Genomic DNA, 144,179 nt, shown 5'->3' on the forward strand with positions numbered 1-144,179 from the left:
GGTCCAGGGCAATTTCCAAGCCCCCAGGAAGACGTCCCGGGGCAGGCAGAGCTGACTTCAGGCAATGAGTGTGGCAGGACGGGCTCCAGCCCACGATGGCACCAGTAGCCCAGTAAATGGAGGGATTGTGTCGCTGGAGCAAAGAGAATCCCAATACCATGGGAACCTGCGGAGACTCAACCAGCAGGAATTGGATTGTCTTGCTGTGGTTCCCCGACACTCGTATGTTGACGGGGTGGACTGGTGGGTGACCCGGCCTATATAGCGTCCGTCCAGCGGTCTAACACCCATGGGAATGGAGAGGGGTTGAGTGGGGATGCCCAGTTTGGACGCCAGGGTAACGTCTATGAGACTCATATCGGCCCCCGAGTTGATGAGTACCTGGAGAGATTTGGACTGGTCTCCCCACAGCAGGGTGGCATGGAGAGGGGGGCAGTAAGGGGAGAATAAAACTTATTTTAAAGACCCACCAGTGTACTCACTCCAACGAATGAGCTAGGTCTCTTGAAGGGACAGGTAGACAAAATGACCGGCATTACCCGGATCCTCTCGGGGATGTAGACGCCGGGGACTTCTGGAGTTCATCAGCTGCAAGGTAGGATTCTTGAGTAAGCGATTGGGACCGCAATCAAACCTCTTCTCCCTCCTATGTTCCTGCTGCCGACCATCGATCCGGATGGTTAAAGTGATGAGTGAGTTGAGATCCGTTGGTAGTTCTTGGGCTGCCAGTTCATCCTTTACCTCCTCTGATAATCCGTGCAGGAATGTGTCGAAAAAAGCTTCCGGGTTCCAGATGCCCTTCGCTGCTAGCGTGCAGAACTCCACCGCATAGTCTGCCACACTGAGGTTGTCCTGCTGAAGTTGGATTAACTTCTGGGCAGCCTCTCTCCCGGACATCGGAGCCTTGAAAACTTCTCACCTCCACTACAAATACCTCCAGACTGAGGCAGATGGTGGATTTTTGCTCCCACAACGCCTTGACCCAGGCAAGTGCCCACCTGGACATCAGCGTAATAATGTATGCTATCTTGAAGTGGTCTGGGGGGAATAAAGCTGCAGTGGGAGAGGAAGGCCCGACAGGTTCTGGAATCGCCATCGTAGCACTTCCCAGGGTTCCCGGGAAACCTATGTGACGTTGCTGCTACCAGCTGGGTTACAGAGAGGCTGGGAGGTAACCATCGTGGTAGGGTGCCAAGTAGGCAAACCACAGAATTGCTCCCGCAATGCATCCAAGGCTAGGATGTGATGGTCGGCCACGGCCTGAAAACCTTCCATCAGGCCGCGAAGAAACTCTTTGTGCCGACCAATGGTGGCTCCTTGGGAGGAGATGGCATTGCAGAGCTGGTCCAAGTCTGCTGGGTCAGTCATGGCCAGTTCATACTATCATGGATCAAGGTAAGACCCAAGTGCAGACTGTGTGAAGTAACAATGTTTAGAAGGATGGCCAGGTCTTGGTAGATTTGCAGTGGTCTGATACTCCTTCCATTTCAATATTATCGCTTGCACAGTGTTCCTTGGGATGTTTAAAGCTTGGGAAATCTTTTTGTATCCAAATCCGTCTTTAAACTTCTTCACAACAGTATCTCGGACCTGCCTGGTGTCTTTAAGAAATGGCGTTCTTCTTGCCACTCTTCCATAAAGGCCAGATTTGTGCAATATACGACTGATTGTTGTCCTATGGACAGAGTCTCCCACCTCAGCTGTAGATCTCTGCAGTTCATCCAGAGTGATCATGGGCCTCTTGGCTGCATCTCTGATCAGTCTTCTCCTTGTATGAGCTGAAAGTTTAGAGGGACGGCCAGGTCTTGGTAGATTTGCAGTGGTCTGATACTCCTTCCATTTCAATATTATCGCTTGCACAGTGCTCCTTGGGGTGTTTAAAGCTTGGGAAATCTTTTTGTATCCAAATCCGGCTTTAAACTTCTTCACAACAGTATCTCGGACCTGCCTGGTGTGTTCCTTGTTCTTCATGATGCTCTCTGCGCTTTTAACGGACCTCTGAGACTATCACAGTGCAGGTGCATTTATACAGAGACTTGATTACACACAGGTGGATTGTATTTATCATCATTAGTCATTTAGGTCAACATTGGATCATTCAGAGATCCTCACTGAACTTCTGGAGAGAGTTTGCTGCACTGAAAGTAAAGGGGCTGAATCATTTTGCACGCCCAATTTTTCTGCTTTTGATTTGTTAAAAAAGTATAAAAAAAAAATATATATCAAATAAATGTCGTTCCACTTCATGATTGTGTCCCACTTGTTGTTGATTCTTCACAAAAAAATACAGTTTTATATCTTTCTGTTTGAAGCCTGAAATGTGGCAAAAGGTCGCAAAGTTCAAGGGGGCCGAATACTTTCGCAAGGCACTGTATGTGTCTTTTCAGATTCCACATTGATTATTTAGTTGTGGACACTACATCACCACACTCCCTCTCTTGCTCTTGGTCCTCATCTTTGTAAGTCACCTTGATTTAGCACCTGTGTGTTTTTTCAGTTCCTTATTGAACATATTTAGTGAACTCCATGACAGTAGCTAAAGCAAGGGGCAATAGCAGCACACAAGTAGACTATACATGCATGCTGGGCCGGGCATGCCCTAAGCTCCTGAAGTGAGCGCTACTGGAGCCCTACTGGAGTGAAATTGGAGCGGGCAAGAAGGCCGAGCTCCAGCCTTTGGGAGTCTTGCTCTGTGCTTCAGTCACATGCTCACATGCTCAGTCACATAGTTATTATGATTTAGTAGAACAACATACATGCAGTGATTGTCAGCAGCAGCAGAAAGAGAGCTCCGCTACCTGGGTTACTGTCAGAATGTAAGGTAGACAATTATTGTCATGAATCTTGCCCCGGAAGCAGAAAATTGGCCAACCGCAAAAATTGAATAGATCATAAACATTCATGAAACTAAGCTTTTTGGTCTTCATTTAAGGTTAGGCAGTAGTGCTAGCAGTGTGGTTAGGATTAAGATTTTGAACATCGAACATTAATAGCCAGATCATAGAGTAGAAGCAGGTGAGCTGGTTCTACTATTTTTGGCCATTTTCTGGTGTTTTGAGGTGGAAGACGGAGCGGGTCGAGCATAACATCTTAACCCTGTTACCCATATACACTGAGTGTACAAAACACTTTCTTTCCATGACATAAACTGATCAGGTGAATCTAGGTGAAAGCTATGATCCCTTATTGATGTCACTTATTAAATCCACTTCAATCCGTGTAGATGAAGGGGAGGAGACAAGATAAAGAAGGATTTTTGAGCCTTGAGACAATTGAGACATGGATTGTGCATGTGTGCCATTCAGAGGGTGAGTGGGCAAGACACAATATTTAAATGTATTTGAACGGGATTTGGTATTAGGTGCCATGCACACTGGTTTGAGTGTGTAAAGAACTGCAACGCTGTTGGGTTTTCACGCTCAACAGTTACCCATGAATCAAGAATTGTCCACCACCCAAAGGACATCGCCTTGACGCAACTGTCGGAAGCATTGGAGTCCCTGTGGAATGCTTTTCGCCACCTTTTTAGAGTCCATACCCCAACGAATTGAGGCTGTTCTGAGGGCAAAAGGGGGTGCAACTCAATATTAGAAAGGTGTTCCTTCAACAATTCTTAAATCATGGTTAAATGACACAAAACTAGTGGCGTGCAGTCATGCCAAGGGAAGCCCGGCTTCCCAAAAAAACGCACCAAGAAAAGAGAAAAACACACACAAAATGATGTATCTTTCGTCTCTCCCTGTGTTTCATAAATGTCCTTCAATTCGCAAGAGGCTGAATGCGTCTCACCGGAGAAAGCATCCTAGCGAACGAAACAGCGCCCCGCTCAGAATGTGTAGCCCACCTATCTGATGCTATCTGGTTAAAAGGTGTATGACATTATTGGCGCCCGTATCATTGAATGCAAGGGAAGCCAGCGATTATTTGGCCTCCCTTGATAATACATTTTTTTAAATAATAGCCCATTTGCATTGAGCTAAACTGAGTGAGCTCAGCTGTGAATGGTCTTGGCACACCAAAAAACAAGTGTCAATGGAAGCCAGTTTGGATTTGGTTTCACACCAATCACATCACATCAGAAGCCAAATGTCATTGAATTGTTGCATCTCGTTGTGTTGTTGTCCTCCAGTGGCTAGCTAGCTAGCTACAATCGTCCCTTTCCTAAATTAGCCATGGATGGAGATAGGGATTTGGACTTGTGATTTTACTAAGGTCTCCGTACTGGCCGGCGATTCTGATCCAACCATAAATTCATACATTCTGAAAGGATGGAGCTAGATGTAGTAGGCTAATGTTAACAAGCTGGCTTGGCGCATCGTTGCCCATGAAGGAAGTTAGGCTATCGAGCAAGCGAGGTAGCCTATGACAACAAAAACATAAAGCGTGACCGAGTCATAGACCATTTAGGCAAAGTTAAAGAGGAGGATGGGATTGGCGTTTCTCTACAAATAGGGTGAGTCAACATGTTTTATCTACCCATAAACCAGGTCAGTACTGGCATGGACAACCACAAGATGTTTAGCTTATGTTTATTGACAACTCCATTGTGTCCTCCTCCCAGAGCTAAATAGTTTTTGGTATCTTTTAGTTGTCACTCCGCATAGGTGATTAGACTGGATGTTGAAATGTTGAAGATGAAATGGTGACTGGTGCTTGCCTAGTAGTGTACCTCCAGGCTCTGAGGCCCTAGGGCACTCCATCCACCTCTGTTTTACCACTTTGTGACTTGTGGGCTAACAAACTATCCACCACCTTGGTTCTTTAGATGCACTATTGTAAAGTGGCTGTTCCAAATCAATTGTTAAATGTAAATGTAAATGTAACCACAACATGTTTAGCTTATGTTTATTGGACTAAATAGTTTTTGGTATCTTTTAGTTGTCACTGCATAGGTGATTAGAGGATGTTGAAATGTTGAAGATGAAATGGTGCTGGAGTAGTGGAGGCAGCTCCTGTTTTCTTTGTGACTTGTGGTAACTATCCTTGGTTCTAAATCAATTGTTGTCTAGTATTCCGAAAATGTCGGAAACATTAACTTGCTTGACCACGCTGTAGGTCATGTAACTGTTTGTTACACGCAATGTGTTTTGTGGACAACCAGCTGTTGCTCTCCGGTTTTGTGATGAAACAAAGGTGTGGTTACATTTATTCTGTCACTGTCTCTTCTTATTGTCTCGGCCTTAGGCCTACATATCACGGTGTCAAGGCATAGAATTGAACTAATAGGTTATAGAGCAAACAACGCAATTATCACAACACATTGGCTGTAATATACTACACATAGGTGTAGAATGATGGTGCCGATGGAGATGGCAGCATCGTGACTAGCTCTTAGAAAACTTGCAGTAGTTTGTTTTATCATGTACTATTTTTTTTACATTATTAGCTCAGGAAATGTTTTGTGTCATTACATACAGCCAGGTTGAACTATTGGATATTAGAGCGGCGGTAACTCACCAGAACTACCAGCACTACCAGAACTACCAGGAATGCTACTTCCCTGGAGCAGATCCCAGACTTTCCCCACAGCAATTTAACTTATTCCAGAGGCCGACCCAAGACTTCACCGGCGGAGGAGAGGCACTCCTCCGTATGCATGCTGACCATATTATCTCCCAAGAGAATTCTCCTCCGTCATTGCCATGGCCGTTTACATTCCGCCTCAAGCCGATGCCACAACGGCCCTCAAAGAACTTCACTGGACCTTATGCAAACTGTAAACCACATATCCTGAGGATGCATTTATTGCAGCTGGGGATTTTAACAAAGAACATTTGAGGACTAGGCTGCCGAAGTTCTATCAACATATAGTTAGTACTACTCGCGCTGCTAAGACTCTTGATCACTGCTATTCATACTTCCGGGAATGCTTACAAGGCCCTCCCCTGCCCTCCCTTCGGCAAATCTGACCACGACTCCATCTTGCTTCTCCTTTCCTATAGGCAGAAACTCAAACAGGAAGTACCCGAAGTAATATTTAATGCTGGTCTGACCAATCGGAATCCACGCTTCAGGACTGTTTTGATCACGTGGACTGGGGTATGTTCCGGGTAGCTTGCAAAAATAATCTAGACGCATACACGGATACAGTGACGGAGTTTATAAGAAAGTGTATATGAGATGTAGTACCCACTGTGACTATTAAAACCTACCCTAACCAGAAACCGTGGATAGATGTTAGCATTCCTGCGAAATTGAAAGCGCGAACCACCGCATTTAACCATGGCAAGGTGACTGGGAATGTGGCAGAATATAAACAATGTAGTTATTCACTCCGCAAGGTAATCAAATAAGCTAAACGTCTGTATAGAGATAAAATGGAGTCGCAATTCAACGGCTCAGACATGAGACAGGGTCTACAGACAATCACGGACTACAAAAGGAAAACCAGCCACGTCGCCGAGACCGATGTCTTGCTTCTGGACAGGCTAAACACATTCTTTGCACGCTTTGTGGATAACACAGTGCCACTGACGCAGCCCGCTACCAAGGACTGTGGGCTCTCTTTCTCCGTGTCTGCTGTCCCCACATGCTTCAAGATGTCCACCATTGTTCCTGTACCCAAGAAAGCAAAGATAACTGAACTTAATGACTATTGCCCAGTAGCGCTCACCTCTGTCATCATGAAGTGCTTTGAGAGAAGAGTCAAGGATCATATCACCTCTACCTTACCTGCCACCCTAGACCAACTTCAATTTGCTTACCGCCCCAATAGATCCACAGACGATGCAATTTCCATCACTCTGCACACTGCCCTATCCCATTTGGACAAGAGGAATACCTATGTAAGAATCCTGTTTATTGACTATAGCTCAACATTCAACAACATAGTACCCTCCAAGCTCATCATTAAGCTTGAGGCCTTGGATCTGAACCCCGCCTGTGCAACTGGGTCCTGGACTTCCTGAAGGGCCGCCCCCAGGTGGTGAAGGTAGGAAACATCACCTCCACTCAGCTGATCCTCAACACTGGGGACCTACATGGGTGTGTGCTCAGCCCCATAATGTACTCCCTGTTCACCCATGACTGCATGGCCAAGCACACCTCCAACTCAATCATCAAGTTTGCAGATGACACGACAGTAGTAGGCTTGATTACCAACGATGATGAGACAGCCTACAGGGAGGAGGTGAGGGCTCTGGGAGTGTGGTGCCTGCAAAGCAACCTCTCACTCAACGTCAACAAAACAAAGGAGATGATCGTGGACTTCAGGAAACAGCAGCGCATGCACCCCCCTATCTACATCGAGGGGACCGCAGTAGAGAAGGTAGAAAGCTTCAAGTTTCTTGGCCTACACATCACTGACAAACTGAAATGGACCACCCACACAGACAGTGTGGTGATGAAAGATCAACAGAGCCTCTTCAACCTCAGGAAGCGACAGAAATGTGTGTATACATATATATACTGTATATATTGTACATACTGTACACACAATGTCCAAGTCTTTCAAGAATTAAACATGATCAAATAGGCAAATAAATACATGTCGTTGTTTTTTACTTCCATGATAAATACCTATATTCCTTTCGCACCCCTCTCTCTATTCCCCTTCCCGCCCAAACAAATTATTATAATCAATGAATTCCAAATGGTAGGAAGACCAACACCCAAATGCTTGGTGGGTAATGGGTTCGCAATCCCCTTCAACAGTACATTCGCACACTCCTCTCCTATAAACCAATCTAAAGGCTAACATCCTGGGGTCGCCTCTTCACTGTTGACGTCGAGACAGGTGTTTACGGTTACTATTTAATGAAGCTGCCTGTTGAGGACTTGTGAGGCGTCTGTTTCTCAAACTAGACACTCTAATGTACTTGTCCTCTTGCTCAGTTCTGCACCGGGGCCTCCCACTCCTCTTTCTATTCTGGTTAGAGACAGTTTGCGCTGTTCTATGAAGGTGAGTAATATACAGCGTTCCACAAAATCTTCAGTTTCTTGGCAATTTCTCGCATGGAATAGCCTTAATTTCTCAGAATAAGATTAAACTGACGAGTTTTAGCAGAAAATGTTTTGTTTCTGGCCATTTTCAGCCTGTAAACGAACCCACAAATGCTGAAGCTCCAGATACTCAACTAGTCTAAAGATGGACAGTTTTATTGATTCTTTAATCTGGACAACAGTTTTTAGCTGTGCTAACATAATTGCAAATTAACACAACGTGCCATTGGAACACAGGAGTGATGGTTGCTGATAATGGGCCTCTGAACGAACGCCTGTGTAGATGTTCCATAATAGTTCTACAATAGTAGATGTTCTACAATAGTCATTTACAACATTAACAATGTCTAAAATGTATTTCTGATCAATTTGATGTTTTTTTTTAATGAACAAAAAATGTGTTTCTCTTTCAAAAACAAGGACATTTCTAAGTGACCCCAAACTTTTGAATGGTAGTGTATATATATAGATATATAATACCAGTCAAAAGTTTGGACACACCTACTCATTCAAGGGTTTTTATTTATTTTTACTATAATAGCAAAGACATCAAAACTATGAAATAGCACATGGAATCATGTAGTAACCAAAAAAGTGTTTATACAAATTGAAATATATTTTATATTTTATATTATTCAAAGTAAACACCCTTTGTCTTGATGACAGCTTTGGATACTATTGGTATTCTCTTAACCAGCTTCATGAGGTAGTCACCTGGAATGCATTTCAATTAACAGGTATGCCTTGTTAAAAGTTAATTTGTGGAATTTATTTTCTTCTTAATGCGTTTGAGCCATTCAGTTTTGTTGTGATAAGGTAGGGGTGGTATACAGAAGATAGCTCTATTTGGTAAAAGACCAAGTCCATATTATGTCAAGAACAGCTCAAATAAGCAAAGAGTAATGACAGTCCATCATTACTTTAAGACATGAAGGTCAGTCAATCCGGAACATTTCATATAAGTACAGTCACAAAAACCATCAAGCGCTATAATGAAACTGGATCTCATGAGGACCGCCACAGGAAAGGAAAACCCAGAGTTACCTCTGCTGCAGAGGATAAGTTCATTAGTGTTACCAGCCAAATTGCAGTTCAAATAAATGCTTCACAGAGGTCAAGTAACAGACGCATCTCAACATCAACTTTTCAGAGGAGACTGCGTGAATCTGGCCTTCATGGTTTAATTGCTGCAAAGAAACCACTACTAAAGGACACCAATAAGAAAAAGAGACTTGCTTGGGCCAAGAAACACGAGCAATGGAAATTAGGCCAGTGGAAATCTGTCCTTTGGTCTGATGAGTCCAAATTTGAGATTTTGTGTCTTTGTGAGACCCAGAGTAGGTGAACGGATGATCTCCACATGTGTGGTTCCCACCGTGAAGCATGGAGGAGGCGGTGTGATGGTTTGGGGGTGCCTTGGTGGTGCCTTGGTGGTGATTTATTTAGAATTCAAGGCACACTTAACCAGCACTCACAAACTTCTACAGATGCACAATCGAGAGCATCCTGGCGGGCTGTATCACCGCCTGGTACGGCAACTGCTCCGCCCTCAACCGTAAGGCTCTCCAGAGGGTAGTGAGGTCTGCACAACGCATCACCGGGGGCAAACTACCTGCCCTCCAGGACACCTACACCACCCGATGTTACAGGAAGGCCATAAAGATCATCAAGGACATCAACCACCCGAGCCACTGCCTGTTCACCCCGCTATCATCCAGAAGGCGAGGTCAGTACAGGTGCATCAAAGCTGGGACCGAGAGACTGAAAAACAGCTTCTATCTCAAGGCCATTAGACTGTTAAACAGCCACCACTAACATTGAGTGGCTGCTGCCAACACACTGTCCCAACTCCAGCCACTTTAACAATGGGAATTGATGGGAAATGATGTAAATATATCACTAGCCACTTTAAACAATGCTACCTTATATAATGTTACTTACCCTACATTATTAATCTCATATGCATACGTATATACTGTACTCTATATCATCGACTGCATCCTTATGTAATACATGTATCACTAGCCACTTTAACTATGCCACTTTGTTTACTTTGTCTACATACTCATCTCATATGTATATACTGTACTCGATAGCATCTACTGTATGCTGCCCTGTACCATCACTCATTCATATATCCTTATGTACATATTCTTTATCCCCTTACACTGTGTATAAGACAGTAGTTTTGGAATTGTTAGTTAGATTACTTGTTGGTTATCACTGCATTGTCGGAACTAGAAGCACAAGCATTTCGCTACACTCGCATTAACATCTGCTAACCATGTGTATGTGACAAATAAAATTTGATTTGATTTGCATGGCTATCACAGCATTCTGCAGCGATTCGCCATCCTATCTGGTTTGTGCTTAGTGGGACTATCATTTGTTTTTCTACAGAACAATGACCCAACACAACTCCAGGCTGTGTAAGGGCTATATGACCAAGAAGGAGAGTGATGGAGTGCTGTAGTATTAGATGACCTGGCCTCCACAATCACCCGACCTCAACCCAGTTGAGATGTTTTGGGGTGAGTTGGACCGACTGTTGGAAAAGCATTCATGAAGCTGTTTGAGAGAATGCCAAGAGCTTGCAAAGCTGTCATCTAGGCAAAGGGTGGCTACTTTGAAGAATCTCAAATCTCAAATATATTTTAATTTGTTTAACACTGTTTTGGTCACTACATGATTCCATAGGTGTTCTTTCATAGTTTTGATGTCTTCAGTATTATTCTACAATGTGAAATAGTAAAGAAAATGAATTGTAAAAATAAAGAATAACCCTTGAATAGTAGGTGTGTCCAAACTTTTTTTGTATAATTGTTGGTTTTGTCTGTATGGAAAATGTCAAATGAAATGTTGGAAAGAAAAGAAGGTGTTCCTAATGTTCTATACACTCAGGCAAGAAAGGGTTGCATTCAATTGTCACTCTCTGTTTCACACAACAAGCTTCCATTCCCCCTGTCACAAGAGGATTTCTGGCTGATTTAAGAATAAATTGTCCACCCTTTTATGGTTTGTTACTTTATTTGGCACTTATAGTCACTTACTATAGTAATTTTTGACTTAAAGTTTTTTATGAAGTTGAACATGTCTTCTTTGTTTACCAAGTTACTTCTCAGTAGGCCCCGAATTGGTGGAACGACCCAGAACCTTCTTTAGTAAAGTGTTCTTTAATGTCGTCCAAAGAACCAAAAGGTTCTCAATCAAACCCCAAACAATCATTTTTTTCTAAGTGTGCAAGTGGCCAATGCACTGCACCACAAGAAGACTAAACATGGTGCACCTCAGGATTTCTCAACCTTTTTTTAACCTCAAGGTCCAATTTGTGATTGGGCACGGTGAGGCAGGAATGCTGTTGAGCACCATTCTTTCTTTGGTCCAGTCATTCTCTGGTCTCCGTGAGGTTTCTTAGCCCTTGGTCTGCCCTTGTCTGACGTTGTAACCTGGTTACCAATGTACAGTATTTGTGTTTCTGCTTGCCACCATACCAAAATCCTTTTAAATCAGAAGTTGTTGTTAATCGACCAACCCGGTTAAATAGTGTAAATAAGTTGAATTAAAAGTAGTTTGATGTTGTCGCACCTTTGCAGATACAGATGTTGATACCAGAATACTAACCATATGGGTTTTGATAGAATCGTTGACCTCTTGATGCTTTTCTTTAGCCTCCATAAGGCCACGCACACACACACACACACACACACACACACACACACACACACACACACACACACACACACACACACACACACACACACACACACACACACACACACACACACACACACACACACACACACACACACACACACACAGAGTGCTGGACATCTGGTGTGTGTGATAAGCAAGAAACACAGTAAGTATTAAAGAGAGATCTGTAAGAGGAGAAGAAAGACGATCAAATAACCTCTGATGACAGAGACCCACAGATAGCAAAAATCTGACCAGAGATAAAGCTCCCTTCATCTATGTTATACAGTCAAATGCAACAGCATCTATTTCCATGCTGTTGGTTATTAGAGCAACAAAGATATTCAATAGATAAGGAGTGGGTAACCTGGATTAGATGGATTCAAACACGTCCAAGACAGTATCTGTCCTGGGCTGGGTTAAGGAATGAAGAGCCATCTTAGCCTACACTTTCTATCATCGTTTTGGACGAATACCATAGTTCCACCTCCAATACCGCCAAAAGATCCGCAGACATCTGCATTGTCAGATGTCTGCCAATGCGAGTTAACGTTAGATCTGATTGAATCAAGACCCCAGTAGGAATACCGTGCCGTTGAGGAGAAATAATTGTCTTTTCAAACCCCGTAATCAGCTGACAATCAGATAAGAAGACGGGCTGTAGCCAAGTGAACATATGACAGGAAACAACACAATCTCTCATTAGATGATACATTCTCAGTATGGGTGAGCCTCATATGTCAGTATTTGTTGCTTTACTAAAAAAGTATGTTCTAAATAGTATGTAGTACAATACTTACACAGTACCCACTGGGCACAGACGCCAATTAAACGTCAATTCCATGTTGGTTCTACTTCATTTCATTGAAATGGCGTAGAAATGACATGCAAACAACATTTATTGAAAGGATGTGGAAACAACGTTGATTCAACCAGTGTGTGCCCAGTGGGTATGTCATTTTAGTAAATAGTAGGCAAGACGGGGTGTGTGTCAACCCCACAGCATAGCATGTCACAGTAAACTGAGTCTTTGTGCTGAAAGGAGACCGACAGACAAATACACACACACACACACACACACAGACACACACATACATGTACGCACGCATGCGTAATCCCACTGAAAACAACTGTGACAATACTGCAGTGTCACCATGACAACTCGGCTCTGACTGGAACCATAGAGAACATAGAGATTTTTCTTAATGAATGAAAACCACACACACACACACACACACACACACACACACACACACACACACACACACACACACACTACTCAATAGTCACAGCAAAAGTCTGCACATGGTTACAGAACTCCCTCTGATAGCTTCACGAGTAATGTAATCTCGGAAACCCAGAAATAAAATATTGCGTAATTACGTCAGCTGCTCGATTCAATTCCGATGGAGATGTGATAGAAAAGATACTAGCGTGAGGAGCGGAAGGAAGTAGGGCAGGAGTTACACCCTCCTCGCTCTGAAAGTTTTGTCAAGTCTATGGATCAAATGTCAACTCCCCTTCCGAAATTTGAACGACGCGAACACCTGCAGAATTGAGATTTGTCCAAATAATCAGTGACGAAAAATCTGCACACTGGAACATAAGTCCTTTGTTAGTTCCTTGTAACACCATTTATGTGACGTGCGTCTGTCCAGGAGAGATTATGCGTACTCCCCTGCCCCTATTAAACACACAGTTATGATATAGAAATGTTATATTGGCATATATGACATTTTATCACTGGAGCCTGTTTCACTAATCACAGAGGTGATAGAATAGAGGAGCTGGTCTATGTATGTATGGTCTATGTATGGTATGGTCTATGTATGGTATGGTCTATGTATGTATGGTCTATGTATGGTATGGTCTATGTATGTATGGTCTATGTAAGTATGGTCTATGTATGGTATGGTCTATGTATGTATGGTCTATGTATGTATGGTCTATGTATGTATGGTCTATGTATGGTATGGTCTATGTATGTATGGTCTATGTATGTATGGTCTATGTATGTATGGTCTATGTATGGTATGGTCTATGTATGGTATATGTATGGTATATGTATGGTATGGTCTATGTATGGTATGGTCTATGTATGTATGGTCTATGTATGTATGGTCTATGTATGGTATGGTCTATGTTTGGTATAGTCTATGTATGTATGGTCTATGTATGGTATGGTCTATGTATGTATGGTCTATGTATGGTCTATGTATGTATGGTCTATGTATGGTATGGTCTATGTATGGTATGGTCTATGTATGCATGGTCTATGTATGGTCTATGTATGGTATGGTCTATGTATGGTATGGTCTATGTATGTATGGTCTATGTATGGTATGGTCTATGTATGTATGGTCTATGTATGTATGGTCTATGTATGTATGGTCTATGTATGGTATGGTCTATGTATGGTATGGTCTATGTATGGTATGGTCTATGTATGTATGGTCTATGTATGTATGGTCTATGTATGGTATGGTCTATGTATGTATGGTCTATGTATGTATGGTCTACGTATGTATGTTCTATGTATGTATGGTCTATGTATGGTATGGTCTATGTATGGTATGGTCTATGTATGTATGGTCTATGTATGTATGGTCATGTATGTATTGTCTATGTATGGTATGGTCTATGTATGTATGGTCTATGTATGGTATGGTCTATGTATGGTATGGTCTATGTATGGTATACTCTATGTATGTATGTATGGTCTATGTATGTATGGTCTATGTATGTATGGTCTATGTATGGTATGGTCTATGTATGGTATGGTCTATGTATGTATGGTCTATGTATGTATGGTCTATGTATGGTATGGTCTATGTATGTATGGTCTATGTATGTATGGTCTATGTATGGTATGGTCTATGTATGGTATGGTCTATGTATGTATGGTCTATGTATGTATGGTCTATGTATGGTATGGTCTATGTATGGTATAGTCTATGTATGTATGGTCTATGTATGTATGGTCTATGTATGTATGGTCTCTGTATGGTATGGTCTATGTATGTATGGTCTATGCATGTAGGGTCTATGTATGTATGGTCTATGTATGGTATGGTCTATGTATGGTATAGTCTATGTATGTATGGTCTATGCATGTAGGGTCTATGTATGGTATGGTCTATGTATGTATGTATGTATGTATGTATGTATGTATGTATGTATGTATGTATGTATGTATGTATGTATGTATGTATGTATGTATGTATGTATGTATGTATGTATGTATGTATGTATGTATGTATGTATGTATGTATGTATTGTCTATGTATGGTATGGTCTATGTATATATGGTCTATGTATGGTATGGTCTATGTATGTATGGTCTATGTATGTATGGTCTATGTATGTATGGTCTATGTATGGTATATGTATGGTATGGTCTATGTATGTATGGTCTATGTATGTATGGTCTATGTATGGTATGGTCTATGTATGTATGGTCTATGTATGTATGGTCTATGTATGTATGGTCTATGTATGTATGGTCTATGTATGTATGGTCTATGTATGTATGGTCTATGTATGTATGGTCTATGTATGGTATGGTCTATGTATGTATGGTCTATGTATGTATGGTTTATGTATGTATGGTCTATGTATGTATGGTCTATGTATGTATGGTCTATGTATGGTATGGTCTATGTATGTATGGTCTATGTATGTATGGTCTATGTATGGTATGGTCTATGTATGTATGGTCTATGTATGTATGGTCATGTATGTATTGTCTATGTATATGTGGTATTGTGCAGGTATGACACCTCTGTGACCGTGACTCTCATTCCTCTTTGTGGGCTCAGATTGGATTTGGGCTGTGTTGGTTTGAGCACTGCAGCACAGCATACCTGCCAGCTTTATAGAGCTGATTTGATATGGGGCTCAGCAAGCTAATGTGGAAAAGATTGCCGTCTAACACCGATGCCACATTCTCAGGGTGACCCATCCTAATAGCACAGGTATTACTGCCGTTCACGCACGCACGCACGCACCACGCACGCACGCATGCACACATAAACAAACAAACACACACACACACACACACACACACACACACACACACACACACACACACACACACACACACACACACACACACACACACACACACACACACACACACACACACACACACACACACACACACACACACACACACACACACACACACAGGCCTATTGTGCCTCTCTATTAATGGATGTGGAATGTGTTATCCATAATCTTCCAGTCCACATGAGATGTCCACATACTGAATAGATAAAACAATTGGACAGATCATTTATTATACCAGATAAAATGTCAGGTTGTAGAATGATGAGACTACTGCCTCTCTGTTCTGACGGTAATGTCTGCCTGTGGATATAATCGTGTGGTTTGATATGTCTTCGTCACAGAGTCGGAATCCTATTTGAAGTGTGTTCCTGTAAGTGTGTCTCTGGATCAAATGGAATGAAGGTTCAGCTGGCTGCCTCGTCACTGTCCTCTTTTACTGACAGTCAAATAGCCTACCCGCTGCTGTGTTTTAGCATACATCCAGTAGAGACACATTTTCTTTCTTTCTGTTTTTCTTTCTCTCGCTCTCCATATTTGGTTTCCATCATGAGGTAAATCAAGGCATAACAGGTTTAATTGGACAGCTCATCCAAGATGGCGCCAGGGGGGAAAATGAAGGTCTTAGCTGTGATCAGCCGAGTAGAAAGGAATGTTCTGTAGGTTAGCACTCTGTCCTCAAGCTGCCTCAGGCTTAAAAAAAACTGGAACTGTAAATACTGGCTTCCTCTGTTCACACACAGGGAGATACCTGCATGGGCTGTGTTTCATTCCAAAACATGGTCCCCTTCTCTAGCCACTGGGCACTGACGTCAATTCAATGTCGATTCCACATTGGTTCAACGTAATTTCATTGAAATGACATGGAAACAACGTTGATTCAACCAGTGTGTGCCCAGTGGGTATGGCTTCGTTCATTCCCTTCGTCAGCAAAACGCAAGGACCCTTATAGGCAATGAATGCTATGAAATAGAATTCAGCTATACACAGGTAGTTTGTGTTTCCTCTTCCTTGTTCACTCACCGTTCCAAATCCGATTGCTATGGAAGAAATATGGCAGAGTTAATTGGTTGGAACAATTGCTGCACATTTTCTGTCTCTAACGTGACTGTTTATTTGAGAAGCAGTTGTGTATTTGAAAGCCAGTCCATCTGAGCTGTTGTGTCAACAAGCAGAATGAAGCGGTGCAGTCTGGTGTTGCCAAAGGACAATTTGGGATTATTTTTGTTCAGGACGAGTCTTTTCTTTTTTGTCAATAACCCAGTGAACGGATGAAAGGATGACCAGAGAACCACTGTTAATTCACTCGGCTGGTTATACAAGAGTTGGACTGTTGCCACGTTATGCAACTCGAGGATGGGTGAACCGAACAGCGGGGTTAACCAGAGCCCGCAACACCCCTCTGTGTGAATCTGCCACACAGGAGTTATGAAACTCAAGATTAGATTCCAAATTCAAGCTAAAAAATTGGGCCCTGGTGATACTGGGAACCTTTGTGAGAGAAAGGATGGTTTTACAAGTGTGTATATATATATATATATATGTGTGTGTGTGTGTGTGTGTGTGTGTGTGTGTGTGTGTGTGTGTGTGTGTGTGTGTGTGTGTGTGTGTGTGTGTGTGTGTGTGTGTGTGTGTGTGTGTGTGTGTGTGTGTGTGTGTGTGTGTGTGTGTGTGTGTGTGTGTGTGTGTGTGTGTGTGTGTGTGTGTGTGTGTGTGAAGGCATATCCGGAGGGATCAAACCTAAACCACAAGATATTTCTGACTGTGTGTGCAGGGAAGGAGAACGGGAAGAGGGAGGAAAAGAATGGGGTAAGAAAGAGGATAACTCTGGGGCTGATGTGGAGGAGAGAGAGAGAGAGAGAGAGAGAGAGAGAGAGAGAGAGAGAGAGAGAGAGAGAGAGAGAGAGAGAGAGAGAGAGAGAGAGAGAGAGAGAGTACGTGGAGCAGCTGGCCAGCTTCCAGAACTCTGGTCTCTATCCAGCCATGAAATTCCTGCTGCCCCATGAAACAAACGCCAGGAGGAAGCCTCACACCCCACAATGGGGAAGGGTGTGTGTGTGATCACAGAGGCCCAAGTGGAGGAGGCCAGGAGCCAGGAGACAGATGAGTTATGCGATCTACAGAAGAGAGGGAGAGGATGTGAGGTCGGGAGGAAGGAAGGAAGAGGGAAGAACGTAGGGAGAGTTACTCATGAAGTTTTAACTCTCTAGGAGTTTGCTGATGGTTGTGTCCCACTCAGATTGTAGAACTGCATGCTGGGGAAGTGTAAGGAGGTGACACCACCTGCTGCTGTGTTTATACTCACATCAAACCAGGAAACATTAGCTATTTGTCAACATCTGCTGAAGGCCTTCATAACAAAAAGGAACATGATGGACCCAAAAAACAATTTTCAAATGGATCCCTCGCCCCTACCTTTAGACGCCGGGAACTCAAATAATTGGATAGATAGTCTGTCATTCATTTTCACATTTCATTGGAGGTTAACTTTTCATTTTCCTTTTTCTAGGAAGGAGTTGGCATAATCCACATACACACATCATCAATTACAATGTCCATGTTTTTCTATCACAACATCATGTCATGACCATGCAACGTCTCCTCCAACCTCCCACACATGCTCAATGGTTAAGGTGATTGGTACGTCATGCACTGACAAAGGTGCTATTTCTGAGCGGCACAGACACAGTGCAGGTGATTGTCCTTGAGTGTGGCATGTCTTTCTCTCCTGATGTGCTAAGGGCTGTATACAGTTACACCATAGAGCCACACAAGGACAGCTCAAGGAGAGATGGGGGGAGGAGAGCACTGTTGAAGAGCCAGTGACTCAGAGGACATTCTGAAAGTCATTTAATCTCTGAATGCCGTTCTATCTTTTCATCAATTAAATGAAAGCTATTTCTGACTCAGGAGAATGAAGGGCCAGATCTGCCTGCATTATCCTGACTGTTTGTCTTTTCTATCTATTAATGTCCCCCACTCCTGTGCCACTCTATTAATGTCCCCACTCCTGTGTCACTCTAGTAATGACCCCACTCCTGTGTCACTCTCCAAACCAACGGTATCTACACTCAGAGCTTGAACGAAATATAATGTCCAGTATATCACAGACATATTTTCCAACTTTTTTTTCTCATTTAATGCTGCAAGTCAATTGCTCCTGACTGCTTTGTATTTCTTGCAATAACCAAAAAGAGAAGAAGACAAATAGAAGGCACATTCTCCTACAGTCTAACCTCTGAATCAATGGGTTTATGCATCCTGATGAGTTGCAGCTATATTCTGGACAGCCTGTCTGTGGTTTGGATACGAGCCACTGAGGAAAGAAGGGAAAAAGGGAACTAAGTAGTAAGAGCAGCTACCAGTGACAGGTCTGGATTGTGTGTGTGTGTGTGTGTGTGTGTGTGTGTGTGTGTGTGTGTGTGTGTGTGTGTGTGTGTGTGTGTGTGTGTGTGTGTGTGTGTGTGTGTGTGTGTGTGTGTGTGTGTGTGTGTGTGTGTGTGTGTGTGTGTGTGTGTGTGTGTGCGTGCGTGCGTGCGTGCGTGCGTGCGTGCGTGCGTGCGTGCGTGTACATGTATGTGTTTATGTGTGTACATGTGTGTTTATGTGTGTCTCTGTGCATGTGGGTATGTGCGTGGCTGACCTGGAATGGCCTGTGTGCATCCTGGCAGTGTTAAGGCGTACCAGGGAGTTAGCACCTTAGCCTTGACAGAGCTACATAAACACACAGCTTAGAGTCCGTTTCTCACCTGGCTCCAGTTCCATTGCTTACATACTGTAATTATGGGCGGAGATTCATATTCATTGACAAAAACAACCATAAGCCTCTTCCACATCTCCACAAGGTTAACAAAGACCGACTATCCCAAGGACAGGACAGGGAGGCTTATATTAAGAACAACAACAGTGAATACAGCATTTATATGTCCACCATGTCCGCACTTGAAGAGTTACACAGAAAGACTATTTGCACAGAAACAGAGAGAGGGGAGAGGGTATGTAATGGTCTGGTGTTACAGTCAGCCTTTCAGTTCATCATCTGCTTAGATTATGACTCGTAGGCTAACAGGCAACTATAGAGGGGTCTTACTAGGACACGCTCTCTCCCCCACCACATCCAAATCCACATCAAAGTGTTTGCATGACTCCAGCTGACAAACCCTGACAGAATTCCCCTTTAGCCATTGAATATCAGAGTGTTTATGAGAATGTCCTCTAAAACCCCCATCAGAAAATATGTATTTCCAGGATGTGGGGATTTGTTTTCTCCTCTCACACAGTCAATGTTTTGTCCCGTTGCTTGTGTACCGTTCAATGTAAGCAGTGGTATTTTGCTTGTCTGCCCTGAGGCAGGGAAAACATGTCCCAACGTGGGGGAGATTGTTTGCTGAGCTCATCACCTTTAACTAAGCATTTGCATCACGTAGGGCTCTGGTCAGAAAACAATAGAGCACTACGAATAGGGAATCATTTGAGATGCAGTCAGTGTGTGTGTGTGTGTGTGTGTGTGTGTGTGTGTGTGTGTGTGTGTGTGTGTGTGTGTGTGTGTGTGTGTGTGTGTGTGTGTGTGTGTGTGTGTGTGTGTGTGTGTGTGTGTGTGTGTGTGTGTGTGTGTGTGTGCGACGAGGCACGATAGACAGAAAGACGTGGTAGCTAGTCTCCAGGCCAGAGCTGAAAACCACAGCCTCCTGTCCTCAGTAGAGCACTAGCAGGGTGACTCACCACTACCGGAAGAGGCTGAACGCTTGCAGAAGTCATTAAGGGAAATGTAAGGTATATGGATTTCCTCTGACAATAAAACTCCACTGGCAGCTGCACAGGCCCCCAGTGGTTCCTCCTAAAGTATCTTAGCGTACAGCCTTGGAATGACGGTCTACAGTCTGGAAAACGTGGGGCTGATTTGTGTGTTGGATCGAGTTCAAGTGGAATCAACTCTGAAGGCTTCTGTTTTATTGCTCCTCTCAGCCAAAATGTCTAAATTTGACAAGAAGTTCAGAAATGCAAATACCAGGGATTCAATTACTGGTTGGGCGGGCTTTTGTTTCAGCCCAGCACTTACACCCCTGAAATAATCAAGACCCAGACAAAAGAGCATAAGTACAGTTTGCACTTATCTATTCTCTGCAGAGGCAAGACAGGGGCTTCTCATCGCACAATATTGAAATACAATGAAAGGGCACCACCATGTGGACACTGTGATTTACAAAATACATTATTAATCTATTATCTATGAATTTTTTAAAAATGGCAATGCAATTGATATGCGTCTGAAGATGTTATTTTCTTCTTCTACATAATGACAAATATTTTTTTTTTTAATTGCATTTGCAAAGGTACCACGACACCATGAGCCGAATAGACTAATAATGATTTATTTCATTTTGATGTTATTAGTTATTTCTAGAAACACGTTCGAATGATCCTAAGAACTGATCCAGAGTCGCTTTGTTCTGACGTTCCTTGTGAACGTTTGAAACGGGTATTTAGAACGTATCTCAAATCATCCGAAGCGGACCGAATCTATCCAACATGGCCGAAGCGAAAACGGATCTTTCGATTTCGGGTGTAGATTTTACAGGAAATACTTTCGTTGTGCTGCATTTGTGAAGGGCTGCCATTTTACCGAGCTTACGGTAAGAAAGAGTTGGTTGTGATGCGTACACGTTCATTGCACATATTCCGCTGTAGCTTGCTGATCATAACCGAAACACTGCAAAAGAAAGTGTTTCGTGGAAAAACAAACATCAAATGTTTTTTCTGTCTTTTGACTAGCTAGTTTATTGCCGTGGCTCAGTCTAGTAAGCTTAACGTTAGCTTGATGCTAACTCGCTTGTGCGCTAACGTTACTCCGTTTTTGACGGCTGGCCAGTCGAAACATGAGCAGCTGATTGAGTCAAACTCGTTTTTGAGCTCGCCTAGCCAGCTGCTTTTTCCATCTGGCCAGCCACCTAACGTTAGCTATGTTAAGCTATCCCCAATCACAGGCCTTAACCATAACGTTATATAGCTAGCAAGCTAAGTGAATATATCTAGCTAGCTAACGTCACTGTAACATTATAAGTCCACATGGTCACTCCAACAACATCAAAAGTTAACTTTAGCCAGGAATAAGATTGCTTTGCTACCATTGATCTGTTTTTATAACATTTGTCTTATCAGCATCAACAGTATGAACCATGAGTGACCAAGTGGTCCAACTCTCCTCAGCCTTCCACCATGAGGACATGCTTCAGTCTCTGCACCAGCTCAGACTACATGGTCACCTGTGCGATGTCACAGTCCAGGTGGACTTCCAGGGTGAGCTGGAAGAGTTTGAGGCTCACCAGGCGGTCCTAGCTGCCTCCAGCGGCTACTTCAAGAACATCCTACTGGCACCGGACCCACCCAAGAAACTATTCTTGGGGAACGTTCGAACCACTGATTTCACCAGGTTCTTGGAATATGTATACACTGGCAAACTGGAGGTGGATAAAGAGTTTGCTAAAGACAAGATTGGTGTAATACATGAAGTGGCAACACTGTTGGAGTGTAAGAGCCTAGTCCAGGCCTGCAGCTCGGTTCTCTATGATGGCAGCTTGAGTCTGCACAGGGTTGAGGCATCCATGTCACAAGACATGGAAGCTGATTTGTATGATGTAGGAGAGGAGGATGGGGCGCTGGGGGTCGGAGTCAACAAAGTTCCCAAAATGGCCTCTACCAAGAGGCTGACCCCTCCGACCAAACCAGAGAGAGGGGAGAAAAGGGCAAAGGTCGCGGTCACAGCCGAGGAGGAGAGGTCAGAAGTGAATAAAGACACTGAGGTCTCTGGGAGGAGGAGTAACAGGCTGGCAGGGCGCAGAGTCTTCATTGACATTCCTAAGAAGAAGTACGTGAGGAAGATGAAGGACGAGACCATGGCGCAGATGGAAGATCTGCCTGACAACAACACTCAGACAACCAGTCAGGAGGAGAACACTTACAACACACGGGTAGGTGCAATGTTGACATGCTTTGATTTGGCAGATGAGGCGTGTAGTAAAGCATTTAAAACATCTAGACAAAAGTGCTGTCCAGTTGATCTTGACGATTATTGTTATTACACAGGAGGCAGAAGAGGCCCTTCCAGAGCCGCTGCCTGAAAAAGAGGGGGCGGGACTGGAGTCGACAGACGTTGATGATGAAGATGAGGTGGAAGAGGGAGATATACCAGAGGATTGTCCAGATGACTCCCTCTTCTTGCCCAGCAAGGAAGAGGAGGAGGAGGGAGAGGAGCGTGCCACCAACAGATCATCCAGACGTATCGACACTCAATACAAGTGTGACAAATGTCAACGGACCTTCCACTATGAGAAGAGCTACCTGAAGCACATCAAGTAGGTGGAGTTGGATATTACACATTAGTTAGACATTCGTTGGATCATGAATGGGTGGGTTTGAAAATGAGAGAAGACAAATGTAGACCTACTCTGTACTGTACAATGTAAAGTGCTTTGAGCACTTGTAAAGGGGTTAGGAAACCTGAGGTCTCAACTATTGTCATTGTTGTTCTGATCACGTCTCTAATAACTACATTGTTACCATGACCACCAGGACGAGCCACAGTGTGCAGGGGGAGGTGACGTACCGTTGTGACACCTGCCAGCAGACCTTCGCCAACCGCTGCAACCTGAAGATCCACCAGAGACACGTCCACAGTGACGAAAGGCTGTTCCCCTGTGACGTCTGCACCAAGACCTTCAAACGCAAGAAGGACGTGACGCGCCACCGACGACAGGTTGGGATGGGTCCGAGTCAGAGGACTTGGGACTGCTTTTGTAACACTTTTATGTAGGATTCTCTCGATTGACGCCCTGTTCCCCACGTAGGGCACAACTTTTGACCAGAGCCGTCGGTGGCTAAACCCATGTGGGTCTGGTCAAAGGGCAAAATGTGAAAATGGTATATCCTTTTCAATTTGCTGCGAGACTCATCATTAATTGAGACGATAAATATTGACTCTTTTCTACGTCTAGGTGCACGAGGGAGGCGGTGAGCGACACACCTGTCTTGTGTGTAACAAGGCGCTGAGCTCTAAGACAGCGTTGACGCTACACGAGAGAACGCACACAGGAGACAAGCCCTACTCTTGCACTGACTGTGAAGCCAAGTTCTCCCAGAGCTCAGCCCTCAAGACACACCGCAGGACTCACACAGGAGAGAAGCCTTTCGCCTGTGACCAGTGTGATGCGAGGTTCACCCAGAACCACATGTTGTCCTATCACAAAAGGGCCCACACGGGTAAGACTTTCACTTCTTACACAGATGCACTGTACATTTTTTAAAGCTGCTAGGTTTGGCCTTTCCTGATTATTACACTGTTTCTTAGATCTACACAAACCAGTCTAAACCAATCTGTTTTGTTTGGCCTTCCAGGAGAGAAGCCTTTTATGTGTGAGAGCTGTGGGAAAAGCTTTGCCTCTAAAGAATACCTGAAACACCACTCCAGAATTCACACAGGCTCCAGGCCTTACAAGTGTGAACAATGTGGTCGGGCCTTCGCCCAGAGAAACTCCCTCCACCAGCATATGAAGATACACACAGGTAACCACTGCGTTATTACACCTAATGTAGCCATTTTATTTTCATGCTGACTGCATCGAATGTTATAATAATAATAATAATAATAATAATAATATTATGGTTAGTCATCACAAGACACATTGCTACTACCGTCTAATAGTTCGATATCTTGCATTTTATAGTGAATTATTACCCCTTGAAAATGTCTTCCTCTGCTGACCCTTGCCCTTTAACCCCTGTCTGACCTGTGTGTGTAACTGTCTCAGGTGAGCGTCCGTACCACTGTACAGATTGTGATAAGCAGTTCACCCAGCTGAATGCCCTCCAGAGGCACCAGAGGATTCATACAGGGGAGAAGCCCTACATGTGTGGCCTCTGCAACCGTACCTTCACGGACAAGTCCACCGTACGCAGGCACACCATGGTGCGTTACTACACTACTGCAACAACACTCGTTTCAATACTCAAATGTGTGCGATACGTCATGTTGGAGACATTGATATGTGCTGCAAACGCCTGTTATTTGAAGATGTGCACTTTATTCCACAGACTCACGACCAAAACACTCCATGGAAGAACTACCTGGTGGTCCTCAAGGACAACATGGAGAAAAAGACTAAGAAACCCAGAAGCCTTGGTAGAAAGGTTAAAATAGAGACTGTGGTTCGGGAGGTGGAAGGAGATAGTGGAGCTGGAAGTAGGCTCCAGGAGGGGACCATATTGGTTCCTGGTGAGCCCATCACCCTCTCAGCCAGCTGGGGCGACCCAGGGACCATCGCCCTGGTTAGCCACACCACCCTGGGTGGGTTCACGGTCATCCAGACAGAGATGCCGGCTGGGACCCAGCTACCCATTGTCACCACAGACTGCACCGGGGCCAGTGTCATCTCTCTGGATGGATCCACTGTCTCTGTCCCTTTTACTATCCCTGTCTCTATGTCCTCCATCTCTGTGTCCTCTTCCTCCTCTGGCGTCCTCCCTGTCCAGACTGTGTCTGTCTCTGTCCCAGTCACTGTTTCAGGGGCCATATTTGCCCCAGTTTCAGAGACCAGTCTTTCAACTTCATGTGTTCTGGAAACTGCGGTGTCGCAGACCATCTTGGCTCCAGATTTGGAAGCTGGGCCGTGTTCAGATACGACAGCCATTGCGGATCCCGAGGATGCAGTTTCAGAGTGTGCCCCTATCTCTGAGGAGTGTGTTACAGTGCAGACATCAGAACTGGAGACTGAGACACCGAGCGCTGCTGTCTCTAATGAGGAACAACACAGTGTACCAGAGGACATTGGTACTGTGGAAGACCTGGAGGTGTCCACTGAAGACACTGTGGTGTAGGTTGGCATGTATTTCAATGTACACTCCCTTCCGTATGCATTTGGGCACTGAAGATAATTCCTTTCATTTGGCTCTATACTCCAGCATTTTGGATTTTGAGGTCAAATGTTTCATACGAGGCGACAACAGGACACTCACTACCTTTCTTCCGTGTACAAATTGAAAGCACTGTATCAAAATCAAATCAAATGTATTCGTCACGTACACAGTTTACAGCTGGTATACAAGGTGCAGTGAAATGTTTGCACTAGCTCCCTCAATACAGTAAATCAATCAACAATAACAGTGAAGAGTCAAGTAGAAAATAACAAGTAGTAGAAGAGGCCATATGAGTAGTAATAATGGACTGTATTTACACTATTTACAAATATAAAGTGGGTTGTGGAATCAATAGTACTAGAACAACAGCATTGAGTGTGTGAGCTCAGTGCTTGTGTGTGTGTGTTTATAGGTGTTTGTGTGTTTATGGGTGTTTGTGTGGAATGGTTGAATATGTGTGTAGTGCAAATCATTTCTAAGGTGCCTAATGCAAATAGTCTCTACGGTGCAGATCTGTGCAGGGGGACCGCTCGGTTTGGATTTTTAGCAGTCTGGTGGCCTGGTGGAAGAAGCTGTCTCTGAGCTTGTTCGTCTGAGACCCAATACTCGGATACTACTTGCCAGATGGTAACAGTGAACAGTCCATGACTCGGGTGACTGGAGTCCTTAAAGATCTTTGGGGCCTTCCTAAGACACGGGCTGGTGTAGATGTACTGGAGGGCAAGGAGCTCGCCCTCAGTTATTCATTAGGTCGTCCGCACCAACCTCGGTAGGGCCTTCCAGTTGAGGGCGGTGCGGTTGCCGTACCAGGCGGCGATGCAGCCGTTCAAGAGGCTCTCGATTGTTCAACTTCTTTAGGATCCTAGGGCCCGTGCTGAATGTCTTCAGGCGCCTGAGGTTTGAGAGACACTGCTGCTAAAACCACGGCGGGGGTGTGATTGGATCATGTCCGGTTCTCTGTAATGTGCACGCTGAGGAACTTGAAGCTTTTTACCCTTCTCCCACTGCAGCCCGGCCGATGACAATAGTGGCGTGCTCCTCTCCTTGTTTCCTGTAGTCCATAATCAGCTGCTTGGTTTTGCTGACTTTGAGGGAAAGGCTGTTTCCCTGGCACCACTGACTCTAGTCCCTCCCATTTGAAGAAGTCATAAGTATTTGGACACATTCACTTATAGTGTATTAAAGTTGTCAAAAGTGTAGTATTTGGTTCCATATTTGTAGCACGCAATGACTATGTTAAGTTTGTGACTACAAACTCATTGGATGCATTTGCAGTTTGTTTTGGGTTATGTTTTGACCAATGAACTGTATGGTGAATCATGTATTGTCATTTTGGAGTGACTTTTATTGTAAATAAGGATGTTTTTGAACATTTCTACATGAATGTGGATGCTACCATGATTATGGATCATTCATAAATTAATCGTGAATAATGATGAGTGAGAAAGTTAGAGGCACAAATATCATCCCCCCCCCCCCAAAAAAAAATGCTGAACTCCCATGTTAATGGTCAGGTTAGCATGTTCTGTAACCTTCTCACTACACATTATTCATTCATGATTTTTCTTAATCGTGGCATTATCCGGATTAATTTTGAAGTGTTCTGAAACATCTTATCTACTCAGAAATACAATTACTCCATTCACCATTCAGTTCCTATCGGGGCAAAACTTAACACAGAGTATTAAAATACCGTCAAATAAAAAGTGACATTCTGTACTGTTGCCCCCATATGAGACATTCGCTCTCATCCAAAAATGCTGGAGTATAGAGCCAAATTAAAATGTGTAGCTTCACTGTCCATATACATATGAAAGTGGCTATTTATTGTCTATTTATTGGGTCTGAATTCATATTTTATGTCTGTCCTCTACTCTGTTGACGAAACGTTATGGGGTTGCCTCTTTGAAATTTAGGCTGGGATTGAATCGGATTGTGGGTTCTAGGTATTGCGGATTTTAACCTCTCAAATATTGAGCAATTCTGAACAGGTTCCAACTGATATTTTGGTGTACAACGCCATATATAAACGTCGTAGGGTTCAGTGCCTCGAAAGCTTTATCTGTCTGCACTCCGCTACCACTCTCAGCAGAACGGACCTGGAAGTGTCAGGTTTCAGACCGCACATTTGCAGGTTTCAGACCGTACATTTGCATAGGGAGTAACGTGTCACACTTTCTGGCCTATCCAGACAAATAATCGATTTTCTCTCCCTCTGGGAGACAGAATATGAAAGGGAACAGTTTAGTGCACAGGTGTCAAACTCATTCCACAGAGGACCGAGTGGCTGTGGGTTTTGCTCCTCCCTTGTACTTGATTGATGAATTAAGGGCCCTAAAACCTGCTGACACTAGGCCCATGGAATGAGTTTGACAACCCTCGTCGAGTGCAAGGGTATTCAACTGTTAAAGGCTCTGATTGGTCAATCTGATGTCTGCAGTGGACGTACAGCGTTTACTGTGACGCGTCCTTCGTAGAGGTCAGAACATTCACACTTCTTCACGGAGCAGAGCTGTTGTCAAGGAAGTGGGTTTGTGTTTATACAGGACCTCCGGCTCCCCACCTACCATCAACTATTCATGTCGATGCGGATTTATACAGAGCTAGAAGGAGACCTTCACATTGTTACATAATTTGGGAGGCACACGGCAATGCGGTATGGAGTTCGATTTGCTCTCCGAAAGCCTCCGGAGGCGCCGCATTTGCGTCACATCCTCCGTACTGAGCCTCCGGTCCACATTTCGGAAGCCTGGTGGTTTTCTGTTCTACCTGATAATGAATTGCATACACCTGGTGTCCTAGGTCTAAATCAGTCCACGATTAGAGGGGGAATGATGAAAGACAACAGTGGAACTGGCTTTGAGGTCCAGAGTTGAGTGAGGGGTCTAGCGAGTCTAAATCGAATAGCTAAATGATCCTTGCTATTACCATTTTAAAACAAGTACATATGTTAGCTTGGTAAGTTGTTTATTTGTTCCTATATTTAGAAAAAAAACATGTCATTTTAAGCCCCACTTTTGTTGAATAGGGAAAAAAATCTATGTATTTTCATCCTATTTGTACTATGTATTTGAGCTTGCATCAAGTGAGTACACCTCAGCAATGTATAACATTTTTTACCAGAAAGGTGAGTTCCAGACCTAAAACTAAGCTATAAACAATATATGGTACGGTTGCAATCTTGTTTGGGTATAAATGTATCATTCGAGGCAATGATTCCGCTGAGATCCCATTCACGGTCGACGCGGCATATGTTAGCTTACTCGGAAATAGCCTTGGTCGGGGAAAAAAACTGCAAGGTCTATAACCCGCAATCAGAATCTCTGCCTAAGTATGCTTAATTCATGGTTTATTTTGTGCAATATGTTTTGACATTTACTCCTAACATGATCACTAATACAAATTAAAATATACATGCACATATAATTTAACTTGCGTGGACTAAGTTGACAAAACAGCAATATCAGTAGAGACCCACAGAATGAATGATTTTATTTAGTTAATTTTCAGACACAGACCAAATAAAATGGAGCACCATTCCACTGTAAGAAGCTTGATACGCAGCTACGTTGTGGGGCACTCAGTAACAACCTTGCCGCAGTTCATCACTACTAGGAAATTTTGCGCAACACTATTACCTATACACACAAATAACTGCAGCTCTGCTAGTTGCCAGCTAGAGGATGCACTAGCAAATACCAACATGGTTACAACTTCACGACACATAGTACATCAACATGAGTGACAATGAAAGAACAAAGCTGGAGTTTAGAAGTGAAACTGCTCTTAGAAGAGGGCAAGGGATTTTCTTAGATCTGCGTTTAAAAAAATAATTTACAAGCAGAATTAGGAAGTCGCCTCACATAGGCAGATAACCTCATAAGAGAATAAGAAATATGGAGAAAAAAAATACTAACTAAGCAAAATGTACTTTCTGGCCATGTCTTGATTGTATTTGTATCAATTGTCCCATTTCAAGAATAAGATTTTTTAAAATACGAAACAATTCATTGTGTCATCTCTTACCTTACCAATAACCATTTATGATATATAAGTAATGGACATTTCCCTTGTAAGACTTTTCAGATGGAAGCCAAGCAACCTGTTGAACCTAATAGAATCATAAATTATAACTGTACAAATCATGCAGTGTTTGTGCGCTCAATACTAACATCAGTGGTCAATGCCTTGGAATGCCTCTCTGCCCTTCTCAGAAGTTCACTCACCACTAAACGTATCGGATCTATCCTCCAGAAAGAGTTGCGACTGGACCCACATCATAACTAGAGTTTGGTGATAATACGAGAGCACTGATAACAGAATTCAACAGAGTATACATAAATCTTTATAAAGACCTACACCGGAGGTAGGCAGCTAGATTCAGACGCAGGATCATTTTTGTAGGAGCGGATGGTTTCGGGGCCAGAACATAATTCTAATCATTTGTACACTGCAAATTTACCACAACGAAGCCCAAAAAGATATTGTATTTGAAAATAAAATAATAATTTCACACTATTACATTGATACACGATCGCATATCCCATTTTTAATTTGTGGGAATACTTGTGAACAGATTTGCTAAATTAAACTGTTTTTTAGCTGACCAATACCTCATCCCTCCCCAAAAGTCAGACCCCTGGACTAGACATTGCAGCGGATTTAACTAACTGGACATTCTGTCTGTAAGAACCTGGACTGAGTCATTGCACAAAAACAATATGGGATGAGGGGTGAAGTCGTGGAGAGGGGTGGCATGCCATGTTTGTTCCCCCTGTCGTGGTCTCACTTCAGGTCTCCCTCGTCCCCTTGGATGGTCTTCTTGATGCGCAGCAGCATGGTGGTCTGCCATTGGTCCAGACGAGAGATGGAGTCAAACTCTTTAATCTGAGGGAAGTCGAAAGGGAATAAGATTAAATCTAAGCACCTGTTCAAATACTAAAAGGAATCCAGGCTTTCTTTCCTTAAATAATTACTGATCTGGCATGACTGCATTTGTGAATGCCATGTACTGGATGGAGTCAAGGGCTTTCACCAATCCAATGATGGGCAACGACATCAGACCTCCATTTTTTCCAAAGGGAAAAAGCAGCCCGCCCTGTGAATCAATGAGCCATTTAGACTTACTGCTTCTGTGAAAGCTTCACAGTTCTGTTCCTCATGAGCATCCAGGAGTTTCTGTAAAACAGTGATTTACAGTAGCTTGTCAGATTGCTTCTGCAAAATGGCTGTCGTGCAGGTGCTACACAGTAGTAGTGGATGACATAACCACATCCCATGTAAGCGCTTTGAGATCTAGTGAACTTTGCACAATATAACTTTAATATATTACCATGATCAACACCATAAAGGGATACAATTAACAAATCGAAGGCTTTAGATGGGGTCAGTGAAATACCTTCAACAGCTTGCACTCTCTTGAGTCAGAGAAGGCTGGGAACATCTCTTCGTATTTCTCGACAGCAAGCTGCAGAAAAAAAAATATTAAATGCAGTTTTCCTTCATACAAAGCACTAAGTCGGAGGACTGCTTCATTTACAAATCAGAAGGCTGCCGACTGACTTTGGCGTTAAGTTCATCCACGATGAAGTGACACAGAGAGGCTTTGAAGAAGTACTCTTTGGCGCTGTATTTCAGCAGGGGGTTATCCATGGTGCTGGATCCAACCTGGTAACACACACACACGAACACGGTCAATTCACTGGGTCCATCAATTTCATTGGGAAACCATTGATATACAAATCAGTTTCTGTTCAGACACACGTGCACCCACAAGCATGCCGAGGTGACACACACACACCTGTTCGTAGATCTCGATGGCCTTTGCGTACTGTTCCAACTGAGCGGCGTAGGCCCCCACCTTCAGTAGACACTTATTTGCAGAACTGTTGGACTCCTCTCCTTTGTAGTAGTCTGCTGCCTGCTCATAGTGGGCGATGGCCTAGAGCAGGACCAGGGGGAAATGGGAACCAAAACACTGAGTCGAGGTCCAGAAAAGGCAAAATAATGGATTTTCTTTCTAATGTAAACCAATAAGGAAATGTGACGGCGAGAATTTGGTAAACTATTCCATGTCTTCAGACACCTTTACTAGTCCAATAACCATATACGACGACACGCACAAACATATTCAAAACGCACCTTCTCTATATCCACCAGTTCTGACTCGTAGATCTCTGCGATGGTGATGTGGTGTTTGGCTGCGATGGTGAACCTTCCCTGGACGAGCCAAACACAGGACAGGAATCAATACTGGGGCCGGGAGTTTTACCTTACTACGTGACCAGACCAGGAAACGCTCTGGACCCTGATCGTTACTAAGTGGCTTTAGAGAGAGAGGAGAGAAATCATTACTAAGAACTGGCTTTGCAGAGAAACAAAGTACTTTAAAATTTAGCCTTGCGCCACAATACAAACGGTGCAGTTGAAATGGCCTTCGTAAGCTACTCCACGCAATACAGCACTCTCTTTTGAAACAGAGAGGAGCATCTTCAAGGGGGCTGGGCTATACTATAGGGAGGGTGCCATTGAGAGAAGAGCATTGGAATGAAATAGTACAACCTGCATCATCAGAACAGTTTTACAACTACAGCCAAAAGGAATTCTGACAAAGAAAATAAATCGGTCATTCATGAACACTGGTGATGACGAACCATGACAATGTATTATATGGTTCTGGCCATGCATGTCCTCGTCTGTGAGCGTCTGTCTTACCATGTCTGTGTATATATCAACAGCTGCGTTTAAGCACTTGATAGCCTCTATTGGCAGCATTAAAGGAAGAGGGGAGAGTTAAGCGTGACAGACAGTATTAGGGTAGGTTAGATGCATACATACGTCAAAAGGTAAACAATCCAAAAGGAGATTTCTGAAAATTGGAAAGTAGTGAAAGAAACAATGCATGCTCTTGCGTTACAATTATCTCGTGGATCAAGGTCTCGTGGATCAAGGTTGCATCACATTAAATCTTGTTTTTCCTTGTGGCTGGCTGGGTATTTCATCTACAGTAGGTTATAATTCCATCATCACCCCAACCGGTGGGTGGGTTTATTATTAAATCCACTCTCGACAACATGGCAGGCTAACCTCAATAATAACCATCCCAGGGATGGTACTCCAGTCCCAACTTTCTACAGTTTTAATCATACCAAAAGGTAAAGAGGAGAGCCTACTGGAGCTACTCAATTCTACTCAGTAAATATTTATTGAACGGTACTCAAGGGCATTTCTTTTTGCAATATAGTCACAGTTTAATATAGTAAAGCAATAAGGCACGAGGGCATGTGGTATATGGCCAATATACTACAGCTAAGGGCTGTTCTTAAGACACGGCGCATTGAGGAGTGTATGGACACAGCCCTTAGCCGTGGTATATTGGCCATTTACCACAAATCACTGAGTTGCCTTATAGCTATTATAAACTGGTTACCAACATAATTAGAGCAGTAAAAATGTAATGTTTTGTCATACCCATGGTATACGGTCTGATATACCACGGCTGTCAGCCAATCAGTATTCAGGGCGTGAACCACCCTGTTTATGGTCATCAATACAGCATGGCTCTCTCACCTCTGACCCCGGAGCAGATGGTTGGCCCACATGTCAGATGCCAACAGACAACCTATACAGGGGGGCCTGATTTCTGACACAGTACCCAGAAAGACTTGGACTTATCGTGTGTAACACTAAGAAATGACTGGGAATTCTAATTCATCATCACTCTTCCTAGTAGACTAGCTTCTCCGTAGAGCCCATTCTGCTCAAGTTACCTTTCTAGAGCCACGACTGTGGATCTGACTGACACATACCACAGACTTCTATTAGCCCTGGAAAATGTGCAGCAGTTTTTGCTACTTTCACAAGGGACTGAAATGTAGTAAACTAAGGCTAAAGTAGGCTGTTTGAGGTCAACTACTGTAGCCTAAAGGCCCAGTTTGGCTTTTTGGTGTGCGGTATCTCACCACTGGGGTCTGCCTTTTTGAAAGCGTTTCCTGCATCGATGAAGCTGGTGGCCGAGTCGTGTTTGTTCTGGAGCTGCATGTGGATCCGGGCCGCCTGGCAGAAGGCATTACCAGCAGCTGGAGACACAAACAAACACATTTAACCTCAACAGAAAGCAAATTCATTGCACATTGTTCCTCAAGGCCCTCCAAGAATAGTGCTGTGCAATTACAGAATTATAGATGGAATCACACAGCTCAAATGACTCCATCCACACAGAGGAGTGGGCAGCACACACTGCCAGTCTTTCATGTGTGTAGGCTACGCGCCAGACACAACAGGACCCATGTCATCCAAAAGGTCGACTCACATTTGTCAATAAGCACCTGGATGATGGTCAAGACTCCTGGAAGAATGTTCCATGGATAGATTCCGTTTATCTAATATTAGATTTCGGTTAAAGATCTGATAACATTCCGTGTCCAAGATATGAAATAAATTACAAACTCAGAAAGGGGGAAAATACTTTTTTCACAGCACTGTATAGTCAATACTTTCCATAATGACAGAATTTAACGCTTTAGTTTGAATTACTACCTTCGTCAGAGATGCACAGGCACACACACACCTCAACTCGGACACAATGCGCAACCACTAATGGGCTAATCGTTCAATCAAGGGCAACCATGTTTAGTGTGAAATAGAGCACACAGAAGTGTACCGTTCCAGTTCTTGGCCATCTTGAACATGTTGGCTGCTCTGCAGTACATTTCACAAGCCTCTTCAACTTTATGAGGTCCGCTGGAGAGAGAAGAGAACAAAATACATAGGTTTGAGTGGTAACCCTATGCCACGTAATCATACAGTTTCGGATCCGGGTGAAGTTGCTCATATAGGAAAAGACTACAATGCAGTGCTTTTATCAACCAAGCACTTTCATTATTGACCAAACCCCTTATGCTGAGAGAGAAGACATCAGTCAGCCGGCCATGTTGGATGGTGGTGCCAGTATTGATCTCTGTCTCTCTCTACCTGACCCCATGGGAATTTCCTCCAACTCTTGACTAATTGATGCTCTAGCTGTCCAATCAGTCACTAACCAGGTTTCCATCCAACCTTTTTATGCGCGTAAAGTACATGTCAGATATATTTTTTTAAATAATAATAATTTGCGGCAGGCCTGATGGAAGCAGCAAATGTGTATGTAAACTTTCCGACAAAACAAAATACGCTAGACAAGGTGGATCTTTGTGTCGGTATAATGTATTATGCAAGAAATGTTGGTGGAAACCCCTTTATGTAGAAAAATGTATATAATAACCATCACGGGGAAGCAAACTTGGGAGTCACGCGATGAAATATTGTGTGGTCCTCCCACTACGACTCGGGAAAGCATGCAGTTTATTAGGCGACAGATGAATATGAAATATGATGAACTTCACAGGGTGGTGAATGTGCACAGCGATGAGCTTAATTATCCTTTCCAATAAATATCGAGGGTCTTATTCTAGTGACATCATGATCGATGCTTGGCTGCAGTTTGACAAATAAAAAAAATCTTGCTCTTGTCCATAATAACTCATGTAGTATCTCGTACGTCTGTAAGTTAACAATGAAGTAAGGTACGGCGGAAGTTTATGCAGAAGGGCTTTATAAACAAAAAGAGTGTAATGCATCCTACCAGACTTCAGAGGGCCAGTCTACTTTCATATACAGAATGCAATGATGTGTACTGAACCCATCACTCGTAATAAAGCAAGTACTCATACAGTACTCATAAACTGCATCCCATGGCTTCAATACAGTGGCACCTGCATTCATATAGACAATATCGCCATAGTCTATAAAATCGGTATGAATGTCGACTGCCATTTAATGAAAGGCTTTAGGCCTACCTCAATCTGATATGATCCTCATACAGCACGTTAATGGTTGTTCCCCGGTATAGTACAGTAGAAAGGCTGTGCCCAAAGCCAGACACCCAGGAGGCCTTTTCTCGAACGATGGAGAGTTAGAAGTGTCCGATTTAGACCCCTCCATTGCTTTCACCTTAGTGGCCCTTTTGAGAGCCATTTCATTTCATTAAGAAGACTATTGGATGGCTGCCAGGAACTGAATGCAGTGAATCTTAGTGTGTGTACAGCAAATGAAACATAATTATTCTCTTCACTGATATGGTATGATTAGGGCCCCGTGTTTTGGGCAATCATGTCACATATGTAAGACAATGTCAAAGGAGACAGTTTGATGAAAAAATGTCAATAAAGTTTCAAATCCAGGCATGTCACATGATTGTGCAAAAGACGGGACCCTAGGTAGAGTACAGACAGGTGACGATGGTTAGATACTACCGCACTGTTGAGCCAGGAAGACAAGCATTACGCTACATCCACAATAACATCTGCTAAATATGTGTATGTGATCAATACAATTTGATAAGGCTGCCAAATAGACATCATCAAAAGGCTGGCTGGTTAGATACACCAGAGACTGGAACCGGACTGACCTGCATTGCAGTGGCCTTGGAACTGGCAGACACACCTACTCCTAGGCCCTACTATTGGAATAAATTACAGGCACATGCATTCATAAATACAGCACACACAAACGTGGCATATAGGATTACCCTTCATAGAAATGGTTAAAGAAGTCGAGACCGAATTGGTGTGCTGTATCAGATGGGCCCGATGGGTGATTAAGAATTTTTTAAACGCAAAAGAATAATACAAACGTATGCATGGAGAGTAATCGCCTGCCTTTGGGATGTTACTTAGCCTTCATGGCACAAGCCCAAGAGTCGTGACATGCTTCTAGGTTGTTTACATTCACTTGACGGGAATAATGTAACTGGTTTGTGGCAGACAATAGTAAGTCACTTACTAAGTGTACGTGCACAAATCGTTCAAAAAGCTGGTTAGTTAGATATTTAGCATCAGAGCCACTGCCCAAATGACAGATTGCCATAACCTGCATATTTCAAGGCTTAGATTCACTAATTTTGCTCATGAGAAGGCGCAATGGTAGCTAACGCTACTATAGCTGGTTAAACAGACTGTCTGCAGAAGCATGCATGAAGATGTAGCTAGCAACTAGTTCGTTATTTTAATGACAAAATGTTTACTATGGCATGCTTAGAGGATGTCACATAACGACATATTGTAGAGCTAGCTACATACGATGGCATGGTGCCAATGATTAATCTCTAATGGTGAACAACTCTGTGCTAATACCCACTGAGTTAGCATGCGGAGTGACGATAAACTCGCTAACGAACGTTAGCTTTATTGACAACGTCGTTGCTGAAGCGCTCTTACCCAAACATGCCTCCCAAGAACGAGCCAGACGTTTTCACTTTCTTGTCGGCGTCAGCCATCAGCTGAATCGCTTCCTTCTCTTTCCCAGAGTTGTCCATTCTCTGATTATAAAACAGGGCAAATACTAACGGTGAGTGGTAGTTAGAAAAATAACACCAGCATTCGCTTCTAGTAACGAAGGATTTACAGTCGGTGGTTTTATTTAGCGTAGGCGTGCCTTTGCAGTAGCCAAGAGAATCATGGTACTTTGAGTTTCCATCGAGGCACAAAAAACTTGACCTTGTATGCAGTTAAACTACAACTCCCATCTGAAAAACAAATACGTTAAAGCCCCTGTTACGTAATATTTCACACGCTTTAGTTAGGTCATAAATTATACTCGTGCTTTGACACCTTTCTGATCTTAGAACAAAACAAATTCTGGGAAGCAAAATAGCTCCTATCGTGACAATGAGAAATTAACTAATACATTTTGAGTCTGTTTACGTCATTGAGCACCTGATGGCGCTTAACACATGGCTCAAACCCTGGACCACATACATACCACCCCAGTCAAGATGTGATGGGCATGCATAGAACTAAAGAGAAATACAGGCACCCCCTTCCATACATGTTGACACAGCAACACAAAGAATTGCAGTCCACACTGCCGTTTCCCACCTGGATAAGAGGAACACCTATGTGAGATTGCTGTTCATTGACTACCGCTCAGTGTTCAACACCATAGCGCCCGCCAAGCTCAGGACCCTGGGACTGAACACCTCCCTCTGCAACTGGATCCTGGACTTCCTGATGGGCTGGCCACCAGGTGGTGAGTGTAGGCACCCACACATCGGCAAAGCTGACCATCAACACAGGGACCCCTCAGGGGTGCGTGCTTAGTCCCCTCCCGTACTCCCTGTTCACCCATGACTGCGTGGCTGCGGACGACACCAACACAATCACTAAGTTTGCTGACGAGCATGACGGTGGGTAGGCCTGATGACCGACAACGACGAGACCCCCCTTAGGGAGGAAAAGGGGGGTACCTAGTTGTACAACTGAATGCCTTCAACTGAAATGTGTCTTCCGCATTTAACCCAATCCCTCTGAATCAGAGAGGTGCGAGGGGCTGCCTTAATCGACATCCATGTCTTCGGCGCCCTCGGAACAGTGTGTTAACTGCCTTGCTCAGGGGCAAAACAAAATATTTTTTTACTTGTCAGCTCGGGATTCAATCCAGCAACCTTTTGGTTACTGGCCCAACGCTCTAACCACTAGGTTACCTGCTGCCCCCTAAAGGAAGGTCAGGGACCTGGCAGTGTGGTGCCAACACAAACTTTCCCTCAAAGTCAGCAAGACAAAGGAGGCGATTGTGTCCCTGCAGTGGCGTGGGTCAAGAGCTTCCTCGGTGTCCACATCACTAAGAAATGAACATGATCCACATACACCACCACTGTCGTGAAGAAGGCACGACAATGTCGCTTCCCCCCTCAGGAGACTGAAAAGATTTGGCACAGGCCCTCAGATCCTCAAAAAGTTGCACCATTGAGAGCATCTTGACTGGCTGCATTACGTATGATCGCAAGGCACTTTATCTTTATTTATTTCACCAGGTAGGCTAGTTGAGAACAAGTTTACAACTGCGACCTGGCCAAGATAAAGCTAAGCAGTTCGACACATACAACAACACTACCGCAAGTGAGTACGGCCCAGCACATCACTGGGGCCGAGCTCCCTGCCCGCCAAGACCTCTATACCAGGTGGTGTCAGGCCCTAAAAATGATCAAAGAATTCAGCCACCCAAGTCATAGACTTCCCTCTGCTCCTGTACGGCAAGCAGTACCAATAGACCAAGTCTGGAACCAACAGGACCCTGAACAGCTTCTACCCCCAAGTCATAAGACTACTAAATGGTTAACCAAATTGCTACCCGGACTATCTGCATAGACCCTCCTTTGCACAAACTCTTTTGACTCATCACATACGCTGCTGCTACTTATTGTCTATCCTGTTGCCTAATAACTTCATCCCTACCTACATGTCACAGGAGACTGCTGATGGGAGGACGGCTCATAATAATGGCTAGAATGGAATGAATGGTATCAAACACATGGCAACCATGTGTTTGATGCGTTCATTTCATTTCAGAAATTACTATGAGCCTATATTCCCCATTTAATGCGCCACCGGCCACCTGTGCTACTTGTACATATATACGTCTCAATTACCTCATAACCCTGCACATCGACTCAGTACTAGATGCCCGTGTGTATGTATGTATGTATATATATATATATATATATCCAAGTTCTTTGCTCATTTTGTAATAATTCATGGTGTTATCCTTTTATTTTTCTCTCTGCAGATGAAAGGACCTGTAAGCATTTCACCCTTAGTTTACACCGGTTCACAGAAGTTAAATATGGCGAATTAGAAAATGTAACTTTATTCTACTCAAATAATTACTCACGTTTTTGATAACTGTTCTGATTTTTTTTTTTTAAATAGAAGCATATTTCAATGTCATAAAATATTATTTTATTTACATTTATCCCTTTCCACACAAATTGTAAGTATTTCATTTAGAGGGATCTTTTTAAAATTCTCTTATAAAGTTTCTCTTTTACCCTCAAATCCTCCAACAGCCAGTCTGCTGGCACCGGTCTCCCGGACCAAAAAGTATTCCTAACAGACCATACTTTTTTTTTTTTTTTAAACAGCCCCAGGAGAACAAACCAGTTGGGAAATGAGATTTTAATCACACACAAAAAAAAAATTGTCACATCCATATTTTGCAGGGTTGCCTCTACAGGGTTACAAAATTGTCATTTTCAAACAGCAACAACCAGATGCTCGGTTGGTAAACCCCTTCAACAATATTCACACGCATCTCCTATAAACCGAACTACAGGTCTTCAGACGTGCAAAAACTTAATCTGCATTCAGAAAGAACTGAATTGATTAGCGCCAAATTAGACACCCAGGATTTACTCAAATGCATGCCTCCGATTGTGTTACTCGGAGTGTCCGAGTAAAGTTGACAGAGAATAGGTCCAGCTGTGCTTGTGTGGCGACAACTGCTCTACCCTGTCCACTAGACTAGTACAGGTGCTGCACATCTCCTGGAAACAGCACTTCAGTGCCAACACACAAACATGGCGACTTGCCAAGGCAGAGGGAGTCCAAGTACACCCAGGACAAAGTGACAGTTGGTGAGAATGTTTCAGGCAAAAACTAAAGGCCTCTAATGGATGTAAATTCATAACAAAAACCCAACATTATTTCTCTAATAAGCACTCATACTAGTACCTACCAGTATGTCCATTGCAATATATAAAAAAGACAAACTCCTACAAAAGTAGTACGTTTTTAAATCATTTTATTCATTTCATATCAGTTAGCTAGCATTGTCCTGACAGTATCAAGGGTGTGACATGAGTGACCCTCAATTCCAGTCACCCATAGCACTCTGAAGGGCATGCATCATGACTCCATCCATACACCTAGGTAGGGGTAAGACTCTCAAAAGTTATTTTACTTAACAAACTCAGACAGTGCTTGAGTCTATGTTTTCCAGGGCTATATCACGTGACACCATTTAGGAAATATAGACTTTTACATCTTCAATGTGCATAAAAAAAAAAAAAAAAGACTGTACAAACAAAATACATCCGGTAGGAAAAATGAGTTGCAATGTGACAGGGAAACTGTGCCATGTGAAACAATCTTGGTCTTCTATTGCATTAAGTAGAGTGAGGTATGACGAGATTCAAACAAGTGGCAGTCAGACTAGTTCATTCATACAACTTCCCCAGCAAGGCTTTCTGATGTGTAGCGCAAACACCGTTTACTTCCCTTCAAATCAGCTAGAGTGAGTTATTAAGTGGATTAGATCTAGCCAGTACAAAGGGTTACCTATATACCCCTCCCTTATGGTGAACATTGAGCTCACAACTCACCCATACATTTTAAAGTGATGCCGAAAGCAAGAACAAAACAAATATGTATTAAACAGGTCATTAAAGCAATATTAAATGAATCTGTTCAGATTTAGGCACCCGTAGCAACACTTCATTATCTGGTCATCTAATAATGACACTTCATTAATGGCATAGCTCAGGGCAGTCCTAATACAAATCAGTTTGCACGAGTTCAAATGCACCATTGAATAAAAAATAAAATGCACATCAAATTTTAAATAAAATCACCTGAGCGAGAGAGTTGGTCAGTGTCCCGATTTCTCTTGTTCTATTGAAAATCTATTATGAATTGTAGCCACTGCCATTCAAAATTAGATTAGTAAATCGAACAAAAATAACACTGTAAAATGCTAGCTTATTTCTATGCGGACAACCATAATGCAGATGCAAAAAAGTAAGACTAGTGTGGTAAATCATTATCCGCATAAAACGACATCTTAGTTAAATTAACCCAGCAAGCTGAAGGCAAACTGTGGGCTGTTATCAGTCATGAACTACAATGTGTGTACACAGATGTCACCAATAAAAAAAGATCAATCTGGAAAAGCTAATATACAGTATATTTTACCTTCAATTTGTATTTCGCAAATCAGCATAATAAAATATAAATGCTCAAAATAAATTCCTTGAGTAGGTATTAATTTCTAAGTGAAGACATGTGGATTCCTTTGTGAAATTGCGACTGAGGTGCATATCCCACAGTCTTTCAACTGAAGTCGTAATAAACACCAGATGCCATTTTTGGCAAAACACCCTCCTCCTTCCAGTTAAAACAAACGGCTGCGAGAAAACATCTGGACACAGCTTGAATATTGCTTCAGTGGACAGAGTGGATGTCAGTTCGGGAAGGGGTTGTCAATATCTGGCGATGCTACAAAAGGACAAAAGGGCTTTTTTTTTCTTTTTAAATCACCTAATGTAGAAGCAACACCGGACGAGTAACTCTTGCAGAACGTGACACGCTTCTAATTTAAATGAAACCATTAAATAAGAACAGCAGCTTTGTGAGGCTTGGTTCCATTTTCAGGATTGCGCTCCAGTGTGAGAGCTGCATTAGGATAAAGTGGTTCACATTGGCAAAAAGTTACTCTTCCAGTGTAACATGTTAAAAAAACTGACCGTTTTTCTCAGCGTCTTAGTGTAGCTCCTATGTAACCCAATTTAAAAAAAAAAAAAAATTTTTTAAATAAAGTGTACACTTGCTCATAAATTCTGCCTATATTCATTGCCACTTCTGTCCTGTCTAGCATGCTTATGTAGAGACAACCTTTGGAGGCAGACAGTTTCTCAGGAAGAGCTGAGGCCCGAGTCGGACTCTGCAGTGCCGTTGTGAACCTTGGTGTTGGCAGCGCAGATAGGCGCCTGGCAGGGGATGGAGTAGCAGGAGCACACAAAGCTCTTCAGAGTCTCCTGCAGAGTGTGCTGCTCCTCCACTTTGAAGACGTTGGCCTGCTCAACCTGGTCGTCACAGATCCTGGAGTGAAACGCAGAAAAGGAGCAGAAAATAAAATAAATTAAAAAAGAGAAAGGAGGACAAAACATTGTTATTAGGAGCCAAAGACACAGTCGAGACAGAATTACTGCCGCAGGTACACAATCCTAGTTCAGGATTTAACAGGGAACAAGGAAGTTCAAAAACACTGTTGAGGTTAATAAGGATTGGAATCTGGTTCCTCAGTGGCTACAGAAAGTGCTAATCTACATAATCAATAAGCATGTCAACATCACCTTATCAATAAAATCTAACTCACATTTACATGATCAGCAACTGTACAATGTTGTAGCACAAAGCTGGAGGGAGTAGCTTCTAGTAATAATCTCAGTGCACACACACCCATGGATCAGATTTCAGCTCACTGTAAACAGGTTCTTACAGCCACACTGCCTGCCGACCTGACGTTCCAAAAAAAAAAAAAAAAAAAAAAAAAAAGTCTGTGCTGTATACCCCATGCACTTAACATAAGCCTTTGTCTGGAAATGGCCAATAATAAAGAGTCGTACGCAGGAGTGATAAAGCAGAACACAAAATTGATATATGCATGAATATAAAAAAGGGGCAAACTTTATCCACTACAAAGAAAGTTCATCTATATTAATCGTAGCAGTCTATTTACCACCACAAAGCGATGCTGGCAGTAAGACTGCACTCAATGAGCTGTATAAGGCCATAAAAGAAAACAAGAAAATGTTCATCCAGAAGCAGCGCTCCTAGTGGCCGGAGACTTTAATGCAGGGAAACTTAAATATGTTTTCCCTCATTTCTACCAGCAGGTCACATGTGTAACCCATTTTTTTATTTTTATAAAAAAACAAATTAAAATAAACTCTAGACCATCTTCACTCCACACAGAGATACATACCGCTCTCCCTCCATTTGGCAAATCGGACCATAATTCTATCATCCTGATTCCTGCTTAAAAGCAAAAACTAAAGCAGGAAGTACCAGTGACTCGCTCAATACGGAAGTGGTCAGATGACACGGATGCTACCCTACAGGACTGTTTTGCTAGCACAGACTGGAATACGTTCAGGGACTCATCCAATGGCATTGAGGAGTATAACCACCTTAGTCACCGGCTTCATCAATAAGTGCATTGACAACGGTGTCCCCTACGTGCATATCCCAACCAGAAGCCATGGATTACAGGCAACATCCTCACCGAGCTAAAGGCTGGAGCTGCCGCTTTCAAGGAGTGGGACACTAATCCAGACGCTTATAAGAAATCCCCCTACGCCCTCAGATGAACCATCACAGGCAAAGCCTCAATAAAGGACTAAGATTGCATCCGATTACACTGGCTCTGAAGCTCAAATGTGGCAGGGCTTGAAAACTATTACGGACTACAAAGGGAAACGCAGCCACGAGCTGCCCAGTGACGCGAGCCTGCCAGACAAGCTAAATGCCTTTTATGCTCGCTTAGAGGCAAGCAACACAAGCATGCATGAGAACACCAGCTGTTCCAAACGACTGATCACACGCCATGTAGCCGATCTGAGCAAGACCTTTAAACAGGTCATCATTCACAAAGCCACGGGGCCAGATGGATTACCAGGACATGTACTCAGAGCATGCGCGGACCAACTGGCAGGTGTCTTCACTGATATTTTCAACCTGTTCCTGACAGAGTCTGTAATACCCACATGGTTCAAACAGACCACCATAGTATCTGTACCCAAGAAAGTTAAGGTAGCTTGCCTAAATGACTACCGTCCCGTAGCACTCACGTCAGTAGCCATGAAGTGCTTTGGAAGGCTGGTGCCCAGAAACCTTATACCCACTCCAATTCTCATTCCCGCCCAAACAGACCCAATCTCAATCGCACTCCACACTGCCCTTTCCCACCTGGACAAAAGGAACACCCATGTGAGAATGCTGTTCATTGACTACAGCTTAGCGTTCAACACCAGTGACCACAAAGCTCATTACTAAGCTAAGGACCCTAGGAATAAACACCTTCCTCTGCAACTGGATCCTGGACCTCCTGACGGGCCACCCCCAGGTGGCAAAGATAGGCACCAACGCATCTGCCACGCTGATCCTCAACACTGGGGTTCATCAGGGATGGGTGCTTAGTCCCATCCTGTACTCCCTGTTCACTCACGCCTGCATGGCCAAGCACGACGCCAACACCATCAAGTTTGCTGACGACACAACAGTGGTAGGCCTGATCACCAACAACGATGAGACAATCTATAGACCTGGCAGTGTGGTGCCAGGATGACTTCCTCTCCCTCAATGTGAGCAAGACAAGAGCTGATCATAGACTACAGGAAAAGGAGGGCAGAACAGGCCCCCATTAACATCGACGGAGCTGAAGTGGAGCAGTTTGAGAATCACCAACTAACTATCATGGTCCAAACACACCAAGACAGTCGTGAAGAGGGCACGGCGACACCTTTTCCCCCTCAGGAGACTGAAAAGATTTGGCATGGGTCCCCAGATCCTCAAAATATCGTACAGCTGCACCATCGAGAGCATCACCGCCTGGTATGGTAACTGCTCAGGATACGACCGTAAAGCACCACAGAAGGTAGTGCGTATAGCCCAGCACATCACTGGGGCCAAGCTTTCTGACATCCAGGACCTATATACTAGGCAGTGTTAGAGGAAGGCCCAGTCAAAGTCAGACTGTTCCCTCTGCTACGGCACAGGAGCGGCAAGTCTAGGACCAAAAGGCTAGAGGCTTGTACGTAACAACTTCATAATAAGGTCTACACCTGATATATAAGGCACATGTATTTTATTTGTCAGAGGTGCCAGTTAACCAATCATTGCTTTCCTAATATTTGAATTTAAAGTCTAGTGAAATTTGGCTACACACTTTCATAAAAAGTGCAAATTATCTCAGGAAAGGCATACCAATGCCAAAATGTGTGGAGAACTACCTAGGCTAAGTTCGAAGTGAAATGTTTTGCATCATTGTCATGGAACCCTGCTGTCTGTTCAAGTTAGTGACCAGAACAGGGGACCTTTCATTCAGGCAGTAGTCAGGAGGAACCAAATCGGGAGTGAGTAAATATAAACACCAGCACAACCAGGAATTGGAGACATTACTGGCATCAGGAGAACCAGTAGAGTCAATGACATGATTTGGCCACCAGATTTAACATACTCTAAAAAAAAAAAAAAGAGACACTTATCAGCTACAGGTAGAAATTGCCCTCTCAACCACAGATCTAGGGTCAGATTACGTTACTCCAAATTCAGAACCTTGAGCAACAGTCAACAGTATGAGAGACAGTGTGTATTACAGGTTGTTGATAGTGTGAACAGAATAAATAGAACTCAAAAAAGGTGCTCACAAAGGTTTTACATGTGGCTCAGTTGGTAGTGGCTCAGTTGGTAGAGCATGGCACTTGCAATGCCAGGGTTGTGGGTTCGAGTCCCACGGGGGACCAGTACAAAAATGTATGCATTTACGCAAGTCGCTCAGGATAAGATCCTGCAAAAATAACCTTTTGAATAGATTTCTGTATAACAGCAGTAGCAGCATGGGGTGGTTTCCATTAAACCTAGTCCTGGACAAAAATAAAACGTGATCAAATCTCCATCGAAAGTGCTTTAAATTCTAGGAATAGGCTTCATCTGTGTCTGGGAAACCGCCTCTAAATGAGCCAAGATGGATTTACCCGTTCAGCCAGATGTTTACCTGTCATAGATGAGTCCGTCGATGCCCTGCTCCCTTAGCTTGGTCCTGTTGTCGTGGTCGTTGTTGAGGTCTCCCCAGCAGAACACCACCAGGCCTTTAGATTGAGCCTCTCGGATGTGCTCCAGGTTCTGAAGCAGCTCCTCTGTGTGGGCACTGATACCCTAGATAGACAGACAAGACGTCAGGGTGTCGACTGATCCGCTACATTCTTACAGAGACTTAGTCAACAAACAACATATCCAAGTTCCACCACTCACCAGGATGTTTTCGCTCTGCGCAAAGCTCATGGCGATCTGTGTGGTCCTGCAGCGGATGTCCATGAGCTCAGGATAGGTCTCAGAGATGCCCTGGGTCAGGAACAAGATGGGGTACTTGTTCTGCTTCTGACGAACCCTGGGGGAGAAGACAACATTTATGGTTACACTTACGCGTCACCCCGTGGAATGGTCGTTAAGACACTAACAGCTTACGTCTTTAAGCCTTTATAACAGGCACATAAAACATTTGTAATAGGCAGTCCAACATTCAAATTACAACTGTGCAAACTATGTTTCAGTTCAGCAGGCCAGCAGATTTCTGGATAAATAAATCATAGCAAGTTTTTGGTCTCATTCAGTAGTTTACCTGACGAAGTACAATCCTGTTCATTTGTTGTTTAAACAAGTGGAAAATGACACTGTCGCTGCTTCTGCGTGTCTTGGATTTCTGCCCAGTGTCAAAACAATATGCTGAAATTTGAAGACCTAAAAATAAAAATGTATGTGTGGAGTATCACGTGTTCAGGTAACTTGTATTTTGCTCAATACCTCAAACTGGACACGCACCAGAATTTAACAAGAGTGTCCACTCGAGCTGAAATTGATTGGCTTGTTCTAACTGTAATCCATAGCGACAGACAGCGGCTTTTATAAAGAGAGCGCCGCAAATTTCACATGCTATTTGCGTTTCGGAATTGGTCGCACTGGTGTGAGCTGCACATTCTACCTGGACACCTGAATCAAAAACATCCTTATTTTTTTGCAACCATGAATTTGTTAAACAGTAAATTGCGTTATCCTAATGCCCCGCTGCTGTGCCTGCCTTCTGTAATGCGCGAGCCTCTCACACAGTCTTATCCCTTGTGTGACCCTTTAACATTTCAAAATTCAAATTGTAAGAAGAAAAATTGCTCATCGCCCAGCACAAGTGCACTAAGCCTCATTGCAAAGTTGTTTTTAGGACATTACATTTACTGTTAGATTAATAATAGCAGCACTGTAGAAACTATTACACTCAACGGAACGACTTGATTAGTGTAGTGTCAACAACGCAGCCACTGCCAGCTAGCCTACAAAGTCAACAACGCAGCCACTGCCAGCTAGCCTACTTCAGCAGTACTGTATCATTTTAATCATTTTAGTCAATAAGATTCTTGCTACGTAAGCTTAACTTTCTGAACATTCGAGACGTGTAGTCCACTTGTCATTCCAATCTCCTTGCATTAGCGTAGCCTCTTCTGTAGCCTGTCAACTATGTGTCTGTCTATCCCTGTTCTCTCCTCTCTGCACAGACCATACAAACGCTCCACACCGCGTGGCCGCGGCCACCCTAATCTGGTGGTCCCAGCGCGCACGACCCACGTGGAGTTCCAGGTCTCCGGTAGCCTCTGGAACTGCCGATCTGCGGCCAACAAGGCAGAGTTCATCTCAGCCTATGCCTCCCTCCAGTCCCTCGACTTCTTGGCACTGACGGAAACATGGATCACCACAGATAACACTGCTACTCCTACTGCTCTCTCTTCGTCCGCCCACGTGTTCTCGCACACCCCGAGAGCTTCTGGTCAGCGGGGTGGTGGCACCGGGATCCTCATCTCTCCCAAGTGGTCATTCTCTCTTTCTCCCCTTACCCATCTGTCTATCGCCTCCTTTGAATTTCATGCTGTCACAGTTACCAGCCCTTTCAAGCTTAACATCCTTATCATTTATCGCCCTCCAGGTCCCCTCGGAGAGTTCATCAATGAGCTTGATGCCTTGATAAGCTCCTTTCCTGAGGACGGCTCACCTCTCACAGTTCTGGGCAACTTTAACCTCCCCACGTCTACCTTTGACTCATTCCTCTCTGCCTCCTTCTTTCCACTCCTCTCCTCTTTTGACCTCACCCTCTCACCTTCCCCCCCTACTCACAAGGCAGGCAATACGCTCGACCTCATCTTTACTAGATGCTGTTCTTCCACTAACCTCATTGCAACTCCCCTCCAAGTCTCTGACCACTACCTTGTATCCTTTTCCCTCTCGCTCTCATCCAACACTTCCCACACTGCCCCTACTCGGATGGTATCGCGCCGTCCCAACCTTCGCTCTCTCTCCCCCGCTACTCTCTCCTCTTCCATCCCATCATCTCTTCCCTCTGCTCAAACCTATCTCCTGATTCTGCCTCCTCAACCCTCCTCTCCTCCCTTTCTGCATCCTTTGACTCTCTATGTCCCCTATCCTCCAGGCCGGCTCGGTCCTCCCCTCCCGCTCTGTGGCTAGACGACTCATTGCGAGCTCACAGAACAGGGCTCCGGGCAGCCGAGCGGAAATGGAGGAAAACTCGCCTCCCTGCGGACCTGGCATCCTTTCACTCCCTCCTCTCTACATTTTCCTCCTCTGTCTCTGCTGCTAAAGCCACTTTCTACCACTCTAAATTCCAAGCATCTGCCTCTAACCCTAGGAAGCTCTTTGCCACCTTCTCCTCCCTCCTGAATCCTCCTCCCCCTCCCCCCTCTCTGCAGATGACTTCGTCAACCATTTTGAAAAGGTCGACGACATCCGATCCTCGTTTGCTAAGTCAAACGACACCGCTGGTTCTGCTCACACTGCCCTACCCTGTGCTCTGACCTCTTTCTCCCCTCTCTCTCCAGATGAAATCTCGCGTCTTGTGACGGCCGGCCGCCCAACAACCTGCCCGCTTGACCCTATCCCCTCCTCTCCAGACCATTTCCGGAGACCTTCTCCCTTACCTCACCTCGCTCATCAACTCATCCCTGACCGCTGGCTACGTCCCTTCCGTCTTCAAGAGAGCGAGAGTTGCACCCCTTCTGAAAAAACCTACACTCGATCCCTCCGATGTCAACAACTACAGACCAGTATCCCTTCTTTCTTTTCTCTCCAAAACTCTTGAACGTGCCGTCCTTGGCCAGCTCTCCCGCTATCTCTCAGAATGACCTTCTTAATCCAAATCAGTCAGGTTTCAAGACTAGTCATTCAACTGAGACTGCTCTTCTCTGTATCACGGAGGCGCTCCGCACTGCTAAAGCTAACTCTCTCTCCTCTCATCCTTCTAGACCTATCGGCTGCCTTCGATAATGTGAACCATCAGATCCTCCTCTCCACCCTCTCCGAGTTGGGCATCTCCGGCGCGGCCCACGCTTGGATTGCGTCCTACCTGACAGGTCGCTCCTACCAGGTGGCGTGGCGAGAATCTGTCTCCTCACCACGCGCTCTCACCACTGGTGTCCCCCAGGGCTCTGTTCTCGGCCCTCTCCTATTCTCGCTATACACCAAGTCACTTGGCTCTGTCATAACCTCACATGGTCTCTCCTATCATTGCTATGCAGACGACACACAATTAATCTTCTCCTTTCCCCCTTCTGATGACCAGGTGGCAAATCGCATCTCTGCATGTCTGGCAGACATATTAGTGTGGATAACGGATCACCACCTCAAGCTGAACCTCGGCAAGACGGAGCTGCTCTTCCTCCCGGGGAAGGACTGCCCGTTCCATGATCTCGCCATCACGGTTGACAACTCCATTGTGTCCTCCTCCCAGAGCGCTAAGAACCTTGGCGTGATCCTGGACAACACCCTGTCGTTCTCAACTAACATCAAGGCGGTGGCCCGTTCCTGTAGGTTCATGCTCTACAACATCCGCAGAGTACGACCCTGCCTCACACAGGAAGCGGCGCAGGTCCTAATCCAGGCACTTGTCATCTCCCGTCTGGATTACTGCAACTCGCTGTTGGCTGGGCTCCCTGCCTGTGCCATTAAACCCCTACAACTCATCCAGAACGCCGCAGCCCGTCTGGTTTCAACCTTCCCAAGTTCTCTCACGTCACCCCGCTCCTCCGCTCTCTCCACTGGCTTCCAGTTGAAGCTCGCATCCGCTACAAGACCATGGTGCTTGCCTACGGAGCTGTGAGGGGAATGGCACCTCAGTACCTCCAGGCTCTGATCAGGCCCTACACCCAAACAAGGGCACTGCGTTCATCCACCTCTGGCCTGCTCGCCTCCCTACCACTGAGGAAGTACAGTTCCCGCTCAGCCCAGTCAAAACTGTTCGCTGCCCTGGCCCCCAATGGTGGAACAAACTCCCTCACGACGCCAGGACAGCGGAGTCAATCACCACCTTCCGGAGACACCCGAAACCCCACCTCTTTAAGGAATACCTAGGATAGGATAAAGTAATCCTTCTCACCCCCCCTCCCCCCTTAAAAGATTTAGATGCACTATTGTAAAGTGGCTGTTCCACTGGATGTCATAAGGTGAATGCACCAATTTGTAAGTCGCTCTGGATAAGAGCGTCTGCTAAATGACTTAAATGTAAATGTAATACATAGCCACAAGCAGTAGGTTGTTATATTTAGAGTTAGCAATCTAGCTAATGTGTATTTGAGTTTCTACTTCCTCCCCCGAAAAAAAGAAAACATTGGAGCCCTATTTTCACAGTAAAAATAAAAACTTTAATGTAAACCCAAAATTCATGACAATCACTGAATTAGGTTGCATATCAAAATATCTTTAAATCATGCATTCCTACTTGGACATGTTAGATGTAATGACTTATTTATTGAATACCATCTCAGTAGTCTATTACACATGTTAATAAAGCATTGTGAAATGACTTTATAAGAGGACTCAAATGTATTGTATTGTGGGACGCTGCACAATTTTTGCGAGAGGATGCCACCAACTGAAAAAGTCAGTGGTGCCCTGCAGACACTTGTAGAATCTATGCCAATGGGCAATGAAGCTGTTGGTGGGTGGCCAAACGCCCCATTAAGAAACTGTCGGGTTCCCTTTTATTTGGGCATTTACCTGTATGTTGACAATCACGCTACTTTTATCATTTAGCTGAACCTTTTATCCTCAAATGACAAGTTAACCGGGCGTTCAAGACTAGAGCTTCCATAGCGACTGTGCAGCAGGCTGAAAGTTTGACGCCCTTGAGTAGTGCTTATGTAACGGATGTGAAACGCTAGCTTAGTTAGCGGTGGTGCGCGCTAAATAGCGTTTCAATCGGTGACGTCACTTGCTCTGAGACCTTGAAGTAGTAGTTCTCCTTGCTTCGTGGGTGACTGTTGTTGATGTGTGCAGAGGGTCCCTGGTTCGCGCCCGGGTATGGACGAGGGGACGGTCTAAAGTTATGTTACACTTACATGGTGCAGACGTCGGGGTCGAAGCAGGAGAAGACGACGCGTCTCTTGCCGGCTCTCTGCAGCACACAGCTCAGTATGATGTCCAGGAACAGGTTCATGTTGAAGTACGAGGACAGGTTTCCTTCCCACGAACCATCCTGTTGAAGACAATAACACAACATTACAATGAGAAAAGGGTTGTTACTATCGGACCATGTTTGGATTTACAAAAAGTACAAAGCTTTCCTATTTCACTTTGAACCACGAGCCCAAACCCTAAAAGAACAAATAGCTGTCTGAGATGGCAATTTGTTTTGCAAAATCAACAATTGCTGTATAAAAGAGTCAAATCGTCGCTTAAAACTAACCTATCGCTGCAGTACAAAAAGAGGGCTTGCAATGTCACCCAATCAACGCACATTTACCGTATAATATGGTTCAATCAAGCCACACGACAAACTTCTTCCCTCATCAGCGCATTTTCGCAACAAATTGCTCAAATTCAGCACCTACTGCCTTGCAAAAATGTCAAAATTGCCACAGCAAAAATCAAGCAAATTTGTACGCAAACATCACCAGAATTCCCTTTGAAATCCAGGAGATACTGAAATAGGTTATAGGTCGGGTCAGATAACACAGCCACTTCTGTAATGACCAACTAATGACTTCATCACCAGTATCACAGACTGGCTGTACATACCTTCATCTGACAAATCCACTTCAGCTCGATGTTGAAGCCCACATTTTCAGGCACTGCATGGAAGATCTGGAAGATGACATAGGGAGGCAGTTGTAATGGGACACAGAACCAAGGGTGGGATAAGCTGGTCCACACTTTCAGGAACCTCGCAAGTGAAGACGTCGACTTGGTCATTTACCTGCGAGAATGAAGGGAAGGGCTGGTGTTCGTCAACCTCTTCCTCGTCGTCGTCATCTAAGAAGCAAAGCGGGAGTAAACCATGCACTTCAGCACACACACACACACAGCACCTGCTCTGCTGGTTCACATTCAACTGCTTTACACAATGACAAGCAGAGGACATAGGTTCTTTCTTCACCATACCAATTGGAATTGTCAGTTAATCTATAACTTCTAAAACAACTATGGCTTTGCAAGAGTAGAGGAGGATGAGAGCATTGTTTGCCTCAAGGATAAATCATTCACATAGTTAATGAAACGGAAGATAATATACCTTTGTGGTCGTTCACCTTCAAGGCAGAAGCATGGCCCAGCTGTAGATCAAACACAAGAGTCATCCTTCATACCACGTCACTTTTGCCTATTCTAAAATGGTGAAAAACCAGACTACATAAGACTAAAATCAAATCAAGACATCCACATACCGCCTCCAAAGGACTCTTCATATGAACTGTTCAACAACTGGCTTCTGAGCGTATTCACTAGGTAAAGGAGAAGCCAGTAGCTAGCAGAGCTTTTACCTTGAGCTGCTGTAGCTGGTCGTATGTGAGATCTTTGACCGGCACTTCAAACATCTCCAAAGAGTGCTTGTCTCCCTTCTGACAGGAGGAAGAGAGGAAAAAGTAAAGCAAGGATGCTGTACAGCAGGGTTCCCCCAAACTCGGTCCCGCGGGCCATCCCTGGGGACACACGTTCTGGTTTATGCCCTAGCGCTACATAGCTGACTCAAATAACGAGCTAGTTATTTGAATCAGCTGTGTTGCGCTAGGGAAAAACAAAAAACAAAAAACGTTCACCCAGGTGGGGGGGTTTGGGGGAACCCTGCTGTCCAGAGTGCATCGAATGGTATTGTTGAAACAGAAAACAAACTGGATTTGTTTGGGTTGACCTTCTTAGTAGAGATGCAACAGGTGAGATCGTGGTACACGATGGGGACACAGTCCTTGGAGAGATGGACATCAAACTCCACATAGGCAGCCCCCTGCAGAAACACACATGCAGTCAACTCTGATGCAGCAACAGATCAGAGAGACGTTTAGATGGTCAAGAGGAAAATGTTTATTTCAGTTGTTTTACACTCCACGTGGGAATACTCACATGATTGGCAGCACTTTTGAACGAAGCAATGGTGTTCTCCCTGACTTTGGTATGTCTGAAAAACCAGACATTTTTAGGCAAAAAAAAAAACAAAGACATCCAAATCACGATGTACAGTATAAAAGATAGACGTAATCTTGTGACGTATGAAGTGTATGATCAGACTACTAGTTAATGACCTGCACGCTAACACACACACACACACACAACTCCTAGCTGAGATTCAGAGGCAACCCTTCGCTGTTCGTTGACCGTGACTTCCTCTGTTGATGTGCACTCGGACTGAACATGTCCTAACCTGCACTGCAACTTTGAAGTCATACGGGACAGAACAATTGCATTCAAACATTCAATAAACAAAGTATGAAAGGGTCTTTGTGCTCTTATGAGTAGGCCCTTCCTAGAGTCCTGCGTCAACACACGCACACATTGAACAACTTCTAATACATCTATTATGTAAAGCGTGTGCGCGTTTCTCTCACTTGGCTGCGTGTGTGCTCCCCGCCCCTCTGTGGCCAACGTCCAGGGGGGTACTCCTCTTCCTCCAGTACTTGGTGAAGGAGGAGCTCATGTCACACTGCAGTCCCTCGATAGGACGGATCACCAGGTAGTCCACTGGAATAGAAAAATACATTGTTTAAAAAAATACGTTTAAAAAAGGTGAAGTGTACTCATCATTTACTTTAAATCTAAGCTTGATTTTTACCCGGGAAACATCTTAGCTAACCCTGTGGCCCCAAGTCATCTCAAGTCAGCCAACCCCCCCCCCCCCGCATCTTGTTTGACAGTTACATGCTAAAGGGGAAAGCTGATTGTTTACGTCGGGAAAAGGTCTGCGGGAGGAGCTATACACGCCGACTTACAGTACTCTAGTTCCACGTCGGGTAAAAAGTCAAAGACCTGTCAGCCAATACAGCCTGCATCCTAGTGATTGATTTCTCTTTTGTACATCCTATATTTCTCGAAGAGTGACAGAGAAGTGAAAAAAGTCCCGTAGCCGAACCAAGTTTTGTGCAAATCCCCCATCGATAGACACCTGATTTACAAAGAAGTCAGAGTTACATGGATGCATCTCAAGCAACTTAGTTTAAATGTTCTTTGCTTCTACCAGAAGACTCGTTGCGGAAGGGGGTAGGGTTGCTCACCTCTAACTTTGCCCAGGGTCTGTCTGGAGTTGCCTTTCATGATGGGCAGAGTGACCACGCCAGTGTCCTTGCCACTCTCCACGAAGAATGAGGAGAGGAGGCAGGCCGTACCCGCCGTCCCTGGGTGGGCATCCCCTGGCATCACGTGCTTGCCCATGTCTTCCTGTAGGAGGGGAGGAAAGGGTTAATACACCCACTATCGTACACATACAGGGGCCCGACGCTCCTTTTTTGGAACAATAGTGGTTTGGGAGTACACCTACAAAATCAAAAATGTATTGGTGGTTTACACGGATTTGCAAACGGTTATCGCAGGCGCAACGAAATGCTTGTGTTTCTAGCGCCAACATTGCAGTAATACCAAGCAACACAAATCCAAAATGTTAAATAACAGAACGAGTGATAGATCTACATAAAGGGGGATAGAGTGTGTACAGAAGTTACACAGGATGAGCCAAGACTAGAATACGTCACACACAGACGGGCTGTTCAAACACGCAGGGTGTGTCTATGGAAAAATGCACATTTAAGAAAAAAATATTTGGAAGAACAGTTCTTTGAAATATATATTTTTTAAACATGCATTTTTCCATAAATAGACAAACCCTGTGTGTCTTAATACAATAAACTCTGCAAAAAAAAGAAAGGTCCTCTCACTGTCAACTGCGTTTATTTTCAGCAAACTTAACATGTGTAAATATTTGTATGAACAAAAGATTCAACTGAGACAAACTGAACAAGTTCCACAGACATGTGAATAACAGAAATGGAATAATGTGTCCCTGAACAAAGGGGGTGTCAAAATCAAAAGTAACAGTCAGTATGTGGTGTGACCACCAGTTGCATTAAGTACGGCAGGGTAGTGAAAGGTGAGAATTGTCAGTTAATTGAATGATTAGAATATTCCGCCCTGAAACATAATTGTATGGAATTGATTAGAATGTATGAAATCATAATCAATTAATGTGTAGTCCTAGTCAGAATTAGGGTAAAACAAATACCTTTATGGTATTTTAAACAGACTGAGCTCGGTGCCGACCTGACTAGAGATTTGGGAGAGAACGGGGAGTACGTCTCAAGGACAAAGTCACTATCTCTGTCGGCTGGGAAGTGAGACAGACAGTGTGTGCGTAGCAGGACGTGTGTGCCTACGTTTGTATGTATGTGTGGGCGTGAGAAGTCAGCATAAAATTAATTTATTTGTTTTCTTGACTTCAGAACGTTCCGTGAATAAACCTTTTAACCATTTAGCTGGGCCTCCGTTTGTTTCATTTGACCAGGATCTTACAAATTCTGGTTTACAGACAGAGTAATATAACTCGATTGGGTAATGTACCTGGAGAACATAATTCTCCTAACAGGTAGTCTAGTGGTTAGAGCATTGGACTGGTAACCGAAAGGTTGCATGTTCAAATCCCCGAGCTGTTCTGCCCCTGAACAGGCAGTTAAACCCACTGTTCTAGGCAGTCATTGAAAATAAGAATTTGTTCTTAACTGACTTGCCTAGTTAAATAAAGGTAAATAATGATAATTTCCTCCTCATGGACTGTACCAGATTTGCCAGTTCTTGCTGTGAGATGTTACCCCACTCTTCCACCAAGGCACCTACAAGTTCCCAGACATTTCTGGGGAGAAAGGCCCTACCCCTCACCCTCCGAGCCAACAGGTCCCAGACGTGCTCAAAGGGATTGAGATCCGGGCTCTTCACTGGCCATGGCAGAACACTCACATTCCTGTCTTTCAGGAAATCTCACACAGAACGAGCAGTATGGCTGGTGGCATTGTCATGCTGGAGGGTCATGTCAGGATGAGCCTGCAGGAAGGGTACCACATGAGGGCGGATGTCTTCCCTGTAATGCACAGCGTTGAGATTGCCTGCAATGACATCAAGCTCAGTCCGATGATACTGTGATACACCGCCCCAGATCATGACGGACCCTCCACGTCGAGCCTGCTCCAGAGTACAGGCCTGACTAGAGATTGTAACGCTCATTCCGTCAACGATAAAGGCGAATCCAACCATCACCCCTGGTGAGACAAAACCGCGACTCGTCAGTGAAGAGCAATCTTTGCCAGTCCTGTCTGGTCCAGCGACGACGGGTTTGTGCCGATAGGCGACGTTGTTGCTGGTGATGTCTGGTGAGGACCTGCCTTACAACAGGCCTACAAGCCCTCAGTCCAGCCTCTCTCAGCCTATTGCAGACAGTCTGAGCACTGATGGAGGGATTGTGCGTTCCTGGTGTAATTCGGGCAGTTGTTGTTGCCATCCTGTGCCCGTCCTGCAGGTGTGATGTTCGGATGTACCGATCCAGTGCAGGTGTTGTTACTCGTGGTCTGCCACTGCGAGGATGATCACCCGTCCGGCCTGTAGCGCTATCTTAGGAGTCTCACTGTACGGACATTGCAATTTATTGCCCTGGCCACATCTGCAGTCCTCATGCCTCCTTGCAGCATGCCTAAGGCACGTTCACGCAGATGAGCAAGGGACCCTTGTCCGGGGGTCTGTTTCTCAAACTAGACACTCCAATGTACTTGTCCTCTTGCTCAGTTGTGCACCGGGGCCTCCCACTCCTCTTTCCATTCTGGTTAGACACATTTTGCGCTGTTCTGTGAAGGGAGTAGTACACAGTGCCGTATGAGACCTTCAGGTTCTTGGCAATTTCTTGCATGGAATAGCCTTCATTTCTCAGAACAAGTATAGACTGACGAGTTTCAGAAGAAAGTGCTTTGTTTCTGGCCGTTATGATTCTGTAATCGAACCCACAAATGCTGATGCTCCAGATACTCAACTAGTCTAAAGGTCTGTTTTATTGCTTCTTTAAAATCAGGACAACAGTTTTCAGCTGTGCTAACATGATTGCAAAAGGGTTTTCTAATGATCCATTAGCCTTTTAAAATGATAAACTTGGATTAGCTAACACAACGTGCCATTGGAACACAGGGGTGATGGTTGCTGATACTTGGCCTCTGTACGCCAATGTTGATATTCCATTAAAAATCGGTTTCCAGCTACAATAGTCATTTTCAATATTAACAATGTATTTCTGATCAATTTGATGTTATTTTAAATGGATTTTAATTTATTTTTTAAATAATTATTTCAAAAACAAGGACATTTCTAAGTGACCCCAAATATATATATATTATACACACAGTAAAATAGTATGTAAACATTACAACACAAAGCAGTTGTTTCCATAGTGCTCATAATAGTCAACTGGCAAATATATTGATCCTGCTGTGAACTGTACCTCAAAGAAGTCAAAGGTGAGTTCTAGGTTGTCGGGGTCCATGGAGTGGATGATGTACTCTGTCCACTGTGAGGCCTCCAGGGCGTAACCACACTCAGGCTGGGAGTGGCGGGACTTGTACCCATCTCCACTGATCATACTGGTCTCCAGCGTGGTGGTCATCTTGTGCCATGACGCTGCACTCTGCTCCACCTCTTCATCTTCATCATCCTCCTCCTCCACACCCTCAAGCGTCAGCTTGATCCTGGGGACAGATGGGAAAGGTCACAGGTCAAAAAGGGGAGAGGATCTGAAAAGGCGTGACTATGACTGACTATGACCGATAGACTAGTGTATTTACGGCTGCATATTTCATCCATAAAAGGTGTAGCTGTTTATTTTAAAGCCATATTTGGTTTGATCCCATGAGTTATTTTGGGATCAATTCTATGGGCATTTGCGTAAATGCTTATATTGAATAGGAGCCACATCTCTTGCTCTCACCTGAAGCGAGACTTCTTGTATTTCTTCTTGGTGATGGATACGGGAGACATCTTGGAGAAGTGCAGACGCAGACGGATCTCTGTCTGGCACGTCAGCCACCCAGAGTCCATACACACTGAGCCGTCTGCAGAGAGGAGTTGCAGGGAAACAGGTGGTAAGCATTCTGGCACAAAATGGCGACCGTTGAATTCACCCAGGTGAGTAACAGTACATATTGGTGGTGGGTGAGGTTCGCTATCCGCAAAACAACGCAAAGCACTTTGCGTTTGAGAAAAGAGCTATGGGAATAAAAGTAATTGTTCAAACACCGAGTCAACTGTAGGTTGGGGAGACCGTCAAATTCACTTCAATCAGTATGTGCTACTAACAGATAACTAACCGTCTAATGGGGAAGTGTTTTACATGTAATCTGTGAAGAGTTCAGTTCCACCAAAGGATTGAGTCATATCTCAGGTACTTAGTATAGGCTCCTACAGTATTTTCTTTAAGTACCTAGTCTGTGATTAGCAGTTTATGAGCCCTTAGTTAATCTTCATCTTGTTTTTAGGGCTCGATCCCGACATAAGAAATGTATACCTTTCCTCTACGCACTTCTCAGTATTTGGTATTCAGACTTAGCTTATGTAGTCGCATAACACGCTCTGCAGGTGTGGCTACCTTGCGCACACTGAATACATTTCATTCAACCGCTGAAAACCCTCCCACACTTGCAGGGCCAACTGATTCTCATGGAGTTTTCAGTAAATTTATCTTAAGCTATCCCTTTAAATAGGGTGCACATTTGATTCAAATTTTGTCGACATAGTCAATAGAAAACGGGCTCAGAATATAGGGATTCATGAAAGAAATCCACTATGCTTATTCATCTCCGTTTCAGCACCAAATGATTAAAAAAAAAATTAAATCATAAATATTGTATGTATGGATCATAAATAATAAAAGGCTCTTCAAACAGTTACACACATAATAATGATAGTGGTTTGATTCATCCTGAATGCTTTCCTGTTCATGTTCAATCCATGAAATATTGGAAGGTGAAAATAAGCATATAACGGGCGTTGAAGAACAATCCTATCAATCACGGAACTGTATGACAGAGGTCCAGTCCGTGCGAACCTTCCGTGAACCGGGCGCCAGGCTCCAGGTTTAACCTACAACGCGTGGACTGAGTTCCACAATGATTCTAATACACATCCCAAATTAGAGAACAGCGTTAACCTAATATGATCCACTAAAACAATTGCTATGTGTATTTTACAATCCCCTTCTCCAAACGGATTACTCATTTACAGTTCATGGAGGAAGGTGGTACTTCTATCAGAAAATAATGTTGCCGCTTTTCCCCACTAGGAAGCGGGAGGTTTGCTAGACCATATTCATGGTTTCCTTGTGTGTAAACGTGGTGGAATTATTAGGGAATTAAGTCAAGGTCAGAATATGACGCAGTTGGTCGACACCTTTTTGTTTGAGGTGGCGCTCGAATAAACATAGTGGGTGAATAGCATGCTATTCTCATGCTTACGTTCAAGAGCAGACAAGGCATAAAAAGCTAAAAGCACATCAAAAGGAATAACGTTTCATTTAGGCGTGCTTAGCCCTGGTCGGGATCTGGGCCTTATAGTGCATAACAAAGGACTTCCCTGAGGTCTTTGCATTCCATGTCAAATTGGCTTTATCCTAGTTCATCTGCCGGGGCGGCAGGGTAGCCTAGTGGTTAGAGCATTGGACTAGTAACCGAAAGGTTGCAAGTTCAAATCCCCGAGCTGACAAGGTACAAAATCTGTCGTTCTGCCCCTGAACAGGCAGTTAACCCACTGTTCCTAGGCCGTCATTGAAAATAAGAATTTGTTCTTAACTGACTTGCCTAGTCAAATAAAGGTAAAATAAATAAAATAAAATGGGGTGAAGAGACTGCAATTATATTTTACCATTACATAGCCAATGTATTTTCCATACAACAGCGAGACAATGATCATTTCCCAAAAATGGATTAATCAAGATGTGATGTAATTATTTGACTTACTGTGGAATCCAAATTGACCATCGTCAATATCAAGGTGCGATTCTGCAAGATAATAAAACAGGCATGAGGCCTTTTACAGACATAACATCAACCAGCACAAAAAGGTTTATTTTAAACATTGTCCAAAAAGTGTCAGGTGGAAGGATTTAGGGGGAAAAATATGGTTTATTCAATCGTTTACTATTAAGCTGATTTTGAATGACCTTTGTCTGAGTTTTTTGTTTTGTCTGAGTTTGAGTGGTCACATCTACTAGCGTTTCCTCCGCTCTAGAACATTCTAGTTAAAACAACACAATGTGGCCTCCAACCCACTTGCCTCAGCAAAGCAGAGATACTGTACATTTCCCCCAAACCAAGCCGGGTATTGTTCTGGTGTATATACCTGTGGGGCTCATCAGACGTGGCTGCTGATGCGTCTCCCACTTAGTGACTATCACCTGACAGGGACCACCTGCACTCTGCAATGCCAATGTTTAGTACAGCGTTAAGACTTACCAAATACAGTCAATGTTCACTTTGGTCTCAAAGGTATTAGCAAGCCACTATTGGTTGAAATCTGAAAAAGGGATTCATTAGTCGGTAGGTGGAAGAACTTAAGCATCATCTCTTCAGCTACGCTAAAATATCTAATCTTCTGAAAGATCGTATGTTTTGATTTATATATTTTTTTTTTAGCAAAGTTGACCTGCTACAGTTTTTGGTATTTTAAGGGTTAGATCTGCCATTAATGGTGCAAACTAAACAAAGCCTTTAAATGACAAACTGTAAAAACAATCAAAACTGTATGTGGTCACAGTTTTAGACCCCAGGGACATGAAAAATGTGTTGTCATTACAACTGGCCTATCTGAATGTGTGGGCTCCACCCATGAGTCAAGATTGTATGCTCTTTGACGAGTTAGCAACGCCGTTCGTCCACTGGCAGTAGTTCAGAGCAGGCAGAGAGACGGCACTGTTCAAATGAGTTTGCTTAGCCTCGTTTCCGCGATGTATCACGGGTGTGATAGCGTTGCTCCATATGCTGCTGTCTGTAGGACATATAACAGCCTGACGCCCTCTCTGTATGAGGGAAAGCTTTTTTTTATTTTTATTGGTGTAATTTGAACGCCCAAGACGGACGTATCGAGAACGTTGCATACCGACATGAATAATTGGAGTGGTGAAGAACACGCTGTATGTGTTCCAACTTCCGTGTTGTTTAATGCTGCGCTAGGATAGACAAGGGGGAGAGGCTTGCGTCCCGTGCTCAAATCCAAGCTCAGCTTATAGCCAGCTGGCAGAGCTCCAGGCATGGACACTCTCCTCTGAGCATTACGGAAAAACTGCACTGAAGTGAGCTCGAGGGGATCAACACAGATGTGGGGAAAGTGAGCTAAATAACCCACGAATGATCTTAAAAAAACGGCTGTAGGGTAGCTAACCTCATGCTTTCTAACGTCACGGTACTCAAATTTGAATAGGCCTAACACAATCAAATAGGTCACTTCTTTAATATGTCCGATTTCTTCACACGCTGACCGTACATAAAAAAAAAAAAGATGAGCTCACCTTTGACTCCAGGAAGTGGCCTTTGAAGTAACGATAGGTTGGCACAGCACCTCTGGGCACACTGACGGTCCTCTTCCACAATGTGCTAGGGAAGGAAGAGAATATTTACATTAGAGTCATTTAGCAGACGCTTTTTATCCAGAGCGACTTACAGTAGTGACTGCATACATGTTCATACTGGTCCCCCGCGGAAATCTAACCCACAACCCTGGCGTTGCAAGCGCCATGATCTTACCTTCTGAGCCGGCACAATGTTGAATTACTTAAAACACACAGAAATCATTCAGACCATAGCATATTCAAAAGTTAAGTGATATTTACCCATCGTGTTCAACCGGTTGTAGGGTCACAGCTCTTTGATGGCACCAGCCTCCTAAAGCTTCACAGCTACCAACCACAGCTATCACCTCACCTAGTCATACACCATATTATTACGTTCAATTAAACAAGTCAGAACTGTATACATTCACCACACACACACTCTTTCTCTCGCTCTCATCAGGCTCTAATGATCAAGTGCGTTTCAGCTAAACTCTCGTGGACAAACTACGTAAATCGAGAATCTGACCAAATTACTCAAGATTCTAGTTCCGGGTCAGCTAACTGAGATGAACTAAAAGCTGACATTCCTGACTGTCTGGATCGTTGTCAATCTTTCTGTCTAAAGTTGTCTTGAATTGAATAGTCTTCTTGTTTCAGATGAGTCTGCTGCCCTGCAGTAGGGGTTGGTCTTACCTGGGGATGTGTCTCCCCTAACTGCCAAAGTCACTTGAGTTGTCTCCATAGTTGACACAGGCACAAACAAGGACAATTGCAGGCGCAATCAAGCTGGAAAACCAGGAACTTAATGGTAAAACAGGCATAAATGTAGGCATAGATTTAGTGGATTAACAAAGCTGTGCTGGGTAGTAGAACCTCTATGACTGGACCAGAATATGGCCTTGGATATTCAACTTCTCCTGTAAAGCCAGATTCTGGTTCAATCTATGACAAAAAAACTAAAACAAAAAAAGTGCCCACATCAACACAACCACTCGGACTAGCTTGTTAGCTACTAAGATAACAGATCAAAAGCTAGTATTAGAGCATCCAAGACTGATGTATCTATAGAATGAATATAGAATCCTATAGAATATCCTAAAATGAAAATGAAAATAACCCCATGGCTTGCTGGTGCAGCGCAGGGGAAGTAAAAATAAAAACTATTTTTTGGGATAAAGCAGAAAATAAAAGGTTCTGAGGGTAACACAGGTTGAGTAGATGTTATACGGTTTTTTCTATGACACAACCAGTCAGTTCACACTACCTTTAGCCAATGTTTAAAACACTGATGAAATCTAAACGAGCACAAAATGTCCCCATAGGCTTTGACCAATATATAAATCACTGGCTTGGACCAACGAGCCACAGCAGAGTTAGTGCACAAACTCCACTACTGTTACTCTGTCCGAGCAGACAGCCCAATTCCGGATTTGTCAGCAAAACAGACACTACTGTAGCTAGCCATGCAAACCAGTTGTTTACCGTAAACGATTTAGCTAGTTACGCCTTTTGCGCCAACTGGGGCAGGCAGCTAACACGAACACTGGCAGTTACGTTACCTAACTAACGTTAACGCGCTAGCCATTGTAGCACAACAACATCGAGTTGACTTTTCCCCTCGCTACAAAAACTGAAATAACCATTACGTAGCAATATCTTCGCATAAAAAAAAATTGTACAATATCACAGAAGGTATCAATATACCTTAATTCATCAGCAGACAGATCTTGCTCGGCGTGGTAGATTTGGCATACTTGTTGACAACGTTTGGAGCTACTGCGACGCTATTCTTCTTGTCGCCCGTGTGACATGAGCAGCATTAGCGGCGAGCAACAATCGTTGAATAGCCTTCAAAATAAAAGTCAAACAAACGGATCCAAATAGTGGAATTGTGCAATAATTGGACTAGGACTGTTCAATATCGGTACTGGAGGGCCGAAACACTTCTGGTTCTTCTTCTTCAAATAAGGGATTAATTCAGACCTGAGACACCAGGCGAGGGCGATTAACTACTATTATTGTAAAGTGGCTGTTCCACTGGATGTCATAAGGTGAATGCACCAATTTGTAAGTCGCTCTGGATAAGTGCGTCTGCTAAATGACTTAAATGTAAATGTAAATGTAAACTACCAAGTAGAAACACAAACCAGAAGTGTTTTGGCCCAGGACCAACATTGAACAGCCCTGGATCAGATCAGGGTTTCTCAAACTCGGTCCTGGGGCCCACCGTGGGTGCACGTTTTGTTTTTTACCCTAGCACTACACAGCTGATTCAAATAATCAACTCATCATCAAACTTTGATTAGTAATTGCAAGATGGTCTTCAACCGATGATCCATATAAAACCTATATTGCCGATGCTATATGTATGGTCTTTGAAGCCACAGGACGGCCATATTGGCACTCGCTGGTAGGAGCAGTCCTCCTTAGGAATGAATGGAATTCTGCAGTATTTCATTTAAATGTTTCAAGGACAAAATTACATTGAAGTCTTTTTGTTGTTGTAGTGGTGACTGTCACATTAGTACTCCCAACAGAACAACGTTAAGGATTTTGTTTTCTATACTTAGCTCACATAATATAATTTGGAATGATGCATTAAAGTGTATGTAATAGAGTAAACATGTCAAAAACGAATGAAGACATGAATAAATGCAGTTCTATAGCTTGTGTTTAATAATTGAGGAGTGGTGCCAAGGTGGCTGCTTGGTCACATCACAGGCCATAGCCTGGTGCACCTCAGTTCAGACAAATCGAACTCGTCCATAATGATCAGACAGAGATCAATAAACAAAAATGTCATATACTTGCTTCACTCGAGTTCCCTTTTGATTACAGCTATCACTGAAGTATAAAAGCAGGAAATACTTCATAAAGATTCAACGAAGACTTACTTAGGCCACTCAATATATAACTGATAGGCCTGCTATTACTGATCAGTATCTATCAAATGTGGCCCACTGGGTATATCAAATGTCCTACTGAAGAGCTATGAGGCAGTTAAGAGTAAGTCAATTATTTAGTTACAGTCCTACTAATGAGAGTGTGCCTATCTCTGCCTGAAGTAGAGATGGATCCGGTGCTTCAGCTATAGCCTATCTATAGCCTTTAGGCCAAGATCAAGTGTCCGTTTACTCGGATTATTACAGGGTCATCAAAACAAGCATCTAACACGTCCTGTACTGTGCCACCTGTTGTTGTGTTTGTCCATTTAGATTGTAAGTGGGTAAATGACTGTAAAGCACTATGCCATGTCAGAAAAATAGCGTTCCAGTTCTAGCCATATGAGTTCCTGTGATGCTTTTTTAAAGTAAAACATTCTGCATGTTTTCTAAATTGAGTATAGCCTAAGGATGTTATGGAAACGTGTCTTGGCGTAGCCTAGTGTAGTGCATTAGCATGTCAGTTCCTGCATTGCTGGAATACAAAAACTGCTATTTACGGTTCAAAGTCAAAATACAGTACACGACCAAAAGTATGTGGACACCTGCTCGTTGAACATCTCATTCCAAAACCATGGGCATTAATATGGAGTTGGTCCCTCCTTTGCTGCTATAATAGCCTCCACTCTTCTGGGAAGGCTTTCCACTTGATGTTAGTACATTGCTGCAGAGACTTAATTCCATTCAACCACAAGAGCGTTAGTGAGATCGGGCACTGATGTTGGGTGATTACGCCTGGCTCGTAATCGGCGTTCCTATTTCTTCCAATGGTGTTCGATGGGGATAAGTTCAGGGCTCTGTGCAGGCCAGTCAAGTTCATCCACACCGATCTCGACAAACCATTTCTGCATGGACCTCGCTTTGTGCACGGGGCATTGTCATGCTGAAACAGGAAAGGGCCTTCCCAAACTGTTGCCACAAAGTTGGAAGCACAGAATCATCTAGAATGTCATTGTATGCTGTAGCATTAAGATTTCCCTTCACTGGGACTAAGGGGCCTAGCCCGAACCATGAAAAACAGCCCCATACCATTATTGCTCCTCCACCAAACTTTACAGTTGGCACTATGCATTCGGGCAAACCCAGATTCGTCCGTTGGCCTGCCAAATAGTGAAGCATGATTCATCACTCCAGAGAACGCATTTCCACTGCTCCAGTCCAATGCTGGTGAACTTTACACCATTCCAGCCGATGCTTGGCATTGCAAATGTTGATCTTAGGCTTGTGAATAACTGCTCGACCATGGAAACCCATTTCATGAAGCTCTCGACAAACCGTTCTTGTGCTGAAGTTGCTTCCAGAGGCAGTTTGGAACTTGGTAGTGAGCGTTGCAACCGAGGACAGAATATTTTTACACGCTTCTCACTTCAGCACTCGACGATCCCCTACCACTTCACCACTGAGCCGTGCTCCGAGATGTTTCCACTTCACAATAACAGCACTTACAGTTGACCGGGGCAGCTCTAGCAAGGCAGAAATTTGACGGACTGACTTGTTGGAAAGTTGGCATCCTATGACGGTGCCACATTGAAAAACACTGAGTTCTTCAGTAAGACCATTCTACTGCCAATGTTTGTCTATGGAGATTGCATGGTTGTGTGCTCGATTTTATGCACCTGTCAGCAACGGCTGTTGTTGAAATAGCCGAATTCACTCATTTGAAGGGGACTCCACGTACTTTTGTATATATAGCGCATATGAATATACTGATATGGATGTGCCTACTGCGTAGTTCAGCAAACTTGCAAACCGTCCAACAATTGCCTGTGTTTCTGTCCTCGTTAGGGGTCTTTCTGTTTATGAGGTTGAACAAGGATCATGGCCTACAGCAACACATGGACGGGCAAAAAATGGCAGCAGACAATGACCTTCCAGAGTTACATAAACCTTGATCCTATTTCTGAACAGAATTAGCCAAGAGACAGACTGAACCTACGAACCACAGTGGCCATGGCATCATGTGTTCTAGGCCTACTGGGGTTCCCACTTACACAACATAGAACAGTTTGGGGTCATATGCACATCCTTTAAAACGTAGGTGATTGGTTAATAAAGAATACCTGTAAAACTGATCTTTGTCAGGTCAAACAGACCTGAGTGCTCACATGCCAAAATATACACATTTAACTGGAGCACTGTACAGAGAGCTCCTTGATGAAAACCTGCACCAGAGCACTGAGGACCTCAGACTGGTGCAAAGGTTGACCTAAGCACACAGCCAAGGACAACGACCCTAAGCACACAGCCAAGACAACACAGGAGTGGCTTCGGGACACGTCGCTGAATGTCCTTGAGTGGACCAGCCAGGGCCCGGACTTGAACCTGATCGAACATCTCCGGAGAGACCTGAAAATAGCTGTGCAGCGATGCTCCCCATCCAACCTGACAGAGCTTGAGAGGATCTGCAGAGGAGAATGAGAGAAACTCCCCAAATACAGGTGTGCCAAGCTTGTTGCTTCAATATATCCACATAATGTTCCGTCCTCATGATGCCATCTTGATTTTGTTAAAAAGTGCATAAAAAGTCCCTCTGTTTTTGCTTTGTCATTTTGCAAATCACCCCCACAACATGTTCTGCCACCCCATTTTTCACGGTTGGGATAGTGTTCTTCAAAGGCTTGCAATACTTTCCGAATGCACTGTATATACATGCAAATGGGTCTATGTTAAAACCTAGGCAACAGTATAAAAAACATGTACATTGGAAACTGTTGGAATACATGGCCATTACGCATAGGGCAAGCGGTGGCGTAGATGTAATTACAGTGACCTAAAACAACTCTAACAACTTGTGTACCTCTAATCGTTTTATATCAACGAGATGGGCATATGTAGTAGTTACAGAAAATGTCATATATGTGTACAAAATGATCACGTTCCTACTTACACAACCATGACTGACTGTGTGTGTGAGGTTAGGGAGTCCCAGAGTGTAAGCCTGACTACAACCCTTTGAAAGGCCTTGGGTCAGCACTGAAGCACCATGTCCATGTTAAGTATACTTTGGCAACCACATCATTTTACTGAAGCCACATTCATTAGTTTGTGTTGTCATATGACATCATAAATGTGTCGTTTTACAGATCAAATCAAATGGATTTATATAGCCCTTCTTACATCAGCTGATATATCAAAGTGCTGTACAGAAACCCAGCCTATGAACCCAGCCAATGATATGAACAAATACATAGTTCAAGTCGGAAGTTTACATACACCTTAGCCGAATACATTTAAAAACTCTGTTTTTCACAATTCCTCACATTTAATCCTAGTAAAAAAATTCCCTGTCTCCGGTCAGTTAGGATCACCACTTTATTTTAAGAATGTGAAATGTCAGAATAATAGTAGAGAGAATGATTTATTTCAGCTTTTATTTCTTTCATCACATTCCCAGTGGGTCAGAAGTTTACATACACTCAATTAGTATTTGGTAGCATTGCCTTTCAATTGTTTAACTTGGGTCAAACATTTTGGGTAGCCTTCCACAAACTTCCCACAATAATTAGCCTAATTTTGGCCCATTCTCCTGACAGCCATGACATGTATTTTCTGGAATTTTCCAAACACTTTTCAGTTCTGTCAACTCTAGGGATTGAAGTCAGGGCTTCTCACACACTGGAATTGACTTTGTTGTCCAGTGAATTATACAACTTTGGAAGTATGCTTGGGGTCATTCTGTAAACAATTGTTGAAAAATGATCCATTTCATGCACAAAAGTTTTATCTTCCTTGACTGATGTCTTGAGATGTTGCTTCAATATATCCACATAATGTTCAGTCCTCATGATGCCAACTATTTTGTATGTACCAGCCCCTCCTGCAGCAAATCACCCCACTGTCCACCAGACATAGTGTTCTTTTGCAATGTAAACATGTTATAATATAATATATAATAATAATATAGCCCCCTAGCAGAGTTTCATCAAAGTGTATTACAGTCATGCCGCATACATTCTACGTATCCCCAAACAGTTATATTTTTGCTTCATCAGACCAGAGGACATTTCTCCAAAAGTACGATCTTTGTCCCCAGTGCAGGCAAACCAAGTGTGGCTTTTTTATGGTGGTTTTGGAGCAGTGGCTTCCCTTGGGAGACAGGCCTTTCAGGTTATGTCAAATAGAATGACTGCCACTGTGGATTAGATGTTTGTACCTGTTTCCTTCAGCATCATCACAAGGTCCTTTGCTGTTGTTCTTGGATTGATTTTTCTTGTGCACTTTTCAAGAATATACTGAAGTCTTCAGGAAACAGAATTTACATTTACATTTAAGTCATTTAGCAGACGCTCTTAGAGGATACAAATGTCTTCACCTTATGACATCCAGTGGAACAGCACTTGCATCTAAATCTTTTCTTTTTTTTTTTTTTTTTTTTTGGGGGAATGCTCCTTCCTGAGGGTATGAGACTGCGTGGTCCCATGGTGTTTATACTTGCATAGATTGTTTGTACAGATGAACTGCCTTCAGGCATTTGGAAATTGCTTGCAAGGATAAACCAGACTTGTGGAGGTCTACAATTATTTTGGCTGATTTCTTTTGATTTCCCTGATATCATGCAAAGAGACTGAGTTTGAAGGTGGCCTTGAAATACATCCTCAGGTCAATCAATCAATTCAAATTATGTCAATTAGCCTATGAGCCCTTCTAAAGCCATGACATAATTTTCTGAATTTTCTCAAAGTGTTTAAAGGCACAGTCAACTTAGTGTATGTAAACCCCAAACAGGAAGCAATGTGAATTATAAGTGAAATTATCTGTCTGTAAACAATTGTTGGAAAAATGACTTGTGTCATGCACAAAGTAGAAGTCCTAACCGACTTGCCAAAACTATAGTCTTCTAACAAGACATTTGAGGAGTGATTGAAAAACGAGTTTCAATGACTCCAACCTAAGTGTATGTAAGCTTCCGACTTCAACTGTCCACCAGACAAGTGTGATTTTACAATGTAGACATGTGTAAAGATGTAATGGTACTATAGCTCCCTCGAGTGTTCACAAAGTGTATTACATGCCGCAGAGCAGGCGGTATCCCCCATGACTGTGTTCCTTCTTGCCTGTATAATGAAGTCCAGTGGGGCACCAATGCAATGAGTCATGGTACGGTCCTGGGGAGACAGAGGCAGAATCATTTTCATGACAAAGAGAATGCTATGCCAGTGGCATTATGTTGATTAGCATTTCTGCTTCAATTGCAAATGTTCCTTTTTGTTGTTACGTGTGAAGAATATACTGAAGTCTTCAGGGAGAGAGAAGAGAGAGAGAGGAGGGATCGTGTCTTCACAGCGAGGTCTTGCTACACAACACTGCATAGATGTCTGGCAATCACTGTTAAATGACACAGATTGAAGATGATGAGTAAAACTGCAGCATTATAAATATTTATTCCCAGAGCAATGTGTAACTTTACTGTTCCTTGACCATCCCTGGTAACGACGTGCTGCCGCATTGACTCAATCAATCAATCAATCAATCAATCAATCAATCAATCAAATCATGTATATAGCCCTTCACACTCATGATATCTCAAAGTGCTGAGAAACCCAGCCTAAAACCCCAAACAGCAAGCAATGCAGATGTAGAATCACGGTGGCTAGAAAACTCCTGAAAGGCCAAAACCTAGGAGTAGAAACCTGAGAGGAACCAGGCTATTGGGGTGGCAATCCTCTTCTGGCTGTGCTGGAGATTATAACAGAACATGGACAATGTTCAAATGTTCATAAATGACCAGCATGGTGACAATCAAGGCAGAACAGTTGAAACTGGAGCAGCAGCACAGTCAGGTGGACTGGGGACACCAAGGAGTCATCATGTCAGGTCGTCCTGGGGCACGGTCCTTGGGCTCAAGTCCTCCGATAAGTCCTCAATAAAACACTACTCATACTGATGTGATGATGAGTAATTGTATTTACACGTACACACACACAGTAATATGACAATCATTGTTAAATGACACATTATTGACAATCATGGTAACTGACACATTATTGACCATCATGGTAACTGACACATTATTGACCATCATGGTAACTGACACACTATTGACAATCATGGTAACTGACACATTATTGACCATCATGGTAACTGACACACTATTGACACTCATGATAACTGACACATTATTGACAATCATGGTAACTGACACACTATTGACACTCATGATAACTGACACATTATTGACAATCATGGTAACTGACACACTATTGACAATCATGGTAACTGACATACTATTGACAATCATGGTAACTGACTGACATACTATTGACAATCATGGTAACTGACACATTATTGACAATCATGGTAACTGACACATTATTGACAATCATGGCAACTGACACATTATTGACAATCATGGTAACTGACACATTATTGACAATCATGGTAACTGACACACTATTGCCAATCATGGCAACTGACACATTATTGACAATCATGGTAACTGACACATTATTGACAATCATGGTAACTGACACATTATTGACAATCATGGTCCCTGACACATTATTGACAATCATGGTAACTGACACACTATTTACAATCATGGTACCTGACACATTATTGACAATCATGGTAACTGACACACTATTGACAATCATGGTAACTGACACATTATTGATAACCAAGGGAACTGACACATTATTGACAATCATGGTAACTGACAGAGTTGAAAGTATACTCTCCAAGTATTTCTGGAGGACATGCACATTGTGTCGATGTACTGTAGGCGTGAGTGACCAGATTTCTTTGGTTGAGTGATTCTGTATAATGTGGTCTGTCTAGTGTAGTTTGTAGCCCAGACTCATTCAGCAGCGCCGACGTTCTTAATGGCCGCTGTATCAGGGCTCGCCTCAACGGTCGCCATTATCATAAACACTGATCATTTCCCCGAAACCTTCTGAATGAAATGTTAGCTAGCTACAATGTAGCCAATGCCTCACTGGCAGAATGATGTCATGATTATTTGCATCAATCCACTGTCCATTTGTTTTTCAAACTCCATCTCATGTGCTACAGAAACACTGCCAACTAAACAACAGTGCTTCGTGCCTGCACACTTGAAAAAAAGGGGAACTACACTCAAAAATCTAAATGTCTTCGTTTTTTTCCCAGACCTCAAACGTGGTCTCCTAATGTGGTTTAAGCATTTCAGTGGACTTAGAACATCTAATGCTGTTGTTTTCTATATATATATATTTTTTAAGTGTGACTTTGAAAGCAAAAACTGAAAATCGGGGGAAAAACTGACCCAACAGTACAGCTGGGGTTGGCCTGTCTGTGAAAGGCCCATATGGGATTCATCATTGTAGGTCATTCAGAGTGTATATCACTGTTTTTCATAGAATTTCTCCTTTGCCGGGTGGCCGTTTGGGCAATGTTGGGAAAAATGAGTCTACACACTTCTCCAGTCACCACGACATCTCTGCACAACCCCATCTAGTGGCCTGGGCTGGGACACACTGGGCAGCTACCCTCTAATGGAAAACTAAATGGCAGGCATTTGAGCAGACATTACAGAGGGAAGATATCACCCAGGTCTCTACTGACCGATTGTCTGATCTGATGCTGATCTGACTGGCCTGCCTGGGGACCTCCACTATGTAACATCCCACCTGCCTGTCAGAGTTGGTTACAGACAGGAGATGATAGGGAGGGAGGGGAGGATGAAAGAGAGGGAGGAGGAGGGGTAAGGAAAGAGGTTAAGGAAGGGGAGGATGAGAGAGAATATTGAGGAGCAGGAGAGAAATTAGTGGAGGAGGTGGAGAAATAAGGGAAGGAAGGAGGAAGATGGAAAGAGGAAGAAAGGTAGGAGAGTGTGAAGGAGGAAGGCCATTAGTAGTCTACTTGGCAGAAATGGCTCTCTTGCATGTGCTCTCCACGGACCTTGACAAATGAAGATCTGATGAAACACACACACACACACACACGCACGCGCGCACGCACGCACGCACGCACGCACGCACGCACACACACACGCACGCACACACACACACACACACACACACACACACACACACACACACACACACACACACACACACACACACACACACACACACACACACACACACACACACACACACACACATCTCCCTGTGACGGTAGGTAGAAGGCCAATAAGAACCGATACGACCACTGCTTCGTAGCTTCAGAGCAGGTCTTTTGATCAGTTAGTGCAGTGGGATGATTTTTTCAATAAGCCAGCCCTCTTCAATTTCCTTTGAAAGCAGTGCAGAGCGGAGACAGACAGGCAGACATACAGACAGACAGACAGACAGACAGACAGACAGACAGACAGACAGACGGACAGACGGACAGACGGACAGACGGACAGACGGACAGACGGACAGACAGACAGACAGTGTGACTGATTCCTATCTCCCATCTCCTCCAGGGCCTCTGGCAGTTCCACTGGACCACACATTTGATCACACACAAAATGTCCCTGTTCTTTCCAGTTCTACAGTAGAGGCCCAAACAAGTCACTTAAAGTCACATTTGACATCCTCCTACATGTCCAAAAACGTATGGTGGTTGGTAATGTCTACTCAGTGTAATTACTGTGAGTGGGCAATTCTGGAGACAGTTCCAGTGTATCGGTGTAATCCTAGTGCCATAAAACACACACATACCTCCATGGTACTGTGGCTATTATCAACCCAAAGCTTCAAAGATTCCCTGCCTTTCCTCTACCGCTAACTGTGACCAGGGACGCAACTTTCACTGTGGACAGGGGGACATTTGTCCCCCCCCAGTTTTGTCAAGGAAATGTGATACAATAAGCACGGTGTGTTTAGGACCATGTGGACGAGCGGTCGGGTTTGGAGTGTTTTTTATCCGAGCGGATAAAAAAATATATAATAATAATTATGCCCCACCACTGACTGTGACCACACATTGGTGCTTCCTGAAAGACAGAATTGACCCCGGTGTTTTACCCAAAAGGCTCAGACTTTTCGCTTTCCATCTACACGGACCGGCAACCGTGTCTCACTGTGCCACGGCTCCGGAGGACCAGCTCACCTGGGGCATTTACATAACAACGGCTAACTGTGAACTTTAACACCTCACAAAGCAACTGCTTTGATGATGCAGAGGTTGTTGATTCTGCTCTTCACAGGTCCTCACTGTCAGCCCTAGCCATGGAAACACAACTTCCCTCGTATAACATAAAGTGTGCACACTAGTGTAACACTGGTGTGACAGCCAAAAAGCAACAAAGACGTTGAAGCAGTAGCAGACGAGGGGCTCGTGAGAGCTTCTCTCAGACAGGTGAGCGGATATTGATGGACTTGCCCCCAGGGTAAACTAGCTATTTTCCTCAGAGATCCATCTTCATCCAGCATGTATCCTGCCTGAAGTCCTGCAGCAGAGCACTAGCTGGAAAACAAATGACCAGGTGGCAATCGCATCTATGCATGTCTGGCAGACATATCAGTGTGGATGACGGATCACCACCTCAGCTGAACCTCGAAGACGGAGCTGCTCTTCCTCCCGGGGAAACTGCCCGTTCCATGATCTCGCCATCACGGTTGACAACTCCATTGTGTCCTCCTCCCAGAGCGCTAAGAACCTTGGCGTGATCCTGGACAACACCCTGTCGTTCTCAACTAACATCAAGGCGGTGGCCCGTTCCTGTAGGTTCATGCTCTACAACATCCGCAAGTACGACCCTGCCTCACACAGGAAGCGGCGCAGGTCCTAATCCAGGCACTTGTCATCTCCCGTCTGGATTACTGCAACTCGCTGTTGGCTGAGCTCCCTGCCTGTGCCATTAAACCCCTACAACTCATCCAGAACGCCTATTAGCCCGTCTGGTGTTCAACCTTCCCATTCTCTCATGTCACCCCGCTCCTCCGCTCTCTCCACTGGCTTCCAGTTGAAGCTCGCATCCGCTACAAGACCATGGTGCTTGCCTAGGAGCTGTGAGGGGAACGGCACCTCAGTACCTCCAGGCTCTGATCAGGCCCTACACCCAAACAAGGGCACTGCGTTCATCCACCTCTGGCCTGCTCGCCTCCCTACCACTGAGGAAGTACAGTTCCCGCTCAGCCCAGTCAAAACTGTTCGCTGCTCTGGCCCCCAATGGTGGAACAAACTCCCTCACGACGCCAGGACAGCGGAGTCAATCACCACCTTCCGGAGACACCTGAAACCCCACCTCTTTAAGGAATACCTAGGATAGGATAAAGTAATCCTTCTCACCCCCCTTAAAAGATTTAGATGCACTATTGTAAAGTGGCTGTTCCACTGGATGTCATAAGGTGAATGCACCAATTTGTAAGTCATAAGAGCGTCTGCTAAATGACTTAAATGTAATGTAAATGTAACTTCAATCTGTCCAAAAGTTTAGTGAGGAGGGAAAAAAACGACCTGACTCCAGTGGTTAGTGTCAATCTCTCAGTTGTTGTGGAACAGTAACCAAGTCTATTACTAAGACAGATGGGTGAATAGTTGTTACAGTTGGCTTTGGCCTAATAATCAAATGGCCTATTATTGGCAACATATAATGAAGATGCACAAAACGGCTGATCTAAGGTCAGGTTTTACATCATCATGTCCTAATTGTTCAGGTCAAAAAGGTTTGGTTGTGTGCTGCCTCTACCTCCATCCGCAGTCTCTACCTCCATTTGCAGTCTCTACCTCCATTTGCAGTCTCTACCTTCATCCGCAGTCTCTACCTCCATCCGCATGAATATCTACAACCTAGGGGGAGAAACAATATAATTAACTTCCCTCCCTCCCTCTCTCCCTCTCTCTCTCTCCCTTCTTCCCTCCCTCTCTCTCTCTCTCTCTCTCTCTCTCTCCCTCTCTCTCTCTCTCCCTTTCCTCTCTCTCTCTCTCTCTCTCTCTCTCTCTCTCTCTCTCTCTCTCTCTCTCTCTCTCTCACACTCACACTCACTCACCCACACACACACACACACACACACACACACACACACACACACACACACACACACACACACACACACACACACACACACACACACACACACACACACACACACACACACACACACACACACACACACACACACACACACACACACACACACAAACTCTCTTCTTCTTCTCTCTCTCTCCCCTCACTCACTTTCCATCACCCTCTCCAGGCCATAAACAGAGGTCTGCTGCCATCTCCTCGCCTCGCCAACAGCCACAGAGAAAAGAAAAACAAGAATCATTCAATTTAACCCAATGTGCTGAAAGGTCGCTGCCAGTGGTATGGCCAGATTAAAAAAGCATCTGTCATCGTTAATGTTCCTCGAAAAGAGAAGGGCGAATGACAGCGCCAATATCAATCAGTCACCAGTTCCAATGTATTGGTTTTGGTGAATGTGTTTTTATATCTAATCGCAGCATAATCTGAGAACTGTCAACAGTATCAAATGACAATCCGGGATCAACGCAAGATCAATTCCGATCTAGGATCAACAGTCTTACGTGCAAGCAGCCCAAACTGCTGTCTTGTATTTGACGAAAACAACAAATATTTCCATATGGCTCTCTTTATGTAAGGCAATGTGAACTGAGATATTCCCCCATGGTCACATAGAGAAACCTGCTCTGGGCCAAAATGTAAATGAAGCACGTACTGTTGTTCTCATGTGTATGGATAGCGCTACGGTACCATTTCTTTATGAGCAATTAGTGCTGCAGATAACAATATTATGAGGAGAGTCTGGGGTCATTTTTTACTACCAGCTCGGGCTTCTGGTAAACAAAGGAGGTAGCCTAGCGGTTAAGGGCGCTAGGCCAGTAATTGAAAGATTGCTGGTTTGAATCCCCAAGGTGGAAAAATCGGCCTCTCTGCCCTTGAGCAAGTCAGTTAACCCCCAACGACAACTGCTTTGGATGTCGATTAAGGCGCCCCCCCTCCGCACCTCTATGATTCAGAGGGGTTGGGTTAAATGCAGAAGACACGTTTGGGCCTTCCCAAATTTATGGTAGGACTCAGATATTTAACTCGTTTTCAGAAAGAGAGGCATTCCTTTTCCGACGACCCACTAAAGTACCAGATGGGAACAAAGTTTCTCTGCGTCTTTACTGTGAACATGTGGCATAGTGAAAGCACAGGGAATCTGCTGTTGTTGATAAACCAATCAGGGGACATTTAAATTGACTGTGGATATGGATGGCCAGATGGTGTTCTTGCAGCAGCCAGAATTGTGTTTATAAGGCTGCTACAGTATATTGCGTTAATGCAGCACAGCTGCACACAGTCCCAATTCATGTTTATTAGGCTTTCATACCACATATGCTCAATGCACAGGGTGAATGTCTATATGGACTGGGTGAATGAATGAATGAACTCTTATGCTAAATTATGTTGTATTAAAGGCACTACTGTATGCTATTCCACCCCCCTCCCCCAATGTTTTTACTACAACAGAGACTCTATTCTGATTCTCTGCTGTTTGAGTACAGCCATATAGGGCCAGCATAATAATAATAATGCTGCCTTAGGAAAATTATATGTCTCTGTAATTACAGTAAGTTACAGTATACAGTACAATATGTCTTGAAGAGGTGAAGCCACAGATACACTAGTGTTCAAAAGTTTGGGGTCCCTTAGAAATGTCTTAGAAACGTCCCTTAGAAACATTTTTTATTTGTCCATTAAAATAACATCAAATTGATCAGAAATTCAGTGTAGACATTGTTAATGTTGTAAATGACTATTGTAGCTGGAAACGGCTGATTTTCAATGGAATATCTACATAGGAGTACAGAGGCCCATTATCAGCAACCATCACTCTTGGGTTCCAATGCCACGCTGTGTTAGCTAATATTGTCATGCTCGTCGTCAGAAGAGTGGACCAAAACACAGCATGGTAAGTGTTCATGATTTTATTTAATATCAAAAACACTCAAACAAAGTAGCTAATTGAAACCGCGAACAGTTCTGTCATGTGCAGACACTAAACAGAAAATAACTACCCACAAATGAAAGAGGGGAAAAAAGGCTGCCTAAGTAAGATTCCCAATCAGAGACAACGATAGACAGCTGCCTCTGATTGGGAACCACACCCGGCCAAACACAAAGAAATAGAAAATATAGAAATAAAGAAACTAGAATGCCCACCCTAGTCACACCCTGGCCTAACCAAAATAGAGAATAAAAACCTCTCTATGGCCAGGGCATGACAAATATATATATATATATATATATATATATATATATATATATATATATATATATATATATATATATATATATATTATTAAGAGAATGCAACCAAATCTGATATTATGTATTGTATCTACTGTGTATTTCCTACATTATTTTACCTTTTTAATATTTTCTATTTGTTATTCACAAGACAGCACTTTCAGGATTGCTGTCACGTCCTGACCTTAGATCCTTTTTTATGTCTCTATTTTAGTTTGGTCAGGGCGTGAGTTGGGGTGGGCATTCTATGTGTTGTTCTATGTTTTTGTATTTCTGTGTTTGGCCTGGTATGGTTCCCAATCAGAGGCAGCTGTTTATCGTTGTCTCTGATTGAGAACCATACTTAGGCAGCCTGTTTTCCCACTATGATTTGTGGGTAGTTGTTTTCTGTTTTCGTATTCTGTACCAGACAGGACTGTTTCGTTCATTCTCTTTTGTTGTTTTTCCATTCAGTGTTCAATTCCTAATAAAAGATGAACACGTACCACGCTTCACCTTCTTCAACCCACGACAGCCATTACAATTGCAGGGAACTCTTACCTCTTGTTCTTTTAATTTAATATTCTGGTATTTCCTCTCCTGCATCCTCATCTCCCTAAAGAAGATGAGTTTCTTCAGTTGGCACTCGTGATTTTTGCCAAGACCCGGGCTTTCTGACTAAGCTGCTGTGCAGTAAATCACCCCTGTCATTGAGTGATGAAGCATATTCACTCACCATGCCCACTTCTCACTTTTCTGGTTCACACAGGCCTATAGGACTGTGTGTCACCGATACATATACTTTTCCGATAGTTATACTACTCAGGGAAAGAGAGCATGTGATTCAAATGCAAAATGGAACCAGGTTTCTGCAGTCTCACTTCTATGAGTTATTCAACTCTGTCTGTCCGTAATATATGAAATGGGAACGAGAGTAATGCTAAATTCTCACCAGGAGAACTGAATGACACTGAGATGAGATGGATGCGCCCGCTAGTAGTCAAGAGAACATATTGTAATCGGGCATTGGATAGTCTAATCTACATATTTATTGAGCATTATCTAACTGCCTTACAATGGTTCTCTTCTGAAGCTTCTCCCTGGGGTATCTGTAGGCTGTGTTGGTCCCTGCTGATGGCCACTGCCCATTGGTAGCACACAGACAGGTCCTTACGTGGACTGTATTGATAAGACATCCTAAATTACAATGGTGATTCTATAAGCATGGGGATTGTAGTCATCTGTGAGAGTGGAGAGACAATAGCGGTGAGCACGACGACGACACAGAGACAAAGCAGCCGGATCCAATCGTCTGTTTTCTGAATGTATAAGTTATCAGAGAGCTTTGAAGTCACACCTGCACATAATGACCCTACTTCCAATGTGTCTCGTCCCTACTCTGTCTCCTCCCCCACATCGCTCTCTAGCAACTGTCAATTCAACTGTATCTGAGAAGAGATCCTAGTTTTAAAGAGGGATTCATGGTAGGTTCTCTACGTAATCATTAGATCGGAGTACTAATCAAAGTTTCACCCCCTTGCAGGCACACAATGTGGTGCCTCTATGGTTACTTCCAGGGAAAAGGAGATGTGCTTGTACAGTAGCTGTATGTTTTCCGAGGGAGCCGAAAGGCAGACATGACTTATTATCACAATGAGAAGCCAAGAGGCAACAAAAACAACCCCAGATTGAGATGGAGAGAATATTTAATTTCCATTACAACTTCAAGTGCGTTCTTCGCTTAGTGTGCCCAGGTACAACCTCTATGTTGTGAGTGGCTACCTGGTTGATCCTGTCAGTAGCATGCAGTGGGGCAAAAAAGCATTTAGTCAGCCACCAATTGTGCAAGTTCTCCCACTTAAAAAGATGAGAGAGGCCTGTAATTTTCATCATAGGTACACTTCAACTATGACAGACAAAATGAGAAGAAAAAATCCAGAAAATCACATTGTAGGATTTTTAATGAATTTATTTGCGAATTATGGTGGAAAATAAGTATTTGGTCAATAACAAAAGTTTATCTCAATACTTTGTTATATACCCTTTGTTGGCAATGACAGAGGTCAAACGTTTTCTGTAAGTCTTCACAAGGTTTTCACACACTGTTGCTGGTATTTTGGCCCATTCCTCCATGCAGATCTCCTCTAGGGCAGTGATGTTTTGGGGCTGTTGCTGGGCAACACGGACTTTCAACTCCCTCCAAAGATTTTCCATGGGGTTGAGATCTGGAGACTGGCTAGACAACTCCAGGACCTTGAAATGCTTCTTACGAAGCCACTCCTTCATTGCCCGGGCGGTGTGTTTGGGATCATTGTCATGCTGAAAGACCCAGCCACGTTTCATCTTCAATGCCCTTGCTGATGGAAGGAGGTTTTCACTCAAAATCTCACGATACATGGCCCCATTTTTTCCTTTACACGGATCAGTCGTCCTGGTCCCTTTGCAGAAAAACAGCCCCAAAGCATGATGTTTCCACCCCCATGCTTCACAGTAGGTATGGTGTTCTTTGGATGCAACTCAGCATTCTTTGTCCTCCAAACACAACGAGTTGAGTTTTTACCAAAAAGTTATATTTTGGTTTCATCTGACCATATGACATTCTCCCAATCTTCTTCTGGATCATCCAAATGCTCTCTAGCAAACCTCAGATGGGCCTGGGGGCACATCTGGCACTGCAGGATTTGAGTCCCTGGCGGCAAAGTGTGTTACTGATGGTAGGCTTTGTTACTTTGGTCCCAGCTCTCTGTAGGTCATTCACTAGGTCCCCCCGTGTGGTTCTGGGATTTTTGCTCTCCGTTCTTGTGATCATTTTGACCCCACGGGGTGAGATTTTGCGTGGAGCCCCAGATCGAGGGAGATTATCAGTCGTCTTGTATGTCTTCCATTTCCTAATAATTGTTCCCACAGTTGATTTCTTCAAACCAAGCTGCTTACCTATTGCAGATTCAGTCTTCCCAGCCTGGTGCAGGTCTACAATTTTGTTTCTGGTGTCCTTTGACAGCTCTTTGGTCTTGGCCATAGTGGAGTTTGGAGTGTGACTGTTTGAGGTTGTGGACAGGTGTCTTTTATACTGATAACAAGTTCAAACAGGTGCCATTAATACAGGTAACGAGTGGAGGACAGAGGAACCTCTTAAAGAAGAAGTTACAGGTCTGTGAGAGCCAGAAATCTTGCTTGTTTGTAGGTGACCAAATACTTATTTTCCACCATACTTTGCAAATAAATTAATTAAAAATCCTACAATGTGATTTTCTGGATTTTTTTTCTCATTCTGTCTGTCATAGTTGAAGTGTACCTATGATGAAAATTACAGGCCTCTCTCATCTTTTTAAGTGGGAGAACTTGCACAATTGGTGGCTGACTAAATACTTTTTTGCCCCACTGTATGCTTGTCTCAAAGATTAAGCCATGCAAGTCTAAGTACATATGGCCGGTAGAGTGAAACTGCGAATGGCTCATTAAATCTGAGATCTCCCAAATCAACAAACTTTTGACCCCTTTTGACACCAGACAACATCACTACGCAGGCGCCTCCATTGTTGCCGCTGCCTGGTCCATCATTAAAGTCTCTCGATCCCTCTTGAGTCGGGGAGTCGTCAGCACAACGATCAAAGCTCCAGCCTGTTGCTTTTTGTTCCTGCATGTCAATGCCTGACTGGGATGAAAGGACAACGTTGGTTACCGTACACAGTGACGGTTTAGAAGCTTGCTCACAGTACCTGTCTGAATGCTTTGGGGATCCTGTCCCAATCCCCCTCCACAGCCTCCACTCTTTATGATTCTATTAAATAGTAATGAGGGCTTGAGTACTGGGAGCACATGCACACACACACACGGAAGGATGTACGTACACATGCACACACACGCACACACAGCCTTTGGGGAGAATACTTTAAAATTCATAGAATCTGAGCTTTTACGATTCCCTTGTGGGAAACTCCAGAGGTTTAGCAATAGGCTTCATTCACACTCGTATACAATACATCATCTTTTTTCTCTATTTCACCCCCCACCCTCTCTCTCTCTCTCTCCTCTCTCCCCCCTCTCTCTCCCCCCTCTCTCTCTCTCTCTCTCTCCCTCTCTCTCTCTCTCTCTCTCTCTCTCTCTCTCTCTCTCTCTCTCACTCTCTCTCTCTCTCTCTCTCTCTCTCTCTCTCTCTCTCTCTCTCTCTCTCTCTCTCTCTCTTTCTCTCTCTCTCTCTCTCTCTCTCTCTCTCTCTCTCTCTCTCTCTCTCTCTCTCTCTCTCTCTCTCTCTCTCTCTCTCTCTCTCTCTCTCTCTCTCTCTATCTATCCAGATATCCCCTAAAGATATTAAAACTGACATGCTATATTTCTCAGTTTCATTTAAAAATGTAGGCCAACGTAGTGACTAAGGCGAAACAGACAGGTTACAAGGCAAGCACAGTACCACATGTGCCTTATAGATTCAGACATGGCAGGACATTTAGTATGTTTTGAAAAGGAGGCTTCAGCTATCGAAAAACAAGAGATGGTCATCAGATATCCAGCAACACAGTGTCACTACAAACCCCCACTCGATCTCCTGCCAGACAGCTCAGAATCCGAATCTGTACTGTACTATTGTCTCTTATGGAATTTCCCTTTGTTTTCTTAAATGGCATGTTCTGACAGCCTACAGCTGTCCATTATTCACAGATGGTTGGCTATATACAGTACATATATTTGATTTAGCTCCAGCCTCCACACACAAACACACACACACACACACACACACACACACACACACACACACACACACACACACACACACACACACACACACACACACACACACACACACACACACACACACACACACACACACACACACACACACACACAGAGTGGTGGGGGGAGGGGTGGGGCTGCGATGGCTATGTTAAAATAATTTAACATTCCCCGAGCCAAAGAGAGATCATAAAAGTGTTGCATAACTGTTCTCAGAGACTGACGAAAACAGCTGTAACTGGGGGACTCAAAGGAGAAATATAAATTAGATGAAGGGTTCTGGAGAGATGACATCGTTTCTTTCATCCCTGAACTGAACTTTGATCTATCGAAATGAAACTTCTTGTTTTGCACCCATTTCTCTGTTACTGACAACTAGTCTGATGTAAACACACTGACACAGCTTGGAACTCTGGTGCCGGTTGTTGCGTTCCCCAAACAAATGTGTACAAAAGACTGTTGACATCTTGCTGTAGGCTATAGTCTCATGTGATATTCATTTGTGATATTCATCTGATCTAATAATGACGCAGGTGTCCTCTACATCCCTCCTACGCCTCTTCCAGTCCAGACCTGATATATGGTGTGCCTCCCCCTACTTCTCAGACAAGAAGCATACCGCAGAAGAACCCACACAACCGTTCCAATACGCACAGAGGGAGAACGGGAGCTGGGGTAGCTGGCTCGGCAGTGCTGTCTTTAGAGTTTTTGCTTCAAGTTATCAGCTCTTTTTTAATGTCATTTCTACGGGGAGATAATCTAATTCTTCCATGATGAAACTTGTGCTTGTTTTTGCTTTGGTTGCGTCGTTCTTCGCAGGTAAGCTATGGGTGAATTTGGTTTGTTTTCAATGGTGCATGTAGTATAGTAGCTGTGTTCCAGCACCATGGAGAGTGCCTCTGCCATGTAGTATAGTAGCTGTGTTCCAGCACCATGGAGAGTGCCTCTGCGTGAGCGTGTGTTACATGCCTTTTTTTTGTTGCCTTGTATGGCGGATTTTCTCTACTTGACAGTTTATCTTGAGTGAAGTTGTTATAATTTCTCATCTACACTAAGTATACCAAACATTAGGAACACCTTCACCCCCCTTCTTTTTGCACTCAGAAAATACTAAATTCGTATGAGCATGAACTCTAAAAGGTGTCGAAAGTGTTCCACAGGAATGCTGGCCCATGTTGACTCTAATGCTTCCCACAGTTGTGTCAAGTTGGCTGGATGTCCTTTGGGTGGTAGACCATTTTTGAGTCACACGGGAAACTGTTGAATGTGAAAAACCCAGCAGGGCTGCAGTTCTCGACACAAACCAGTGCGCTTGGCGCCTACTACCATACTCTGTTCGCACTTAAATCGTTCATCTTGCCAATTCACCCTCTGAATGGCACATATACACAATCCATGTCTCAATTGTCTCAAGGCTTAAAAATCCATCTCTAACCTGTCTCCTCCCCTTCATCTACAATGATTGTACTTCATCTACAATGAAGTGACATCAATAAGTGATTTCAGCTTTCACCTGGATTCACCTGGTCAGACTGTCATGAAAAGAGCAGGTGTTCTTAATGTTTAGTATACTCAGTGTATATCACACGTTCATTTTGCAAAACAAAATGGAACCTCTTACCCGATTGTTTAGGAGAAGTAAGTTGTTTTCAACACAGACCCACATTCTGACCGATCTTCTTACGACTCTACAGAAAATCTATTACTTCCCGTTGGAAAAGAACGACAGAGAGAAGATGTGGTACGAAACATGTTTTTAGTCTCTGGATAACATTGTATTTTTATACAATGGAAATGACAATCTATGCTTTAATGAGAGAATCGTGACAGGTTGCTTGTTACTGTGTTTAAGGTAACACGGTGCTTGGTTGAGGTCCTGTCCAAGGCACTGACCAAACCTGACTCTCACCCTCTGGATCAGGAATGCAAAGACATTCTCAAAGCAGGCAAGTAGTCTTTACATCATCAGTTGTTGTATTTCAAAAGCAGTACATAGAAGAACATAGCATCATCATGGGGAAAAAAATCTTAACCAGTACTGTAGGAGGAAATTGCTCTTTTATTGTAGAGACGAATCTAAGGCACGTTTCAGTAGTGTACAGTGTGGCTTCCCCAGTTGTGAAAGCAATTGTCAGTGCTTGTTTACAAGACTGGGGTTAATGAACCTTGTTTGTCTACCCTGATGCGTGACGCTACCAAGGAATCCCTTTCGTCTGTCTCGCTTTGCAATGTCAATGGAAATCCCTTCCAATTTGGTTTGTTGCAGTTTTAAAACTGCCGTAAACAACGTGCAGTAACTGCAATCGACTGTGGCATTTTGTACGCAGCAACTGCAGAAATGAACTGCAGTTATACTGTACTCTGACTGCAATCTTTTTTCCGTAAGGGAAATGAAGGAAAGGAGAGGAGCAGAGGAAGCAATACTTCAGACTATTGACTTGGAGATGGTGAAAGAACGGTTCCTTCTGGAGGGTGGCACCGTTTGTTGCTGATGCAGACAGTAATGTTATACAGAGTTCTTACTGTAGGTCATAGGGACTCGGTGGGGCTTCTGCTACCACAGAGACCAGAAATATAGAGCTGCAACATGGCAACCAGCTGAGGAGATATGAATAGAGCAACCTAGATTGGCTTCTGTATTTATGGAAATTATACTTAGCTGAATATAAATATGACACTATGGGAGACAGACGCTGAGCTTTCTCCATACACTGTTGAGTGCCATTTTGCAATGGTCACCAAAATTTACTAATCAAAGTGAGAGTTTGGGACTATAAGGTTCAATCTGTAAAAAAAAAGATGATTCTGAGATAAATGTCTTCAAAGTTCCGAACCCTTATTGGTTTGAATAATGTCAGCAATTTTTATATGGTATGATTTTGAACTTAACAACATGAATTGGTGTATTTAGAGGTAGAGAACATTGAACAGAACAAGGCTATGTCAATAGCTAAATTTGAACAAAAATGCAGATAAAACCTTATAGTTCCAAGCTCTCGAAGGGACTATGTTTTGATTGACGGGGAACTTGCGGAGCGGGGCTTGAATTGGACAACATGAGACAATGACAGAGTAGTAGATAGTGTGGATATTGAATGCCCTTTGAATGTCCCTTCTCCCTCCACCTCCTCTACAGGTGCCCAACATGCTGCTCTTCTGGAGAAGAAAAGTGATGAGGAGGTGCTGACCCATAAAGAGGAGGTCAAAGGTCATGAACCTGAGCTTGAGGTTCCAGGGGCTGATGTGAAGGACATCGAGGCCCGCCTGAAGTCTGTGGAGGAGAAGAGAGAGACACCGGAGGACGAAGAGCGCAGCCAGGAGTCATGGGACCTCAACGATGAGAAGGAGAAGAGGATTTGGAAACCAACGCACAGGTATCATCATAAAGAAGTGTCTGAGGAAAAGAGAGAAGAGCCAGACGAAGAACGTAGTCAGGAATCCTGGAGGCTGGGTGATGAGAAGGAGAAGAGATATAGGCCTACCTATCGGTACACCCCAAAGAAATTACACATACGAGATGACAAAAGTGAAAAGTGCAGTCAGGAGTCCTGGGATCTGAAAGATGAGAAGGAAAAGAGAGAGGAGGAAGAGGAAAGAGAGAAAAGAATGTGGAAACCCCCACACAGATATCACCACAAGAAACACCACAAACGAGGTGCTGACTCATCAGAGGAGGAATCAGAGGAAAAGAGATCAGATGAGTCCGAAGAAGAGGAGGATAGAGAGAAGAGAATCTGGAAACCAACAAACAGGTACCATCACAACAAGCGTCACCAACGCAGTGGGGATTCCTCGGCGGAGGAAGAAGAGGAACGAAGGAGTGATTCTGACGAACAGGAGGAGAAGAGGTACGGAGATGCCGAGGAGGAGAGAGAGAGGCAAGAGGCTCTGATGTATTTATCTGTCTATTCATATGTTTGTCTTACAGAAACTCTTTTTCAGGAGTGTATGAGGGGTAGTCAACTGGACTCAGATATCATACCTTGATGACATTGAGACACGATCGCATGTGCGTTTTTTTAATTGGAGGGAAAAGATGGGAACAATTTTTGTTGTTGTTGCTGAATTCCTGGTGATTTTACAGTATTTAAATAAATAAAAACTAAATGCCCCCCCGCCTGTTGCCGGTCTGAGGGCGGCCTGGTAGAAATCTTCACCCGTAAAAATTTTACAAAAAGACAGCACGTGCAACTACAAAATGTATTATGCGAGAAATGTAGATGGGAACGCATTCATTCATGTGCAAATATTGATACAATCATCATTTCGAAGTAAAATTGAAATCACATGTTGTGTGATCCTCCCAACACCACTCGTCCAGAAAGCATGCAGAAGAAATAACTTTACAGGGTGGTGAAACCCAGTTTAGGAAACCCTGGGCTAGAGTGCATTTGCCACTACCAGAGTTGGCACACTTGCTATATAATGCAAACATTTTGTGAGAAAACCATCAATGGAGTTGAAAATGCAATCAATAATTTACTTGCAAAAATATTTTTGACGTGAACTATATCATCACCCACAGCCTTGTATCTGCAGCAAGTCAATTTGATGGACATTCTCTAGTGGGAAAGTGAGCATATTGTTTTTATGCAGATTTTAGAATACTCACATGAAAACCTGTCTTCAATTGGATGGAAACGTAGCTTATGTCTCAAATGCCACTATGTCTATGTGGCTCTCGTCATATTAGACACAGCCAAAGACATGCTTTTTAGTCCAGAACTAGGCTTAATCTGTGTCTGGGAATGGACCCTGAGTGTATGTTCTGCTGGTGTTTGTGTGACAGGTACCTGGCGGAGAAGAGGAGTGAGGTGGAGAGTCGTCTCCTGGGGGAGATATATGAGAAACGTTCTCCCTGGGCGTACAGAGGATACTACCACCCTGCCTGGTGGAAGAGAGGCATAGAGCCACTTACACCATCACATAAGGTTTCTATGTACTACCTATGATAACATAGATATCTTGTTAGACTGGCCTTCGGTTAAAGATTTGAATCTTTTTTTAGTTTGTATGATTGTGTTGATTTAATTCGTAGTGTTTCTAGACACTCGTTTCTTGTATTTCCTTCCACTGTTTCTATTTTGCTTGTTTATCGTACAGAGATATTTTACTGCAATAAAGTTTGATTTGATGTGATTTGATTGGCTAAGATGGAGGAACTGGCAAAGCTGCTGAAGAGGCACCAACTGGCCAGCCAATCAGAGCCAGCGGAAGAGAGGCAGAAGAGCATACCTCTAACCCCAGAGGAGGTAATATCGTCACACAATACCTTTACGTAACATGACATGACACAGAACATTCATCGTTATGGGGAATTACTAGGCTTTATCAAAAGCATCATATTGAACTTCTTAGATAAGATCTGAAAGATAACTGAAATGAATGATCAGGTTTTGGATGTTTTATGCTGTTATACACAGACACCAAAATCCAGTTTATATTGAAGTGAGAAAACACATGGCAAGCCATGAAAATTATGAATGCCCAATATTGGATGTTGCCCTCTGTAGTCTGCTGTGAGAAGAGTCTGCCCTCTCTGCTGGATAACAGAAACCATAAGCTTATCTCTAGGAGACCTGGCTCAGGTTGAGGCTTCACATCTCAAAATGAGCCTTGATATTCTAGAAGGGAAAAGCCTGTGTGTGAATGAGTGTAGGTACAAACACATGAAGAGAAAGCCCCCCTTTGACTCAGAGCATGTCCTCCTACATAGTGGTTGTGGCTCACTAAGCAGCTTAATGTTATTAATATATTCCTCTGCAACTCCTTGTTGTTTGGCACCCATAGGCTTCAAAAGAATCAGGAGTAGGCTAAATAAGAGATGTGTGTCCCTGAAAGAAATGGTCCTCTGCACTGTGGAAGCCATCTGCAAGCAATTCAATCACAGGCTTTGAGACTGTGCTTCTAGCTGCAGAGAAAAGCGCATCTCTTTTTCCTCTATCTCCCGCGGTTTTTATTGCTGCAGCAGCGATTGCACCAAAACCTCCGTAATTGCAGTACATCCCCTCTCCTAAGGGCGCCCTCACGACCCACCGTACCAAACCACCCCTATTAGAGCTGATAGTGGTGCGGCCCGGGCCATTTTACCGCCTGCGATGGAGCGATGGAATACAATGGGGGAGGGGAGAGAATGGATGCCTGTTGGCTATTCTTTTTCATCCTGACAGTTTTCAGACTACACTGCAGTGGGAATATCTACACCATTGACCGTATTAAGATCCAGGGAAAGTAGTATCTAATTAAGAGTCCGATTTCAGGAGCTGTGGTTACATGGTGTGAAATATGGCCTTTTAAAATGTTTATTTTTTTACTGAAGGGCTTGTCCTGTTCCAGAAGGGATCAATGCACACAATAAATGTAGTTTTTGAGGTTTCACAATTTTATCAGTGTTCTTTCTACCTAGAATAGTAGCCTAAATGAAGCGATGTAAATGAAGCAATAATAACACGGTGTGTGTGTGTGTGTGTTTTCAGGAGAAGGAGCTGCAAAACCTAGCAGCTATGGACATGGAGCTACAGAAAATTGCTGAGAAGATGCATGAAAACAGGAGCAAATAGATAGTGGACAGGCCGACAGGGATGCTAAACTACGAGCTCAGTGTGCTAACCTTGTTTAAGAAAACATTAAAGAGATGGGAGAACAAAAAAAAAACAAATCTAAGAGACTTGCCACAAATTCTGCTGTGATAACATCAACGTAAATAAAGGTTAAATAAAAAAATTCAGGTACAAAAGAATCAGCATGGAGACCGTTTAGTTTCTATTAGATAATATCAAAGATAAAACAGATGCTTTGCTTATTTGTCACAGATTTCTCTATATATATTTAAAGTGTGCATTGCCGTTTTCTTCAAACTTTTGAATGGTTTGTTTGTTTGTTCAGTCTGCATTTAATAAAATATATTATCCTGGGACCAAGCCTAACATCTCAGTATATTTCCTTCTTCGAAACAATTATACAAAGAACTTTAATACCTCATAAACACAGGGCTTATCAACAGTAATAGTATTTTTAGAGCACTGTATTTTATTGAAATTCATACACACAGCTGCGTTACGGGATGAGTCTGCGAAAACAAATGACTTCTTTATTGCACCACGGCGCATTCTTCAAAAAAAAAAAGTAATGATAACGAAATGCTGCATTTGGGAGATAAGAGCTTTGGAGAGCAGCTCCATGGCTCAATAGCAGCCAAATGATTATATAACTGATGTTAAGATGCGTGAGAGATTTCAGTCCTATCCCACAAGTACAGTTAAATGATGTCATCAATTATAGAAATTTCACAACAAATGGGTGACCGCAATACGTTTTAAGTGTTATCCCTCTGTGGTCTCTGTGAGTTTCAGTCGCTTTGCTGCTGGCTCCTCTCCTCTCGTTGGGCCCATCTTCGGCGTATCCGTAGCAACGGTTGTCCCTGAGAGGAGGTAGCCCCCGCCCCCACTCATAAGCAGCATGGGGTGCGTCCTGTTAGGCAACACCTACACACACAAACACAGGAAGTGAGGTCAGAGGTAAAAAGCTAGCGCTGGTACTACAAACATGGATGCTTCCACAGAGGTACAGTTCAGTTTGAAAATTATTATACCTGGTAATGTCTGATCCAGGAATCGGTGAGTCGCAGGCTGACTGCTCCGCCTTGTTCCCTGAGCTTTGTATAGCACTCTATCAGAGGCTGTGGGAGAGGGAGATTTAATAACAGAGGAGCAACGAAGGCCATAACAGAGTGAACATGACAGGGGTGATATTTCCGAACTCCAGACTAGATTACAGATGTTTTATCAGTGGATTTGATAGATTTCCCACTGCAGAAAGACAATAAATGTATAATGGCAGTACACTAGGGTCTACTGGCAACAACAAACTATGAAGGGTCTGTAGTACACAAAGTTTGGGTTGTAAAGCAAGAAGATGATTAAATACGCTACATTATTAAGAACACGACACACACTAGAAAGTATGCCCGGTTCGATACACGTATCGCAATACTCTTTAATATCGTGACAAGAAAACAAAACAGGTTTTTATAGGAGCAAAGAGTTTGGTCTGCTTCATGTTTTCATTTTTGCCATGGGAAAAATATTGCAATACTGGTATCGTCATCAGTACTACTAGGAAGCATACTAGAGAACACTCCGAATCACACCTCTTTATATTGAGAGTACACTACAAAGGGTCTGGAGGGGGCGAGGAACTTGATAAGGCCCAGTAGAACTGGACAGGGGTGGAACCGACTGGCAATCACCAACCTGAGGAGGAGAACAAACAGAGGTATTAAACACATATTTTACTACCAGTGTTCGAACTGTTCGAACACCATTAACATGTTTTCTTCTTTCTGTCCTCCCTCCCGGTGAAAACTGAGCTGGCAAAACTTGACAGATGAAAGCCCTCGCCTCACCGACAAAACCAAATGAATAAACGCAGGATGAGATGACGTGTGCTGAAAGCCCAGACATCAATCGTCTTTAACTAGACGTGTCACACCTCTCTCCCTTCTGATCAAGATAACCGCTGAGCGACCCCCTTTTGCTCGTCTCGTGCGGACACGAAGATGTTAGCACGGCCGTGTTTCACTGATTTTTAGACAGTGCAAGAAAACACCAACATGCTGGCAGAGCAGAAACTGTCACTGTGACTATTTACACGGATTATTTAACTCACGTGTCAAGGGGGTGTAGTCTTAGTGCCACAGAGCTGTTATACTGGTTATTAGTGCTCATACATGTGTATTACCTCTTATTAATGGTTTCATAAACAAGTCTAGAGTTCACTGTCGCCAAGTGTTATCAAAACAGAAAGATGGTGGAAGGGGGTGAGAGAGATGAGAGAACAGGGCTGACCCGTCAGCGTTCCTCCCCTCCAGCACGGCAGCAGCAGCAGCTAATTTCTTCCTCTTCTCCTCCATCTTCACCTTCTTCTCCTGGCCCTAAAACACAACACACAGTTGCTGTTCAATTTATGCGCCATTGATCGGACTAAGTTGAACAAATCTTTGGAACACGCAAGCACGAACAGGTGTGACAAACAACAGACACCATTTGCTGCTTTACTATGTGCTGTCATACTCTGATCTCTCTAAGTTTCTCCCTCTCCTCTCTCTCCTTGTCCGCGGCAGGGTCTGTACTGGTACTAGTCTCCATGCATTGGTCCTCTGTGTCTGGGCTGCACTCCTTGCTTTCTGCCTTCTCTGAGTCAGTCTGGGTCAGGTTGGACTTGTCCCCATTGGCCTGTCCGGAATCTGCAGCTGTGACAAAAAAAAGGAACTTGATCAATTCAATAGATAAGATAGTATAGCATTTGTTGGTCTATTAAATGATTACATTCCTAGTATAAACACAAACGCACACCTGCGTCTATGTCTTTGGCCTCTGTGTCCAGTGCCCCCGCCAGCAGTGCGTTGACGTGACAGATGGGGAACTCATGGAGCGTGTCGTGGAAGTGGGAGGGGAACCCAAAGCTCTCCATCCCCGCCCTCACAGGACCTCCTCCTGGGTACATCTGCACCACTGACCCATAGCCTGGATGAGAGAGAGGAGAATAGAACAGAATATGAAGATGGAAGTGTCACCCTCCCAGGGCAAAGAACCTTGGCGTGACCCTGGGCAACACCCTGTCGTTCTCTGCTCACGTCAAAAGCAGTGCTTTTCTTAACTCCTGTTCTGAGCATCTGAGATTTACTATGCAATCTGATACACGTCTAATCAGTTTTCTTGATCTTCTGATCTTGTGTGAAGATAATGTTCTATACACTGATCTTTACAGGAAACCTACTGATCGTAACATTTTGTTGAGGGCTGATAGTTGTCACCCACTTCCCTTAAAAAATAGTTTGCCCTACAGCCAATTCTGTCGAATCAAAAGAATTTGCAAAAAAACAGTTCGATTTTGACAGAAATATGGCTGAGACGCAAAGAAAGTTCAAGGAGAGGGGCTACAAGAATGATCAGATTCATATTGCCATTGAGAAAATTCAAAACGAAACGAGACATGGCCTTTTTCAAGGTCAGTCTCGCAAAAAGACGCATTCTTGCGTTCTAACTACCCGCTATTCAAAGTGCTCTGAACAAATTAAGGGAATTGTTCACAAACATTGGCACATCCTAAAATCCGATGATAGTCTCGGTAATGTGTTTTCGGACCTTCCCTTGGTCGTATTCTCGCGGGGCAGAAATCTCAGAGACCAATTGGTAAACTCTGATTTACCACCCCAAGATATTCCTGAACAACGTCTATTTGCACCCCTACTGGATGGAAATTACAAATGTAATGGCTGTGCTCAATGCAATGGCACTTATAAATGTAGATCCTTCAAACACCCACAAACAGGGAAATCGATCCCAATCAAAGGTGTTATTACGTGCTCCACTAAGGCAGTTATTTATCTTATAACTTGTCCTTGCGGTAAAAATTATGTAGGTAAAACAAAGCGCAAATTAAAAGTACGTATCTCAGAGCATCGTAGCACCATTAGGTGTAAAAACTTTACTTATCCAGTTGCGGCCCACTTCTTGGTGGCAGGCCACTCGATTTCGTCTCTGCGTTATATTGGCATCGAACATGTCACCCTCCCTAGGAGAGGGGGTGACCTTGATAATTTATTGTTAAAACGATAGGCTGCCTGGATCTTTAATTTAAAGACCCTTGCGCCCTTCGGCCTCAACGTAGACTTTGATCTGAAGCCATTCTTGTGATTATTGTGATTGTGACTTTGCCAATGTAATTGTTTGTAAACTTGTGTAGTCAAATTAATTTATGATCGTATGCTATCCATTTGTTTGTATGCTGTTCTTTGTATGACATTTTAATATTAGATTATTAACCAATGATATTAGGCAACTCCTGGCCATGATTACAGACACCTGTGTCTTTTGACACTATATAAACGAGTCATCCCGCAGTGTTTGTGTTTATACCCTGATGAAGACAGCTTGGCTGTCGAAACGTTGGTATCACATTTTTGCATCTGAGCTCCAAGAGTGTGCGGCTCTCTTTTATTTTCAAACGTCAAAAAGCAGTGACTCGCTTCTGCAGGTTCATTCTCTACAACATCCGTAGAGTACGACCTTTCCTACCCATGCCCGCGACGTTCAGGCCCCACCCTACCTCGATTGTATCTGTCAAATTTAAGGCCCTGCCTGAAAGCCTGAAATCATTAGCTGCTCCTTTCTGTCCGTCACTTGCTCCCTGCACTCAGCTCACTCTGAACACGCTTCTGTTCATGGCGGTGTGAGTATCCATAGCAGCCCTCGGATGGTTTTATTTGGGTTCTGAGCAAAAACACGATTATTTTTTATTAAGGTTGTAAAAACTCCAGTAAATCAGTTCCAAGTGATTTTAATTGAAGAAATCTTAAAGAAGTATTCCCACACATAACATAGAGACACATGATCGTATCCAAATGTGAGCAAGGTTTGAAATGATTATGTTTTAGCCAAACGTATCTGTTCGCGCTTCTTGTGGTCAATTTGCAGTTGATAAATGATTTATAATTATGTTCCGGGCCCCGACCATCCTCTCAAGACAAAATCGGCTTGCAGCTGAATAGAGTTGATGATCCTTGCATACATTTTAAAATCAAAACAATACATCTGACTTTGTTTTTACCAATCTAACTACATAACAATAATGTTAATCATTTTATTTCAATGGTAACCCTAAACTGGGTATATCAAGATGTAGCCTAGGCCTATCCACAATACAGGTGAATGCATATTCAATAGTAGTGTGTGCAGACATTGAGTTATTGAGCTTGTTTTGGCTGATCAGTGGAGTCTATGGTGCTACCGATGACAAACAATCAGTTTGCCTTCCATATTAGCCTACGGATCAACAACTTTTGCATATAAGCATCACTCCAACATATCACGCCTGTATGGAAGGACATCATATTGTCACGCCCTGACCATAGAGATCTTAGGTCGGGGTGTGACTAGGGTGGGTCATCTAGGTGATTTATATTTCTATGTTGGCCTGGTATGGTTCCCAATCAGAGGCAGCTGTTTATTGTTGTCTCTGATTGGGGATCATATTTAGGCAGCCATTTCTCCTTTGTGTTTTGTGGGATCTTGACTATGGATAGTTGCCTGTTGGCACTATTGTTAGCTTCACGTTTCTTTTGAGATTTTTTGTTTTGCTGTGAGTTTCACATAGTAATAAAAAGATGTGGAACCCAGATCACGCTGCGCTTTGGTCCACTTGGGTAGTTTAGCTATCCGTCAAGAAATAAGCGGGTTGAGATTTGAAATCTGTTGACTCCAGAAATCTGTCATTCATTTCAGTCACGCAATTTTACAGTGCAGTATTTCTCAATGGAAAAATGTGCATGAAAATGAATCGTCTCTTATTGAATGACATCAAAGACTTTATTGCATAATCCCTACTGTTAACCATTCAGAATCCCTACTGTTAACCGTTCAGAATCCCTACTGTTAACCGTTCAGAATCCCTACTGTTAACCGTTCAGAATCACTACTGTTAACCGTTCAGAATCCCTACTGTTAACCGTTCAGAATCCCTACTGTTAACCGTTCAGAATCCCTACTGTTAACCGTTCAGAATCCCTACTGTTAACCGTTCAGAATCCCTACTGTTAACCGTTCAGAATCCCTACTGTTAACCGTTCAGAATCCCTACTGTTAACCGTTCAGAATCACTACTGTTAACCGTTCAGAATCCCTACTGTTAACCGTTCAGAATCCCTACTGTTAACCGTTCAGAATCCCTACTGTTAACCGTTCAGAATCCCTACTGTTAACCGTTCAGAATCCCTACTGTTAACCGTTCAGAATCCCTACTGTTAACCGTTCAGAATCCCTACTGTTAACCGTTCAGAATCCCTAGAATCTGTTAACCGTTCAGAATCCCTACTGTTAACCGTTCAGAATCCCTACTGTTAACCGTTCAGAATCACTACTGTTAACCGTTCAGAATCACTACTGTTAACCGTTCAGAATCCCTACTGTTAACCGTTCAGAATCCTACTGTTAACCGTTCAGAATCCCTACTGTTAACCGTTCAGAATCCCTACCCTACTGTTAACCGTCCCTACTGTTAACAGAATCCCTACTGTTAACCGTTCAGAATCCCTACTGTTAACCGTTCAGAATCCCTACTGTTAACCGTTCAGAATCCCTACTGTTAACCGTTCAGAATCCCTACTGTTAACCGTTCAGAATCCCTACTGTTAACCGTTCAGAATCCCTACTGTTAACCGTTCAGAATCCCTACTGTTAACCGTTCAGAATCCCTACTGTTAACCGTTCAGAATCCCTACTGTTAACCGTTCACAGACAAAAGGGCGTAGACTTCGGCTTGCTACAGATTTTTTTTGTGTGCCTGAACAGCTGAAAAAAACAAACACCAGACGCCTTAACTCCGGTTCCCTATCACATCTGCCTCCATCGCTCATTTCACTTGGTGCACGTTCAAAATGGTAACCAGCTAACGTTAGGAGCTATTAGCCAATGTAGCTAGCTATCTGATATCTTAACACCATGTTTATCTAACCAGCTAATATAGCTATCTAGCCAACACCACAGAGGAGTAATCTTTCCTAAAAGGTCACATAGCTATCTGCTTAGCTAGTAAGCTTGCTTATTGCATCCATGTCTGGGCATGTTGACAAGCCTTATTAGTGAATTAATTAAACTAATATGTGCAACAGGAGTTTGATTTTGGTCACTGTGTCAATTCATACATCAATACTGCACCTTTCTGCTGAAGAAAGAGCTAGCTTGCTGCTGCTAATTTCCCCAGCTAGACATTCCTCAGTAATGTGCAGTGCTCGTGGCTCGTGTGTTGAGTGGCAACTGGCATAGCAGCAGTTTTGATATGTAGACTCGCAGAAGAAGGGCTGATACACAAGAAAAGGACAACATCAGCCCGATATATCGATATCTCGTTCTCTACAAGGAACATGATTGTTTTCTGTGATATATTTGATCAGGTTGAAGCACTTTTGACACCATGTTGTGATCTTAGTCAGATGGGACTGTGTTGTGCAGCGATGGTGGAACCAGCTTCCCTCTGAAGCTAGGACAGCAGAGTCCCTGCCCATCTACCAAAAACATCTAAATCCCTATCTCTTCAAAGAGTATCTTAAATAATCCCACAGCACCCCCCCGTCCCCCCTCGCACCACTCCCCACCCTAACAAAAAAAATGGCTTTCGTAAACTAACACTCGCACTTTAACCCCCCCTTATTAACGGACTTTGCCGATAGCTATTTTGAGGATTTTTTTTACTATGACGATGATACAGTGACTTTTTCAACATTTTGTTATGTTACAGCCTTATTCTAAAATGTATTAACCCCCCCCAATCTACACACAATACCCCATAATGACAAATCAAAACAGGTTTTTAGAATTTTTGCTAAATGAAAGAAAATACTGAAATATCACATTTACTTATGTATTCAGACACTTAGTACTTTGTTGAAGGACCTTTGGCAGCAACTACAGACTCAAGTATTCTTGGGTATGTCGGGACTTTCATTAATGTGATGACTGTTATCGACTCAAACTATGTTTAATTGTTACCTGATTACATTTTTCATGTAGCAATTAACTCATTAGGAATTTGGGGCACCACGGGAGAAGTTGTTTAACGAGTGATCTTGAGTTTAAGTCGGGAGATGGTATAAGATATATCAATAACAGTCATTTATTAATCATTACCTCATACAGTCTCATTCTGAACGTCGCAGACCTCTTGAATCCGAAATAACCCCAGCCTTTTCTGATCATTCAGTACAACACAAATGTATTTAGATAATTTATTAACAAACTAAATAATAACACAGAATACACACACACCACACACACACACACACACGAGACAAAAGTCCCTAGTGGACTGACACAATGTGATGGCTTGTTACACATACGGAGAGGGAGGGGTAGATAAAAAGAGGGAGAGACAAAAAGAGTCAAACTTATCGTACATACATTTGGAAACTATGCTCACAGCAATCAGAATACTTAATACCCTAACCAGCGCCCATGCGATAAGAAATGCAATGTATATATTAACGCGTAGATGTCTTTGTTTGTCATCTATCTCTGTTGAACCAATCAACCCTTCTATGTGGACAGGGTAATTATAGTTCATGCATCGGTGTATGGCTTCAGCTTGTCCACCTGTGGTCACCATGTCCTTAGTTGTAGAGCTTCTCTGGTAGTGGAGTGTTCAAGTAGAATTCCTACTAAGATGCGCCAGTGATTGTATGAGATGGGATTTCTTCCTTCCCACCTTGTGTCTTTAGTCAAAGTTCTGGCACCACTTTCACAGGCACAGCTGCAGACTGAATGTTTCTGGTCTTGTAGTGGAGGTTATCTTCTCACCTCGTGTTGAGTCTCAGAGTTTCAACAATTCGTAACGTTGAGCTCACGCTGTCCGTCTGCTAGTCTGAATATGTTCATTCTTAGCGAGTTCTTTTAAGCACTCTGGTCAGAAAGGGCAGTTCCACCACTGACACACTCCTCTGACCTCATTTGGAGCGTAGCTTAGTTAAAATTATGATCTCGTTAGAAAACTAAAATTACATGCCCATCTTAACAAAAAATAGTTTAATCGTTCTTCATATTGTATTAACATAAAATTGGATGGAAACTTAACAGTCGAAGGGGGTTTCCTTCCTAAGTTACAGTATTTTCATTATACAGTTAATGACATCACAAAATAAACAATATGACATGACTATTCTTTAGATCCACACTGACCATTCCTAACATGCCTATCAAAGAAATATTGTTCCAATATTCACTTTTTGGGTGTTATTGTTTTTTGCGGCAAAAGTCTTCTGAGGGGACAAAGGCATTGCTTTGGTAATACTAGAGAGCAGAAGAGACCAGGAGAGTCATAACAAGTATGACGCTCCAAGCTTGGCAAACCTGTATTTGGGGAGTATCTCCCATTCTTCTCTGCAGATCTTCTCAAGCTCTGTCAGGTTGAATGGGGAGCGTCGCTGCAGAGATGTTCGATCGAGTTCAAGTCCGGGCTCTGGCTGGGCCACTCAAGGACACACCTGCGTTGTCTTGGATGTGTGCTTAGGGTCATTGTCCTGGTGGAAGGTGAACCTTTGCCCCAGTCGGAGGTCCTGAGCAGGCTTTCATCAAGGATCTCAAGGATCTCTCTGTACGTTTCTCCGTTAATTTTCCGCCCTTGATCCTCAATAGTCTCTGCCCCTGCCACTGAAAAACATCCCCACAGCATGATGCTGCCACCACCATGCTTCACCATAGGGATGGTTCTAGGTTCTCTCCAGACGTGACGCTTGGCAGTCAGGACAAAGTGTTCAATCTTGGTTTCATCAGACCAGAGAATCATGTTTCTCATGGTCTGAGCCATTTAGATGCCGTTTGGCAAACTCCAAGTGGGCTGTCATGTGCCTTTTACTGAGTGGCTTCGGTCTGGCCACTCTACCATAAAAGCCTGATTGGTGGAGTGTTGCAGAGATGGTTGTCTTTCTGGAAGGTTCTCCCAAATCTATAGAAGAACTCTGGAGCTCTATCAGAGTGACCATAGGGCAGCCAGCTCGAGGAAGAGTCTTGGTGGTTCCAAACTTCTTCCATTTAAGAATGATGGAGGTCACTGTGTTCTTGGACCCCTTCAATGCTACAGACATTTTTTGGTACCCTTCCCCAGATTGGTGCCTCGACACAATCCTGTCTCGGAGCTCTACGGACAATTCCTTCAACCCCATGGCTTGTTTTTTCCCCATGACATGCACTGTTAACTGTGGGACCTTATATAGACAGGTGTGTGCCTTTCCAAATCAAATAAATTTACCACAGGTGGACTCCAATCAAGCTGTAGACACATTTCAAGGATGATCAATGGAAACAGGATGCACCTGCGCTAAATTGAGTATCATAGCAAAGTGTCTGAATACTTATGTAAATAAGGTATGTTTATTTTTTATACATTTGCAAAACAAAAACTTTTTTTTTGTCATTATGGGGTATTGTGTGTAAATTATACAGATATTATTTATCCATTTTAGAATAAGGCTGTAACGAAAGAAAATGTGGTAGGGCTGTGGCAGTCATGACATTTTGTGCCTGCTGGTTATTGTCATGCAAAAGACTGCCTGTCTCACGGTAATTTACCGTTAATTAACACACGCACATTTAGCATTTCCATGCCTCAATGCATAGAAGCAGCTGATGCGCGCCTTTGGAAAATACCACAATAAATACATGATTTATTTTGGGCAGATCTAAAGAAAGGTTATGACGAGGAAAATGGATTTCAGAAGAACAGAATGTAATTGGCCTGTAGGCCTGTAGACTGTAGGCTTCTGCATTTTGAAGACAAGATATGCTTATAAGTCCTGTGCCATTATTTTATAGTAAGAAGAATATAATTAAACTTAGGTGAATAAAATAGAACCAATATTTTTCCCCAATCCGGATTGAGTACGCATATGTGGATATGGATAAGTGGATATGTTGAGTGTAAAAGTGATCACTTGAAACAAGTCCTATATGCTAGACTTAAGAGTTATTTGGAAACTTACGTTGTGAATGACACATACCTTAGAATTATTTTTTTTACCTTTATTTAAACCAGGCAAGTCAGTTAAGAACACATTCTTATTTTCAATGACGGCCTGGGAACAGTGGGTTAACTGCCTGTTCAGGGGCAGAATGACAGCTCGGGGGTTTTGAACTCGCAACCTTCCGGTTACTAGTCCAACGCTCTAACCACTAGGCTACGTAGAAATCCAAAGATATGGGCTGCACGATGAGACTATAAATGGGACCCATGTCGTCCAAGTTATACTTTTGACTCATCTGTCCATAGAACATTCTTTCAAGATTCTTGGATCATCCTCCAGGTGCTTTTTTGTCATAATTGAGGCAACGTTTTGGATGACATGGGTCCCATTATGCCCGGCGAAAACGAAACACTGCATTTCATAGTAAGAACCTCAAACCAATGGTCAAGCATGGTGGTGGTAGTGTGATTGTTTGGGGATGCTTTGCTGCCTCAGGACCTGGGCTACTTGCCTTAAAAGGAGGAACCATAAATTCTGCTCTGTGTCAGAGAATTCTACAGGACAATGACAGGCCATCCGCCTGTGAGCTGAAGAGCAGCTGGGTCATGCAGCAAGGCTGAAGATCTGATAACATTCGGTTTTTGAAAAACTTGCAAAAATACAGATTATCAGAAAGGGGGCAAATACTTTTTCACGACACACATCAACCACTGTTTGAGGAGCATATTCTCGCTGTGCGACAAATTATATTCCGCCCAATATAATTTGCAGATACCCCGTGCTTAATTTGGGAAAACAAGTTACATCTGTTCGGGAACATCAATAGTAACATGTTTTCAAAACAAAACATATTTCATTAAAATGTTGACAGGCCATCTGTGCCAAAGGAGTTTGGTAGCACCTTAATTGGGGAGAATGGGCTTGTGGTAATGGCTGGAGTGGAATCAGTGGAATGGGATCAAATGCACCAAACACATGGTTTCCAGGTGTTTGGTGCCATTCCATTTGCTCCGTTCTGGACATTATTATGAGCTGTTCTCCCCTCAGCAGCCTCCACTGCTCTGCATGCACGAGAAGGGAATGAAGGAGATGAGATGGAAAAGCACAGTGGTGAGATATTCTGTAATAGCTAAAAGGTCATGTGTCAGCCTATTAATTATGAAAATATACAAAATTCACTATTACTAGGCCATTCAAAACCAAATACAAATTCTCTATAATTGTAGGACAACTGTAAGCCGCCCTGCACAATCAATGAACCAACAGCATCGCCTAGGGCGATACTTTCCCTCCCAGACTCGTGGGTAATACAGTCCACACTTAAAGGCAATTACTATAATCCATTTAATTTCGGAGTATAAGCTAGACCAATTATGTACCAAAGACATCTCAAATCCGTTTTGGTTTATGTTTTCTGCTGTGTGTAATAAGCGGTAAACTCAAACCTTATTTTTTTTAAACTCAGGCTTACCATCATTTTGATTCAGGTATTTTCAGACTTAGGCTTTTTTTTACGTGTCATTTCTTACATTGGTACGGCTCCAACTCAATCATCAAGTTTGCAGACGACACAACAGTGGCTGCACCGTCTCCGATAGCGTCTCTCCAGTCAGCCATGTTTCCGCCTCTTCAACCTCAGGAGGCTGAAGAAATTCGGCTTGTCACCAAAAGCACTCACAAACTTCTACAGATGCACAATCGAGAGCATCCTGTCGGGCTGTATCACCGCCTGGTACGGCAACTGCTCCGCCCACAACCGTAAGGCTCTCCAGAGGCTAGTGAGGTCTGCACAACGCATCACCGGGGGCAAACTACCTGCCCTCCAGGACACCTACACCACCCGATGTCACAGGAAGGCCATAAAGATCATCAAGGACAACAACCACCCGAGCCACTGCCTGTTCACCCCGCTATCATCCAGAAAGCAAGGTCAGTACAGGTGCATCAAAGCTGGGACCGAGAGACTGAAAAACAGCTTCTATCTCAAGGCCATCAGACTGTTAAACAGCCACCACTAACATTGAGTGGCTGCTGCCAACACACTGACTCAACTCCAGCCACTTTAATAATGGGAATTGATGGGAAATTATGTAAAATATATCACTAGCCACTTTAAACAATGCTACCTAATATAATGTTTACATACCCTACATTATTCATCTCATATGTATACGTATATACTGTACTCTATATCATCTACTGCATCCTTATGTAATACATGTATCACTAGCCACTTTAACTATGCCACTTTGTTTACATACTCATCTCATATGTATATAATGCACTCAATACCATCTACTGTATCTTGCCTATGCCGCTCTGTACCATCACTCATTCATATATCTTATGTACATATTCTTTATCCCCTTACACTTGTGTCTATAAGGTAGTAGTTTTGGAATTGTTAGCTAGATTACTTGTTGGTTATTACTGCATTGTCGGAACTAGAAGCACAAGCATTTCGCTACACTCGCACTAACATCTGCTAACCATGTGTATGTGACAAATAAAATTAGATTTGATTAGATTTAGAGGGACAATAGAATGCTGAGTCCCAGGTCATTAGTGACCTGATGGTAATTAGCGAGTTGGTACCAACCTGTCCAGAGCACATTTTAGGGCACTGAGAAAATTTCAGGTCTGCTGAGCGCAGACTTCAACGTTGTGAAAATTCTTCCAGCGCTGTGTGAACACAGAGGCTGTACCCACTTTAAGTTACAGTGTTAACAGTGGCCAAGTAGGCTATCGCAGCTATTTGATCATGATGTAGGCCTACCAGAGTGGCCTACTATCAAAAACAATGGAATGTAGGCCTACAGTCCATGAGACTTTTGAAAAAAACATGCAGGGCTTGACAACCTGTTTATACACTTGTCCTTCAGACACTGAGGCGACTGAAAATGTTATTTTTTTTTTGATGGAAGAAACCACCACAAAATAAAATGCATTATTATTCCCATGCCATTAATACAGAGAATCAGACAAATTATGCTACCCTCTGCCTATTGGCCACTTAGCGTATTCAATCCACTTTCAAAATAAAACACTGCCCCTTTAAGACAAAAAAAAAGGCTCTTTACCTGACTTGCTTTTTCAAATATGTCTAGAAATGTACACATTTTGTGCTCTTGAAGGAAGCAATCACTCCCCTATTGCTGCCTACAAATGATCTATAACTGGGCTAATAACTCAATAACTAGCAAAGGATATAAACAAAATGTGCACACGTGGCTACAAGCAGCTCTCGCTTTGATCTCAACACATGCGCATCTACCGGCGGTCACGAGTCATGAAGACAGTCAAATTCCAAATGACCGTTTAGTCACGGTAATTAGGCTTCTCCAAGCTCTGATGATGCTGCTGGTCATTAGTAGCCTACCAAACTTGCTAACTGCCTGGTACTCAGCACTAATCGCTCTGACATCAATGCAAATGTTTGGAAAATCTAATCAAACACTTAATGAGAGCCCAGGAGCTCATGTTTCGCAACATTTCTATAGGCTACGCAATTGAGGAAGAAAACAGAGTGATGGTCGCTAATAAAAAGACGAGCATCCCATCAGCTTTCTATAGGCTAGGCCTATTATATTTATTTCTCAACTTTCCTAATATTAAGCACACTGCTTATATTTACAACATGAGTATAGCCTACCTGGCAGGCATGAAAATAACCCACGGGAAAAAGCGTCCTCCATTTGCAATTTAAGTGCATTTATGTTTTGATACGGGTGCATGATAATGGTCCATTCTAAATCAAAACAAATGTCATACATATTACTTAGTATTTAAAAGACAAGATTAAATCAAGAATAGTCTGATGGGTGACAATATTAGCCTATCACTTGTGAATTATATCAAATCAAATAGTATGTCACATGCGCAGAATCTTAAAAAAAAAAACTATACAATTATATTATTATCACTTGTGAATAATAAGAAACAATGCCTTTTTTTGTCAACTTCTTCAAATCATAGTCGCACACCTTATGTAGCCTAGCCCATAGGCTTATATGTTTTAATAAGGTTTGTATCACAACTAAAGTGGCCAAATAACTTCTTAAAATGAAGCACATTAATCCGCTTTACAGGGGGTTTAGAGTCTAACTGGGATACATAAGCTGCAAGTGAGTTTCAAATTTGGGGAAGATCATTTTCACCATAAAAATTAGCCTTTATAATGCATAATCGCATTTGCGGTCACTTTTGATAATGGTGTTTTCCCGCTAATGGAACAGTCGTGCTTATGGCCTACTACCATGTGCTCATTGCTTCACTTATAACATTTTAAGCTAAACGTTCTGATCTGTTGCGTCAGCCACATTGCATTAAAAAAAAAGTTGTTTTGATGCTAGTGGTTGTATTAATTTGGGATCTATCGCATCCCACAACTGTCCCAGACTATGTATGAAATATTTATTTCTCGCACAGAATAAGTCATACTATGGGGGACAGTAGATTGACATGGACAGCAAAAGCACTAGCCTGTTAGCCAACAAGATGAGTAGGCCTAACGAAAAGTAAATGTGGAGAGTTCTTCCAATATCTTCAATATGCACCTCGGAATTGGATAAGGACGCACGCAGTTACATCCCCAATGTGTCTGTCTTCACTTGTATCCTGGTGAAAAAGACCCGATCACGTGACCGACAGCCATGAGAGTGAGAGACGCTTCGGATTGCGCAGCAGACTCACGGAGAAAGGCACAACGCAGCACTCCGAGCCGCAAAATGCATGGATTTTTTTAGGGTGCATTACGGCCACAAAGGAGATGCCGCCGTGAAATTTGAGGAATTATAAAGTGCTTGTCAAATTGTGAATGAGAGACTGATGAAGTGTGTACAGCCTGCACAAAAAAACAAAGCAGAGCTCATGCCTTTCAAGCAACTTTTTTCAAATCATCATTAAAGACTCATCATGCAGCCTTAGAATGTATTAAAAATCAAAACATATAGCCCAACGTTTGTAGCACAAATAAAAAGTTTGTTTAATAACTCCAAATGAAGCATATAGGAGTACTTATTTCTTTGTTAACCGCTCAACGCAGAATAGCCTCATGTGCACACTCCCTCAAATTGTTTGGAGAAAATATATTTTATTTTGCTTTGTTCAATTGTATTCTTCATACTACAAAATAAGGCCACGGAATAATAAGCAAATCTTGCCCGCAAAATGAACTACTGTAGCCCACAGCTATTTGGTATAGACACATCAGACAATACAGAGTATGCTATTCTGTTATTCTGAAATAGACTACATTGTCTTTATATCATGCTTTTTTATTTTAAATAAATAATAGATTTATTGTGAAGGTGTATGTAGGCTATATTACATGGATTTATTAGACCTTTTAAAATGGCTTGTAGGATGCTAAATGTGTTTATGTTAATTGAGGGTCAATTACTGTGAGACCAGCAGCTTTTTGCTTGGCAATCACCGGCTAACACACTTTCATGACATCCACAGCCCTACCCACGACCACAGCTATCAACACAGTCCAGTTCAAAGTAAATGGCACAGATCCATATGGCAATGGTCTATTTGCATATAAGCCTACTGCAGCTCTGATTGGTTGTCGCAACGGTCTGTGTAGAATCCTACTCTGATGCGTTCTGCCTACAACAAAATCTCTTGCATTGTTTGTTTCGTTCTGTTGCATTGGAAGTGGCTAATATTGCGTTGATTAGATCACCATTGCCACAGGAAAGGGAAACGTTGATAGTGTTAACTTTCTAGTGTTAAGTTTTCCCTGTTATAGTTAAGTGAAGTTCAATCTCGTGCTTCTCTCCGTGGCCTGACATTTCTTCTGCGCTCTATAAAGCAGTCCTGGGGAGCCGCGAAGCAGTCTCGGGGCTACTGTGTGCACACACTCAGCTTAGACTGAACATTTGGTCCAGAGCGCATTTTACTATGGCCATGACTCATGACTGCCGGTGTGGCATACGGTCACCGCAGCAGCTCTAGACCCACCTAGCGATCTTAAGGTAAATGCACTAACTGTAAGTTGCTCTGGATAAGAGCATCTGATAAATGACTAAAATGTCATGAAAAAAAATGTCTATTCGTTACAGGACCTTCTAATTTAAATGTATTACATAAAACGTTGACTGCTGACATGGCAGTCAGAGCATGGTAAACATAGACAGGGAATAGACCGGCTTGCCACAGAGCAAACACAATTCATAAACCATGCAGAATTAAGCCATCATGTGCGAGTCCGATATGGCACCCTATTCCCTGCATAGTGCACTACTTTTGAGGCTCTGTTCAAACCTACTACACTATATAGGGAATAGGGTGCCATTTTAGATGCAGATCATGGCAGGTCTAGCCATGATACGTCCAGACATTTCTATAGTCCAGTTACCTCCCATCCTCTCCATGACAGCCCCCAGCACCAGTCCAGCACAGGTCTCAAACACCAGCACCTTACTGCCTGCATGGATATTCCCCAGAGTCAACATCTGGGCAAGGGTGTCATACCGCAGGTGGCTGGTGGAGGGAGGCAGAGACACAATCTTGGTTACTACAACAACCGCATACAATACAGAGAGGAAGTTCTCTTAATAAAAACTGAATTTGGGCCCAGAGGTTTTCCTGACCACTTGACCTAGCCAGGAAAAAACATCAGGACCTACAAATAGGCCTTGGTATGACTTAGCTGGCATGGTGGCTACACTCACCATATCTTCCCTGGTTCTCTGCCGTGGTACATCATAGCCAGGACACGACAGGAGGGCCTTAGAACCATCACACTGTTCTCATACCTGGAGGGAACAGAACACAAGTCATTCAGAACTTGGAAAGCCCTATTTCATTCATCACTAACCCTGGTCCTGGAGTGTGTGTGCATTATTATCTATATATTCCACTGACTCACTTTTTCTTTTTTTTCTTGATGTATTTCTCCTGTGCAAACTCAGTCTTGTCCCTGAATGTTGTACTGTTCTCTATCAGCTGCTGGACTATTTCCTATGGAAAGTGAAGTCAGAGGAGCATCCTCAACAAAAGCAAATCTTTCACCATGACTTCCAACGCATACTGAACAAAAACATAAATGCAACATGTAAAGCGTTGGTCCCATGTTTCATGAGCTGAAATAAAAGATCACAGAAATTGTCCATATGCACAAAAAGCTTATTTCTCTCAAATTGTGTGCACAAATTTGTTTACATCCCCGTTCGTGAGCATGTCTCCTTTGCCATAATCCATCTATCTGACAGGTGTGGCATAATATGAAGCTGAATAAACAGCATGATTATTACACAGGTACACCTTGTGCTGGGGACAAAAGGCCATTCTAAAATGTGCAGTTTTGTTACAACACAATGCCACGGATGTCTAAAGTTGAGGGAGCGTGCAATTGGCATGCTGACTGCCGGAATGTCCACCAGAGCTGTTGCCAGATAATTTAATGGTAATTTCTCTACCAATGTCATTTTAGAGTCCAGCCTCACAACCGCAGACCACGTGAAACCACGTCAGTCCAGGATCTCCACTTCCGGCTAGTGATAACTAATCCACATTAATGACAACTAATCCACATATATCCAGAGGTACCTGTCCCTTCAGACCCTGCTCTTTGAGGGTCTCAATATCATCTCTGGTGAGTTTCTGTGATTTCCCATCATCCAGAATGTTCCTGTTGTCTGTTCCTGCTTCCTTGGCATCTAAAGAGGCGCACAAAAACAAGACACAGACATCAACTCGGTGCCTGGACAACTGAATCCTTACTGGAATGAGAGAATAATGGAGATTGTCGTTGTCGGCATGTAGCTACCTGCAGAGCTCTCGACACATTTAGGTTTCCGTGGCTGCAGTGTCCCACCAGTCACAACTTCAAAGGTGGTCCCATACAACTCCCCCACTGCATTGTCCAGGAAGAACCACTGCTTTTCAAATACTGTTTTCCTGGGGTTGGGAAGAAGACATGTCAGATCATCTCAAACGCACATTGACACAGTGAGTCCACTGTGATACACTATACTGACTACACAACTGGAGTACTGCCAATATGTCATCCAGCTTGAAGCTGGCAACATGACATTCTCTTCTATAAATGTAAAAATGCTACGTTAAAGTTACCTGGCTGAGTATCCTACTCCTAGCTAGCAAGCAATGATGACAATTGGACAATGCTAATCCACCAGACATAGATTGCAAACTAGTAACACTAGTACAGGCAAAAGATTTGACTTGACTGTGAAGCATTGTTAGCGAACGTAAATCAACAGATAATGCGATTGTGCATGTGCAAAGTTGTGTGAGGACTCACTTTTTCTTTTGAATCTGCACAGCTTTGTAGATGTCTCCCCGTTTCAGTACTACGTAGTCACCCTCATTCACTCTGTGCTGGGAGTCATTATCGCCATTGTCCGCCATTAGAAAGCTTGATAGCCAGCTTAGTAGTAAAATCGATTTTTCACCCACTAGAATGTGAGTTTTAAATCACCAAAGAGAATAGTAATGTACTGAAATCAAGTATTTTTGGGAGAGATCGCCTTCTGAATTTACCCACGTGCTAGCCTGCATTTCCTTAGCATTCAGGACAATTAGTCGACGCTGTATCAATCGCTCATCGTACTCGACTCTGATTGGCTCATTGATGTTCGTAGAGCGTATCATCCAATGGTAGATAAGTACCAGGATTTTCTAGCTTCCGATAGGTGGTCGAGAAAACAGGGGGAAAATCGACTTCAGAAATATAAATTTCGTTTGTGACAATAAGACTACTAGCGGAAGTGTGGCTTTTGTAGCACATCATAATATAATAATCCCTAACCAAAACCTCATTCATTATCCTAACCGGCTGCATAAATTATCTTAACCTGCTACGGAAAAGGCACTTCCGGTCGTGGCTGTGTTTTAGCTCGTCAACCCCGCCATTAATATGTTTTTGTTGTTGATACAATACAAATTTCGAGATACTAACTAAACATTTCGAGAAACTAACTCGACATTTAAAAAGACTAACATGACATTTCAAGATACTAAAACATACAGGATATATTACTTAATTTGTAGCATTATGTGGCGATTTCAATCTATCCGTGTTGCAGAGATCAGCAAAGCAGGGCCGACGGCAACGTGTTGAGCTAGCATAAGCTTTTGATTCTCTTTAACAACAACTGCTGACACAAGCGTTTAAAATAAGGATACAGTACTGTTGGGTAGGACCCATCTGTTCCAACACTATATTGCAGGCAACTATGAAATGTGAAATTATGTATTCATGACTGTTCATTGAAATACTCCCCACCACACCTTGGACCTGTGGTTTCACCTCTGAAATCACCACACAATGTTACAAATTAAGAAACATAAGCATGCCCTACTTTCTAAAACATTTGAGTTAGTACCTCAACATTTTTACTTATTATCTCAACATTTTGTATCAGCAAAGTATCAGCATTTTTATTGATTTATTTCATGGCGGGAATGGGCTTCCATAGTATGAGCCGCCATCCATTCTCAAAACATAATTCTCATAGTTGACACAGTATAATCTGTTTGACATCAAGACTGAAGGAGCAATTTTGGTCTTACATGCTCATGTGTCTAGGGATGTTATAACCTTCTCACATGGGGTTATATAACTGATCTAATGCTGGAAAGACAATTCTACTGTATGTAGATGCGCTACGAACTGCTGTGCCATTACAGAGACAACAATTGACCAAAACATGTTTCTCAAGTTTATTTCAATGCAGTTCAGTCAAGAGAAATACCAGTGTAAACAAATGTCTCGTTCAACGTGATAATAACCCACCACCAGAAATATCTTTGAAATTCTGTTGGACTTGTAATACAATTGCAAATGTTACATTATAAAACAGTATAAAAGTAATATGTATAAAATAGGACAATGAGCAGCCCAATAAGAGTGATTGTGAAAGTAGCCTACAACATTGAAATCAAAGACTTAAAAAATGTGGTGTCAGTAAAACTACCTAAATCTTCCTCTTCAACCACTGTCTGCTGGTTGTCACTGAGATTTTTTCTGGGCTACACCAAGGTAAACAGGTGACAAGATGTACAGCCCATGTGCCGAATGAATTGCCAGGCCTAACCGTCAGGCAAATGAGCCTTGAAGAGATGGTCCACACATTTTGTAGAGATGGTCTTAGAATCAAATGTAGTGTACTGTGACCAAGACGTCTACTTTTCTCTGCACTTACAATATGAAAATATAATTTATGTAGCCTACAAAACCATATCAGCAATTCATTTAAATTCTTTCTCGACTCTGGATTGGCTTTTTACAGGCCTTCAGTACATGAATGATTGACTGCATTGGAATGCATGTCTCAGCTTGTAACAAATCCTCATGTTTGATCGCCACGGCACTAAATGAAAGCTGATGTCCCAGGTTCATTCCTGCCCTCCAGTAAGTTTGTGGAATAGTTCCTCGTCCAGTGTCTCGTTCTGGTCTTTGGAGCGTGTTGAGAGGAAGATGTATCCTCCTATGTACTCATGGACCACCTTGCAGTCACAACTCACACAGGAGAAGGCTATCGACACATTCTGGTCAAACTCTATGGCCACCTGGAGACATGAAACAACATGGATTATTACTGATTAATGTACTTTATAGATACAGTGGGGCAAAAAAGTATTTAGTCAGCCACCAATTGTGCAAGTTCTCCCACTTAAAAATATGAGAGAGGCCTGTAATTTTCATCATAGGTACACTTCAACTATGACAGACAAAATGAAAAAAAAAAAATCCAGAAAAATCACATTGTAGTATTTTTATTGAATTAATTTGCAAATTATGGTGGAAAATAAGTATTTGGTAAATAACAAACGTTTATCTCAATATATTGTTATATACCCTTTGTTTGCAATTACAGAGGTCAAACGTTTTCTGAAAGTCTTCACAAGGTTTTCACACACTGTTGCTGGTATTTTGGCCCATTCCTCCATGCAGATCTCCTCTAGAGCAGTGATGTTTTGGGGCTGTTGCTGGGCAACACGGACTTTCAACTACCTCCAAAGATTTTCTATGGGGTTGAGATCTGGAGACTGGCTAGGCCACTCCAGGACCTTGAAATGCTTCTTACGAAGCCACTCCTTCGTTGCCCGGGCGGTGTGTTTGGGATCATTGTAATGATGAAAGACCCAGCCACGTTACATCTTCAATGCCCTTGCTGATGGAAGGAGGTTTTCACTCAAAATCTCACGATTACATGACCCCATTTATTCTTTCCTTTACACGAATCAGTCGTCCTGGTCCCTTTGCAGAAGAACAGCCCCAAAGCATGATGTTTCCACCCACATGCTTCACAGTAGGTACGGTGTTCTTTGGATGCAACTCAGCATTCTTTGTCCTCCAAACACGACGAGTTGAGTTTTTACCAAAAAGTTATATTTTGGTTTCATCTGACCATATGACATTCTCCCAATCTTCTTCTGGATCATCCAAATGCTTTCTAGTAAACTTCAGACATGCCTGGACATGTACTGGCTTGTACTGACACGTCTGGCACTGCAGGATTTGAGTCCCTGGCGGCGTAGTGTGTTACTGATGGTAGGCATTGTTACTTTGGTCCCAGTTCTCTGCAGGTCATTCACTAGGACCCCCCGTGTGGTTCTGGGATTTATTCTCATCGTTCTTGTGATAATTTTGACCCCACGGGGTGAGATCTTGCGTGGAGCCCCAGATCGAGGGAGATTATCAGTGGTCTTGTATGTCTTCCATTTCCTAATAATTGCTCCCACAGTTGACTTCTTCAAACCAAGCTGCTTACCTATTGCAGATTCAGTCTTCCCAGCCTGGTGCAGGTCTCTTTGGTCTTGGCCATAGTGGAGTTTGGAGTGTGACTGTTTGAGGTTGTGGACAGGTGTCTTTTATATTGATAACAAGTTCAAACAGGTGCCATTAATACAGGTAACGAGTGGAGGACAGAGGGGCCTCTTAAAGAAGAAGTTACAGGTCTGTGAGAGCCAGAAATGTTTCTTGTTTGTCGGTGACCAAATACCTATTTTCCACCAAAATTTGCAAATAAATTCATTAAAAATCCTACAATGTGATTTTCTGGATTTTTGTCTGTCATTGTTGAAGTGTACCTATGATGAAAATTACAGGCCTCTCATCTTTTTAAGTGGGAGAACTTGCACAATTGGTGACTGACTAAATACTTTTTTGCCCCACTGTTCATTTTCAGGAGAAACTGGTTTCTCAGAGGCAACTATTATCCATTACTTCCTAATCTGTAAAAAGTAATCAATCAATTAAATAAATCAATGAACCAATCAATCAATCTAGAACCAATTACCTGTCTAATCTCCCAGTTGACATTCCACTGTCTCATGTTGGCGAACCTCCAGGTGGTGATGGGCAGGCCAGTGGACATGTCAATACGGATCAGACGGTTATAGGAGATACCCATCAGCTCATCCTTCTTACTGCCTCGGAACCTGGAACACACACACACATTCATAATATCTTTATGGAACCATAGTGGTTTTGTGAACCTGCTCCCTGAGCTAACTCCCAGGCTTTATCTCGCTAACACAGTCTTGAGCTGTTTGAACCTGGTCGGTCACATTTATGTACCTGACAATGTAGTATTTGATACCAAACTCAGGCAGGGACTGCCAGGCCTGGATAAAGCGCATTTTAGCTTCATTGAGGGAGAGCCTGGCGATGTTCTGATGGGCCTCCAGGATCCTCGCTGTCAGCTGGACAGGAGACAGAAAAGGGACATTTAGGTTACTTTACACAGACATTATGTCAATCATCTAACAAATGCTGAAAGGGTCTGATTTCATTATTACTGAAACAGGATCCAAGTGGTAAATATAAAGACCCAGTCCATTAAAAAAATTGGAGGCCTATTACACTTCAGTGTTGTGATACAAAAATGTATTATATTATTCATCATCATAAATCAGACAGGTTTTTTACATGGACAATACATTGGAGATAATATAAAACAAGTATTAAACACTATGAAAAATCTGGGAAAACAAGCCTGGTATTCTTGGCTGACTTTGAAATGGCCTTTGATAAAGTACAACTTAAGTTGTATTATTAGAAACATGGTTCTCTCAGGATATGTTGTCGGAAACGGTTCAGTCACCGGGCTTCTCCATGCATCGAGCTGACAGAGATAAACACCTCTCTGGGAAGAGGAAGAGGGGGGTGTATGCTTCATGATTAACGACTCATGGTGAAATCATAACAACATACAGGAACTCAAGTCCTTTTGCTCACCCGACCAAATGCCGGCTATATTACCTTCCAAGAGAATTCTCATCAGTTATCGTCACAGCTATGTACATTCCCCCTCAAGAATACATCAAGATGGCCCTAAAGGAACTTCCCAGGACTCTATATAAACTGGAAACCATATATCCTGAGGCTGCATTTATTGTAGTTGGGGATTTTAACAAAGCAAATTTGAGAACAAGGCTACCTAAATTCTATCAGCATATTGATTGCACTACGCGTGGGGGTAATACACTAGAACTCTGCTACTCTAACTTCCGCGATGCATACAAAGCCCCCCCGCCCTCCCTTCGACAAATCCGACCACGATGCCATCTTGCTCCCACCGTCTTATAGGCAGAAACTCAAACAGGATGTACCAGTGACTAGAACCATTCAACGCTGGTCTGAACAATCGAAAACCATGCTTCAAGATTGTTTTGATCACGCGGACTGGGATGTGCTCCGGTCAGCCTCAGAGAATAACATCAACCTATACACTGACTCTGTGAGTGAATTCATAAGGAAGTGCATTGGAGATGTTGTACCCACTGACTTTTAAAACCTACCCTAACCAGAAACCGTGGATGGATGGCGCCATTTGCGCCAAACTGAAAGCGCAAACCACCATATTTAACCATGGAAAGAAGTCTGTGACTATGGCTGAATATAAACAGTGTAGTTATTTCTCTCCGCAAGGCAATCAAACGAGCGAAATGCCAGAACACGGACAAAGTGGAGTCAACGGCTCAGACATGAGACGTATGTGGCAGGGTCTACAGGAACTCACGGACTACAAAAAGAGAACCAGCCACGTCACGGACACCGACGTCTTGCTGCCAGACAAACTAAACACCTTCTTTGAAGATAATACAGTGCCACCGTCACGGCCCGTTAACAAGAACCTTTAAGTTCCTCGGCGTACACATCAACAACAAACTGAAATGGTCCACCCACACAGACAGTGTGGTGATGAAGGTGCAACAGCGCCTCTTCAACCTCAGGAGGCTTCAACCTCAGGAGGCTTCAACCTCAGGAGGCTTCAACCTCAGGAGGCTTCAACCTCAGGAGGCTTCAACCTCAGGAGGATTGAAATTTTGGCTTGTCTCCCAAAACCCTGACTAACTTCTACAGATCCACAATCGAGAGCATCCTGTCGGACTGTATCACCCACCGCCTGGTACGGCAACTGCTCCGCCCATTAACTGCAAGGTTCTCCAGAGGGTGGTGCAGTCTGCACAACGCATCACCGGGTACAAACTACCTGCCCTCCATGACACCTATAGCACCAGATGTCACAGGAAGACAAAAAAAGATCAAAGACAACAACAACCTGAGGCACTGCCTGTTCACACCGCTTCCATCCAGAAGGTGATGTCAATACAGTTGCATCACAACTGGGACCGAGAGACTGAAGAATAGCTTCTATCTCAAGGCCATCAGACTGCTAAACAGCCATCACTAACTCAGAGAGGCTGCTGCCTACACGAGATCCAATCACTGGCCACTTTAACAAATGGATCACTAGTCACTTTAAATAATGTCACTTTAATAATGTTTACATATCTTACATTACTCATATCATTTGTATATACTGTATTTTATACCATCTTGTTGCCACTTGCCTATGCCGCTCGCTCATCCATATATTTACATGTACATATTCTCATTCACCCCTTTTAGATTTGTGTGTATTAGGTAGTTGTTGGGGAATTTCTAGATAACTTGTTCGATTTTACTGCACTGTCGGAAGCAGAAGCACAAGTATTTCGCTACACTCACATTAACATCTGCTAACCATGTGTATGTGACCAATAAAATTGGATTTGATTTGAGATAAGTATTATGGTGTCACTTGAGTCATGTCAGAGATAATCAACTCTTTCTCTGGAGAGCTCTGGTGACATCCTCTCTCTGTCTATGGCTCACAAACACGGAATCATGAATGATCACTCTATATTGAAGATAGACACCCACCTGTTTGGTCTTGTACTTCTTGGTGTATCTGGGGGAGACAAAGCACTCAGCGTTCATCTCCATGGCATCCAAGTCTGGAGCAGCCTGACCAGGAGGGGGCGCTAGACTTTTCATCTGCAGGAAAGACTGGATGTTCTTCACCTCCGACCTGGACCAATCACAGTTTCTCTTGGTCAGTTTACAGTCACAACCCTAGTAATGTGGTCCAAGGCAGGTGAAGTATTAGGTAAAAACAAGTCTGACCTGTAGGAGCTGTAAGCCATGGTCTTGCCCTTGGAGGCCAGGGTACATGCTGCCTTCCAGTTGGAATACTGTGTCTCCTGGATAGAAAACTAAAATGTTACAGCAATATGTAGGAGGAACAACGGAGTCATGTTGGTGGTGCCCCGACTCTAATAAACTAAAAACTTAAATAATAAGAAATAGCATCTTACGTTGTCACAGCGGATGTAGACCTCGTTCATCCCATCAGCCACTGGGAGCAGCAGTTTGATGCCAAACTTCTTGTCCGTCACGTTGACGTCAGGGACCACCTCACATCCTCGGAGATGCAGCTGTTCTATCGGCTCTCCGCTGGCTGTCTCTTTGTTCTTGTAGTAGGAGATGGTGGTGTCTTTAAACACGAACCAGTACTCCTTAAACGGACGCAACGTCAGTCTCTTAGGCCTGGTTAGGAAACAGCAACAAAAAAGCTTGGCGAGGATAAACAGGAACGGGTTGTGTCCCCACACAGTCACACTGTTGCACATTCAATGTTGCTGTGTGAACTGTCTGTGTCACAGACTCCAGGCCATATACGGCGTGGTGCATTAACCTTTCCTTGTCTGAAGTGAAATGGCATTTTATTTCTACCACTTATCATTCAAGGTCTCTTGTGTTTCCATCTGTTACATAGACATAGAGGTACAGTATACGATACATTGTGTGTTTCTGGGCAAATACAGGGTCCCTCAGGATTTACCTGAACAGCTTGAGGGAGTCTGCCAGCTTTGGAACGTCTGTGATGTCTTCCTGTGGGGCGGGAACAAGCAACTGTCAATTATCTTGTGACTTAGTGACATCATCACGTTGAGACATGCAATCTAAGCAGACTACCCATCAAACCCTTTGCTTAAATATAGGTGTTGAACCCTCTGAAACGGTTGAAAACAAACGGTAGCAAACAAATGACACACACTTGTTTATCATTTATATGTACAAAAAAATATATATATGAATCCTTCATATGTATGACATCTACACTAACCAGGATTCTGTCTGTATTTCCTCCCTCAAGTGTGACCTCTAGGTTGGATAGGGCAGCCTCTACTTCATCCATCTCTGGTTCGTTGGAGAAGTCCAGAGGTTCCGTGGACATGGTCATCTTGCATATGTGATACTGAAACAATGTTGACAATCATTAATAATCATCAGTGAATGATGGGAATTGGGGGATATAACAGGAGATTTTACAACACACAACAGACAAGAAGAGCACAAAACTAACAGACAACTTTGAAAAAATTAAATATGCCCAGCCTTTAGCTGTCTAAATGGCAGGTTTGAACCCCAAAACAGATTTCAGTTCAACACTTGAGGCCAGATGATAACACAAGACTGGGAGGAAGAGAGAGCCCTGTGATTCCAGTAATTATGCAGGTGAAAGCAATAACCATCTCAGGGATTTTACAACGGTTTTTATATCAGCATAGAACCTGGAAAAAGATATTCAAATGTATGCTCTGGATAAGAGCGTCTGCTAAATTACTAAATTGTTAAAAATGTAAAATTATATCAAAGTCAGAGATGAAGAACATTTAACAGTCATAGGTTTTTCACTTCATAGTTTTTTGTTAATGATATTTTCTCATATTTTCCTCACCCAGAGGAGTACAGGGTGATAGCCAGATGTCCCTCCCTCCCTCTTTCCTATGGGATTTTCCTCCTGTCCCAACAGGCCTTCTCTTGGAATGAGACTCCAAACCGGATCTCCCAGATGGACAATAGTGTGAGAGTGTGTGTGTGTGTTCATGCGCGCTCGCGAGTGTGTATGTGTGCGTGTATGTTTGAATACGTGCGCGTGGGCAGGTTTGAGTTTGTATGTGTGTTCAGTTCATGTGTGTGTCTACCTGTAAGGAGGCGAACATTAGCATTTCCTCCTCAGTGCAGTCGATCTCCTCCAGTAGGATGGACCAGCGAGCCTGCTCATACAGCTGGGTTATCCTCACAGCATCATACTGAAAACACACACAAATCAGTCAATGTTAGGGTTAGGCGTGGGGTTATGGTTACAGTTAGTCTCACCATAGGGTTAAGGTTCAGTGGTATTCAAACTCCCACTTTGGGTTAAAGGTTAGGGGTTAGGGTAACCTTTGGGTTGAGGTCGAAGAAGCAGTGGTATTTGAAGCGAAGCTGCAGTCTGTCATCTTCTCCGATGCCCTGTTCCATCAAGGAGCGGGAGGAGTCCAGCCACCTGTCAATCACACCAGCAGCATGTCACAGTCAACCAGGAAGTTATGTGCTCAGGGGAGAGACAGAGTAGTGCCCTCCAGCATAGCGACAACTAGCATCTTTTCTACCTGTCCAGCCATAGAGTCTGGTTCCCCTCAAGTTTTATTCGTTCCAATGGAGTGTTTGTTTCTGAGTAACTCTTACCCTGCGTTGATGATGGCTTTATCCACCATGGACAGCTGCTGGTACATCTTGGACAGCTCCGCAGGGGGCAGGTTGGGCTGGCTGGAGGTCAGTGGGTTGTCCCCAAACCACAGGCTGGTGGCCGAGGCAGGAGTCCCGTTCTCTGGGTCGTAGGTGGGCACCATAGTCTTACTGTACAGGGGACTGCCTGGAGGGGTCAGGTGGAGGAGGATATACTCAGGGCCCATATTCATAAAGGCTCTGTGTGAGAACGCTGATCTAGAATCAGTTTCGCCTTTAGCCTAGGAGTGAGGCCTCATGGGAGTATAGAGGATTGCGGGGGCGAAATGGCTCTGTCTACATTTGTTTAAAAGCAGCAGAGCCTTTAACTCAGAAATAATTCCTTTGAAATGGTTCAGAGCAACTGTCAAAATGAGGCTGGTTTTATGAGTTGGTGTGGAATCCTCAGCTGCCCTAAACCATAGCTACTGTACACTCACACCGACTCAGAAAGTGTGTGTGTGCCTGCGTTTCAGAATAAGCGGTAACGAAAGCCTTAATGCTAGCTGTATTCGTTTAGATCTTCAGAAACTTTACAGAACTCTCCATTCCTTCTTAGATTTTTTCAGAAGTCTACAGAAGCCACCATGTGGGCGGAATCTGGTGGTGGTGTGAGACATAAAAGTCAGTAGCTACCCACTTTGAGTTAGCCAGAGGTTCGAAACCTTGACTGTGTTGCAATAGTGATATATTAAATCCCTTCACAGCGTGATTGAAAACAGACCATCGCGATATGAGGAGAGTTTGAGACAGACTAACTTCTCAATGGAGATAACTTGGCCTAAGGCCCTGATGGTTTCTATGATTCAACAAAGCTATATTGACAGAGAGACGACAATAAAGGGGTTGGCTAATGCAGGGACGGGCTGTGACCAGGATATGGCTAACTGGCTAACTTGGTTGAAAAATCGTCACATGAAAACAGATTGGAAGAATCTGACCATTGAAGATACAGTACATCTAACAACACATCATTAACATCGTATTCATATGCTTAAAAAATGCTAACAACACTGTGTCTCTCACCTGTTCCCCCAGAGCCTCCACTGATGCTGTCCATATCTAAGATGTCGTCCAGTGCTGGGTTCTTGTCTTTCTTCTTCTTCTTCTTGGACGGGTCATCTGGAGGCTTCAGCAGGGACAGCTCCTCTGGCCTCCTGATGTCTGGAGGAGAGAGAAGAATGTCAAAGAGAGATCCGACCTCTAGACTACACCCTAACCCCTCCCCTCTGGCTTCCTGATGTCTGGAGGAGAGAGAAGAATGTCAAGGAGAGATCTGACCTCTAGACTACACCCTAACCCCTTCCCTCTCCTCTGGCCTCCTGATGTCTGGAGGAGAGAGAAGAATGTCAAAGAGAGATCCGACCTCTAGACTACACCCTAACCCCTCCCCTCTGGCCTCCTGATGTCTGGAGGAGAGAGAAGAATGTCAAGGAGAGATCTGACCTCTAGACTACACCCTAACCCCTTCCCTCTCCTCTGGCCTCCTGATGTCTGGAGGAGAGAGAAGAATGTCAAGGAGAGATCTGACCTCTAGACTACACCCTAACCCCTTCCCTCTCCTCTGGCCCCCTGGAAAAAGGAAGACCAGGTCAAGGAGAGACACTGCACCCTATCTGACTCCTAGACTCCTAGCCCTATATCCTTACATCTAGATTTAAACCCCTACCCCATAGGTCCGAGCCCCTAACATTTCCCGTATTGGGAACTTCACCATATTAAAACAGTGATCTCGTTCTTTCGGAGCTGCACTATTGCCCGGTTAGGGTACTCACTGAGCGCTCTGCAGATCTCAGCGACGGTCTTGAAGACGACGGCAGAGTAGCTGACAGTGAGTTTGACCATCTTCATGTTGGGCAGCTGCAGGCACAGGGGTTTGTGCTGGGGAGTGTAGCGCAGGTCAGCGTCCGCCTGGACACCGTACTTGTCCAGGGTCCAGTGGGTCTTCAGCAGCCAACAGCTCCTCTGGTCCCACCACAGAGCATGGTCTGACCAGTCCTGAGGGGCCTCTGGCGGCGAGAGGGAGAGGAGGGAAAGAGAGAGAAAGAGAGGGGTTATGGTTGGGTAAAAGGACAGCATTTTCTCAAAGTACAAACATTGCCATTAAACACGTATCATTTTATATTTCATCCACAATTCAAATTGATATTCAATTGTCTAAGAACAATTTCAGCATGGAGTATGTGTACGTTTCTGACTATACGAGAAAGCTTCTGCCCATAAGTTTACGCCAAACAAACCACCTGCAGCAGGCATAAGAGGTCCCCAGAGGAAGCAGATGGGTGTGGCTTGATGATTCTCGAAGACATCATGTTGTGAGCGTTACAGCTAAACCCAGACCATTGTTAGTCCAGTCTGATGCCACTGAGTCATATTTGGCTTAATCATATACATGTAGTCATATGCCTACTTAACGATGACGTAACAAACACAACACACCTTGCCTTAGGCCACTTTCATGCCGTCTTCCCATGAGGAAGTCCCTAATGTCTGATCATCCTGGATAAAACACAGCCTGTGTATTAAATCACACCCTATTGCCCATGTAGTGCACTCATTTTGTAGTCATAATAACTGTCAAATATAGCGCATGACACAGGGAATAGGGTTTCTGGGAGATTTCTCCCAGGTGAATAGATACGAGATAAAGTGGTGAACTTCAGCCTTTCAGGCTGTGGTACTGAAGCATTGTGGGAAAACAATACTACTCAGCAGTATAGAGGAATGTAGGACAAACCAGGGTGTGTTCTCCAGTCTAGTACTGTGGCTGAGAGAGAGAGAGAGAGAGAGAGAGAGCGAGAGAGAGAGAGAGAGAGAGAGAGAGAGAGAGAGAGAGAGAGAGAGAGAGAGACTCACTGATCTTCTCCACCAGTTTGAGCATGAGTCCTCCAATGTGCAGGTCTCCCTTGACTCGGAGTTTAAACCTCATGCCCTCGTCTCCATCTCTCTGGTCTACCTGGACCGACAGCTCCCACGACGTTTTGCCATACTCTGCCGTGGATACCATGGCCCTTCCTTGAAAGGAGGGGAGAGAAGGAGGTTAGCGGAAGAGATAAAGGACTCAATAGACAAATGTATTGGTTCAAATGTGCTGTATGAATGAAAATATGATTGAGCGACTGATCCTGCTGTGGCTTCCCCAAAACACTGACTGAAGACAGGTCAGTGAAAGGGCACGTCATCTGTTGTACTGGCTGACTGAAAGCAGTGTCTGAGGTGGTGCTACATTTAGGAATAAAACATCCGTTCACACACATATCACACATATCCATGTGTACAAACCATTGGGCTACTTACTGCCAGAGGTAAAGCCAAACAGCGTAACGTACATATAAAACACTTTTGTTTCCTAGTAGAACGCCACAGCTGGTCTGGAGGGAAGAAACTACTGCACTACATGTAATTAGAGTTGTTCTGAAGGGCTTCTGCAAACAGATGGGATCAAAGAGTAATGAAGAAAGAGGAGGACAGAGAGAGAGAGAGAGGGGTAAAGTGAAACACAGTTCTTGGACAGAGAGTAATGGAGAAAGAGGAGGACAGAGAGAGAGGGGTAAAGTGAAACACAGTTCTTGGACAGAGAGTAATGGAGAAAGAGGAGGACAGAGAGAGAGAGGGGTAAAGTGAAACACAGTTCTTGGACAGAGAGTAATGGAGAAAGAGGAGGACAGAGAGAGAGAGGGGTAAAGTGAAACACAGTTCTTGGACAGAGAGTAATGAAGAAAGAGGAGGACAGAGAGAGAGAGGGGTAAAGTGAAACACAGTTCTTGGACAGAGAGTAATGGAGAAAGAGGAGGACAGAGAGAGAGAGGGGTAAAGTGAAACACAGTTCTTGGACAGAGAGTAATGGAGAAAGAGGAGGACAGAGAGAGAGAGGGGTAAAGTGAAACACAGTTCTTGGACAGAGAGTAATGGAGAAAGAGGAGGACAGAGAGAGAGAGGGGTAAAGTGAAACACAGTTCTTGGACAGAGAGTAATGGAGAAAGAGGAGGACAGAGAGAGAGAGGGGTAAAGTGAAACACAGTTCTTGGACAGAGAGTAATGGAGAAAGCGAGGAGGGAGAGAGACTCTGCAAGTTAGAAGTTTTCTAAGACAAAAGTACTCCACTCCACACAATCATATATCTCCCATTCCATGAATAAGTGGTAGAGGGGAACCAAGGGAGAAGAAAAGGTAATAGGGAGCGAGGGAGGACTATGGGTTCCCATCCATGGAATGTGTGACGAGCAGGGACACGAATCTGGCACAGGAGAGACTATGCAAAACAACCACAGCCTAGATCTGTGTCTCTTATCATCCCCCGTCTTAATACCCGGTAAACAATGGGACACACACACACAGAACAATGGCAGAAACTTACCGAGCTGCTCAGATTCGCAGTCAGATTGTCGCCCGAGGCTATGTAGAAATACCTGTCTCATTGTTTCTCTTTAGATCGTACGAATACCCAAAGTATGCTAGCTGGACAGCTATAGGGAGGGACTATTAAAGTGTTTTGAAAAATGTATTTTAAGTTAAAAAATATTTTTTGCCTATGTTTTTATGGTTGATATGTGTTAAAGCATTGCGTTAATAGAGATCACAATGTGTCATGGTGATCCTCTCACTCACTTCACATAGCTGTGGGGTCGGAACCTGTCAATACTAGTGTCTGCAGGGTACAGAGAGGGTGTAACTTCACACCCTCAAAAGAGAGACAGACAAAATAGGCTTACTGTGCATTAATAAGCAAACCACCAGGATAAGAATGTGGAGCGCAAGGAACAAAGAGTGATGGAAAAACATGGTTTGCATTTATAGCCAGGCCTTGGGAAAGTCGGTCAATAGTTGTAGGCTACAATATCCAAAACAAAGGTGTTGCACCAAATGAGATATAGTGTAGACTACTTCACACGTGAAAAATACAAAACGAGGGCAGTAGAGAACCTGTTATTGAACCCAGATTCCATGTTTGTTTTGCAGCAATAAATTATAAATGATTTTTATTCACATGAGGAAATCTGGAAGGGAAGAAAATAACCATCTCTAGCTCTCATAAAAATGTTCTGAAACTCCTCTATGATGAAATGTGAATTTTAAAAAACATGACAATAATATAGATTTTCAGGATAGGGGAGAGTGGGGTAAGTTGAGCTAAAGGGGTAAGCTGAGCCACCCTTGTTTCTATACAAAATGTATAATTTTACCAAATATTTAGGAAGAGGTCATCATTTAATGGGGAAAAGGTTGTAAGCAAGTTAGGTCCAAAAAAATGATTTTTACCAAGTCAAATTTCCCTTGAGGGAGATATAAAAATATATTTAAAAAACATCTGCATAAAGGTCTCAACTTACCCCACTTTCCCATACATTTAGTAGACTAGCATATGCCACAGCAAATGTGCTATCTAGGGCTACTGTAGACTAGCCCACCGCATTTAGGCCTACAAAGCTAAAACTACCCGAACCTCAGCCAGGTGTAAAGGCTACAATCTCTACTCACGCCCTTACATCGCAGGTAACGCGCTAAAAAACCAAGTTGACTGTAATAGCACACATATAAAATAGAAAACTCACCTTGATCAAAGTTTTTTTTTTTTTTTTAATATATATATATTCCGTCTCTGAAATCTATTTTCCTCCTTCTGTTGTGAGTGTGGTGCGGTCTGTTGTCCCGTTCGCTCGGGTACCCGCCCAGTTCACACAGGTAAGGAAACAACCTCGTCCAGTCCACGTCCACAAAACAACCCCACGTAATTAAAACGGCAAGAATGAAGCTTCAGCTTTACCTTGTCAAATGTCTCAGTCGCATGAATGTTCTCCTGCCTGTATTAGGCCTACTCACGAAACTCGCATGTGGTGTTAGGCTGTCCACGTTACGCTATAGCCTTGCGTAATTACAGAAGGCTTAACTATCTTTTGGAATGGGTGCGTTGGAGAGGAACAGGGACACTTCCTATTTAGGCTAGTCTGAGTTGTATGAGCCAGTCAGTCAGCGCACCTTTACTTTAATAACGTCGTCAGACCCACAAACATCCTGTCTCCATGTGTACGTCCGGATGAATCATAACACTGATTCAATGTGTAGTCACCATAGTTGCACTTATGTAATGTAGCCTATTTGTGTATTTGTTGTTTGTTTGTTGACGTAGTGGCATTACACATGCATTCATAACAACTAAAGATCCAATATCATTTGCGTTACTGTTCAACATGTTAGGCTACGTAGGAAATGAAACATTTAGAAACTCCATGTAATTGAAACACAGAAAAGTAATTGAAAATAGACCTACAGAGGTAACGATGACTCAAGCCTGCCACCAACTGGATACTAGTGGTGGACAGAGCATATAGGAGTAGCCAACCCTTACCTGAACGAGTCAAACTGAATTCGTCCGCTGCTCTATGTTTGCTTCATAGCCTATGCCACGGTTATCTACTCGTCGGAACTAGGAAACTGGTTCGTTGAACGCGGCACCTGTTTAACTACAACCAGTTAGTTAGTCGGAAATGTCAGAGTTTCTTAGTTCTGACTAGCACTTGAACGAGGCACTTGCTCAGTCTGAGACTGCCACCATCATGTAAGTATTTTGTGGTGACATCAAAATATAAATCAAATCAAATCACATGTTATTTGTCACATGTCTTGTAAACGACAGGTGTAGACTAACAATGAAATGCTTAAGCTACATATGGGTCCTTTTCCAACAATGCAGAGTTAAAGATAAAGATAAAAAATACAATACAAATTTGAAATAGTGACAAGAGGAATAAATAAACAGTGAATAACGATTAACAATAACGAGTAAAATATATATGTACATAGCCCATCTGTAAATAGCCCATTCAACTACTTCATCCCCATACTGTATTTATTTATTTATCTTGTTCCTTTGCACCACAGTATCTCTACTTGCACATTCATCTTCTGCACATCAATCACTCCAGTGTTTAATTGATATATTGTAATTACTTTGCCACCATGGCCTATTTATTGCCTTTACCTCCCTTATCTTACCTCATTTGCACACACTTTATATAGACTTTTTTTCTACTGTATTATTGACTGTATGATTGTTTATTCCATGTGTAACTCTGTGTTGTTGTATGTGTCGAACTGCTTTGCTTTATTCTTGGCCAGGCCGCAGTTGTAAATGAGAACTTGTTCTCAACTAGCCTACCTGGTTAAATAAAGGTGAAATATATATATATATATTTTTAAATAACGGCTATATACAGGGAGTACCAGTACCGAATCAATGTCTATGAGGTAATTGAGGTAGCTGTATACATATAGGTAGGTGAAAAGTGACTAGGCAAATGAGAGGTGTTGTACAAAACAAAGTCCTCAGCAATTGGATCATCTCTAACCAATCAGAGTATTGAGGAATTTTCAAAACGCCGCTTTGGCTCTGGCCGAACCCATCGGTTTCTGGAACCAATCAGAACTGTTAGAATGTGTTTGTGTTGTAGAAATCGTCAGGGAAGTACTCAGATCCCGACTCATTGCAGAGAAGAAACTAACATCCGTGGGCATGGATGGCGTGGCGTAGTGTTTGGCCGGAGCAAGGAGTTTGGGTAGCCGGGCAAGGCCAACCCTTCTCCTACAGAACTACTGGGGAATGCAGGCTTTTGCTTCAGCCATGCTCTTAAACACCTGATAATTCTTATGACCTGCACATCTAGACCATGATTAGCTGAGTCAAGTGTGTTAGAGCAGGGCTGAAGCAAAAGCCTGTACAGCCAGGTGGAGAATCTACAGTCACTCAGATGGAATTCATGGACTAGTTACTACTATATTATAAAGCCATCAGTGTGTCACAGGATCCTCAATGGGTGTGGATCAAAGAGTTTCTCTCCCCCTCATACATATAAAGAAGTGAGTCAGTCAGTCAACCCAGGTCGGGCCAGGCCGGGCAGGCCGGGCTGGGCAGGCCAAACTACTACTTAGTGAATATGTGCAGTTCAAAGCCATGATGGATGTGGTTGAGCCTATAAAAAGAACAAGGCTTTCAAGTGAGAAGTTCTGTGTCTTGTCATGTGTGTGATGATGTGGTGGTGGAACCAGCAGAGGGAGCTATTGTGTCACTCTAAAACAAACTGGGAAAGCCCTCTGCTTGCTATTAGGCTTAATCTCCCCTCTCTGTCTTTCTTTCTTCCTCTTTTTCTTTCTCTCTCTCAGTTCAATAACTTCATTGTCCATTCACTACACATTCCTCCACAGTGACTAGCATAACATGGAACATGTGCACTTGTAAATGATACGTCGAAATCTTAACAGCTTGCAGAGCTGCAACCAACCTGGCACAGTTCAAGTCAAATGATGAGTTCGGGGGCTAATGCTGAAACTTTTCAGTCCCCTAATTCTGCTGGCATGAAAGACTGAATGTTTTTGTAGCGTTTTTCACGCCTGGAGTGTGAAGGCGACCTTTTTCACACCTGGAGTGCAGAGGCGACAGGAGAGGTTTTACAGTGTCTGGATCCCTGCTCTGCCTCTGCAACAAGACACCTCTACAGATCCTATTGTCTTATCTCGGATTTACAGAGAAAAAAACTGGCAGGTGTTCTTACCTTCAGGCTATAGACTTTAGAACTGAAGAAAATAGGGGGTGTGAGATGGGAATGAAAGGGAACACAGGGAGAACACACACACACACACACACACACACACACACACACACACACACACACACACACACACACACACACACACACACACACACACACACACACACACACACACACACACACACACACACACACACACACACACACACACACACACACACACACACACACACACACACACAGGTCTCATTCAGTCAGTCCCATGCTGTTACAGGCCGTATAAACAGAGGGAGATGTGTGAGGGTGTGTATTATTAGTAGTCATTAAGAGGGCCTGAACACCACTTTGAGAGAGAGAAAAAAACAAATAAGCCTACAGCGTAGTGGTAGGAAGGCAGGGGGCCATCCCCTCCATTTCGAGTTCCATAACTGACCTCTGACCTGTGACTAACTCAGGTTACACTGCTCAGCTCATAGGTACAGGGAGCTGGGACTGTTACTGTTCAAATCTATGAGGGACCAATCCAAGCTGAAATCTGTGTGTGTAATGCACATATGGATTTCAGTAGAATGTTAGGGCATGAAGTCAGTCATGCATTCAAGTAATCAAGCATTTAGGCTTTTGGGGGGCATACTAACAGTATTCAACTTTCAGTTCTGTTACACATGCACATGTTCACAACACACATTTTCACACATCTCAGCAGCTGCAAGATCTTCAATTGACTTCAATAAGTAAATCATTTGCCCCGAAGTCCCAAGATACACACATGTATCTAAAGTTAGGAAGTGCCCCTGAGGTACTGAAACTCTCAGATCACACAGAGGTCTTTCACGGCTACATCCTGACGCAAACAGACAGACATTGTGCCAGAGTACGATACAGTACACACCTGTCCTGGAGACACCTCTTAGCCTGGGACAGCCGCAGCTGTGGGAGTTTCACTCTCTGCTTTCTTACGTAATCAACAATCTCATAATAGGAGAATAAAACAGAGCCACTTACTTACTTCACTTTACAAATAGTAGCATGGAATTGTAACCCATAAGAATGTGTCTGGTTGTTGTGTGGATGTCTTTCTTTCATCCAGACTGGTTTCGTTCCTCTACTTACAGGGTCAATCTGGAACTGGTACACCCGCTTTGTTGTTGTTGGAATCCCAGATTGCCCCTTTACGCCAGAGAGGACCCAGTAAGCCACATGCTTATGGGTTGTGTTTTCTCACTTAGGACAGTGGAAGGAATGCCTACATGTAGCCTAGTTGGCTGGCTGGCTGCTTGGCCGGTTGGATTGGTTGATTGGCTGGCTGCTTGGATAGTTGGATTGGTTGGTCGGCTGCTTGGTTGGTTCAGTTGGTTGGATGTCTGCTTTGTTGGTTGGATTGGATTGGTTGGTTGTGGATCAGGACCAGGCCAAGTCTATATATGCATCACGTTCTGTGTAAGCACCAGAGTTGGGGTTAATTCCATTTCAGTTCCAGTCAATTCAGGAAGAACACTGAAATTCCAATTCCAATTCTCTTCAATGCTTTTCAATTAGGAAAATGTGGGTTAGTGTCTAAATGAACTGGAATTTAAATGATATTGACCCCAACCCTGGTTACCACAACCATGGTCACGTGGCTCACAAAAATGAACACCCTCTGCTCTGGTTTAAAACAGTAGATCCTACACACTGATCTATGGTCAGTTTGATGTTTCCTTACTTTATGGTTTCAGGTTAGAACTCTGGATCATGACCTAATCCTAGATCTGTGCTTAAGGCCAGCCTCTACCTGGTAGTGTATAGTACAACAGTTGATGGACCCGAGAATAATCAGACCTGACCCAAAAGGACCAGAGTGACAAAAAATATTTTTAGTTGCTCTTCTGATTAATGAATAAGTCTTTATCTGTTGGCTTGGCCTTCAATTAGTAAATAAATTCACCTTATTAGCTTAAAATAAATATGCTATAGGCTATGCAGAGCCATGGTAGGGTCCATTTGGGTCCACTCGGGTCTTTCAGCTGTAGTTACATATACCTGAGACCTTATGACAATCAAACAGGACCAGACCCAGACCCGAGGGACAAGTTAGAATTTCAGACCCCAACGCATCAGGCCCAGGTTGGGTCTCAGGTATATCGGATTCACCCGGACCCGTGAAAACCTGTAGCTGAAGGTCCATAGCAGTATACTAGTAGCCTGGCTGCCAGTCTATGTCCTGGGCTTTCTCATAGTGCAACAAGTCCCTACGGACACAATGTTTGTGGTTTGGTAAACCTAACATTGAGCGACCGGGGAGTTAACCAACTTATCAAGTGTCAGGGCCCTTGTCAGAAAATAACTATATCTGCCTCACTACTAACCCTACAAAGACGACAAGGTCAGTATGTCTGGTTGAGTCAAACCTTATCAACAGGGTCATGTTCAGCATGGCACAATGTAGCAAAATGTTTTCCAAAGGAAAACCAAAAATATGATTGTTTTTGTTGGACAAGATCAGGTAATATTTAACAGTTTATTGCCTATTGAACATGACCCTGAAGGATCCCGGACCCACTGGAGAGAGAGAGCAAATGGTCCATGGTCATTACAACAATACTGACAATCATCTAACTTTTACCAGGTTAATGTGGTTAATGTGAAAGAGAACATGTTCTCAATGATTTATCTGACCGAATGAAGGATGAATCAGCTGTTACAGAGTTGTAACTCGCTTGTACAATGCTAAACCCTGTTTTAAAATCAAGCGACATCTACCTGGCATTATGAAAACCGACAGCTTGACATGAAGCCCAGAAAACTTTCAGTTGGAGCCGAGAGACTTTTTCTCTACCCCCCCCACATTGACTTAACCCTTAGTGTGTTTGTTGTGATCAGATAGTTCAATCAGGAAGTCACAAAGGCCCTATTGTCCAGTCCCTGCCATGGCCCTGGTCCAGGGAGGGTGTTAAACCCATAAGAGTTTAAGCCCCTGTCTAAGCCGGGGGGGGGGTTCTAATAAGCTATATGGAATTGTTTTAAGAAGGTTATACCAAGGATCATTTTGCTATTTGATTTAACATTTTAAGACCCGTTGAAGTATCAACAAAATATATACAAGAAATATTTGATGAAAAATAATTTTTGGCCTTGCTGCTATTAGCCCATACAAACACATTGAATGACAGATTCACTACATGTTCACTACAAGTGTCTGCCCTATATCTGAGAGATATACGAAAGATTAGGAAACATTTGTATATTTATTTGACACATATTTAACACCTTTTTTTTGTCACTAAATGATCTCCATATACAGTAAACTTCCATTAATATTTTCGACTGATTACCGGGGGACCTTCAGACGAGTCCTGTGAGGCCTGTAAGTGTCCTAGAGAAAACACATGTTCGTGTTCGTGAGAGTCTCACCTTTACACAGAGGGGTCATATTAGTGTGTAGCCCAAACTATCGGCGGTACCGACCAGATGAGTCCCAAGGCGCTTGTGGGGGTCCTAGAGCAAAACAGAGAACACCATGGTGTTTGTAGGCCAAACCATTCAGACAGAAGTTGGCAGATCGGCTGTACCGACTTCAGACGAATCCCAAGGCGCTTGTGGGGGTCCTAGAGCAAAACAGAGAACACCATGGTGTTTGTAGGCCAAACCATTCGGATGCTAAGAACGATTCTGTGAGAAGACTGATTTTGTTCTGACTAGCATCCCTCTAGCTCTGTCACCTTTCACCGCAGATGTGGACAAGTTACAAAGACATCTCGAGCTTAAACTGACAGATTTTGATAGGGGATTTCTTTTATTATGCCACTGTGATTTCCACCTGGGCGCGGACATCGACCGTAGTTAAAAATAAAAAAAACGGACTGTTCTGATCATCTCAGGGTAAAGCCCCTCTCCCAATCCCTACACGCACAGCCAACCGCCCAGTATAGGATGAAGCTGTCCCTAGATGCTGGTTTAAGGTCAGTTTGGTGTTTTACACCCTAATGGTTAAGGTTTGGACTTAGAAGCTGATTCTAGATCTGTGCCTCAGGGCAACTTTTAGCCAATGGATCAGGCTTTCTACTGCTGTAGGGGCCTTTCCTTTCAAGTGGCCTAAATCCATTTAAGAAAGATAATGTTGATGTTTACATCATGGCGGTGACCCCTCCTGGCCTCTCCTCTCAGAATTCCTGCCATAACTGTGACATCTAAACACCAGGACATGCAGAGGACAGGGGCAACACTCTTAATCACAGCCATACGGCCCGGACAGCAGAAACAAAACAACCTCTTAACCCCCCAAGGAGTGTGTGTGGTGTGTGCATGCGTGCCTGCGTGCATGTTTGCGTATAATACTCCCTCTTAACCCCCCAAGGAGTGTGTGTGGTGTGTGCATGCGTGCCTGCGTGCATGTTTGCGTATAATACTCCCTCTTAACCCCCCAAGGAGTGTGTGTGGTGTGTGCATGCGTGCCTGCGTGCATGTTTGCGTATAATACTCCCTCTTAACCCCCCAAGGAGTGTGTGTGGTGTGTGCATGCGTGCCTGCGTGCATGTTTGCGTATAATACTCCCTCTTAACCCCCCAAGGAGTGTGTGTGGTGTGTGCATGCGTGCCTCCGTGCATGTTTGCGTATAATTAAGGGGCCAACGCACCTTAACCCATGTGTGAGTCCATCGCTCGTTTGATTTTCTCGTCCCTGAATGCACGGCTCAGTCTGGATGAATCCCTTACAGCTTTAATCCCCCAATCTGTAAACCTACAGGTTATTCCTAGAAAACATATATATATTTTTTTAATTTTACAGTTTCTAAGCCAGGAAAGGTTTCTTATTCAAGGGTTGTAATGGCCACAGACTCCTCAAGTTATGACCTGGCCCTACAGGTCAATACAACATTTAGATTACATGTCAGCCAAATCTACACAGATGGAGATTTTGTTGTTAAAATGTTGTTTTGAATCTTGGTCCGGGCAGAGAGGGCTGTGGCTGACCAGAGAAGTCACAGAAGACATTTCCTGTCAATCCACAGGCTTTTCCTTCACAGTCTGACAACATCTACACACCCTGTAGATAGACGAGAAAGGTGTGCTCAGCCTCCAACCCACTACTAATTTCTTATCATAAGATGTTTGGGGATTCTTTCATGACTTGCACCTACATCAGTTTGACCTGACTTCAAATGAAAATAATGCATTACTATTACACATTTTCGTGACTTTCAAGGCCATTTTGTGTGTCAAAATACAAACATTATTACACATCTATAACTATCTATGACTACCCAAACTAAATGATGCTGCTACTCTCTGTTATTATCTATGCATAGTCACTTTGATAACTCTACCTACATGTACATATTACCTCAATTACCTTACCCCCACACATTGACACATTAACTCTGTACCGGTACCCCCTGTATATAGCCTCCACATTGACTCTGTACCGGTACCCCCTGTATATAGCCTCCACATTGACTCTGTACCGGTACCCCCTGTATATAGTCTCCACATTGACTCTGTACAGGTACCCCCTGTATATAGCCTCCACATTGACTCTGTACCGGTACCCCCTGACTCCACATTGACTCTGTACCGGTACCCCCTGTATATAGCCTCCACATTGACTCTGTACCGGTACCCCCTGTATATAGCCTCCACATTGACTCTGTACCGGTACCCCCTGTATATAGCCTCCACATTGACTCTGTACCGGTACCCCCTGTATATAGCCTCCACTTTGACTCTGTACCGGTACCCCTGTATATAGCCTCCACATTGACTCTGTACCGGTACCCCTGTATATAGCCTCCACATTGACTCTGTACAGGTACCCCCTGTATATAGCCTCCACATTGACTCTGTACCGGTACCCCCTGTATATAGCCTCCACATTGACTCTGTACCGGTACCCCCTGTATATAGCCTCCACATTGACTCTGTACCGGTACCCCCTGTATATAGCCTCCACATTGACTCTGTACCGGTACCCCCTGTATATAGCCTCCACATTGACTCTGTACCGGTACCCCTGTATATAGCCTCCACATTGACTCTGTACCGGTACCCCCTGTATATAGCCTCCACATTGACTCTGTACTGGTACCCCTGTATATAGCCTCCACATTGACTCTGTACCGGTACCCCCTGTATATAGCCTCCACATTGACTCTGTACCGGTACCCCCTGTATATAGTCCCGCTATTGTTATTTACTGCTGCTCTTTAATTATTTGTTATTCTTATCTCTTCCTTTTTTGATTTTTTTTTCTAAAAACTGCATTGTTGGTTAAGGGCTTGTAAGTAAGTATTTCACTGTAAGGTCTGCGCACCTGTTGTATTCGGCGCATGTGACTAATAACATTTGATTTGATTTAATTAATAGTTCAACAAAATAATAACAATAATATTGGTATGACTCATGTACTGGAGGCAGCTCTGCAGAGTGGTCACTTGCTGGCACAGCCACAAAGTCATAAAATCTTATTTTAAACCTCACCCAAATCTTAACCTTGACCTTAACCACAATGCTAACCCTAATGCCTAACCCTAGCCTAAAATTAAGACCAAAAATATTTTTTTTGTTTATATGGATTTTTACGATATAGCCAATTTTGACTTTGCAGCTGGCCAATCTAGTCGAAACCGCTCAGTTCTGCCTCCAGGGCAAGATTCATGACAATAAACTTAATCCTCCTTAAAATTGATGAAATTATGTGTGCGTGTGTGTCTCTCTGTGTGTGTTTGTGTGTGTGCGTGCGTGCGTATGTGTGTGTGTATGTGTGTGCGTGCGTGTGTGTGTGAGTGTGTGTATGTTTGTGCGTGTGTGTGCATGCGTGCATGCATGTGTGTGTGTGTGTGCATGCGTGCGTGCACGTGAGTGTATATATGTGTACATACATGTGTGTATTTGTGGACCCACCCACGCCCGCCCATGCAGGAGAGCTTTTCGATCACATGAAAGCCAACAGGGGGTGGCATGCATGCAGGGTGAGCTACTTCCATCTGCCCTGTCCATTTCAATAGGTGGGGCCTCGCATTGGGGCCTCGCATTCAGCAGCATCTGGTTCCAATATGGAGACCGGCGGAAGGGTGGAAAATACAGCCTACTGTACCTTTAAATAGCCCAGGGGAGGTTGGGACAGATGCTGGCCCATATCGGCCTATCCCAAGACTCTCAGTATCTGGCCCTAGCACTTCTCTTCTTCTCCTGTTTGAAAAGACGATAACATGTACAGTTAGAAAGGAATGCCTGCAATGCTGCTTCTGAGCATGTCGTTAGTCTGTACAGAAGTTTGTGCAGTATGGTGAGAGAATGCCGAGAGGGCTAGCAGCAACCTCCTTTTTACCTCACACACACACACACACACACACACACACACACACACACACACACACACACACACACACACACACACACACACACACACACACACACACACACACACACACACACACACACACACACACACACACGCATACAAGCACACACATGCGTGCCCACACAGACACACACACTTATGCACCCCTACAAGCACACTCAAACACACACTCACTGTCGTGACCAACCAATGCCAGGCAGAGGTTCTTTGGGTCAGCTATCTTCTCTCAGAGTGAATTTGGATGTCGTTTCCTCTTGATTTGTGTCGTTTCTGAGCATTTGTTGAATGTAATTGTGTGGCACAACGCTGTAGACATTCTCTTTCTCTCTCCCTCTCTCTCTCTCCCTCCTCCCACGGACAAGCATCCCTGCAGCTCGCCCATAATTCCACAGTTTCTATCTCGACCATAACTCACACACTGCTCGGCACTAACTAAAGGGGCTGTCTGTAGAGAGGCTGATTGCATGTTTGTCCACCAAATTGTCGGTGCAGCAGAGAGAGGCTGCAGAGAGGAAGAGAGTGGAGGCAGAAACAAGACGATGACACAGTTACAAAGGACAAACAATCAGAGCAGTCCTATCATTCTCATTCATATAAACCACCTAGTTGCACCAAGCCAAACACACAGAAAATTAAGCCTGTACTGTATATATATATATATACACACACGCACGCACGCACAGACACACACACACATACTCACACACATACACACGCACGCACGCACAGACACAAACACACATACACACACACGCACGCACGCACGCACAGACACACATACACATACTCTCACTCACACACACACACACACACACACACACACACACACACACACACACACACACACACACACACACACACACACACACACACACACACACACACACACACACACACACACACACACACACACACACACACACACACACACACACACACACACACAAACTGTAACATCTTACAGTTGAAGCAGGCAGCTTGGAACCCAATCACATGGTGCATGAAGGACTCATCTCCTGGGCCACAGAGATGGTCTAGGCCACAGTGTACCAGGAGGTTTAACATTAGAGCATTCAAAACGTGTCAAATTAAGCATATACTAAGGCTTTTCACAATGGATTATGTATAACAGTATGGTCTATTAAGGGAAGTTAGGCAACCATTGAGAAGATATTTGCACATTCTGTACTCGGAACAGCAGGTGTAAAACGTGAAGCCATCTGGTGAAAATCTGCACATTTTCACAATACAAATGTTTCGTTGCTGTTTTAATACATACTTTACATTTCCCAAGAGGACAGATTCCATTTTTTCAATTCGCTTCAATAGAGGTGGAGGAGGGGGGGGGGGAGAAGAGGAGCAGGAGCATGGAGAGGAGGAGGAAGGCATTGAGGAGGTGGAGGTGGAAGGGGTGGAGGAGGTGAGGTGGAGGAGCAGGAGGAGGTGAGGAGGAGGAGGGCATGGAGGAGGTGGAGGTGGAAGGGGTGGAGGAGGTGAGGTGGAGGAGCAGGAGGAGGTGAGGAGGAGGGAGGGCATGGAGAGGAGGAGGAAGGCATGGAGGAGGTGGAGGTGGAAGGGGGGGGCATGGAGGAGGTGAGGTGGAGGAGCAGGAGGAGGTGAGGAGGAGGAGGGCATGGAGGGAAGCAGAAATGCACCAGGATCAGATAAGGCGAACGGCAAGGCGGGGGAGGGATCGACGACAAACTCCCTGACAGGTTTGGCTGGTCTCTCCAGACCCGGGCTCAGCAGGCTGCTGACATGTAGATGGCTCACGCAGCCCCTTCTCTCAGATACCCCTGTAATGTGGGAGAGAGATAACCCTAGCCGCTAGCAGACAGTGCCAAGCCATTCAGCCTGCCTTTGTCGGATGTTACAGACATACCTGTGTAAATGCTCAGGGGGTTTGATCCCAACGTGACTGTTTGTTTGCTTAGCGCTGGGAAATGTGTGCGGGGTTAAGCATACCGTATCCTGAGAGTAGTAAGTGTTTGAAAGTTAGAGTAATGGCCGCTTATATTGGAACGGTTCTCGCTGCTTGAGCTTGTGCATTCAACGAATTGACTGTGTCATAGTATTGTTGATGCTTACATATATGATCGTTTTATGTGTTTAGCTGTTGATTTCGATGTGATAGCATAACTTGTGCTTACTGGTGAAGTTAACTGTCTGTGGTTCGGCGTCAGCTCAAACCTGTTGAGTGTGTGTGTGTGCCAATGCTGCCAATGCTTTGATTCAGCCATGAAGTCAGTGGCTTGAGTTGAAATATTTACTGCATACATTTGAGCATTCAAATGCAAACTCACTGCTTCAGGCACATCACTGCATGTGTGTTAGTGTCAGAACCAACCACCTGTCCACTGCTCTTTGACCGTGTGAGTTGGAGTAGCTTACCAAAAGGTTACACAGTGAGGTTACCAAAGGGCAGAATCCAAAAGAACGAGGATGCAGACTAACGGAAGTATCTTTCTATCGCAGATACTGAAGATCAAAACACCACAAATCTGTACATGCAAGTTTTTAACTGCAGAAGGCCACACTTTATTTGGATAGATGCTCTACAGATGGTCGTACTATCAACAAACTAGCAGTTGATAAGCAACCGCTTGTTAGGGTTAGGGTTAGGGTTAGGGTTAGGGTTAGGGTTAGGCTTGGAATAAGGGATAGGCTAAGGGTTAGGGTTAGGGTAAGGCTTAGTAGATGGTTTGTCGAAATGTTACTGATAGTCTATAGAGCATCTACATATGGAATATCCAAATAAAGTGTTAACCTGCAGAATATTGAGCCATTTATGCTCTGTTGGGTTCACTGTTGAGACAAACACTCATCAGAATATTTTGATCATCTTTGTGACACTAATTCATTAGCTCGGTCGTAAACGGTTGTAGTCAAAGTAACACCACCTTCTCTACAACAGAGACCCCTGCTGACCCCTGACCTATGAGTTCGTTGAATTAAGTTGTCACTTCCTGTCATTCCTCCCTTACGTCGTCCAGGGGTCAGAGGACAAGAGGATCTGTCGACAGTGACACAGGGGATTATAGGAACAGGCATTCCATTGGCAGTCATTACCTCCAGTTAGCCAATGGAAAGGGATCTACTCTCTCTCTCTTTCTCTCTCTCTCTATTTGTCTGTCTATTTGTCTGTCTGTCTGTCTGTCTCTGTCTGTCTGTCTGTCTGTCTGTCTGTCTGTCTGTCTGTCTGTCTGTCTGTCTGTCTGTCTCTGTCTCTCATTATCTCTTCATTCAGCTTTCTTTCTTTCTCGGTCTCCTTCTCTTTCTCTCTCTCTCTCTCTCCCTCTCTCTGTCTATCCCTCTCCCTACAGCGTCAATGAGCAATTACTGTCTTATTACTGATAAGCAGAGCCTGTTACTCATCTGCTGCACCAAACGGCTGCTCATCTTTCTTACGAGACTTAGGTTTCCTCTTCCACGGCCAGATAAGTAGCGAGAGTTGTTGGGCTGTTTTTGCAGCCCTCCAAATCCTATTGAGCAGCAACAATAAGGATAGAAAACAGGAGAAGCTGAGGATGAAACAGAATGAGGTCCTGGTGAGACTCCTGTGTTGAGGTTGAAGTCCTAGCAGCTCGGTAGTATTCCTGACATTGCCGTAGGAGCTGTTAAGTACTGTACGATGGTAATGAATCTGACAGACCATCTGGGTTGGGGCTTTGTAGCCCGTCGTCATCCTACCATAATGCAAAACTTTTGTTCCCTTCTTGCTTCACTTTTTTCTGCCATGCTCCACTGTTCTCCCTTTAAACAATTAGCTGAGAACAGCCCCGGGTATAGGCCCACCCTGCCTCTCTCCCTCCCTGTCCCCAACACAAGGCATGAATATCCTCTTGTCTTTTTGTCATCTGCCAGTTTCACTGGCTAATGTAACTGTAAAGTGATAGCGGGAGTTTACACCATGGCAGGAACAAGGCAAGGGTGTTTTGACCGTAATGCAAGGGACACTTGTTTATCTAACCCAGTGGGCCGCGTTGCAGTTCAGCACGGAATGAATGACTTCCTTTTTTAAGGGCTTAAATTAAACGGTTCCTCCTCTCTTGAACTTAAAATGGGCAGATTTGCAGGCTGCAGTCCTTTGGGTGAATATGCACACATAGCTACAGTTTATGTGCATTTCATAGCTGTAAAACCAAATCCCGAAATGTTAAGATGATGGTGTCTTTCAGAGTAAACTCTAAACTTTGTACTCGTTGAATCAATCCCGAAAGTCCCTCGTATATTACATTATTTTCCAAACACTTGTAACGTATCATACATAATAATAATATATAATACCACAATAATGCAACATAGTAATCTGAGATACACTGCATGACGAAAAATAAGCGGACACCTGCTCGTCGAACATCTCATTTCAAAATCATGGGCATTAATACGGAGTTGGTCCCCCCCTTTGCTGCTATAACAGCTTCCACTCTTCTGGGAAGGCTTTTGTTGTTGGAACATTGCTCCGGCAACTTGCATCCATTGAGCAACAAGAGCATTCGTGGTGTTGGGCACTGATGTTGGCCGATTAGGCCTGACTCGCGATCGGTGTTCCAATTCATCCCAAAGGTGCCCCAGACCATTATTCCAAACTTTACAGTTGGCAGTATGCATTGGGGCATGTAGCGTTCTCCTGGTATCCGCCAAACCCAGATTCGTCCTTTGGACTGCCAGATGGTGAAGTGTGATTCATAACTCCAGAGAATGCGTTTCCACTGCTCCACAGTCTAATGGCGGAGAGCTTTACACCACTCCAGCCGCCGCTTGGCATTGTGCATGGTGAACTTAGGCTTGTGTGCGGTTGGTCGGCCATGGAAACCCATTTCATGAAGCTCCCGACGAACAGTTATTGTGCTGACATTGCTTCCAGTGGCAGTTTGGAACTCGGTAGTGAGTGTTGCAACCGAGGACAGACGATTTTTACGCGCTACGCACTTCAGCACTCTGCGGTCCCGTTCTGTGAGCTTGTGTGGCCTGCCACATCGCGGCGGAGCCGTGAAGTGGCAGACGTTTCCACTTCACAATAATAACACTTACAGTTGACAGGGGCAATGAGCTCTTCAGTATGGGCCATTTTACCGCCAATGTTCCTATGGAGATTGCATGGCTGTGTGCTCGATTTTATACACCTGTCAGCAACGGGTGTGGCTGAACTAGCCAAATCCACTAATTTGAAGGGGTGTCCACATACTTTTGTATAAATAGTGTATCTCTTTGATTTACCCTGACACTGTATCAGTTTCTTCAACAGTTATTGGGCTATACCATATTTGGGGGGAAATTGCTACCTTATGCCCCTTTTAAAAAAGCCACAGGGTTCTGAATGAGACCTTTAAAAGGGGGGTAGTGTTTCATTTGGATTTGGTAGTAATTCTGGCAACGTGATTTTACCGCTGGGGAGCCTTGGAACCATTTACACTCACACATGGCTTCAAGGCCTGCGAGCTTTGCTGTGCTGTGGTGATGATCACGTAGTCTTCAGACGCCCGGACACCCTGAGAAATTAAAGCCCATCTCTTCCCTTCCACACCCACCAGCCCCCTGTTGGTTAGAGCTAGGACGACCCCCCTCTTCTCCTCTCTCCTCTTCTCTCTGGCCTTCAATGCCGCTCATTCCTTCGTTCGTCAAAGAGAAATTGATTAAAGGCAGTTTAAATGACTTCCTCTTCAGGGCTATTATTTCCCAATAACCAGAGGAGGCTAGATTGAGATCGGAGGTCTAATCTGTTGTTTCCCGCTGCGCTCCCTCCCGCTCCGTCCTGTTGGTGTTTTTGTTAGAAGCCGGGGGACGAAGGGAGCTCGCCCCATTTTTCCTGTCAGTCGTCGGGTTGTAATAGTGGAGCTCCTGGACGTAACTTTAGACCGCGTCAGACACACAAGCACTGGGCCCTTTCAGAAAGCCGAGTGGAACGAGTCACCCTCCAAACCCGTTGACAAATAGCCCGCGCCACAAAGAGCCTGGAACTCTGCCGCTCCGGGGGAAAGGCTTTGAAGCTAAAGCAGAGAAGAGGGTTTCTTCAGTACATGGATAGATCTGGGGACTCGGGATTACAATGGCACAGGGTTACCTAATCACAGAGTCCAGGAGAACTCTGACTAAGGTCAGGAGGGGATGACACTACATCTGGAGATTAGAGGCTCGGGAAAAGGGTCGATTTCATCTTTTGAAAACGACGACAGACACGAAATGTGGTTTTGGGAGAAAATAGAAAATAATACAGGTGTATGTATATAAGTTGGGAAAGATGTTATTTCGTTGTCACCGGTGGTCATAAAAGGCAAAGGATATACGTTTGGAATGTCAAGGTTCTCTGGTGCCAAATTGAGTTGAAAGACCAGTACAGCTATGAAAAGAGCCGGAAAATGAAAAGATAAGGAGGGATGAATGGAGGGACAAGGTATTCATTCTGTTCTACAGTAACACCAACACACTGAGTGTCTTCCTCGACCTCCAATCTGAACACTCCATCTCTCTTCTTTACCTTCAAACACTCCTTCGATCTCCCTCCTTTACCTTCAAACACAAACACCTGCTTTTATCTCTGTCCACATCAGTGTTGGGAAATATTTACCATTCTTGTTCATTTGTGTGCAGGCCTCCCCTCCACCGGGGCCAGCAACAACCTCTGCCTTCCCAGTCAGTCAGTCATTCAGTCGTTTCTTCTGTAGCAACACGTCGTCACAACTCCCCCTCTGTAGATGAAGAAGCCAGTAAAGATGAAAAGCCTCTGAAGGAGGGGGAAAGCCCATTGTAAAAAAAAAAAAGAAAAGAAAGAAGGCATTCTACAGGTGAGCAACGTGCGGTCTGGTAAACAGAAGTTACATTAATCCAGGTGGTCCCAGACACCTTATCCAAACAGAGCCCTTGCTGACTTCGATCTAGTGGCGGCAGGATGATTGTTTAAAAAAAAAAAAGGTGTTGTGAGACATATCGCTCTTTAACGATTCATCTGATCAAGGCCCAACTTTCAACTGAAGACGCCATGTCGTTCTGGGAACAACGGCGAGTTGTCAACTAGACAGGTAACAACCGGAGAAGTTGTGTCTCAGTGCGTCTGCAATCAAACCTTATTATCATCAAGGACAAAGAAAGGGCCGCCTTCCAATCAGAGACAGTGGGTCTGAGTGACACGTTAGATCACTACAACGGTTGGATCTAAGTACTTGTTATGTGGTGATTTTCATCACAGAAAAAAAAACATTTTGGTGAAGCGGAAGCTAAATCTCACATGTGCGCCATTACCCTGTCATGCCCTACCAACTTCAGATACATAGGGTGTCGTATCACACCCAAAGTACTTACAGTAGCCACATCCATAACTCACACAAACTTCTGCATTGTGGCTCAGCTTGCCGGCCGGCATAACATTCCCTTTACACTGCGTCCCCGCTGTGCTCTTTGGGCACATGCTCTCTAAACTCCTTCACCTTAGCCTGTTCCTCACTACCCGGCTCTGTCATGCCCCGCTGGCTACGGAAGTCACTGACGGATCCAACCGACCAAATGTAAACGTCAACCTTTTGCCCTCCCCAGTGCCACTGAGGCGCGAGATGTGACTTTCCTCCCAGAAACAGAGCTTTCAACATGGATCGGAGAGAGTCAAAGTGCCCGCGTGGTTTTAACGAGCGAGGAGCCACAGATGACTTTTCTAACGGAGGGGAGAACAAAGCTGGCTTTATGCGTCGGTTCTGGGAGGCCGCTCCGCTCTTGTCATGTACATGTGAAATTAATTAGGAGGAAATACTAAAACACTTGGGTGGAAATTGCTTTTCACCAGATGTTCCGCATATGAGGATCAATTTAGTATTCTTAGCGTAGCAAAAGGACTATATGTTCGTTGGCTGGGTACTTTGATGAAAGCCAATCTGTCAGTCAAGGCACATAAAATGAAGCCTGGGTCTATATGCTACTGTTTGTTCCACTTTATAGAGCCTTAGGTAATGTGATTATTTAACCAGGTTGGAAAATAACATGTTTCATTCTTGGGTAAAATCTGGACATACTGACAAGGGGCCCAGTGTTTCTCAATGGACCATGCATAAACCGAGCGAGTGGTCTTTTCCTTGTCCCCTAACCACGCACATAGTAAGTCTTTTTAAACGAGCTCGCCGATGACTCCTTATGTGCCTGTGTATGCATGTTTTTGTGTGTTTTGGAAGAGCACCAAATGACAGACAAGTCTATTTTGTAGCGCCGTGGAGAGTTAAGCCTCCGCGATATGCAATGGGTGGTTGGATGTAAAAAAAAAAAAGATCAAAAGTGCAGTTGTGGAATGACAAGGCGTGTAGTGAGATGCATCCAGAGATCTGAGAGTTTCAGTAGTTCTTATCCGTAGTTTACAATAGCTGCTCCGCTGAACACTATGAAAGGCATGCAAAGAACAAGGATACCACTGCGGTGCAACACTCTTTATTGTTAGCCTGTCCAATTCAAACAACTCTGCGAGACGCAGAGCAGAACCAACACAACCTTTACAATACGGCTGCGACATTTCTTTTCACACAGTCGCCTATTAGTGTAGACTACGGTGAATGTAATTGACAAAACACATGCAGCATGTCACTTCCATACTAAAACCTTTCAAGTAATCACAGTCTTTACTTAACCAATGTCGTTTCCACTGCCTGGTTCAACTTTATGAGAACGGAGCGGTTTTGTGTCTGCCTCAAACGCCGACACCACTCGGTCTACATCAGGGACTGTGTTTGTTTTGAAAGATTCAGGATTTTCAGATGACCTTATTGGTCAGCTGAAATGAGCTTTTAAAACCATCCCCTCCGGAAGACACACGTGTAGTACACAGTTGTTGTTTTTTTTAAGAGGTGCAGGGGCTGCACCACTGGGTACTGTTGTTGTGGGGGGGTGGGGGGGGTTATGTGCCTTGCTCAAGGGCAGGCAATGGCGTCTAGGATTCCCACCAGATATTTTCAGTCGGACCCAGGATTTCAACTGGCTACCCTCTGGTTGGTTGCTGGCTCGCCTCTCTAACCGCTAGGCTATCTGCAGCCTCCATGTTCTCCTTCTGTGTTAATCGTGGCAGTGCTCTTGTGCCTTCAGTGCCTCTATATTGCTGCTGTTCCACTTCACCCATACAGCAGGAGAATCTGAACCAGTTGCATTTTGTTTATTGTATTACAAATGGAACATTGTGTTAATCTGGTATGTGATGAGAGGACGTTGAATTACAGACGTGGGGCCTAAAATGGATAACAACCTCAATTGAATTTCCTTAAAGCCACTCATTTGCATTGAAGGCCACGTTCATTTTATCCACCTGATTATTCATTACACTAAGCACACCCCTTAACCATCTGAAACGGGATAAACAAAGGAAACCACCAATGAAATGCCCTTCCAGTGCAGATGGTGGGGCTTACAGTACACAGAACTGTTAGTTTAGTGACATAAATATTTACCTGAACTGCCACGAATGAAGACAAGCGGTTAAAGGAAACGTCTTGTATTGTGAGGAACCATTACTTACCAAGTTTCTATGACTTTATTGGCTGTTGAAAGGCCCTAATCGCTGAAAAATACTAAAAGTACTGAATATTTATTGCTGTTGTTATGGTATATTGTACAATTTGTATTATACTTTGCTGGCAGCAGGTCAATGCCATAAACTTATCTGATGACGAAGCAAGTTTGTTTCATAAAAGTTCAAAATAGTGCAGAGGTAATGTTATAATTTTACAGCAACATTATGGGGAAGATTTTTACAGTAACAAAAATGGGAGAGGAAATATGTGTGCAGAGATGGATGGGATAGTTCATACTGTAGTGTAAGTCAAAGACACATACTGCGTTCCCATTTCGTTTTAAGTCAAATGTTTAGACAGCTGCTTTGAAGATGATTACATCACCCACCACAAACGTCTCTACTCTCTCTCTGTTTCATGATCACTTTTCAATGTGATAATGAACTGGGATAATACAAGTGTGTCACTCCTGACTGTGAAGCTGTACAATCTGATGTTTATATTTGTTAACCAAGAAATGCCTTGAATAAATCATGCCAATGTGTCTTTTTTTTGGTTGGAATTGACCCAGTAAACCACAATGGACAGAATATTCATTAAGTTGCCCCAAAAGTTCTAATGACACAAAAACTGGCCAGTTGTGCTGGTGATTATACAATGTTTGTATAAAACATTCGCCTGACGTTGCAAGAACTTTCCCAGAACATATTAAGTTATTACATTACTTGGAAACCTAATAAAAACGGTGGTGGTTGTTACAGACGCCGTGCACAACATTT

General features: G+C 43.6%; 6 protein-coding genes and 1 non-coding gene across 13 annotated transcripts; 3 read left to right on the forward strand and 4 right to left on the reverse strand.

The window, feature by feature from the left end:
- Nucleotides 1-21,149: 21,149 nt before the first annotated feature.
- On the forward strand, nucleotides 21,150-29,135 carry gzf1 (GDNF-inducible zinc finger protein 1). Its single transcript, XM_035793689.2, has 8 exons — nucleotides 21,150-21,332; nucleotides 21,859-22,667; nucleotides 22,783-23,051; nucleotides 23,269-23,452; nucleotides 23,691-23,955; nucleotides 24,091-24,258; nucleotides 24,504-24,661; nucleotides 24,787-29,135. Exons 2-8 carry the CDS (start codon nucleotides 21,876-21,878, stop codon nucleotides 25,567-25,569), a joined length of 2,619 nt encoding a protein of 872 aa, XP_035649582.1. The 5' UTR covers nucleotides 21,150-21,332; nucleotides 21,859-21,875; the 3' UTR covers nucleotides 25,570-29,135.
- Nucleotides 29,072-37,091, reverse strand: LOC118398400 (beta-soluble NSF attachment protein). Of its 2 annotated transcripts, XM_035793690.2 has the most exons (10): nucleotides 36,864-37,091; nucleotides 34,271-34,350; nucleotides 33,570-33,686; nucleotides 32,323-32,369; nucleotides 31,750-31,827; nucleotides 31,409-31,549; nucleotides 31,171-31,275; nucleotides 31,007-31,075; nucleotides 30,736-30,786; nucleotides 29,072-30,495 (listed from the first exon to the last, which is right to left on the reverse strand). In XM_035793690.2, exons 1-10 carry the CDS (start codon nucleotides 36,959-36,961, stop codon nucleotides 30,394-30,396), a joined length of 888 nt encoding a protein of 295 aa, XP_035649583.1. In that variant the 5' UTR covers nucleotides 36,962-37,091; the 3' UTR covers nucleotides 29,072-30,393. The 2 variants fall into 2 exon arrangements, with proteins under 2 accessions (XP_035649583.1, XP_035649584.1); XM_035793691.2 differs by lacking the exon at nucleotides 32,323-32,369 and having other exon boundaries at nucleotides 36,864-36,931.
- Nucleotides 37,092-40,207: 3,116 nt separating this feature from the next.
- Nucleotides 40,208-64,068, reverse strand: LOC118398401 (glycerophosphocholine phosphodiesterase GPCPD1). 3 transcript variants are annotated; one of them, XM_035793693.2, is made up of 20 exons: nucleotides 63,562-64,068; nucleotides 62,551-62,643; nucleotides 62,137-62,227; nucleotides 61,816-61,900; nucleotides 60,651-60,726; nucleotides 60,269-60,310; nucleotides 58,246-58,369; nucleotides 57,763-58,006; nucleotides 54,512-54,674; nucleotides 53,849-53,981; nucleotides 53,367-53,421; nucleotides 53,158-53,250; nucleotides 52,790-52,867; nucleotides 52,543-52,582; nucleotides 52,228-52,283; nucleotides 52,050-52,115; nucleotides 51,371-51,507; nucleotides 46,233-46,368; nucleotides 45,976-46,136; nucleotides 40,208-42,299 (listed from the first exon to the last, which is right to left on the reverse strand). In XM_035793693.2, exons 2-20 carry the CDS (start codon nucleotides 62,597-62,599, stop codon nucleotides 42,113-42,115), a joined length of 2,016 nt encoding a protein of 671 aa, XP_035649586.1. In that variant the 5' UTR covers nucleotides 62,600-62,643; nucleotides 63,562-64,068; the 3' UTR covers nucleotides 40,208-42,112. The 3 variants fall into 3 exon arrangements, with proteins under 3 accessions (XP_035649586.1, XP_035649587.1, XP_035649588.1); XM_035793694.1 differs by lacking the exon at nucleotides 62,551-62,643 and having other exon boundaries at nucleotides 63,562-64,066; XM_035793695.1 differs by lacking the exon at nucleotides 60,651-60,726 and adding an exon at nucleotides 60,764-60,824 and having other exon boundaries at nucleotides 62,137-64,066.
- Nucleotides 45,653-45,724, forward strand: trnaa-ugc (transfer RNA alanine (anticodon UGC)). The gene has a single exon. It is a non-coding gene; the product is annotated as a tRNA-Ala (tRNA).
- A 19,206-nt stretch (nucleotides 64,069-83,274) lies between the features above and the next one.
- On the forward strand, nucleotides 83,275-89,595 carry LOC118397709 (trichohyalin). Of its 2 annotated transcripts, none has more exons than XM_052470706.1 (7): nucleotides 83,275-83,493; nucleotides 84,369-84,415; nucleotides 84,527-84,620; nucleotides 85,811-86,552; nucleotides 87,464-87,605; nucleotides 87,828-87,926; nucleotides 89,151-89,595. In XM_052470706.1, exons 1-7 carry the CDS (start codon nucleotides 83,445-83,447, stop codon nucleotides 89,232-89,234), a joined length of 1,257 nt encoding a protein of 418 aa, XP_052326666.1. In that variant the 5' UTR covers nucleotides 83,275-83,444; the 3' UTR covers nucleotides 89,235-89,595. The 2 variants fall into 2 exon arrangements, with proteins under 2 accessions (XP_052326666.1, XP_052326667.1); XM_052470707.1 differs by having other exon boundaries at nucleotides 85,811-86,522.
- Nucleotides 89,596-89,680: 85 nt separating this feature from the next.
- On the reverse strand, nucleotides 89,681-108,771 carry trmt6 (tRNA methyltransferase 6 non-catalytic subunit). Its single transcript, XM_035793696.2, has 12 exons — nucleotides 108,456-108,771; nucleotides 107,961-108,091; nucleotides 107,741-107,850; nucleotides 107,061-107,152; nucleotides 106,864-106,947; nucleotides 106,548-106,672; nucleotides 92,028-92,198; nucleotides 91,746-91,924; nucleotides 91,521-91,606; nucleotides 90,824-90,926; nucleotides 90,266-90,352; nucleotides 89,681-90,158 (listed from the first exon to the last, which is right to left on the reverse strand). The coding sequence occupies exons 1-12, from the start codon at nucleotides 108,560-108,562 to the stop codon at nucleotides 89,997-89,999; spliced, it is 1,437 nt and encodes a 478-aa protein (XP_035649589.1). The 5' UTR covers nucleotides 108,563-108,771; the 3' UTR covers nucleotides 89,681-89,996.
- A 1,091-nt stretch (nucleotides 108,772-109,862) lies between these two features.
- fermt1 (FERM domain containing kindlin 1) lies at nucleotides 109,863-124,412 on the reverse strand. 3 transcript variants are annotated; one of them, XM_035793698.2, is made up of 15 exons: nucleotides 124,390-124,412; nucleotides 120,900-121,058; nucleotides 119,819-120,052; nucleotides 119,070-119,207; nucleotides 118,005-118,191; nucleotides 117,720-117,822; nucleotides 117,479-117,586; nucleotides 116,617-116,748; nucleotides 116,332-116,381; nucleotides 115,805-116,036; nucleotides 115,614-115,690; nucleotides 115,371-115,518; nucleotides 112,740-112,864; nucleotides 112,459-112,600; nucleotides 109,863-110,725 (listed from the first exon to the last, which is right to left on the reverse strand). In XM_035793698.2, the coding sequence occupies exons 2-15, from the start codon at nucleotides 121,048-121,050 to the stop codon at nucleotides 110,552-110,554; spliced, it is 2,001 nt and encodes a 666-aa protein (XP_035649591.2). In that variant the 5' UTR covers nucleotides 121,051-121,058; nucleotides 124,390-124,412; the 3' UTR covers nucleotides 109,863-110,551. The 3 variants fall into 3 exon arrangements, with proteins under 3 accessions (XP_035649591.2, XP_035649590.2, XP_052326664.1); XM_035793697.2 differs by lacking the exon at nucleotides 124,390-124,412 and adding an exon at nucleotides 123,596-124,026; XM_052470704.1 differs by lacking the exon at nucleotides 124,390-124,412 and adding an exon at nucleotides 121,341-121,363.
- Between the last annotated feature and the right edge of the window lie 19,767 nt (nucleotides 124,413-144,179).

This window comes from Oncorhynchus keta, chromosome 19 (genome assembly GCF_023373465.1).
Source record: "Oncorhynchus keta strain PuntledgeMale-10-30-2019 chromosome 19, Oket_V2, whole genome shotgun sequence".
NCBI classification, from domain to species: Eukaryota; Metazoa; Chordata; class Actinopteri; order Salmoniformes; family Salmonidae; genus Oncorhynchus; species Oncorhynchus keta.

Excerpts from the sequence above, each read along its gene's own strand:
- LOC118398401 (XM_035793693.2), bottom strand. The coding sequence starts at position 62,599 with ATGGAGACAACTCAAGTGACTTTGGCAGTTAGGGGAGACACATCCCCA. Across the intron at positions 60,727-61,815 it reads GCCACTTCCTGGAGTCAAAG|AGTGCAGGTGGTCCCTGTCA; the intron begins GTGAGCTCATCT and ends TTGGCATTGCAG. Across the intron at positions 52,583-52,789 it reads ACCAGCTACAGCAGCTCAAG|CTGGGCCATGCTTCTGCCTT; the intron begins GTAAAAGCTCTG and ends TTTGATCTACAG.
- trmt6 (XM_035793696.2), bottom strand. The coding sequence starts at position 108,562 with ATGGCGGACAATGGCGATAATGACTCCCAGCACAGAGTGAATGAGGGT. Across the intron at positions 107,851-107,960 it reads ATGTGTCGAGAGCTCTGCAG|ATGCCAAGGAAGCAGGAACA; the intron begins GTAGCTACATGC and ends GCGCCTCTTTAG. Across the intron at positions 90,927-91,520 it reads GAGGGGAGGAACGCTGACGG|GTTGGTGATTGCCAGTCGGT; the intron begins GTCAGCCCTGTT and ends TCTCCTCCTCAG.
- fermt1 (XM_035793698.2), bottom strand. The coding sequence starts at position 121,050 with ATGGTATCCACGGCAGAGTATGGCAAAACGTCGTGGGAGCTGTCGGTC. Across the intron at positions 116,749-117,478 it reads TAATGTTCGCCTCCTTACAG|TATCACATATGCAAGATGAC; the intron begins GTAGACACACAC and ends ACATTGTTTCAG. Across the intron at positions 115,519-115,613 it reads ATGGCTTACAGCTCCTACAG|GTCGGAGGTGAAGAACATCC; the intron begins GTCAGACTTGTT and ends TGATTGGTCCAG.
- gzf1 (XM_035793689.2), top strand. The coding sequence starts at position 21,876 with ATGAGTGACCAAGTGGTCCAACTCTCCTCAGCCTTCCACCATGAGGAC. Across the intron at positions 23,956-24,090 it reads TCACAAAAGGGCCCACACGG|GAGAGAAGCCTTTTATGTGT; the intron begins GTAAGACTTTCA and ends TTGGCCTTCCAG. Across the intron at positions 24,662-24,786 it reads CCGTACGCAGGCACACCATG|ACTCACGACCAAAACACTCC; the intron begins GTGCGTTACTAC and ends TTTATTCCACAG.
- LOC118398400 (XM_035793690.2), bottom strand. The coding sequence starts at position 36,961 with ATGGACAACTCTGGGAAAGAGAAGGAAGCGATTCAGCTGATGGCTGAC. Across the intron at positions 31,550-31,749 it reads AACTGGTGGATATAGAGAAG|GCCATCGCCCACTATGAGCA; the intron begins GTGCGTTTTGAA and ends GTCCTGCTCTAG. Across the intron at positions 31,276-31,408 it reads CCATCGAGATCTACGAACAG|GTTGGATCCAGCACCATGGA; the intron begins GTGTGTGTGTGT and ends GTGTGTTACCAG.
- LOC118397709 (XM_052470706.1), top strand. The coding sequence starts at position 83,445 with ATGATGAAACTTGTGCTTGTTTTTGCTTTGGTTGCGTCGTTCTTCGCA. Across the intron at positions 83,494-84,368 it reads GGTTGCGTCGTTCTTCGCAG|AAAATCTATTACTTCCCGTT; the intron begins GTAAGCTATGGG and ends ACGACTCTACAG. Across the intron at positions 87,927-89,150 it reads TACCTCTAACCCCAGAGGAG|GAGAAGGAGCTGCAAAACCT; the intron begins GTAATATCGTCA and ends GTGTGTTTTCAG.